Source organism: Coffea arabica, chromosome 1e (assembly GCF_036785885.1).
Source record: "Coffea arabica cultivar ET-39 chromosome 1e, Coffea Arabica ET-39 HiFi, whole genome shotgun sequence".
Classification (NCBI taxonomy): domain Eukaryota; kingdom Viridiplantae; phylum Streptophyta; class Magnoliopsida; order Gentianales; family Rubiaceae; genus Coffea; species Coffea arabica.
In genome coordinates, this window is record NC_092311.1 from 46,702,377 (window position 1) to 46,813,328 (window position 110,952).

At 37.9% G+C, this 110,952-nt stretch overlaps 10 protein-coding genes and 1 long non-coding RNA gene across 31 annotated transcripts; 8 read left to right on the forward strand and 3 right to left on the reverse strand.

Annotated features, from left to right (window-relative positions):
- Positions 1-3,434: 3,434 nt before the first annotated feature.
- Positions 3,435-9,489, forward strand: LOC113695402 (uncharacterized). Of its 2 annotated transcripts, none has more exons than XM_072058763.1 (4): positions 3,435-4,039; positions 4,538-5,697; positions 7,232-7,902; positions 8,147-9,489. In XM_072058763.1, the coding sequence occupies exons 1-4, from the start codon at positions 4,022-4,024 to the stop codon at positions 9,163-9,165; spliced, it is 2,868 nt and encodes a 955-aa protein (XP_071914864.1). In that variant the 5' UTR covers positions 3,435-4,021; the 3' UTR covers positions 9,166-9,489. The 2 variants fall into 2 exon arrangements, with proteins under 2 accessions (XP_071914864.1, XP_027070292.1); XM_027214491.2 differs by lacking the exon at positions 3,435-4,039 and adding an exon at positions 4,087-4,416.
- Positions 9,490-17,631: 8,142 nt separating this feature from the next.
- Positions 17,632-23,986, forward strand: LOC113707737 (uncharacterized). 4 transcript variants are annotated; one of them, XM_027230045.2, is made up of 16 exons: positions 17,632-17,843; positions 18,249-18,318; positions 18,886-19,013; positions 19,136-19,247; positions 19,325-19,426; positions 20,221-20,325; positions 21,071-21,154; positions 21,267-21,382; positions 21,511-21,612; positions 21,732-21,845; positions 21,959-22,015; positions 22,472-22,538; positions 22,687-22,740; positions 22,948-23,022; positions 23,305-23,340; positions 23,647-23,986. In XM_027230045.2, the coding sequence occupies exons 3-16, from the start codon at positions 18,994-18,996 to the stop codon at positions 23,743-23,745; spliced, it is 1,143 nt and encodes a 380-aa protein (XP_027085846.1). In that variant the 5' UTR covers positions 17,632-17,843; positions 18,249-18,318; positions 18,886-18,993; the 3' UTR covers positions 23,746-23,986. The 4 variants fall into 4 exon arrangements, with proteins under 4 accessions (XP_027085846.1, XP_027085863.1, XP_071914880.1 ...); XM_027230062.2 differs by having other exon boundaries at positions 23,284-23,340; positions 23,647-23,712; XM_072058779.1 differs by having other exon boundaries at positions 17,649-17,843; positions 18,845-19,013.
- A 1,809-nt stretch (positions 23,987-25,795) lies between these two features.
- Positions 25,796-28,871, forward strand: LOC113707758 (UDP-xylose transporter 1-like). 2 transcript variants are annotated; one of them, XM_027230072.2, is made up of 9 exons: positions 25,796-25,936; positions 26,037-26,077; positions 26,233-26,360; positions 26,677-26,861; positions 27,207-27,274; positions 27,429-27,561; positions 27,986-28,147; positions 28,253-28,525; positions 28,632-28,871. In XM_027230072.2, exons 3-9 carry the CDS (start codon positions 26,240-26,242, stop codon positions 28,713-28,715), a joined length of 1,026 nt encoding a protein of 341 aa, XP_027085873.1. In that variant the 5' UTR covers positions 25,796-25,936; positions 26,037-26,077; positions 26,233-26,239; the 3' UTR covers positions 28,716-28,871. The 2 variants fall into 2 exon arrangements, with proteins under 2 accessions (XP_027085873.1, XP_071914887.1); XM_072058786.1 differs by having other exon boundaries at positions 25,809-25,943.
- Positions 28,872-32,328: 3,457 nt separating this feature from the next.
- LOC113707766 (protein ENHANCED DISEASE RESISTANCE 2-like) lies at positions 32,329-39,731 on the forward strand. 3 transcript variants are annotated; one of them, XM_027230091.2, is made up of 21 exons: positions 32,329-32,693; positions 34,106-34,180; positions 34,298-34,351; positions 34,427-34,492; positions 34,570-34,625; positions 34,809-34,939; positions 35,017-35,063; positions 35,138-35,235; positions 35,613-35,708; positions 35,794-35,858; positions 35,934-36,005; positions 36,383-36,529; positions 36,715-37,028; positions 37,597-37,660; positions 37,769-37,944; positions 38,096-38,197; positions 38,310-38,360; positions 38,443-38,586; positions 38,792-38,887; positions 39,177-39,278; positions 39,408-39,731. In XM_027230091.2, the coding sequence occupies exons 1-21, from the start codon at positions 32,535-32,537 to the stop codon at positions 39,498-39,500; spliced, it is 2,208 nt and encodes a 735-aa protein (XP_027085892.1). In that variant the 5' UTR covers positions 32,329-32,534; the 3' UTR covers positions 39,501-39,731. The 3 variants fall into 3 exon arrangements, with proteins under 3 accessions (XP_027085892.1, XP_027085882.1, XP_071914901.1); XM_027230081.2 differs by having other exon boundaries at positions 32,402-32,693; positions 36,715-37,031; XM_072058800.1 differs by lacking the exon at positions 35,613-35,708 and having other exon boundaries at positions 32,402-32,693; positions 36,715-37,031.
- Positions 39,732-40,998: 1,267 nt separating this feature from the next.
- Positions 40,999-48,212, forward strand: LOC113707777 (protein-tyrosine sulfotransferase). Of its 2 annotated transcripts, none has more exons than XM_027230102.2 (13): positions 40,999-41,269; positions 41,641-41,722; positions 42,291-42,468; positions 42,583-42,654; positions 43,461-43,752; positions 44,309-44,449; positions 45,149-45,253; positions 45,367-45,514; positions 46,289-46,338; positions 46,472-46,540; positions 46,629-46,748; positions 47,477-47,611; positions 47,907-48,212. In XM_027230102.2, exons 2-13 carry the CDS (start codon positions 41,665-41,667, stop codon positions 48,048-48,050), a joined length of 1,512 nt encoding a protein of 503 aa, XP_027085903.1. In that variant the 5' UTR covers positions 40,999-41,269; positions 41,641-41,664; the 3' UTR covers positions 48,051-48,212. The 2 variants fall into 2 exon arrangements, with proteins under 2 accessions (XP_027085903.1, XP_027085910.1); XM_027230109.2 differs by lacking the exon at positions 40,999-41,269 and adding an exon at positions 41,366-41,479.
- Positions 48,213-52,477: 4,265 nt separating this feature from the next.
- On the forward strand, positions 52,478-58,320 carry LOC113707793 (GATA transcription factor 11-like). 2 transcript variants are annotated; one of them, XM_027230118.2, is made up of 3 exons: positions 52,478-52,845; positions 53,988-54,272; positions 57,214-58,320. In XM_027230118.2, the coding sequence occupies exons 2-3, from the start codon at positions 53,991-53,993 to the stop codon at positions 57,976-57,978; spliced, it is 1,047 nt and encodes a 348-aa protein (XP_027085919.1). In that variant the 5' UTR covers positions 52,478-52,845; positions 53,988-53,990; the 3' UTR covers positions 57,979-58,320. The 2 variants fall into 2 exon arrangements, with proteins under 2 accessions (XP_027085919.1, XP_027085926.1); XM_027230125.2 differs by lacking the exon at positions 52,478-52,845 and adding an exon at positions 53,355-53,723.
- Positions 58,321-66,700: 8,380 nt separating this feature from the next.
- LOC140021543 (uncharacterized) lies at positions 66,701-68,115 on the reverse strand. Its single transcript, XR_011825377.1, has 3 exons — positions 67,992-68,115; positions 67,803-67,881; positions 66,701-66,931 (listed from the first exon to the last, which is right to left on the reverse strand). It is a non-coding gene; the product is annotated as an uncharacterized lncRNA (long non-coding RNA).
- Positions 68,116-84,406: 16,291 nt separating this feature from the next.
- LOC113707810 (auxin response factor 18-like) lies at positions 84,407-89,336 on the forward strand. 10 transcript variants are annotated; one of them, XM_027230156.2, is made up of 6 exons: positions 84,407-84,513; positions 85,056-85,189; positions 85,366-86,617; positions 87,724-88,607; positions 88,737-88,799; positions 89,012-89,336. In XM_027230156.2, exons 3-6 carry the CDS (start codon positions 85,511-85,513, stop codon positions 89,091-89,093), a joined length of 2,136 nt encoding a protein of 711 aa, XP_027085957.1. In that variant the 5' UTR covers positions 84,407-84,513; positions 85,056-85,189; positions 85,366-85,510; the 3' UTR covers positions 89,094-89,336. The 10 variants fall into 10 exon arrangements, with proteins under 10 accessions (XP_027085957.1, XP_027085998.1, XP_027085948.1 ...); XM_027230197.2 differs by having other exon boundaries at positions 85,056-85,122; XM_027230147.2 differs by having other exon boundaries at positions 84,423-84,937.
- A 5,785-nt stretch (positions 89,337-95,121) lies between these two features.
- Positions 95,122-96,229, forward strand: LOC113707854 (probable carbohydrate esterase At4g34215). Its single transcript, XM_027230211.2, has one exon. It carries the CDS (start codon positions 95,258-95,260, stop codon positions 96,068-96,070), a length of 813 nt encoding a protein of 270 aa, XP_027086012.1. The 5' UTR covers positions 95,122-95,257; the 3' UTR covers positions 96,071-96,229.
- A 447-nt stretch (positions 96,230-96,676) lies between these two features.
- LOC113707859 (ubiquitin-like protein 5) lies at positions 96,677-98,775 on the reverse strand. The gene is made up of 2 exons (XM_027230224.2): positions 98,432-98,775; positions 96,677-96,893 (listed from the first exon to the last, which is right to left on the reverse strand). Exon 1 carries the CDS (start codon positions 98,685-98,687, stop codon positions 98,466-98,468), a length of 222 nt encoding a protein of 73 aa, XP_027086025.1. The 5' UTR covers positions 98,688-98,775; the 3' UTR covers positions 96,677-96,893; positions 98,432-98,465.
- A 1,440-nt stretch (positions 98,776-100,215) lies between these two features.
- On the reverse strand, positions 100,216-109,788 carry LOC113707867 (uncharacterized). Of its 3 annotated transcripts, none has more exons than XM_027230248.2 (19): positions 109,312-109,788; positions 108,183-108,286; positions 107,914-108,000; positions 107,687-107,762; positions 107,533-107,607; positions 107,371-107,424; positions 106,640-106,699; positions 106,409-106,525; positions 105,845-105,939; positions 105,562-105,767; positions 104,482-104,579; positions 104,111-104,214; positions 103,841-104,006; positions 103,555-103,677; positions 102,855-102,934; positions 102,051-102,192; positions 101,890-101,919; positions 101,613-101,683; positions 100,216-101,283 (listed from the first exon to the last, which is right to left on the reverse strand). In XM_027230248.2, the coding sequence occupies exons 1-19, from the start codon at positions 109,348-109,350 to the stop codon at positions 100,464-100,466; spliced, it is 2,547 nt and encodes an 848-aa protein (XP_027086049.1). In that variant the 5' UTR covers positions 109,351-109,788; the 3' UTR covers positions 100,216-100,463. The 3 variants fall into 3 exon arrangements, with proteins under 3 accessions (XP_027086049.1, XP_027086038.1, XP_071914981.1); XM_027230237.2 differs by having other exon boundaries at positions 102,855-102,937; XM_072058880.1 differs by lacking the exons at positions 108,183-108,286; positions 109,312-109,788 and having other exon boundaries at positions 102,855-102,937; positions 107,930-107,999.
- Between the last annotated feature and the right edge of the window lie 1,164 nt (positions 109,789-110,952).

A 110,952-nucleotide genomic window follows, 5' to 3' on the forward strand; every position in this document is an offset into this window, starting at 1 on the left:
TCTTTGAGAGCGGAAAATGAATGAAATCAAATCAAATTATGTTTCAAAAGTTATCAACCACTTCTCTTCCTACTCTCTAAATCTCGCCCTTTCTCTCTTGGAAATTTTTTTTTAAAAAAAAATTGATAAAAACGAACTTTAGAATTTTGATTGGACAGCGTTTGTTTGATATTTATTGAAACGATCCCAGGCCTCGTCTTAATTAACCATGTGAAAGGCCTCGACAAATTCTATTCAGATGTCATTCCACTCATATGCATGTCAAGTGTAGGACCATGAAAACCAGCTTCTGCACATTGACTTTTACAATTTGTTAAGATAACTGTATAGTTTGCACATGAAGACATTTAATTGTACACTGGTTTTTTTTTTTTTGAGAAACCATTTAATTGTAGACTCGGAAGCTGGATCTAAAAGTCGTCGCGCGTTTTACTATTTTACTATTAAACTCAGAGTCTCAGACTTTTAACCTATTAAACACAAAAAGCGCTGACTCAGACTTAACCTTTGTTTTGTTTCCGCGGTAGTCCGACTGATTTCGTAGTAGTTACCAACAGGTTTTGTGATTGATCTCCGTGTACTACCTTGTTATATATTCTTATGTCAAAACTTTACACAGTTTTAGAGAATTAGTTTGGCCAAAAGGTTTGAATACCCTTAAGTTAGGAAAAAAAGAAAAAAAAACTACCGGTTTTTGCTTATGTGGTTGCCACAGCGGCATGTACATCCGTATATAGGTGTTTAAATTAGTAATTAATTCCTTTTCGTCCAATTTGAGCTGCAATCTCAAAAAGTCTGTTTTTTTTTTTTCGGTCAAAAACTCAAAAAGTCGGTTTTTTTTGTCCATCGTCATTTTATCTATAGAATCCTACACTATTTTAATCTGAGGAGGAGATCCAATCGAATTTAAGGAGACCGATGAGAACTAAATCACTATCGAATCAGACGAATATACTATGCACCGGTTTGAATTTTTTAACACCCCACCGGCCTTTCTAAAAAAGTCGGTTGATCGGTGCAGTTTGTGGTCTTTGCTCGCTCTCTAGTGCGTTTGGTTCGAAGTTTGTCAGATGTACAGCTAAATGGGGAATCATGGTTTGACTTTTTCATGGTTCTCAGCTGGTTTTGACTCCGAGAAAAAGAGAATGTTTAGTTAATAGTAACCTTTTAATCTTCGATTTTAGGTTCTAATTAATCAAGAACCAATAATGACTCGCTGATGATGTTCGATGTATGGGAGTTGTGCACGTGAATGAGATCCCAATTAATTTGCATGTGAGTGCCCACACAGTCAAAAGTCTTTAACAAATGATTTGAGAAATGCCTTAGTTAATGAGAACTGATCCGCTTCTTGTCAGCAGGGAAAAAGTTCACAAAAATTGCGATGCACCGTTTTAAATACATCAACTGAAGAGTTATTAATTATTACCTTTGACACCTATCTATTGGGCTATAGTTTGCCTAAGCTAAGAGTTGATTCTATTGTAATCATCCGGGTGAAGAGCGGAGAAACACATTTACAAAGACGTGCAACCATGAGGTTTAATTAATTAAGTAATTAAAGACATAAGGGAGCATAGGAGGTCACCTTCGTTAAGATCTGGAAAAACAACTTTACAAATCAGGCATGTGGGAAAATATGTTTAACCGATCAATCGTTAAAATGAAGCATTAACAACGATCAAGATGTAAACGAATTTAATCAAGCCGAACATTCTAGTATTCTAATTAACTTGTTTAATTATTTTAATAAATATGTAATTTTGTTCAAATTTGACTTGTTTATTTGTCGAATCGAGTTTGAACGAATTTTTTTTTATTGAATTTAAAAATTAAACGCTGTTCAAGTCTGATTCGACTAGTTAACGAACCAATTAAGTTTAAACAAATTCTTATTAAGTCGAACTTGATTCGAATATCGGTTAGTTTGTTTCATCTTGCAACTCTAAAAAGACTTCATGACTTTCCAAACTTGATTTGTTCGAAAATATGTAAAATGAACCTTTTACAAAGACGGTCGATCTATCCAAGAGAAATGTTCTAACTATGCACATATTAACCACAGAGGTCGCCTCCAAGTGGATACTGCACAGAAATATCGGAAAAAGAAACATTATTATTTTAAATATTGATTGCCTATCCTTTCTTTATCATTTGAGTGCTCTTTACCTCTCATGCATAAGACAATGATGAGGTAAATACAGAATGCTTATGACCCAAAAAAAAAAATGAGAGGAAGAAATAGCAAAAAATGAGAAAAATACAAAGTAGAGGAGGTTAATGCATGGATGACAAGGCCTTCCACTCGTTAATTTAATCTTTCTTCTGAGACTATTAAGTCTGTGACAGCACGGAACGAAGGATATTGATGACCATTTAATTAGGCCTAAAGACTAAAGTGAAGTGCATTAAAAACAACGTAAAAGAGACTACAGCCAGATACTTTACTTATTATTAGGAATCAAAATTAATATATAGATAGTTCCAAGTTTGCTAATTGTAGGTTGGCCTCACAAAAAGTTTCTAGTAAATAAATAATTGTTCCTTTTTTTTTTTTGTAACATATTTGACTGTTTCACATACAAATTTTGGCATCATCTGTGATCCACATACGTTGACTCCCAACTACTCAAGCTATGCATGCTTTAATTTTTAATACCTAACTGAGAAAATTAAGATATACTTGAAAAGATTCCTTTTTTTTTTTCCATCTTTCCGTATTTCTTCTTAATCCAATAGATAATATAAGCTTAAAATTTTCATTAGTAAAAATGCCTATTGTTGTAATTCATTGTAATTTTTCAATGAATTTTTCATTGGTTTCCAGTTAAGATTAGCAGTCTTCATCTAAACCAAACATCATAATTTGGTTTTTCTTTTTAATCGAAGAGAAAAGAGAGGAAAAAAAAAAAAAAAAACCCCGAAACCTCATCGTACCCAATATATATAACAGTTACACTTTCTCAAAAGTAGCAGTTAGATACTTAGATTAACTTTCATGGAATAACAGCTAAATATGTATGTAATACATGCTTTGATCTGGCCAAAACAATGTTAATATTTTCGGTTGGGACAACTCACCTAATTTCTTGAGTTTTGGTGTGCAACTTCAAAGTGCCATCCCCCCAGAAAAAAGAACAATTTAGGCTTCCGAAGGAAAGAAGAAAATTAAAACTTGTAGCGTTTTCTGTTGAATATCTACAATAAAAGACTTTTAAGTTCTCGTTCATGCAAGCAAAATTCATAAAATTAAACACAGGGGGTTGCTTGATTTTGAACTTGCCAAAGTTTGGCAACGATGCATTAGCAGAGAGATTGCCGCCACGTCCATGTCCATCTCGATGTTTGTGGCATACATGTAATCTGTACATACGTAAAAAGTCAACCCATGCCAAACCTTATTTTCTTCATAAATCTCTTCATACTCAATGTTTCCTCACATTTTCATTCTCTTCAACTCGAAGCAGTGATTTGCTTTGAAGCTTGGCATCTATTTGTTATCCGAAGAAGAAAAGGCAGACAGTTTTAGCTCATTTTTTGTTCCTTGTCTCGTATGAAAATTATTGCTACTATTTTATCGGTTTTTGGGGTTCGGGTTTGAAAATCCAGCAAGATTAATTTCCGTGTAGGAACTTCTCAATTTCTTGAGATTCGAATTCTAGCTAGCTTTGAGTTTTCTGGAAGAGAATCATATGATCCTAGCTAGGGATTTCAAAAGATTCCGTGCCAAAAAAGCTCTTTGAGTAGATTTTCATCCTAAGATATCCAATTTGTCATCTCTCTCTCATCTGTTTTCTTGCCACTTCACCTTTTCTGTTCTTTTTTTTTTTTCAACTCTTTCCTGTTTTGGCTTTTCTTCTGTTGAAGGAGGTGGCTTTTGGCGAGAGAGAACCAGCTAAGCTTGAGTAAGGGGGGAAAATACAGAGAGAGCTACTGAAATAAGAAGTGCCGAAAACGCAAGGGTAGCCATTTTTTACGGCAACAAAAGCGGCTTTTAATCAATGTCCTAGGTGGGATTTGTATGGTTGATGCAGTGAAGGTAACGCTTTGCTAATAGCCTACTGTTTTTTTTTATAATTATGGGCGCTAATCCCATGTGACCTTTGCTGCATTTGTCATGGGTCCTTCCATGGCACTTTATTACTTTACCAGACACACATTTCCGTGTGTATATATTTCTCTTCAGCACACGATCCGTTCAAGAACTTCCAAACGCCTCTTCTTCCTCCATTACCCTCCCATCCCTCTCCAGATTGAGCTTGACCATCTTCTGTTTGTTCCACATTTACCCTCCATGTATCCAAACTAGTCAACTAGCTAGCTAGAACAATTGTTACTAATTGTTGCAGGCTACTAAGACAGAGAGGGTTTCTAGTATTTTTGCAGCCTTTTAAGCTAAAGGCACTTAATTGCTAGGTGAACTTCAATTCTAACTTATGTCGTGTTTTTGCAGATGTAAAGTTGATCCTTTTCTTTTAGCTCATATAGAATTTTTGGTAACTATATATATATTTTTTTCTTTTTGAAATTTATTCAGGTGGAGGATACATTTCCAGGTGGTGATTGCGAGATGGGCTTGGCTAGGAATCCCACAACGAGAAGTGGGGAATTTTTGGAAGGAATGTTGAATGATTATGTGGGGGGAAAGCAGCAGGCTAAATTGAGAGTACAAAAGAGTACTGCCTCAGCTAGGCTTGTAACTGTTCTCACTTGTTTACAATTTGCCTTTGCAGTTTACGCAACATTTCTTCTGTATTACATGAGTCCAACCATAGACTTAGGAGCACCAAAACCAGATTTTTCGTGGGCTACAAAAATAGCACATCAATGGAAACAGTACATAATTCAACCGCAACCACTTGTTGTTAGCCATTACCAGCAAGAAGCCAATTCCCTAATCAGAGCCGACTTACTCCCACCGGTTAGTCCAACCGAAGTTTGTGAGCACGAAAAAATCGATTTTGTACAGAAAAAATCTAATGATTCGATCATGATCAAGTTCAAAAGAGAACTTTATCAAGAAGTGTTAGATTTCCAGAGCAAATCGTTCGGCACCGAAACTCTCCCTCAGCTAATGAAAATGAAATCGAAGTGGGATTTGCGCGGTCCAAACAAGCCAAAAGTTACTGTGATATTAAACCATTTCAAGAGGAAAACTCTCTGCGCGCAGCTGGATTCTTTGCTTCAACAGACTCTTCCTTTCCATCATGTTTGGGTGCTTTCATTCGGGAGCCCGAATGAGCTCTCCCTGAGAAGGATTGTGGAGAGTTATAATAATTCCAGAATAAGCTTCATCAGCTCAAGCTATGATTTCAAGTATTATGGTAGATTCCAGATGGCCTTGCAAACTGAGGCCGATCTTGTATATATTCTTGATGATGATATGATTCCAGGCAGGAAAATGTTGCAAATTTTGTCACATGTGGCGGGGACTGAAAAGTACAAGAATTCGGTTTTGGGAAGCATCGGAAGGATTTTGCCTTTTAGGCAGAAGGATTTTTCTTTCCCTAGCTACAGAAAGTTTCGGTCCAAGGAGGCAGGGCTTTATTTGCCTGACCCTGCCTATGATATCACTGTTGACAAGATTGTTCAGGTTGATTTTCTTTCCAGTTCTTGGTTTCTATCTGCAGAACTTGTCAAAACGCTCTTCATTGAGACCCCCTTCACTTTCATGACTGGAGAAGATTTGCACTTGAGGTATGCTTCTCAAAAGTCTTCACTTTAATATTCCTAACGTCTAAACCAAAAAGGTTGCTTGCCTTTTCGCAATAGAATATAAGCTTCATTATTTGATTATTAGTTTTTTTTCTTAAAGGAGACAGTTTGATTTATTAGGCCTTTTTGAGTCAAAAAGTCATAAATATGATTAGGTTAGTACCAACTGAGATTAGAGCATCCGTGTTGACTGTGTCTCAAATTATACAATCTTAAGGGCATCAACCATCCCTTATTTTCATTTTTAAGAAGAAAAATTAAAAAGAACCAACCCTTATTTTCTATGTATGAAAATTATGGTCGGAATAAGTCGTATATATATGTTCATGGAATTATTATACCACATCAAAATAGAGGTGATGAACTATTAGAGGTCGTGCATACAATTGACCTGAACTAAGTACATTATTTTCGAAGTTGGTCATCTGCCAAGTAGTTTACTAATATCTTCCGAATAATTTACGTTTGCATGGATAATCAGATGTCTTAATTTATGCATGAGAACATACAATAGGGTTTATTGGAGAAACTACCGTTGCTTTTTTCTAACACGATGATAGAGAGGGTCGGGTATAAATGTGATTATCTTGTCACCATCGTCATCATCCTAGCTAGTTTGACTTACAAATCATCTATCGGAATCTAAGAATCACATATTTTCCTAAACCCTAATAACTCGAAAAGTCAATTTTCGACGTGGGTACTCCCGATGAATGCAGATCCAAGCAACGACCATGTTATGGTGATATAAAATTCCCTTAAACAAAATTGAACCTAGGAGCATTAAGCATTGTAGTTTGTAAGCCCATTACCCTCCCCACCCCCACCCCCCAAAAAAAATTCAAATAAAAAGAGAGGAAAATATACGTCATGATACTAAAGTCCTGCATTATTGTTATTTTTCTATTGCTTGTACCAGTCTTTATTATACAATAGAATCCTCTTCACCTAATCAGCTTTAGTTTGTTTTATGACCAATTCCCTTGTTCATTATCGTGCGTATATTAGATGGTGAATGAAGACACAGATTCTAATAATGTTTTCCATCTTAGCCAGAAATGCGTTAGGCCTCCTCCACTAACCATGGTTTCTTTACGTCGTTTAATTCATCTTCATGTCCTCAACTTCCGTACGCTGATGCACGTATACTAAACATCGTGGCGACAGGATTTTCGTCCAAGGTTATCTAAAAGTGTTTCCTGCTCTCAATAGAATTAGAACCTAGTACTTATTCTTTAGTTTTTTACGCACGCAATTTTATGGGGTACTTTTCCTACCATGGTACCATTCATGGAAGAATCCAAATGAAAATAATCACCCAAACATGGCATTACGTGGTAATGAAGTAATGCGCAATTGTTCGACTGACAGTAATTGAATGTCTTACAATCTTCTTCATGTATTTTGAAGTATATCTTAATGCCTACTAGTAATTTTCTCTGTTTAAGAATACGAATTACACCTTTTTGGTTGCTCGAGTGATAAAAAAATTTTCCGCTTTTTTTGTTTTTGGCAGTTATCAGCTTCAAAAGTACAGAAATGCGGGCTCATTTGTGCTGCCGGTTGATCCCAGGGATAAAGAAACATGGGGTGATAGTGAACACAGGCTTGCTTATGTCTCAGAAACCACTGTTATTTTCAAGGACATTGTTCGAGTGCGAGATGATCAATGGTGGAAAGCCCTTTCCACTGGCTACGTGACACAATGGGCCGCAATGTATCCTCAGAAAATAGATGCAATGTTCTATGCTCATTCAATTCAAGAAGTTAAAACACTTGCCCCTCTTCTTGAAAAGTTCAGGTCCACTTTTGGCAAAAAAGCCTATATTGCTGTTTCAGGAGGCAACTTCTGCCCTTGTGAAGATGCTGCTACCGCATTGGGCTGGCCTAAGGCTGTGTGTAAAGAGAGGAGATTCAAGATTTTTGACCTGGGAATTGGTTCTTTATCAGGGATATCTAATTCGGAGGTGCCAATTGTGCAAGCAGTTTATGCTAGCATGAAAGGATTGGTCAAAATTCATAACCCAAGTGTGGTGATTACAGTGGATGATGTTGATTCGAGTGTGAGGAAGGCTCTGAAAATGGCTGTTGAGACTAATCAAAATGGTTCCACATTGGTTCTTCTGCCCAAATCTTCTGTGCCTAAAGTTCTGTGGATGGCTGATCTTCGATCCACTGCACTACCAAGTAAGCATATTACTTTGCATTTTTATGAAGTTCGGTTTACAAGTAGGCCTATTAGACTTTAGAAGTTGGAATCCCAAATCTAACAATCTATCCAGAAGCCAAGGAAATTGAACCCCTCCACTTCATTTCACATTTTCTACTTTGGCAATGAACCTACTTCACATTTTGCTGCAACAATTGTTAGTTTCAATCTTTCAAGTTGTATATTTGCATCATCTAATTAAGCACGTAATCTCCCTTGCAGATTGGAACAAGATGAGGATCTCAGTGAACATAATTACCCAAAACCGAGCAAAATCACTGGCAAGACTTCTCAAATCTCTCAGCAACGCCTACTATCTAGGTGACGAAGTTCCCATCACCTTCAACATGGACAGCAAAGTAGACGAATCAACTCTAAAGCTAGTAAACTCTTTCAATTGGCCACACGGCCCCAAAATCTTTCGCAGAAGAATCATCCAAGGAGGCCTAATTCGCGCCGTCAGCGAAAGTTGGTATCCTGCCTCAGATGATGATTATGGCCTCCTACTGGAAGATGATATAGAAGTCTCCCCATACTACTTTCTCTGGATCAAATATGCTCTCTTGGCTTATCATTATGACCCTCAAATTTCCCTCCCTGAGCTCTCATCAATCTCTCTTTACACTCCAAGATTAGTGGAAGTCGTGAAAGAAAGGCCCAAATGGAATGCAAGTGAGTTCTTCAAGCACATTCATCCATACACGCCTTATCTTCATCAGTTGCCTTGCTCTTGGGGTGCCGTTTTCTTCCCCAAGCATTGGCGTGAATTTTATGTCTACATGAACATGAGATTCACTGGGGATGCTAAGCAAAACCCTGTTCAGATTCCCAAGTCTAGAACAAATGGTTGGCAAGCTTCTTGGAAGAAATTCTTGATTGACATGATGTATCTGCGGGGCTACGTGAGTCTTTATCCGAATTTTCCCAATCAGGCGAGCTTTTCGACGAATCATATGGAACCAGGGGCGCATATAAGTGCAAAAGATAACGTGGTTCGTCATGATAAAACTGATTTTGAGGTGCCATTGTTGAAGGAAGATTTCAGGAATTTTCTTCCTAATGGGAAATTGCCTCCAGCTTCAAAGTTGCCTTCCATTAATCTATTCAATCAGGCAGTTTCTCTCAAGGGTTTGAAGGCAGCAGGAGCTAAGCTGAGGCAAGATGTGCTTAGCTGCAATCCAACAGAAGTAGTAGCTGTCAACCATGAGACAGGGCTACCTTCACATTGTGCAAGATTCTAATAATCTTCATCATTAATATTCTTTTGTTTTCACAAATTTGTTCTGTAAAATTATTGAATCTTGATTCTCTTAGTCGTTCTATAACTTGGTCAGGAGGATGTTATCAGATTGTGTTTATGAGATTTTCAAGAGAGGTTGATTACAGGAAGCGGTAGTGGGAGAAAAAATTGAAAACCCCATATAATGAAGTAACGGGGAATATGTCACCGAACTCTTTGAATTTTAATCTTGCAGTGAAGCCAAAATTGGCATTGCATTGCATTTTCTCTGTTGTATTCTAGGAAAAAAAAATTACAAGTTAATGTCATTGCTATTCAGTTTTAATGTGGGCTCAAGTATGCCCTTTTACCTTCACAAATGATTGGACAAGTTAATGAAATTAAGGCCTTGTTTGGATTGCATTTTTTAGGATTTTTTGTAGAAAAATTACTGTAACGATTTGATTAGAGATGACAATGGAGCGGGGGTGGGACGGGAAAGTTGTCAAATAACTCTCCCCGTCCCCCATCCCCCGTCCCCCGGCCCATCCCCAGCCCCTTGCCCCCCACCCCCGCCCCGCCTCCACCCCGTTTCCCCCGCGGTCCCCCGCGAGAAAAGATGCAGCATATGCTAGGACTATGCTCGTGCAGAATATGCTAACTAGATTTAAAAAAAAAAAGTAAAAAAGAATAGAATTTGAACTAAAATCAAGACATCAGAAAGAGCAAATTAGTCAGGTATGAGGCGTATTTGAGGAGAACAAAGAAGATGTCAAAGGCATGCAAGTGAAGCTAACATTTTGAAGCTATGATGAACTGCCAAAACCCAGAAGACTGAAAGCTTGTGGATTGTTTCGAAAATCAAAATATCCCTTTTGCTTTTTCAAAATCAGAAAAAAGAGTTGTTAAGCTAGTAGCTTGAACTGCGGAAGTCCTGGAAAGGAATGGCTAAACATTATAGCATTCTCAAGACTCACATAAGGAAGTTACAATGACAGAAGAGGAACACTAAGTTCGACTCTGAAGAATCCCAAAAAGCCGCTGTCCACTAAATTTTCAGTGTGAAGAAGAACGCATTCAAGAAAGGACCAAACCAAAGTGTGAAGAAGAACGCAGAAAAAAGAGGGTGGATGGTCCAAATTCGGCAGACAGAGGTGAACGGCGATGAACGGTAGTGAAAGGCAGATGAACAAAGGTGCAGCAGATGACCAGCTTCGACTTTGCAAATTATAAGTGAAGGTGTAGCTTTAGGAAATTTAGGGTTGTTTTGTGTGTATATATATATATATATATATATATATATATATATTTATGCGGGGATGGGGCAGGTGTATTTTGACCCATCCCCCGCCCCGTTTTAAGGCGGGGGGAAATATTTTGCCCCCGCCCCATTTCTACTCCCGCGGAACGGGATACCCTAGATTTGATATATGTGAGAAAAAAAGGTAATAGGGAAATATAATCATGGAAAACGACACAATTTTTCAACAGAAAATAGTTGTCCAAACGGGGTCTAAAATAGCTCTAGTGCAAAAGTTATCCCGATTGGATGTGTAGTGGAAATCTCATGGATTACTATTTGAAAAATTCCTCACAAGAATTGGACAACGTTAGGTTACAATCTCATGTTAGGTCCTTCGAGACGTTAAATATTTCACTGCATATTATATGATATCAGCATTCAAAAAAATAGTGGAGATAGGCATTTTTTTACACGAGAATTTGCATCAAATTATGTTAGTTATATGAGTTAATCTTGCTTATACAAGTAGTTTATACACAATTATATGAGTTAATCTTATCTACACCGGTAATTTATTCACAATTATGATTGAATATATGATACAAAAATAAAATTAAATTCAAATAAATTGTCACGCAACACCATCAGTATATAGAAAACTAATTCTAATTGCATATGTGGAACACAAGTGTTTAATGTTTTTCAAACTTTACAAATTACACTCGCACAAAGTCGCGCGGGACAAGCTGCAAATTTGGTTCTGACAATTTTCAATCCAGGCGTCCAATTGAGCTTGGGCTTAAATTTTACAAATAAAAGATCTGTGATTGGGCCACTTAGCAAATGGTGTGGACAAGCTTTAATGGATTGAAATTTCTTAAATAAGCTCTCACATACCAACAGTCCTCTTAGTCATGGCCTCATGAGATACCGTGATTAAAAAAGTAAATTTTATATACACTAACAATATCTATACTATCATGATTAAATGTACAACATATTTACAAAATTTGAATTTTATATTCAAATTCGAATTATGTGTCATGCATTCAATGGTAAAAATATAGACACTGTTAGTATATAGAAGATTAATCTTTAAACTATTGTCCGTGTCAACTTTTGATCATTAAATAATTTTTCATCACAAATTAGTCACTAAACTAACTAATTAGCCCACTAGTGACTATTTCGTCGGTTATTGCTCTTAATCTACAAAATAATAAGAACATATATCGAGGGTATATTTGTCCATGGGTAATCAACTCTAGATCACATTTTAGGTTGCTCCTTGTTCTCTCATTGTACGATTGAAAAATGAAAACCGGGACCATTATCAATGACACTTTTGAAAACGATTAATGAAAACTACAATTTGGTCAACCTCCCCCTTTTTTTCATTAGATAGGAACGATTAATGCGCCCATAAATTATATAGTACTGTAGGTATGCATTAATGATGTACATCAAATTTCTAACCATTGAAATCATCCTGCACATTCTCTTAACCCTTCCCTTGACTGATTTTTTCGGATCTATCTTTAACTGAATTCATTAGGCCTTTCGGAATTCAAATCCCTTCGCCCTTTCTAGTGTGGTCGGATATGTCGGACAAAAGTCGCTGGCAACACAAGTACTAGGGAGCAATTAGCTATGTACAGATTTACGTATCAAGTGTAGGTGACAAACAAACCTATTTAACTAAATATATCCATACATGTCCATCAATATCTTAAGTTTTTTTATATGAATATAAATGGGTTATCTGGGTGGGTAAATAGATATTATTGGGTAATCCACAAAATCCAATTAATACATTTAAAATTATCTTCCTCCAAACCTCCTCTTTTTCCCCACTTATTTAGAAGAAATTTGAGGCCTATGTTTGATTATTGAACTCATTGTTGGAGACTTTCATGCGTTGATATTGCTGAAACCTTGTATATAGGGGAATATTTCATTTTTCAGGCTTAACAAACAATTGATGCATTTTTTGACACAGATAGATATCCTTCTTAATTTATTTTTTCAGATTCTTCATTTTGTCATTATTTTTTCATATTTTTTTAACTACTTTTGTTTTATTATTATTATTTGTTGGTTTTATCTTGTTATTTTATTTTCTTATAGTTTGTTAACTTGCTCATTTTTCAACATTACTAATTTATGACAAGTTTTAGCTCTTTTCCTACGTTTCTAAAATGAAATTATAAATTGAAACACGAAAAAAAATTAGGGATTCAAAGTTTTTGAATTAAGTTTTTATATTAACTTTCATAGTACTTAGTTTAAATTTTTATATTCTTATTGTTCAACTATTAAATAATACGTAACTTTGTGACATGGAACATGAATGGGAAAAAACTAGTAATTAAGGTTATTGAGTATTATAAGTAAATATTTAAAGCTAATGATGGGTGCAAAGGGTGGTATAAATTGATAACTTAGTTTGCAAAAATGAATTTAAATAAGTTTACAAAAGGTTAAAATAAATGGGTTATAGATGGGTAATTGGATTACCCAACTCATTTTTTGACTTACCCATATATATCCATATAATTAAATGGATATAAATGAATTGACTCACTTATACTCATTGCCCATTTCAACCCACCTAAACCCCACCCAGTTTGACACATCTACTCTCAGCTACAACAGCTAAGCTAATCACTTTGTCGTGCCTTTGTCCACCATCAAATCTAACAGTCTATAAGCTAGTCATAATTAGCTTGGACACCATTCCTTAATCCCCAGACAGAAAAGATGCCAAAAGCTAGATTATCATTTACTCTCAATCTTTTCCGTTGTCAATATCTGCATTTGACCATGATTACGATGGATTAAATATTTGATATCCTGTCAAATCTTGACATAAATTTACTACTAATAAGCTTCTTGATTCTTAAAAGTTCAAAGAAGATATGAGAATTAGGCAAATATTTCCATGGAGGAACCCTCTAGGCTCTAGCTAGCTCTTATTTCAGTTTTTGCCAAAATATTTTTTATTATTGCCTGCTGATGAAGTTTTCATCCTTTGGCAGTTAGACCAGAACCATCGCATACATTTCGTTCTTTTTCAGTTGCGCATGCGACTCCTCACCAAATACCAATTCTTCTCGTGTCTTCTAATCTTTTCCTTTTTTTCCCTTTGTGTCCCTTTTCCACTCCAGGGAAGAATTTTGATGCTACTACTAATTACTAATATTGCTGGAGGCTGAATAATGTATCAAGCATGAATCTCGCTTCAACATTGCATGCATAATGTGGATTGAAGAAAAAAAATAAAGGTAGAGAAGCCTTTGTATCCATTTCTGGATCATTTGCCAAATTTTGCATCCATTTGTAGCCTAATTAAATTAGAAATTCAATTCCTAAAAAAGCCCGTAAATTTGGAATTTGTTTGGATAGCTTTGTTATTTGCACAAATTTATTTGACTTCATTATAAACACATTTTTTAATTTTCTTTTTATCTGATATATGTCACATCAAAAAAGTGTTACAGTATTTTTGTTTCAAAAAATTATTCCAAATCATCTCACATACAACACATTAAAAAAGGGTGATTCGGTCAGCAGCTTTTGCAAATAAAACCTTTAAAATGACATATTCCCTTTAGTCCTTTGAAATTTAAACACTTGTTCGCTTTTCTCAGAAAATGAAACCAAGGAGATTAATACTTGTTTTGACAGGTGAAGTCTACAGATAGTCTACGGGTTCGTTTGGATTCTTGTTTTTGGGCTTGTTTTTGAAAAACTGTTTTTCACAATCCAAATGCTACAGTAAATGTGTATTTCAAAAACAACTCCAAAAACACCATATCCAAACAATATATCAAAAACAACTCCAAATACATATTTAATATGTTTATTTCAATTTATATATTTCAATTATGTATAGGATATCTATATATTATATTAATTTAAATATATTTATTTATACATATTATAAATATTTTATTTTATATAAAATATATTTTTATATATTTATATAAATATTATATATTATATAAATTATAAATGTGTTATTATACATTTATATAAATGTTATATATTATATATATTTAATATATACATAATATATATTATATATATTGAACATTTATAAAAATGTACATTTAAACATAATATATATATTTATGTATATTTATAATATACACTTATATTATGTATTATATATAATATAATACATTTATACATTTATATTAATATACATAATATTAATTATAAATTTATACATAATATTAATAAATTTATACATTTATATTTATTACATTAATACATTTATGCATAGTATTAATATATATTTATAATATATTAATTTATACATTTATATAATATTCATTTATAATTTATACACATTTATAATAATATACATTTATACATTTATAAATATATTTATATTATGTATTATATATAATATAATACACTTATAATACATTTATATATTTATTTATAAATATAATACATAATAAATAAATATAATACACTTATTTATTTATATATAATATATAAATTTATTTATAAATATAATACACTTATTTATTTATACATAATATATAAATATATTTATTTATAAATATTTATAATTGTATTATAAATGCATAAATGTATATAAATATAAAAACATAAAAATTATAAATTATAAATTATAATATACATTTATATAATATTCATTTATAATTTATACACATTTATAATAATATACATTTATAAATATATTTATGTTATGTATTATATATAATATAATACACTAATAATACATTTATATATTTATTTATAAATATAATATATAATAAATAAATAAATATAATACACTTATTTATTTATATATAATATATAAATTTATTTATATATATAATACACTTACTTATTTATAATAATATATAAATATATTTATTTATAAATATTTATAATTGTATTATAAATGCATAAACGTATATAAATATAAAAACATAAAAATTATAAATTATAAATTATAATTTACATTTATAATTTATATATTTATAGTAATATACATTTAAACATTTATATATAAATATATGAATATATTTATTCATAAAAGTATAAATATATTTATTTATAAATATTTATAAATGTATTATAAATGCATAAATGTATATAAATATAAAAATTATAAATTATAATTTATACATTTATATAATATTCATTTATAATTTATACATTTATAAATATATTTATATTATGTATATTTTTATATAAATATATTTATTTATAAATATTTATAAATGTATAATTGTATATTGTTATAAAAATTTAAAAATTATACATTATAAAAATACTCGAAAATATGTTTTAAAAATACATCTAAAAATAATCCATAAAACATCTACAGTAAAAGTTTTTTATATAATTTTTGAAAAACAACCCCAAAAACAACTAATCCAAACGGACTTGTATTTGAAAAACGAAATGCTACAGTGCTGTTTTTGAAAAACAACCCCAAAAACAGCTAATCCAAACGGACCCTACGTTTTCTCAGTTCCCCCAATTCTTAAAGCCGTCCACATCCCTCCAAAAAAGGGGAAAAAGAAGGCTTCCACAGAAATCAAACTCAGAATTTGCCTGGTCAAATATTAGCTCAGCTACAAAGTGACATTTTGACCCAAAAAAAAAAAAAAAAAAGTTGCTCAACTAGATAAGGAAATGCCTAATTTTTTTTTAATACTACATGCTAAATGGCCCCTTCCAAAATTCTGAAGATAATGTTGGTTTTTGGTTTTACTTGTGTAAACAATCTTAAAATACAGAAATGATCAACATGGAAGTCACAATTTTGGCATCTATAATGATCTGCATATCGTAAACATTGCCTACTTGATACTGGATAAGCAAGTCAAGGTACTTCAACTTCTTCTTCAATTGTTGTCATCGCCTACTTGATACTGGATGGCGATTGATTATCTTAAGCACTAATTCTACCTGTGATTCTGTTTGATCAAGGGACATGGCCAAAATAAGTGTAGTTGATTGGACTGTCACCTCACAGATGATTTTTCATGACTATATGTTCTACAAGAAATATAAAGACAGAGCATTAAATAAGTCTCTTGTAACTTGAAAACCAATTTGCAGCCAAATCATGATACCATCTACCTTTTACACACTATTTACTCAATCAAAAAAAGGATGATTTGTTGGATAGCCAAAGGATTAAAGCTTTCCAAACATTCCATTCAAAATATTTTTGCAGTATATTTTAAATCAGTTGTTTGGATAGTGAGTTATTTACACAATTTTACTCATTTATATCATCAATATATTTTTTAATCACCTTTTTTTTATATCACATATATTCATATCAAAAAAGTGTTACAGTATATATTTTTTAAAAAAAATTTATCCCAAATAATCATTAACCAGGCACACTGTTAAAATTGACAATACACATCAATTTTCATGAATCTTCTTCCACGTACAATCGTCTTACTTGCTTGCCATATGGTCAACTTGTAAATATGATTTATATCATATCATCTCTTTGATTTATGATAAGAACTAATTAAATACAGAACTGAATGCCAAATCAAAAACTTATCTCAAAGTAAACAGGTAATAATTGCCTAATCTTTTTGCTCTAGAAGAAATTGTATAGATGAGCGACACATGTCGCTCTCTTTCAGAGAAGAGATTCTCCTTTCACAACAACTATATGATGTGAAGCGAAGCATAATGAAAGTGACATTACAATTTTACAATCCACCAAGAATTTATGTCCTTCATTTTCAACAAGTTGGCACTGAACTTTTGGAAAATTATGAAAAGGAAAATAAATATTTTGTATCTCAAATCCAAACACACAACATATTATTCACTTTTTAATTTTCCATATATAAATATGAAAAACTTATGCAAGTTGCAATTAAGGTTTGGATTACTAAAAAATATAGAGTGTGTGTCGATACATTATTATTTGAGATATTACTTGAAATAATTATTGTAATATTTTTTGTAACGTGGTGTTTGTCAGATGAAAATTTAGTTGAAAAGATAAAAAATAGATTGAAAAATGCGTCAAAAATAGAATCAAAATTTTTTTTTACAAATAATTAAACATTTACATCAACAAATCCAAATACAAGACACCTAGCATTTATTCTTATTGAAATTACCTTCTTTTTTTTTTTGGTGTTTAAACGTGAAATGTGCGAAAAAAAACTCTTTACAGGGGTCTCAGCGTAAGAATTTTAGATCAAGTTCTCTACGAAGAAAAATAAATAGACGGTGTAATGGGAAGCTAAAAATAACATGAGGGCAAAGCTGTAATTGAAGATATAGCTTACCATGAAATTGAATTTTCTGGGCAATAACAATAATTATCCAAGCACCCACACACCGATCTCTTAGGAATACGATTCGTCCATCTTCTTCTCCAATCTCACAATCGTTATTCCTTTCTATATTTCGCTGTCTTTTTCCGCGTCTAGTTATCGGCGGAACTCGTAAGCCTCAAACCCTAGTTTCCATCGCTTATCAACTAATTTTCTCATGTATAAAACATTTTTTTGTCATTATTTCTATTTGATTACCATCCTTTTTTGCATTCTAAGCATCGATCTTCTAGAATCAAAATTTTTCAATCTGCATTTTTGGGTGTAATTTCGTCATTGCTTTAGGCTGTTCATTTGTTGCTAATCTCGAAAATTCCAGCTTTTAGTGATCGTATTGTTTTTAGCTTTTGTAATCTAAATTCCGGCTGTTAAATTCTGCAATTATTCATTTCTCTGTTTTTCTTTGTTTGATAGTTCCTTTTTTTCTTTCATTTGAACTGGTGAGTGCTTCTCTGTGGTTGTAATTCTGCCGATCATGATTTGAAGTTTAAGTATTTCTTTTCTCTTTATCCTCAGTGAATTTTGTAGAAGTCATAAGCTGAAGCTAAGGAAATCCTACTTAGAGTTGTAATTCTTTCATTTTCAGGTATTTTTCTTTACTGCCTAAGATGTTCTCTTTTGGTTTAAATGATATAATGTTGAGTTGAAAACTTGCACTTTACTTTATTAATTCCTCCCTGTTTTAAATAGTTTATGAAAGAAAGGCCAAATGGATATAGTGTACCCCAATGGCAAGATTTTTCCATATGGTACATGGATTTGTGCACACATTGGTACAAATGGCATGCCCATTGCGTCTGAAATTTTAAGAAAAAGATTAGTTCTTTTCTAAAAGAAATTCATGATGATTAGTTTTACATAGAGTTCACAATATGAATTTTGTAAATATAACTTTTGCTAAATGTGAAATTAATGTTACTGTGTTCATGATGGTGAAAATTCAAGGCCTTACAGGTAGGATTCAAAATTTTTGCAAAAAGATTAAAAAGTTAGGCACTACAGACCAACGGGTGCTCTTCTATTCTATGTAATAGATATTCTGTTGCTAAATAAAAATGTTTATAGTTTCTTTTGGAGTTCTGATAAGATGTTTTTCACTGATGCATGTAAAGCTGCAATTCTTTGTTTAACGGGATTTTCCTATGCTACATAGGAGGATTCATCTCTTGAAACGGGAGGACATTAAATATGTTTCAAGAGTTTCTCAAGCAATAGGTTTCTGCCCACTGCGTGACCTTTAAGTCAAGCAACTCTTGCCAAAATGGGAACCTCGCATCGCAGGTTTGTTGGGATTTGTGTATTATAGAAAAGTTTGAAAAAAATCAGTTGATTCGTGTGTGTCTCATGCTAAAATGAAGTTCTCATTTTTCAGCGTGTTTATTTGTCATTTTGTATTCATGCAGTGGGGCTTCCAAAAAATCAAGTGATGGTGCCAGGCTAGTTATCACAACCATCATGGGGATAGTTTTTGGATATTTTATTGGTGTATCATTTCCATTTGTTTCTCTAGCTAAGGTATGTTGAATAAGACACGTGACCTTTTTCCCCTTTCAGCTTTTGTCTTTTATTTAATAATTTTTTCTATTTTGCAGATTAATTTTTTTGAGGGAGCAATGAACAGAGATCATCATAGTTTAGACACTCGTAGTTTTCCAGAGACTGTTGGTTCGGGTAGTACTCCCTTAGCACCAAAGGTAGTTATGATGTTAATGTGGTCTTCTACGTTTGTATGGTGTTTTGCTGTTGTAAGTCTTATGTGCATGTCAAGAACCCAAATTTAGGATTTTCATATGTCAGATGACTTATGATGGCAATTCGGTGAGAAGTATGGAAACTTAATTCCTAATCTGCTTCTAGAACAAGGTTAATGTATTTGATCTTTGTTTGGAACATTGTAGTCCGCCAACTTGTCATCATGTTTCATTTGTAACATGTCATCCAATCAGATGGCCTTTCATTTTATTAACCCATGTATGTTTATGGATCTGTTTGGAAATGAATAATAGGTAGCTTCAATGCATTATCCAACCAAGAAAAGAATTGTTGTTTTCTTCTTCTGGTTCTTTTTGCTTTTATTCTACAATTGTTATAATAAATCCCCTCCTGAAGCTACTTCTCAAAGTAAACCTTTCCCAATACCATGACAAGTTTTCAATTGTCTGTCAGACTTTTTTCCTAGCATTATTTTTTATTTTATTTTCTTCTATCTTTTCTTTTCCAATTACCCGAAGAGTTGTCTATCCTGTCATTGCTTTCATTGACATTGTCTTACTCTGTCTGTCCTGCTAACTTTCCACTATGAAACATTACAGGCTGATATGACGTCACTTAAATTTTGTTCTTCATTTACTCTTTAATAAAAGCTTGACACAAGCTTGCTTCTGACATAATCTCCCCTTACTGCTGCAAGCTGCATTGTTAATTGTTTTATGTAAATTCTTTGATGATGTTTGACCAGTTAACATTCTAATTCTTTTTTTGTCTCCAGATATATGTTCCTACAAATCCTCGTGGTGCAGAGTCTTTGCCTCCTGGTATTGTGGTATCGGAGTCAGACTTTTATCTCCGGAGATTATGGGGTGAACCTAGTGAGGTATGTTAGTGAAATGGTTCAGCGATGTAAATGATATAGCTGTGCAGTATGTCATTGATATGCATGTTGAAGAGATCTATTTAACATAATTGCAGCAGCAAATGCAATTTATAGGGGATGGCATTAGATAAAAGCTTTGTATTTCATTTGTTAGCTATGCTGTTTGGCGATATACTTACGTGTTTTATTGGCCACACATTTCTATTGTTTTTTTGTTCTTTGCTATTGTCTTGTAATTATTTTATTCTTCATCATTATCAATTTTGTACATTTCATAATAAAGCACTTTGCATGTGGTAGACATGAATTTCTAGATATATCTATTTTTGAAGTTGAGGATCAGTGTATCCCATTGAAACAGTTTCTTTGCTTCTGGTGACCAGTGCAGCAAGGATGCACATAGCTTTTCTTAAACACCATGATGGCAGGTGTCTTGTTTCTCTTAGTTTGCTTATAAATTGCTGCTAGTAAAAGTGTTAGGTTGGTGTGTAACTGGGTGCTAGTAAGTGTTGCTGTGGTTTGTGCATGAAATTATTGGCAATTTTGCACGGTCACCCCTTCTTCCAATTCAACTTAAGTGCATTAGAGTTGCATACCATCAAAATAAGCACAAGTCCAACAGCCATAAGAAAGTTCCAGAGCGACTGCATTGCAGGAGTCTGTCCTAATATTATTGATTTGGAATGTGCACAAATAGCTGTCTGTATTTGTGAAACTGTTCCCTAACATGTTATGAAACTTCCAGGATTTGAAAAGGAAGCCAAAGTATTTAGTGACATTTACAGTTGGTTTGGATCAGAGAAACAATATCAATGCAGCAGTTAAAAAGGTGGGGATGATTTTGCATGACAATGATGATAATGATGACTTTTTTGTGTAATTTTTTGCTTGTACGTGCCAAGAGTTTTTGTTTCCTGAATTGCTTCCCTTCTTTCTTGCAGTTTTCTGAGGATTTCCAAATCATGCTTTTTCACTACGATGGTCGAACGAGTGAGTGGGATCAGTTTGAATGGTCAAAGCATGCAATTCATGTCAGTGTTAGGAGACAAACAAAATGGTGAGATTTAAAAACTCTCTGCATATTGTGCCTGGTGGTTTTTGGGGATATAATGACATAGTAGATTTAACATCAAATGAAATTTCACATTATTCCATAACCTTGTGCTATCTCTTCCCCACTGAAAGGTGGTATGCAAAGAGGTTCCTGCAGCCTGATGTGATTGCAGCTTATGATTACATTTTCATTTGGGATGAAGATCTTGGAGTCGAGCACTTCAATGCTGAAAAGTAAGATTTTTTTTCCAGAAAAAAAAAAAAAAGCGAAAGAAGAAAGAATTGTTGCATAATTCTCCTTTTTCTTTTTAAGCTTATTTGACTTTTTTTTTATCTCGTCTGTGACATTCCAGGTACATTCAACTAGTTAGGAAACATGGCCTGGAGATTTCTCAACCCGGTCTTGAACCCAATAATGGACTTACATGGCAAATGACTAAAAGGAGAGGTGACAGAGAGGTTCACAAGTGGGTTATTATTGTCTTATTCTTTCTAATAAAGAATGTATCTTTGTCTAGCATGCTTGTTTAAACAGCTACTTACTCTGATTTCCGTCTTAATCTGTGTAAATTGGTTTCAGGGTGACGGAGGAGAAACCTGGCTGGTGCAGTGATCCCCACTTGCCTCCTTGCGCTGCGTATGCTGTCTTAACTCTCTCTCTCCTGGACAACAATAGGCATTTGTTCACATTGCTATTTTTTTTTAATACCTGTGAACCTTAGAGTCACAGGAAACTTACTTTACCTGTGAAAACACAGCAACTAAATAGGAGTTTTTATGATACAAATTGGTGCTTGCACTTTTGCTCGCAAGTTATAGATAAAAAAATCTCTATATTGATGGTCATATTTCTTCATCTGGTTGACCATTGCCAAATAGAAGAGCTTAGCCACAAGACATATCATAGCAATAGCACGTCTTATTGTTGAAAATTTTGATTTTATGGTAGTGTTTGTAGGTTGAGTTATGACCCATGATTTATGCTCAGGCCCTTAAAATGGAGATATATAGTTAAGAAAAGTTTAAAAGATTGGGGTGGCTTCAACATTTACCTTCAACTAATTTTCCTTGTGTAATTCCTTTTTGAATTCAGCTTTGTGGAAATTATGGCTCCTGTTTTCTCGCGCGATGCTTGGCGATGTGTTTGGCATATGATTCAGGTTCCCTTCTTTAACTTTGTCATTTCTATACATCTGTTTTAAGCCTTGTTGTACCTCCAACTATTTTTGCTTTTAGCTGCTCTCATTAGCCTTGGTTCTTTCCAGCTTAGAGCTCACACTGATTTTTTACTTTCAATAACATTTCTAGAATGATTTGGTGCATGGTTGGGGATTGGATTTTGCACTAAGGAGATGTGTGGAGGTCAGTGGTTTTATTTGTTTCTTATCACAGAATTATTTGAAAGATTTAGAAAAGAAGGCTTCTCTACCTGCTTTTCATATTCCTGTTGGAAGGAGAGATCCGAGGGACAGTGGAATGTAAAACAGACAAAATTGGAAAACATGTATTCATTTCAAATGGATGGCTGCGTATTATCAGTTTCATTGTAAGTGTATTTTGCCTGTGCAGCCTGCACATGAGAAAATTGGTGTGGTTGACTCTCAGTGGATAGTTCATCAAGTTATTCCTTCTCTAGGAAGTCAGGTCAGTTAACCACTTAATTACAACCATTGGGACTTGCTTTTCCTTTTCCTAGAGGTGATTAAAGTAATGAAGTTTAGTTGTTTGCAAATGTTGTTCTGTTCAACTTTAATTTCCGTTTTTGAGCAAATGGTTCTTCATTTATAATATAAGCAATGTCAAATCTTCCTTATTCACATTTTTTCTTCCACTTCAATAATCCTACTTGCCCCCTGATCTGGTCTCCCCTCATTTAGATTTGTTTATTGATAATGATGCTAACAGCTTCAGCTTCGTTGATTCCAGGGTCAATCTGAAAATGGAAAAGCTCCTTGGCAAGGGGTATGTAAGCTGTTACATGTTCAGTTTCCATTTCAGCCTTTCTGTATATTTTTTTTATTGAGGCCTTTTCTTTGTCCTTCGTTTTTTTTGGCAAAAGTCAACTCTGAAAGCTTCTTCATCCAATTTTATGGTCATCTGAGTTATTGTATTTCACCTACATTCTAACATGTCATGTTTAAATAAGGATTCACAAGTCATATATCTGCACTTTGTTTGAATTGCATGATTTTGCATTGAACTGAATTTCATTACATTTGTCCAAACGTCAAGTAACTAGCTTGAATTCTTTTCTATCTAATTTGGTAGGTAAGAGAGAGGTGCAGAAGTGAGTGGGCGCAGTTTCAAGATCGCCTAGCCAATGCAGATAAGAAATATATTGAACAGCTTGGGAGGACTTTGAATTAGTTAATTTCTGGTTATTACCTGTAAATTTCTTCATTTTCTTTGGTCCTTTTTCCATCTTTGTATTCATTGTACGGAAGGGTGTTTTGGAGCCCAATTTTCTCACTCGATGTCTTCAATTTTTTTTTTTTTTTTTGCTCCTAGCGGGGCGGTAGCTGAACTTCCTGTAGTAGTGAAAACTAACAATCTGAAACTGGAAGAGAGTGATCCTTTTTTGTGTATAAATAGATTAGACTTTGCTTCATTTGACTCCCATGTTGCCAATTTTCATTTCCTTTTCTTTCTTTTTCCTTTTCCTTCTGTTTTTTCCCCTTTTTTCCCTTTTCTATTTTCTTGAGGCGGTGGGAGAGAAGGGGCATGCGAGTTTGTTGTATCCCATTTCATATCTTTGACTTGACCAATTTTTCAGATGATCGTATGGAAGTTGAATTTTGGGATGATAACAAAAACAAAAGATGGAATTAATTTTGGTCTCATGACGGAAAATGCAGTTCTGATTTTCTTTTTCTCATTTTAAATTTTTGCTCTATTCGGGTTATCGTGCAGAACCGCGAGACACCAACTTGTGACAATACTGCAGGGAAGATGGTACCCATACCTATTTTAAAGAATGCTTTAGAAATGCAGATTTTAACACGTTCAAACGCATTTGATAACAAAAAATAAAACGTATGAATTAATTAAGTGACATTAAATTTTTTAGATGAAACTTACTTCAAAAAATAAATGATAAACTGTGGTATTGGAGTGATAAAAGCAATGAGCAACAAAGACGAATGATGAGTTCCAAAAGAAATACTATGAACTAACCATGCAATGAAGAGAAAGAAAGTAAAAACAAGAAAATTCTTGCAATTAATCATCAGCAGATGTGAATCTCAGGTCTCGTATGTCTAATACCATTCAAGAAAACCAATATTGTTCACAAGGAGATTTAAACATTATAATCATCAACGAACAAGTTTTTTCAAGCCTTGAATTTGAGACGTTGAAGTTTACTCAAAAAAGTAAAAGTGTGTATAATCCATTCTGCTACCATTTGACAAAATCCAGAGTGTCCCTAATTGGACCCTAGTAGCATATTCTAATACCTACTATATCTATTTGTTCTTGGTGAAGGATGTGCTTTTTATGCAATGGAGGGCATCGGTTGGTGTGATATTCAAGGATATTGGAAAATGTATGGAGTGAGACCCAAGTCTGTGTTTAAGGTCACCAAACGGACAGTTTCGCAATGTGTTGGGTGCAAATATTTTGCTTACACTGGCAGATTCCTCGCTCACTGACATTGAGAAATGTTCATTCCACCTTCCATTCTTATGTACTAAGACTTGTTTAATAAACCAATAAAATCTGCCCTCCTCAAATCAAATCAGTCTTTGTACTGATTGAGAAGATGATAAGGACCCTTTGTCATGCCCAGAAAACCAAAAAAATAAACACATAAAGAAATAATGGAAATCTAGGTTGAGAATTTGATCAGTCGGTCGTATGCATAATGAATGAATAAACTCATTTTTTTTCAAAAAAAAAAAAAAAAAAACTCGTTAAAGAAACAAAGATGACTAAAAAAATCTAAAGCGTTTTCTCTTACAAAACAACCAAATATGTAGAAGCAGACTCATATTTCTCTTATAGCATGTTGTTCGCATTAAATCCTCTATAACGCATGCTTAAAATCAGAGCCAGATTTGGAAATACACAGATTTTTCTCACTTGTATAGAAAAAGGTTCAATTTTAATTTGTTAACTGCATTTCCGACTTAATCGTTCTAATGTTCATGGCAATAATTTGTTTTAAAACAAAATACCAGGTCAGTTCTCTTGCTTAAACTGGCAGTTAAGTCCTTCCTGGAAGTGATTAAACCGAGACAGAACCAACAAACAACTATAAAATTTTTTTTTAAAAAAAAAAAAAAAAAAAAAAACTGGAACTAACGACGTTAGCACCAACCACATTCGATCTTAGTCTTACAAAATAAAAGAGATCTTGTTTTTCATTCTCCTTCAAGCCACAAACCCCTGATATCTCCCTCTTTCTCTACGACTCTATCTCTCCCTCCACCTTCAGAGCTTCAAACAGACCAAATTCCCTCATTCAAGCCCGGCCGGACCCAAATATCCCGAGGACTACATTGCAATTGTCTCCTTAGGGTGCACTGGTCTTGTGGAGCCACTGAATCTTGATTTTCTTGTCAGCAGTATTTGCTTTCATCTTTGTCTGAGTATTGGAATTTGCTTAGCGTATCTATCATCAGAAGTAGGATCATCTGCTGACTGTTTTGTGAATTCAGGGCTCCCAAGACTACCAGCTCCAGTCGGCAGTAAATCGAAGGTATGTTCAATATATAACTCTGTATATCCAAGAAATGCTGAAGAGACTCTATCTTCTACCCAAACTTTTTACGTCTTCATAGGAAGCACTAATCAAAATTAAATTAATAATCATCCCTGAATCTTGTTAGGATTTTTCTTTTTTTTAATTTCTAGGTGAAAGATGGGAGAGATGACGAGCAACCAGTTGGGAGTTATCGGGGCATTGTTCCTATCTGTGGCTTCATCAGTGTCCATTGTCATCGTCAACAAAGCTTTGATGAGCAATCTTGGTTTTCCATTTGGTATAGACAATCTCCATCCGTATCTACATGCTTCTATCCCAAGCTACCACAACTCGTACCATTTTAACCTACAAAATGCTTTCTGTTAACGATGCAAATCTTCAATTCTGACAGTGTATATATACTGTCAGTATATATAACATTTACTCGTATAATTATCGATTGTTGCATTATATGTATATTTTTACACAAAAACCAAATATATATATAACTTTTTTTTTTTCTAATGTGGAAATCGAACCCTGAAATTTATCAGGTGGAATTAGTAGTCTTTCCAGGATGATTTGAATAAATGCTTTGAATTCAATTTTGCCAGCAACAACGTTGACCAGTTGGCACCTGATGGTAACGTACTGCACTCTACATGTGGCTCTGCGCATGAATTTCTTCGAGAACAAGCCAGTCGACATGAAGACGGTCATCCTCTTCGGCATTTTGAATGGAGTTTCGATAGGTTTCCTCAACTTAAGCTTGGGATTTAACTCCATTGGATTCTACCAGGTGCGGTAAATAAAATATATCTAGCAATTTTACAGTCTAAAAAGGCACAAAAAAAATTTGATTTACTACATTATTCATATTTATATACTCGAGCTTTTTATATGCATTTCATCTTCTAAATCAGCATTAACACATTGATTACACTACATAAGCACAAACTACAAAGTGCAGTAATTTCATTGAGCAGTACACTTTTTTTTTCAACAAGGAAGAGGTGGGACTTAATTAATTGGTGATTTATTTTATTATTTACGATCACCAGTCATTTATGCAAATTAACGTTTTTGGATTTTCTTTCCCCTAATGTTCTCCACTAATTTGCTTCTTGTGATTCATGCTTTACAGATGACCAAGCTTGCAATAATACCTTTCACGGTTCTATTAGAGACCATTTTCTTGAAAAAGCATTTCAGGTAATGCTCAGGCAGAAAAGCTAATAATTACAATCTGGAAGTATTATTAACTTTTCAACCAAGCCTATTATTATATGCAAGTTTTTTTTTTTTTTTTGAGCTTTACTTATGTAACCCAAATCCGCTGTTTCATGATGGTCCAAATTATATGCAGCCAGAAGATCAAGTTCTCTCTATTCGTCCTACTCATCGGTGTCGGCATTGCCTCCATAACCGACCTTCAGCTTAATTTTCTGGGAACAGTTCTCTCCCTTTTGGCCATCATTACAACTTGTGTTGGTCAAATTGTATCCTTTTCTTTTTCTTTTATTTAATTTCATTGGTTATCTTTGCTTTAAAAAAAAAAAAAAAAGGAAGATTATCATGCACTCCGTTGCCAATAGGCCAAATGACTTGATTACAGTAGTACAATGCCAGACTAATTAACTAGGATCAGCAAATTAACAGTCATAATCATCAAATGTGACAAAACATGTCACGAACAGCTATTAAAAGTGATTAATTAATGCAGGTTGATCCTTTGGACAAAGGAGAGAGACAAAGATGATCATCTTGCTACAAGAGGAAAAGGCACCACGGTTGATCATAGTTAGACTGCCATTTCCAGAGTATTATCGTACAAAAGTAAAAAGAAAGATAGAATGATGTTTGTAGGACGTCCTTGGGAGATATTCTTGTTGCTTGGTCCTTAACCAATCATTCTAATTTCAGCTCACAAACACAATTCAGAAGAGACTAAATGTCTCGTCTACTCAGTTGCTGTACCAATCAGCTCCATTTCAAGCGGCTGTTCTCTTCGTCTCAGGCCCTCTTGTTGATCAGTGCCTTACCAAACAAAATGTGTTTGCCCACAAATATTCCCCTATTGTATTGGTAAAGCTCTAACAACCCCTTTTTTGGGTTCATTGACTCTTTAATCCGCTTTCTCTAAAATCATTAAGTTTAGATCGAGTGATCCCTGATAAATAACTGTTGCAGGCATTCATATTACTTTCTTGCTTGATTGCCGTATCTGTTAACTTCAGTACATTTTTAGTGATTGGGAAGACGTCACCTGTTACATATCAAGTTTTAGGGCATCTTAAAACGTGCCTTGTTCTTGCGTTCGGCTATACACTCCTGCATGATCCTTTCACTTCAAGAAACATTGCTGGAATACTAATAGCCATTGTTGGAATGGGATTGTACTCGTACTTTTGCGCCCATGAGAACAAGAAGAAACAAGGGGGAGACTTCTCATCTATGTCTCAGGTAATGTGTACATTAAATTTTACTCTTTTTTGTTAATTATTAAGAAATTGCTTGATTTATTTTTTGACTGAAAATGGGATGGTATAATTGGACACTGTTGTTTCAGAATAAAGACAAAGATACCACACCACTTTTGGCTAACGGGAAGAAGATGGCCCATCAGGATGAGGAAAATCCGACTGAAAAATGATCTTTTAAGGCCTCCCAAGATTGAGGAGTAGGCTTTTAGGTGAAGTTCAATTGTAACTCCGCTTAAGACTTGAGCTATTCTTTTTAATTCAGACATTCCACGACAAGTGTGTAGACGATTTTGATATGTATAATAAATATGCTTTCAATTCACTAATTGCCCTTTGTTTGCTAAGTTTTGTGCTCCTTTTTTTTTCGTAATTTCAACTTTAGATCAATAATATACTAACAATAATTAAGAAAAGAATTGGATTACCCCTTTTTCTTTTAGAATTGGATTTCCTTATCTTTAGCTAAAGTGAAAAATTGACATCATCTTGGAACAATTGCATCTTAAAAAGAAAAATCTTATACTAAACGATATACGACTTAAGCGACAGAAACAAACTAGTGAATAACACGTCTTCTTGATTTTAGATATTCCAATATTTGTGTTTATTGTTTAGGAATATCATGATTTAAGGTCATTTTTTGCAAGTAAACTCTGAGTCAACTTGATAGCCTCTCCCTTTGTGCTCAACATGATATTTTATCGCTTAGAGCTCTTATGTCCGAGGTTCCAATTTTAAACAAGCACAGTTTGGACTGTTATCTTGACATCAGCTTTGCTCGAATCGAGCAATATTTACAAGGTTGGGCTAAATGCTCTACCCAATCCCATATAGCCCGTAGCTACAGAGTGATCTTCATGGACTAATGAATTATAGCTGCTGGGCTAAGTCCGTTGCCTTCCACTGTAACTTCTATCTTTTTTGTATTTTTTTTTAATCGAAACCATAATTCTATTATATTCCCACGCCTACCTTGCGCTAAAGCAAGGTATAGACCCAAAGTAGTCATGGAAAAATTCGGAAGAGGTTGACAAGCAACTAGTGAAATTTTAAGAAATTTTGGTTTTAAAATGCAAGTTGGGAGCTTTGAACCCTCGATTTACACCCAAAAAGTAATTTTAGTCTCTCCCTAATAGCCAACTCAGCTCGATTAGGTCCGTTTAAACTTTCGTTAGCCGTTAGAAAATGTGCCTGCAAACACGAATGAGATCCTTCCGTCCATGCTTCTTTGGTGCATCAAATTTTGAGCACTGATTTAATGGAATATGATGAGAGTTTAAGGGAAAAATAATAATAAGACCAAAACATTAGTTCATGTTGGAAAAAAAAATACAACCAAATTAGCTGACAATTTTCAAATAAGGGATGGTTACTTGGTTAGAAGCTACATTAATTCTTTTGGAAGAACTGCAAACCCAAAAAGGATGACAAAAAATGTGACAATATACTATTGGCAGGAGAGAGTATCCATCCTCTCATGTACAATATGCTTTTAAGATTTTTTTTTTCCCCAACTGCTTGAAGAAACATATTCACATTATTCTTTTTTAGCCAGAAAACGTTCTTCTTTTTTAGCCAGAACTGTTTGGATAGGTTATTATTTGGAATAATTACTGTAGCACTTTTTGTGATGTGATGTATGTGAGATAAAAATATGGGTTAAGAAATGTGTTTATGATGCAAGCAAAATATAATTTGGGATAATTTCACTATCCAAACAGGGATGGTGCCAAATCTAAAGAGTATATGACTGATATAAGCATGCATGTTTCCAGTATCTTTAATTTTGTGGGGTGGCTAAATTCACATGAAATAAAGTTGCCCCTCACAAAAAAATTTTGCCTCGTGTACCGTTCAATGAGATTTGTCAATTGTCATCATCCAGTTGAGCTGATGCACCAGAGAATTCCATTTGGGTAATTGTCACCCTCAACTTCTAGGGGAAAGGGGATGTTTTGGCAATGCTTATGTGAACCAATTTTGAAGTTAGCAAATGGAGGGTTGTTAACATAAGAAAATGATATGGTCTTTCTTCTGGTCCATCAATCCAAATTTGATGGGCATGTTCTTCTCGTCAAGAAAGAATATATGCACGCAACCGAAGTCAAATTTGGATATGAAATTTGTAAGGCCTTGCATATTTTGAAGTTTTCTTCAATATATGCCCATCAAAGCCAAATTTGGATACGAAATTTGTAATTGTAAAAGTTTCACGTAGTAATAAAGAAACCATGAAACAAATATCATCACACACTAATATTGCTTTAATTATTAGTAATTAGTAATTACTAAGGGGCATGGGAAAGAAACAGGAAGTGATTAGCTTTTTCCTTTCTTTCTGTTAATTCCACAGACAGTAGTATGAGCTCAAACTTTCTCTCACATCTTATAAACGATGTATATATTATATGTATACTTATTAGAGAAAACCTCGCACATTGCAATTTTTTTTTTCCGAATTTTGCTTAAAAGCCTACAAATTCAAATCACCACACGTGTCAATGTACATCAATATCTTCAGCTTAGTGTTTGGATTGAAGATTATTTCACTTTATTTACACCTTAACATTTTTCAATCACCTTTTTATCTTACATACATCATATCAAAAAAAGTGATACAACAAAAATATCTCAAATAATTTACAATCCTTAATTTTGGCTAAATCTAGCAAATCTACCACGATTTTTAAAAAAAAGAAGAAGATCCCAAATTCCTCGCAACAAAAAGGCAAAACTAATTATCAATAGTCTTTAGTGCACAAGAACCATTCCCAAATTCCTTGGAACCTTTCAAGGCTCAAAAGTAGTACTATAATCTACAACATTAATAATTGACAACATAGGGTTGCAAACGAATCGGTTCGAACTATTCGAATTAAAACTCGATCAATATCGAGTTTGAACTGGGCAAATTGAATTCGAATTCGAGTTAGTATTCAAAAATATTAAGCTCGTTAGCTTGCGAGTTCAAATATATATATAATTTTTTATTTTAATAATAAAATTACATATATATTCATAATATTTTATTTTTTATTAAAAAAACATTATTTTATTTATTTTTTTAAAAAATAAAATAATTTTTTTTTTTTATTTTTTTGAGTTCGAACTCGAATTCGAATTCGAATTTTAAATTGACAACTTATCGAACTTGAGATTAATAAAACTAAATCAAGACAGTCGATAGGATTAAATCTGGACTCGATTCAACTGTTTGCGCAGTCCTACGACGAATTGCATTAATTGCATACATTAGTACTAGTATTTTATTTATAATCGTGTCCATATGCAGGGGATTAGTCGGGCCGCCTTCGAGTCTTGACCCGGACACCCCTGTGTTGAAAAAAAAAAAAAAAAAAGTGTCCATATGCATTTGTCCATTAATAAATTCAGAAATTTGGACTGCAACTAGGAGGTAGCTGCTAACTTGCTAATTGCTAGTTGGCAGGTGCCAGAAATTTGAATCTGGTCGGCTTTAGGTAGCAGGCGGTTCAAACTTCCCAATCACGTCAAAACCGAACAAGGGCAAATCCGTCCTTTCACTTCCCTAATAATTTTAGCCTCTCAAACTTTTGTCTCGTGTACTCCTCCACGTCCCCCACCAAAGACCCCACTGGCCACTCCTACTGATTCTTGTTTTCTTCCTTTCTTTAACAGCCGGTGAAAACGAGACCCCGGACAGAGACCAAACAAGAAAAAATAAATAAATAATCGACAATAAACCGAGAAAGAAGTCTTCCCCTTTTCCTTTATCTCTGTCTTCAAGACTCCAGCGCAGCAATCCCGTATATGAACTGAGCATTTTCTTCTTCTTTGTGTAAAAGATTCTCTGACAAGCGACTATTATACAGTATATATGTAGGAAATACTCGGGGAAGTTGAAGTAAGTACGTTTACTGCTTGTTTAGTAAATATAAATTGTGGGTTGGATTTATTTTGTGGGATTTTTGGAGTTTGTAAGAGGGAATTTGGCAAAAAAAAGAAAAAGAATGGGTGGTGTTCCTGAGAATGATGAAAGCAGAATGGAAGGGTGGTTGTATTTGATAAGGTCTAATAGGTTTGGGCTGCAGTATTCAAGAAAAAGATACTTTGTTCTTCAAGATCACCTTCTTAAGAGCTTCAAATCAATCCCACCTGCCCATGACGAGGTCTGTTAATTTGTTTATTGGTTTTGTTTTAGTTAATTTTCGCCAGTAGACGAGTTTTGTTTATTTTTGTGTTTCTGCAGAGTTTTACTCCTAGTTGCTGTCATCAGCTCTTTTTTATCTATTGCAAAAATTAAAGTAAGAATTGGATTATATTTAGAATTTCATTTTATGGGTTTGATTTTTTGGGTTCCAATGTAGTTCATTATGTTATTGCCTGAGGTTGTGTGCTAGTGGTGTACTGGATTAGTGATCATTGATCACTTCTGATTATGTTTTCTTCTTACCATAATGCAATGAAAATGGACCATATTGGATATGAAGCGCGATCTTTTGTCTTGCCAACATCAGCAATTGATTATTATCTTATTTTTCATAGTTCGACAATGGCTTTCATCTGGCCTGTGATGGAATCCATGGTGCAGAATTTATTTAAACTTTGAATTTTGAGACTTTAACTGCAGGTTTTGTATTGCGAGTGTTAAGGAAGATGAGCTTTAAGCCAATTGATGATCTCATTAAGCTAGGTTAATTTCAGAACATTGAAAAGTATCCTCTTCTGCCAGTTACTTCTCTCTTCTGCCATAATGTCCTGTCAGTTTCTGTAGAGCATTATACTCATGAATAGTAGTTGTACAAGTAATTTGTGGGCCTTCGTTTCTTGTTATTTGGGTACATTGGTTAACTGGGTTCTGATGTTAAGTTAGTAGTAAGTTGGCAATGAGGAAAACCAGTAGATTGCAATCAGTGTCTAGAATCAATTGGAAGGCCTATACGATACTCAATTAGGCTTGCTCCTGTTGATGATGAAGTAAAAGATGCCACTCTAGCATGTTATGAGAATGATCATGGTTAGAGGGTCTCTTGATATCTAGCTGAACCTCTGACTCATTTTAGGGTTTAGTCGCTTAAATATTTACTACACCTGAAGTTTACATACATGTCCAAGTACTTTTCACGATTAATTTCTTCTGGTTGCAATATTGGAAGCATAAGTTTACCTCCAACTTGACAGCGCTTATTCACCCCACCCTGTGTATAGTTCAAGGGCTCTGCAACTAGTGACCTTAACTGCTGGTTTGGGCAGCATTTATCAACTAAGAATGTTTAAAGTGTTTATGCAGCTGTTTCAAAATCCCATGGCAACTAAATATATATCAACTAACCCCTTCTGAATTCTGAAAATGAGTATGAGTATGATAAATATCTTCTTTTGTTAAAAAGCTAACTGCTATTTCTTTTATGTTGGACAGCATCCTTCTTTTTTGCATTTGTTCTGACTTATTGGAACTTCCTCAATACAATGCATCAAATTCGTCCTTGGTGTTTCTGGTCTATCTTTGATTTTTTGGCTATTTAACTTTTTCAGTATCATCTTGTCTAAGCTTTAAATGACATAATCAGTATACTTTCAGGATCCTCTTAGAAGTGCAATTATAGATTCTTGCATCCGTGTGGCTGATAATGGGAGAGAGAGCATTCAAAGAAGAGTATGAACTTCTCTTCCACCTTATAAGCGTTTTTCCCCCACTTAATGCTCTAATGCAGTGGTTATTGCTGTATTTCTTCTAAGAGATTGTGAAGACGTGTAATTTTTCAATTTGCAGGTATTCTTCATTTTCACACTTTACAACACTTCCAATCACAGTGATCAACTGAAGGTGCGGAATTTTTTGTCCAAATTTTCAATTTGTTTAAAATAAGTCATGCATGGTTACTAAATCTGAAGTTCTTAGCTGGGAGCAAGTAGTCCTGAAGAAGCAGCAAGATGGATGCATTCGATTCAGGAAGCTGCTTTAAAGGTTCAAATGGCTGACTTTTGTTTAAATTAGCAATGGCATATATTTCTGGCAGCTGATGTTTGCTAAGACACTTGCAGGTGGACCAGAACCAAGTTGTTATTGATTCTTCCGAGCCTGATGCAAAGTCTTTGAGGTACATTAAAACCATACCTGGTTTTGTTTTCACTCCTGCTTTCAACAAGGAAATATCGCTTTCTGACTTTCATGCTGAATGACTGTCCTGTTCATATGTTTTATTTATTTGGTGAAAAATAAAAAGACAACTCTTGTCTGTAAGTTCATCTATGAATTTCAACCGGTTTCCTTTCATTTGCAGGTTGGACTGTTCCAGTAAAACTCATTACTCAAATTCTATTGATTGGACCCTACGTTCGTCTAGAGTTATAGATGCCATGACATCTGATGTTATTGCACCATCACCCTGGAAAATCTTTGGTTGCGAGAATGGTATGGTTTAAGTTTGTTTCACCGAAGTTTAAGATCCTTTACTGCTGAAATTGCATTTAATCATTAGTAGCATACAGGTCTCCGGCTATTTAAGGAAGCTAAAGATAGAGAATCTCATGCAAAGGTTGGTATATCTTGTATCTGGATCTGAGCTGTGTGATGTATCCATCCTTGTTGAGTCTTTTGTATATTTTGCAGTGGGATGACCATCCTGCTATAATGGCTGTTGGTGTCATTGATGGATCTTCTGAGGCTATTTTCCAAACATTAATGTCTCTTGGTCCTTCAAGATCTGAGTAAGTGGCCACTGTATCATAAGGTTCTAAAGTATTATCTCTCAAGCATTTAACATAAAGATCAATTGAATATAAGCCAAAAGTTTTGACATCTCTCATTCCAAATTCGGTTTCTTATTTTACTATTTCTTCCCTTCATGATAGTATTCACGTTCCTAGCAGGAATCTTGTAACCCAAAATTCAATTTCCTTTTCAACTTCAAGGCATATATTGGACTCTAGCTTCTTTCATTTGAATTAATTGCTAGGGTGGCTATTACATGTTCACAATTTTTTACCGAAATTACTTTATATATTCAACTCCTCCTTGGGATACCCAATCTTTACAACAGTGTGATTGAGCAATGGTTTGATGTTTTTGATGTCTTCATCCGCAGGTGGGATTTCTGTCTGTATAAGGGCAGTGTGATTGAACATCTTGATGGTCATACTGACATAGTTCATAAACTGTTATACCGAAATTGGCTACCTTGGTCAGATTCGGGACTTGAACCTCACAGACACATTATACCTTTTTTTAATTTTCAAGGAGACTGAATGCAATATATGTTGTTGCAGGGGTATGAAACCAAGGGATCTTCTTTTGCGGCGCTATTGGAGGAGGGAGGATGATGGGACATATGGTAATAAAGTTGCACTTGGAACCCTCACAGATGGATATGTATCTTTTGGTTTAACTCATCTTCATTCTATTGCAGTTATTCTGTACCATTCTGTGTTCCACCAGAGGTGTCCTCCTCAAGTGGGCTATGTCCGTGCCTGCCTTAAAAGTAATGTATGCTTAATACATTGAACAGATTCAAAAAGCGGTTTAAGCTATTCTGTTGTTGATATGTACTTGAACAAATATTACATTGAGCTGTTAGTTTATGCAACAGACATGGCTTGTTAGAAAATCCTTTTCTTTACTTCTAGATTTTGGTTAGTCGACTTTTCTTTATGTGCTGTGCACGCATCCATCAGTTCATACATTGACTATAGGTTAATATTGCAATGGTGCTACTTTTTTTAATTATTACTCTTGTCACCATAGGCGCCCCGTTATATGTAACTTTTTCAGATTTTGGATTCAAGGAGGGTTGTTTTGTATTTTACAACTTCATACTATTAATTGTGCTGTAGATAAGAGACTGTACTGTCCTTACAGGTGGAGGATTTGTAATTTCTCCTGTAAATCAAGGGAAGCAATCAGTAGTAAGACATATGCTTGCTATTGACTGGAAATTTTGGAAATCATATCTACAGACATCCTCTGCCCGATCCATAACAATCCGCATGCTAGGGAGACTGGCTGGTATACCACTATCTTGTTTAGAGCAAAACTATCTTGTTTATAAGTCTTGCAATCCATAACAATCCGCATGCTAGGGAGACTGGCTGGTATGCCACTATCTTGTTTAGAGCAAAGCTATCTTGTTTATAAGTCTTGCAATGTGCAACTATCTTGTTGCTGATTCAATCGTCTTTTGGTAATTGCAGCTCTGAGAGAGTTGTTTAGAGCAAAACTAGGGAATAATTCAGTGTCTGATTTCTCATCTGGTGAGCTGACAAAAGAGAGTAGATTACACCAGATTGGAGAAGGTTTGAGAATTGAAGTTCCAACCAGGCTGGAGACTAGGAAGAGCATCGATGACGTAGAGGGTGAAGAAGTGGTTAAAACGCCTTCAGAACACGCAAGCCTTTTGGGATTAAATGATGCGGCAGATGAATTTTTTGATGTTCCAGAACCTTTGGATTATGATCAATCAGAAAATGGCTGGTCTTCTGATTTTAGTTCAGAAACATATTCTCAGGTAGCAGTATACACTTTCTCTTTTGAATGAAGCACAATTTCCAAATGTAGGAAAGCAACTAATACTTTAACATTGGCTTATAGTTTGAGGCAATCTGAGAATTTATGAAGCTAGGGTTGTTAGAATACATTTTTTTGGACACCTGATCTAAATTTGAGCTCTTAGTTTGACTGGATAAAGAAATAAGATATTTGAATAGGTATAATGGGTGAAAGACAAAGTGGTGAACATGTTGGACTCTTACATTCGGTAACTGAAATTTAGAGGAGAGGGTGGGAGCATGTGGGGTCACTGCCCTTTTTGGTGTATAAACTACTTAGTAAGAAGTACTGTTCAACAGTTTAAGGTTCCATTTAGGGAAGTAAGCATGTTTTTGGACAGATCAAAAGGAAAGCAAGTCAACAGTTGCATGTTTTTGGAGCCTGACCATTAAATATGCATGTGCTTTGTTATGCAATTAAAGTTTTGTGAAGTAAAAGTTGAGGAGACTACTTTTCATGGAAGGAAAGAGACCTTGTTAATTTCTTCTAGAAATATTTTTTATTTATCTACTTCTTTGATGTTTCAGGATACACGTACACCCAAATTATCTACTGCTGCTGTTTTTGTTAAAAAGTTACATGATCTTGCAGGTGAGTAGATGAAGCTGCTAACCGAAATTTAAAAAAAAAAAAAGAACGATTCAGCTCTAAATTAAGGGCATTCTTTATTTTACGATAACTAGATAATTTTGACTGCAGTTCAGAAGAGGGGCTATGTGGACTTACAAGAGATGGCAAGGGAAGACAGTATGTCGTGCAACTATGGGTTCACTTTACCAAAGGATCAAACTTGTAATCTGCTTTCAAGTTGGACAGAAACAGATCCCTCTACATTTCTGATTCGTGGAAAAACTTATTTGGATGACCATAAAAAGGTGTTCTTTCACATTAAGTTTTATCTGTAATTTAATTTAATATTGGTCTCTCTCTCTCTCTCTCTCTCTCTCTGTTTTGACAAGTCTAAATTAATAGCCTGTTAGTAACCTATAGTTTTTTGGTTGCATCTTGTGGTGCTCTTATCTCCAGATCAAAGCAAATGGCACATTAATGCAAATGGTTGCCGCGGATTGGTTGAGATCTGACAAGCGAGAAGATGATCTTGCTGGCCGCCCTGGGAGCATTGTTCAGGTTTTTAATTCTTTCATGGGAAAAATGTTGTGTCACAAATTTCTTGCTACAGTTGACCATTTCACCATGTGATCATGAGGCTTCCAACAAGTTGTTTGTATTTTCTCTGCAGAAATATGCTGCAAAAGGAGGTCCAGAGTTCTTTTTCATAGTCAACATACAGGTTTATTGAGTCCTTTCATTTTATTCACTTCTTCCTCTTTGACTCTTTTATCTAGTTACTTACCCTAAATCAATCACAAAAGGTGCCAGGTTCGACAACTTATAATCTGGCCCTATACTACATGATGAGTAGTTCACTGGAAGATGCACCATTGCTGGAGAGATTTGTTAAAGGGGATGATGCATACAGAAATTCAAGGTTCAAGCTCATTCCATACATATCTAAGGTCAGTTAAGTTGGTAATGCAGAAATTAATATTATCTTGTGAGGTCTTGAATCTCTGTTTTTTTTTGCTGAGGCTTTTGATGTTGAGACATCCACGGTTTCAGTGGCACATCTATTTCCAATAGCAATTTTGCCTTTCCAAATTTCAGAATTCTGGGGCATTATATGAGCTTACATGTTCAAATCATATATGATTTGTTTTTCAGGGATCATGGATAGTCAAGCAGAGTGTTGGGAAGAAAGCATGCTTAATTGGTCAAGCACTGGAAATTAATTATTTCCATGGGAAGAACTACATAGAGGTAAAATTTTGAAAGCAGATGGATTCCATACGGCATTCATGTTATGAGCATGTTAGCTAGTACATGAGAGTGAAACATTACATTTATCTCCTTGCGCACCTGTCTTCATGCGATGAAGCAAGAGAGGCAGGGCCCCTACTTGGACCTGCGATGAAGCAAAGGAGTCGCGTCAAGTCTACGAGGGAGAGTATTACCACTTGACTAACATAACCTCGTACCAGAAAATGTTACAGCATGAAAAATGGTCTCTTTGTATTTTGATAATTATGAAGGTTCTCTTGTATTTCAGCTTGGAGTTGATATCGGTTCATCTACTGTTGCGAGGGGTGTGGTCAGTCTTGTTCTTGGTTACCTTAACAATCTTGTCATAGAAATGGCATTTCTGGTACAGGTATAAACTCAGCATCTTGCAACATTGTGATTCTGTTCTTCTCTAAACATGGATGGAGAGCGAACACTGGGGAACCTTCATCCCCTTTTATGATATCGCTGTTTGTCATAATAGATTCATTTCCTGCAGGCAAACACCACGGATGAGCTTCCAGAGTTCCTACTGGGGACTTGTCGTCTTAACCATCTGGATGCCTCTAAAGCTATCCCAGTTAAGCACTAAACCAGATGTTAACCAGGACCCGCGTGATGATGAATTGTGCTGAAGTGGGATTAAAGTCTATAGAATTGACCGTAGTATTCTTCCAATGTACCTGCCGGTATCAATTCTTTTATACAAGGAAAAAATCAATTGGCTGGTGTATATTACATTGGAACTGGGATAATGTCAATTTGTCAGAATAGATTGAAATCAAAATGAAGAGAAAAAGGACCCGAGGTGATAGAGCTGTAATATTCATAGTTGAAGTTCTTTACCTTTGTGGTTTTTTTTTTCTCCTCCTGCCAAGAGTTGATTCTTCATGATGCTCTTCAGAGAGAAGGAATGAGGAATAAATAGTTTAATATACATTACAGTGTAGGATAAGATTAATCATATAAATTTAAAATCTTCATCAACTCAAAATGAAAATGTTGCAGTTTGTTTGGGAACTTGGATTTGATGAGAAAAGAAAAGAAAATAGAGTGGGAGAAATGGAAAATGTATCAACATGATTGGGATTATCTATCATGTGGTATATCATATTTGTAGGGTAATATTTTTGCTTTTTTTTTTTTCCGGATACGATAAATCTATTCTTACTTTATACTAGAGGAAGTGAAATGATCGAACAGGGTCAAGAGGAAATTCGAAGGGATTGAATTACTACTGGTTTAGATGGATCCTACGCACTCACTAACAAAACATTAATATTCGAGAAAATCTTGAACTTTTAAATTGCAAGTCAAGAGATCGAGTCTACATTTAATTTAAAACTCTCTTCACAGTCAACTACTCTAAGAGTAGAGTAGTTGGTTCGACAACACGAGTTATCACAATGTGGTATGCCACAACATTATAGGATTTCCCTTCAATTTCTTTCCTAAACTCCCAAACTACAATATTAAAATATCTTTCCCTTCGTTTCTCATCGTCTCTCTGTTTTTCCTCTCTCAAGTAACTTGCAGACCGTTGTCTTCCATTAAGTTGCCGGCTGGGACACTGCCTCTTAGTCCCGACCAATTTGCGTGGGCTTCCATTCTATTCTTTAATGGTTTTTTGACTCCCAAGGCAACTCCCTACTCAAGGATCCAATCCAACCTCTAACCTCTTAAGAAGAAAACGTTTATCTTCTTTTGCACATTTTCCTCCCGAACTGGATTCCTCCTCCGAAAGCCTCATCCCAGGGGCAAAACCGGACATTTGGACTCTCTCATCTACCCTTTCGTACGAGTCAAATTGGGACTGGGAGCTGTTGCCCACCTTCCACATCCATTGACCCACAACTCGTCGGCGCACGCTAGCAAACAGAGTAGTGCCTTTAGATAACTGTTATTACCATTTTGCCCCAACCAATAGATTTTTTCTGAGTATTTGACCAATGTTTACTTCTCCTATTAATCATATATTATTAAATCTTCTTTCCGCCATTGGATAGTGAGTCAACTCTGAAGGAAAGAAGACTCTCTGAGCCTGAAGTAGGAGGAGCCCCAACCCCACCCCAGAAAAATAAAAATAAAAATGGAGAAATTAGGGTTCAGGGTTTAGGAGAGATTAGAGTAGTTGGGGTTTGAACGTACTTATTTGGGAAAAAAAAATTGAGCCATAAAAAAGAAGAAGAAGAATAAATGGGTGCTAAAATAAGATTAAAGGAATAGAAGGTGGTGGGTGGGAAATATTGGAGCTTGTTCGATCGGAGCTGGGGTGAAGCTTTTGAGGTGGACCCCACTCTGGTTGTGAGGCGACACGCTTTCTGTCATTTTGGGGAGCACGAGATCTCGGAGCTCCACAAGGTTGGTTTACCATTCTAACAAAACTCCCCACTTTCATTAGTGTATATATTAAAGCAGTACTATTTGTGGATAGTGATTCAATTTAATATACTAATACAATAAATTCTTTTACATATATATATGATATTTACTTGCATGTGTGTATAAATGTGGTTGCTCAACTTATGTTAATTGACTTGGGTTGGAATCGAGAATTTACTCTCATATCTGGTAACATTTTACATAACTGTGGAAAAAGGATAGTAAAGTTTTATTTTTTTAAAATTTCTACTGAATATGCTGAATCAGATGATTTTGATTCTAACAAGCTTAAGTTTTTTTATATCCTTTTTTTTTTGTGGCCTAATCTGTTATCTTTTTTGGCTGTACAGTGGGTTCCTCCTGAGCAGGGGACGATGAGGTGGATAAATTATGATTCGAAGTTGGCCCTTCTCCTGGTCCTGCTCTTATCTGGTGAATATATATTTCTTTTTTGAATTTTTTGAAGCTTGCTGTGTTTTTTCTTTTCCGGGCTTTTCTGGAGGAGCTATATGCAATGTATTTAGCAAATTAAATTTGTGCATCGTTTTTTAAGTCAAGTTGAAGCTGCGATCTAGCTTAGAAATTGGCTCTGCTTTTTGTTCTTTTCTTATTCGCTGATTATTTCTTTTCTTTGTGGAAGCAATGGATTAGGCGAGGTCCATTTACTTCTATGTTGGGTTGCATAGTAAGCTTAAAAATTGGTTATGGTAAACTGGATTTCTGATTGCAAAATCCAGTCTAATCATTGGATAAAAAGGGACAAGATAAAAATGAAGAAGAAAAAAGGGAGTTGCAAGTTGGTATCCTAGATATGCTTTTTCTTTCTTTTAGTGGTAGTGAGAAAGTTCTGGATTCTTACATACTAGTAGCTTTTTTAGGGGACTGCTGTTTCTCTTAAAATGGGGTAAGAATCTTTTGTGACTTGGAATGTAATGTATTCATGCACAAGACAAGCCTTATATGTTATTAAGTTTGTTTAGTTCATATCTTACAATTACAGTTTCAACCAGAATAAAGGCATCCTCTGAAGACGGTGAATTTAATCAGTGTGAACATATCGTCAAGAAGTGGGCATCTTCTTCCCTTGACTCAGAAATTAACAAAGATAAACACATATTGCGGGACTTGCTGTATTTCCTTCATGTCCCAAGAACTGGAGGGAGGACATATTATTATTGGTAAAGTAGTTGCTTCTTTTCAGTACTTTCAGGCAAACTGCATTTCCCTTTTCTGTTCATTGTAGGGTTTTCGGGTTGAAAATTGCCACTCATGGATGTAATTTTCACATGCAGCTTTCTGAAAAGGTTATATGCAAACTCTTCAGAGTGCCCACGCTCTTATGATAGGCTGAGGCTCGATCCCAGGTAACACTGTTCTTCATCTATGAATTACTTTTACCATTGAATGCAATTGGTGGTACATTGATTGTAGTAGCTCAATGGCTGCTACAAACTTGCGCCTTCCTTTAGGGCTGAAAACAACCCATCTTTGCCTTGAGCTTGTTGAGAAACCTGGAAAACTTGGCTGGGCTTGTAATCATATACAATATCTGACATTACTTGAAAGTACATGATGTTTGATTCTTCTTCTACATCAAGACACAAATTCTTGAAGCTACTGATATAATATTTTTTTTATTGATAAAGTGAATCCCAAAACAACATGGTAAAGCTTTCTTTAAATATTCCCAGTTAGTTGTTGAGTAGGTAGAGTTTAGTAACTCTGAAAAGCTACAGGGAGAGTCTGGGCATACATTTAGGTGGAAACTAGTTTAACAGTAAACTAGGGATTGAATATACTTCTTCACCATAATGGTTTTTGAAGATGTTTGGGGTTAGTGTAAAACCCAGGATTAAGATAGCTAGAATGATTGCTATTTAATGTTCATAGTCAAAATTTCATTTTTACTGTGTGGTTGTATGCATCAAGGTTTAAAAACAATGGATGACAACATCTTTTCTTGGTAAGACTCACAAGAGCATGTTTTTAATATGCTTTCCTTTGAATTGACTTTCAAAAATTTGTCAATTGTGATGCTCAGAAAGCAAATCTGTAACTGTATGGCAGCAGCATTCAATAGCTCTTTGTTGTCCATCTGATGCAAAAGCTATTCTCAAAGTACAAGAGCTTAACAGATTGCTTCAATCCATATGATATTCATTCACTGCAGGAAACCAGATTGCCGGTTATTGGTTACTCATGATGACTATAGTGTCATGTCCAAACTTCCAAAGGAGAAAACTTCAGTGGTGACCATACTAAGGGACCCTATTGATCGTGTCTTTAGCACTTACGAATTTTCGGTAGAGGTTGCTGCTCGTTTTCTGGTGCACCCTAATCTAACATCAGCCTTAAGAATGACTGGACGTTTGAGGGCAAAGACAAGGGGTGGAGTAAGCACATTGGACATCTGGCCATGGAAGTATTTGGTCCCTTGGATGAGAGAAGATTTGTTTTCTCGGGTATGTCTACCTAGCATTATGATCTAATGCTGTTTGAATTCATATATGCATAGCAATTAGCTCTTCTGCAGTCTGCACATAGATGATGACCTGGACCTGTAGAAAACCAATTTGTGACTTATGTAACTTTCAATTCAAACAGTTCATATTTCCAATTTTGACAATTCAATACTATTTAAGTATAAAGGAAGATTGACTGGAGATTCTCTGGGGTGTGGCAGAATGTAGAGAATAATATTCTAATCAAACATAAAAAGAGGGGAAAAAATGAAAAACTGTAATGTTTCTTGACCCAGATCTTCGATTCTTTTTTTTTGGCTTTATTTTTTGTTTTTTTTTGGGGGGGGGGGGGGGAGAGGTGAAGAGGGGAAGCGGGGGAGGGGAGGGGTGTAGCACAAAAAGGTCATTTAACGAAAAGTAGTCAGATTCTTACCTTGTTTTTCTATTTTACCTATATTAGTAATAATATAAGGATCTAAAAAATGCCTCACTTTATGCTTCAGTCATAGATCTGCTGCATATTCAAGATGATGATTTTGTTGTGCACTGATTGCAGAGAGAAGCCAGAAGACGCAAAGGTTGGCCTTCCATTTATAGTGACGATCCCTATGATATGGAGGATGTTGTAATGCCATTGCACAAGTATATTAATGATCCTATAGCTCAGGAAATAATTCATAATGGAGCTACATACCAGGTTTTAACCTGAACTCTTTATCTTCTTCTGTAGATAACTGAGATTGCTTTACACGTAGATTGGTTAATAAGTAGCATAAATGGACCATGAAACTTACAAGTAAGAGTTCTTAGTTATATTTCTTGAGCTTGCGTCTAGATTAGGTTTATGTGTCGAGGGTAAAGGAAGATTTGAAGTTTTACTACTTATGAATCTTTTTGTTGTTTGAGCTGCCTGGACAAGCAATTCATGACATTTTCTTCTAAATCTTATCTATATGAACTTCTACGGTGGAGTTTTGAATTTCGAGTTGGTGAGAGTGCATAACTAATATAAAAAGGGTGGTTTGATTTCACAGTTGACTTTGGCGATTAGATCTATTAATTGAATCCATCTGTGCTACCACGTGGAAATATGTAATTATCACAAGGTTGTATAATACTCATGAATCAGGAAAGAACTATAATAAATGTATACCATATACATGCGTTAGAACCTTCTTATTTGTGATGTGTGGGAATTATTCTTTAGGAACTAATATCCAGGCTTATGCCAAAAGAGGAAATTAGCCATTGTCAATCCTAGATGTTAGTTCTTGTAAGTGTTGCATTCTGAATAGTTGGTGAAGCAAAAAGACAGTTAGTGAGTTTTGCATTTGATTTTCATGCTTGACACATAGTCTTTAATGTTCATATTTTCCTGCTTGTTTCTGATAAACAGATTGCAGGACTTACAAACAACTCTTATCTGGCAGAATCACATGAAGTGCGCCATTGCATACAGAAATATCAGCCTCTTGGTGAATATGTGCTAGACGTTGCAAAGGTACCGATCGAAGGTTCACTACTTATTGCTTGACATCATTTTGAAATCTTCTCTTGCCTATTATACTTTTGCTTTATGGTTATAACCATGGTAGATCTCTGTAAATCTTGCAGAAGCGGTTGGATAATATGTTGTATGTTGGACTCACTGAGAACCATAGAGAATCTGCAACAATGTTTGCAAATGTGGTTGGTGCTCAGGCGATTTCTAAGTTTGCAGGATCAAACTCTAGAAAGGGTCTTGTGGCTAATAGCATTCCAGGTCAGTGTCAGAAACAATTTGCTTCAGCTGTATTTTGTTTTCCATTCTTTTAGGTGTTTGTGATTTTCTCTAGATTTTGGACATTATGGGGCTCATAATTCCATACAACCAGCAGTAGCTATTGTCGTTCTGTTTACAGTTCTCTGAGCATAAGGAAAAAGTGTTCAAGCTGAATTATTGATTATGAGAAACCATGAACATCCTCTGCTTTCTATACAGTGCTCATCTTGATGAGTATCTTAGATATGCCAGTAGTCGTTTTGGCATCCTCCTGACTTTTTATTTAATGGTATGTCATGAACATTTTGGTGCTATTTAGGTGGAGTTATAGTTTGAAAGTTCCCTCTGCTCGGACGTAAACAGCCTAGTGTAAAGGATATTAAGACAGAGGAGGAAAATATATAGTCTAATGCATATCTAGAAACAAGTGTGCTCACTATACTAGGTAAAGGAGAAAATTCGTGACAGATAAGTATTTCCTCGACAGTTACAATCCATTCTCCTGCAACAAGTAAAACTAAGGCTAATATGAGAAGGGTTTAAGAGAAAGTTACATTAACTCCTGTTTTGTTTCAAAAAAGCTTGAAAAAACAAGAGATTATATGGTTCCTTGTACACGATCTGTCTGCTTGGCTAATTTCCAAATTAAGAATCACTAGTGTTTCAAGCATATGAAGCTATTGGAGTTTATCCCTTTCTTTAGTTTTTTAAGGTTATCTAAGTAGTAAAATTGTAGTTTTTCCCCAGTAACATCATCCTTTGCTGGTTCTGCAGGGCAGAGCTCTTTGATACCTGATATTGACCCTGATAGTAATTACCATTTGGTAATGTCTGACCGTCTCTTTTACTATGCTTTTCTTTTTTTTTATTGGAGATTGTAAGCGGTCTTTTAGTTTTTAATGATGTTGAATACTGATTCAAATTGTGATGTTGATTCCTCTGTTGCCCTGTTTTTAGAGCAATAGCACATATCCAAAGCCTGGAAAGTTTTCATCAACGGACACAGTTGAAGCAACAAATGAAGATGTAAGCCTGTTTTTATTTCTAGCTTTGTGCTTGCTCAAAGTTATTACTATGTCAGGAAAAGAGAACGACGACTTTATTACTATGTCAGATGACGACGAGAAAACTAATGGAAGGATATGAGACCTGTATTTCAAGCTTACGAAGCACACAGTCACAACGACGCGCAAATTCTTTAAAAAATATACGGCCAGCAAACTTTACTAAGGAGGTAAAAAATTAGTCAAAATTCTTATTTAATCTGTTGACTTTTTCCACCCTCTTGCCTTTTGCGTGTAACTGTGGAAATTACTACTCTCAACTCCTGGTTGGAAATTGTTACATCTCTCAATCATGACGGGTTGTCATGCTATGATTTGAAGCTTTTGTTTTCAAGTAAAGGATCATCCTTTAGGTGATGCAAAAATCAGTACAAAAGTAAATAGTCTTCTCTTTGGATCTTGAAGAGCTTAGAGCACCCCTAGGGTTCTTTAAATAAATGAAGATCTTTGAGGGGTCAACTCCTTTTCACTGAAACTGTGGTTAATTCAGTTTGATAGTATCAATGTAACAAATCCTAAATTAGTACAGCCCTCAGTTTCTGGGACAATCTAGATGTAGCAGCTGTAGCAACTTTGGAATGTGATTCACATATGTCTCTCTGTGTGTGTTGCCTGTTGAAATCTATCTACAAATTCTCACTTTGTCCTATTGTTACCAGATTGAGAAGGTTAACCGTCTGTATTTTCATCGATGTAGTGTACTCCGGAAATTCCCTTTCTATAGCTCAAGAGTGTACTGCACAATAAGCTCAATCTTATACTGCAGTAGAGTTGAGATGGATTTGGAATGTTTAGATGAAATTAGACTCAGACTGCAAATTTTGATTCTGAGACGGCTTTCTGTCAATTTTGTTGTCCTGGTACTTGCCATTTACTTATTAACTCTATCTCGTTGCAGGCTCGTCGTCGGATTTCTAAAGTTCTTCTTCAGGAAATTACATCACTAAATTACCTGGATGTGGAATTGTACAAGTACGCTCAAGGCATCTTTGCAAATCAACAACAGTATGCGATGCCAACAAAAGTTGGTGAAGTAAGTATCCAGTGTTTGAGGACTTAATATCTTTGCGACTTACAACTAAAGATTGGTTCATGATAACTAATTATATGGTACTTGCCCTTGGAAACACTTACTTTTTGGAAAGTTAAAAAAGAATCCATTGGTCTTTTCTTCAATTGGACAATCAGAACATTTAGTGTAGAAGGAAGGCAAAAGAAAATTAGTTGTGTATTATGGAATTTGCCTACCGTGGTCCGTTACTGTTATAACTTGAAATGAGGAGTATGATTGTTTTTAACTTGAGTTTTTCATATCTCATAAACTGCAGGAGAATCTGGTGAACATGTTCAAAAAGCCATATGGTGCCCCTTCTTGGAGTGTTCTTTCCATCTCCTTATCCATTTTTTTATTTCTTTTGTTCATTATTCTCTATTTAAATGCAAGGAGAAGAATATCAAAAATAAAGCTATGAAATGATTGAAATGCATGCATTTACTGTATCATGTATACAAGTTTAGAGGACAGAGAGAGAGAGAGAAACAGACGAAGTTCACTACTTATAGCTAGGATATGCACAAAGCTTTGTAACTAAAGCAATGGTAATTTTGGGGAGTTGCAGAGCTTTTAGATGAAACTACGTTCTTTTCCTAAGGTTGGAGGGATTGGTTGGGTGATATCGGAGCAGCCAATAGAAGTGAGAGGTCCGGATTCGAGACCTTTTACTTGCACGCACGAGCAAAAAAAAAAAAAAAAATCACTACGTTCTTCCTAAGCCAAATAACCTTTTTCTGTGTGTTAACGGGCGCAACCCCAACTCCCAACTCTCCGAGGTAAATTAAGTTACAGGTAATGACTCATCCTTGTACTAATGACTTTGACGGAAGATGACAAGGAGTCGTCAGTGGTAGACTGGAATGATCTGCCGGAGGACCCTCGGTGTGGTTTTTGGGGGAAGTTAATTCATCTTGCTGATTACTTCCGCGATTTGGTGCTGTTAGCAAGTCCTGGCTTTCCGCAACACTTCGAAGGGAATTCCAGACAGCTGCGAATTGCAAGATAGGTGCCGCCATTATTCTCTTAATCACCACCCCGGATGAGGCCTTCCGTCTTATATTCGATTATTACGGTGTACATATACAGTCGGCCAAGCATAACCAAATTATGCTACAGCATCTCCTAATCCGAGGATACAATTCACGAATTTCAACTTCCTCACTTTGTTCGACTCGTAAGCTCCTCCTCCTCCTCCTCCGGTTGGTTGGCCATTAAGCACCCTCCTGACCATCTACAACGCCTCTTAATCCACTCACCCGAAAGACCATAATTCTGCAGGCAATGCACGTTGCAGATGTTGGCAAAATAATAATCTTATCTGGTGATACTCCATTCAACCCACGCTTCCGGATCATGATCTCTCGGTTGCTGCAATTTATATTAGTTCAAAAAAACAAAAATGGTGGATGCAATTGATTGTGTGGAAGAAAGGGTGGCCTTCAAGAATGGTTTATTACAAGTCGATGGACAAGATATAAAATTTGCCAAACAAGGAGGAGGAGCTAGATTGGATGGAAATTCATAATATTTGTGAAAACAATACTGACTCGATATTTGTGGGAGAGAATAATCAGCAAGCTTTCTTGATACTAATTACTCTCCTAATTCCGTATATTTCCATCACAAATTTGGAGATCGCTGCTCCGGAGTTTGAACAACTGTCTTTATACTGGTAGTTATATCATCGTGGTAAAGTCTAACTGCGATGCTCTTGCAGTATTTCACTTGGGATGGGAGCAATGTAAGGAGACTCCGCAATCTCGACCCATCTGGATATGGGAGAGTATACATTACCTGTAACTTGGATATATCCCACATTGCAAGCAGTGAACTTGTGATCCATGTCGTCTATCTTTAGTTGTCTTCTACACATCTCTTGCAAATACCACTATTGATCCTTGTCTCTCTGGATCACCTCTCATCCAAAAGCATGTAGAAGGAGTTGAGAAATAAAATGCACTTTATAAATCCATTTTTTATCTGTTCACATGATTTCGTGATTTAATAGGTTTAGGTTTGTTATAGGAGAATATCTTGCTTTACATCTATCTCCCGTAGTAAGCATGTATGTGTTGTAGCTTGATTGGAACTCAGTTTTATGATGAAATGGTTGAAATTTATCTTTTGCTTGTCGAGAAATTACTTCTTTTTTGGTTGACACAGGGCATTTTGGCTTATGCCAGACTAATCCCTTGCGATCGTGCAGAACCTGCCCAAGATGTCCAGCATATTACCAAAGGGTCGATTTGATGACCTTGAGTAACTACCCGAATGTGATTACTGTACGAGCTGGCGGCTGGAGGCCAAGAATTTACTCCAAGTTGCTAGTATTTTGAATCCATTGTACACTGGTAGCAACATGCATAATTACAAGACTTAAGTTGCATAATTACAAGAAAAAAGATAGACAAACCAAAAAATGTACAAGGGCTAGGCGATAAAGACTCGAGAATGGTACTCTTTCGATTAAGTTGATATATCATGGTTGCTGCTGTTAATTATGCGAGATTAAAGCCATAGGAGTAATTTATTATCGTCCCAAAAACAGGAAAAAGAAACAAAAGAAATTGCTTATTGATAATATACGAATTTATTTTTCACTTAGGCCAATCATGGCGTTTTGCTTTGACGCGCAGCACCATGACTGGATAGCGGCCCAAAGAAACCAAGACAAGCCCACAATTAGTGTAACCAGATTTGCTTGATCTTTTGGTCAGCATCAAAAGTAATTTTAATTGCTAACGTATCTCTATTAAAAGCTATTTTAAATCGAGATCTGATTTAACGAATCACAGGTCAAAATCCAACGAATTAGATTATTTAAGATTTTTGAAATAGCCTTGGTATTGTCTGATTTACTCTTGGTTAAGTTTAGTGCGTAGACAAATATGTTAGACGAGCATAGTATGTGTTGAGAATATTCAGTGAACTAATAAGAAACTAATCAAATAACTTATAAATTAGGGCGTTATGCAAACAAAGTTCTTGATTATATGCAGCGGAAGAGGGAGGTTTCTTCTTCTTTTACGTGCACCATTTTTAATGTTCTTACCATTTTAAGTAATGCAAATTCAAGCGTTTTGTCATAAAAAAAAAAAAAAACTAAAAGTTATGTAACGATTTATTGGATCATAAGTCATCCTCAAGGTCACTATTCATGAAGTTTGACTTTGATTGAACTTTAAGAATCAAATATCGTGCTTCACTTTTTGTGCCCAATATTTACCAAGTTGGATTGGATTTAATGTAAGCGAGGGGTTTCGAATTCGATCTCTCACTTATACTAAAATGATTTTTTTTTTAAAAAGTTCAATTGGATCTATGTATGTATAATCATTGAACTAGAGTAAAATCGATTTGACCGGTTATATATCGATATGATGACTTCACCGATTCAATTAACAGTCTAAGTTTTAAAACATTGGGACAAACCACTACCACTATGACTCAGGGGGAGGGGGGTGGAGAAAAAAGGAAAAAGAAAAATGCTGCAGTCCCACATGTTGTCTAAGACAAGGGGAGCTAAAGAGTAGTGCTCTTAATCGAGCCGAGTCAAGTCGAGTATTTGATTGTCGAGCTCGAACTTGCTCGATTAGACGGACGAGTTTTGAAATGTGTTCGAACTCAGCTCGTCGAATGGGACATGTAACTTGAGCTCGACTCGTTTATCACAAACGAGCCGAGCTTGCACGAGTTTGAGCTTTCGAACTCGTGCAAATTGACCATAATAAAAATCTATAATTTTTAATTTTTAATTTTTATACTTTTGAATTTTGAAATGACATATATACCCTTCCTTATCGAGGCTAATCGAGCTACTCGGATAACAAACGAGTCGAGTTTACTCGGCCTGTTAATTAAACGAGCATATCTCGAGTTTGAGCTCGACTCGTTTACCACAATTAACGAGTCGAGCTCAATCGAGCTTTCGAACTGCTCGTTTCATTTAACAGCTCTAATCAAAAGTTAGTCTAAATTTAATAAACCAATAGCACCTACTAGTTTTCATTTTGTCTCTTTTTAATATACAGGCTAGTAGTTCGATTGGATCAGAGGATACCAAACAGATCTAGATTTGGTTCGTTAAATTAATAGCATAACACTATGACCTCTCTCTCTCTCTCTTGGAGTTAAAAAAATTTTGATTAGCCCTAAAGCATTGGTTATTTGCACTTCCATTGCTATGGTATTGACGAGGAGTACGGGGAAGAGGAACGCGGGGGTACATGCTCTGAAAAATGGCATTGACGACTGTGAAAGTCAAGCATACGGCCTCGGAAAGAGGTGAAAAACAAATTCTCCTGTCAAGTTTAGCAATGTTGCAATTCACCTTTTAAAGCAAAAAAAAAAAGAAAAGAAAAGATTAATGATAAACATGTAAAAAAGCGACTATGACTATAAGCATCATCAATCAACAAGAAAGTTGAAAAATCTACACATTTAAGAGAAAAAGAAAGAAAAGACCATCAATGATTGAAATCTAAAAGTCATACCTTTCTCCTACCCACTTTTTTCCCATTCCCTCCAAAAACCCTTCAATTTTCCCACTACAAAATCCATTTATTCTTTTAAATTTAAGTTCAAAATCTTGAATTTCAATGCCTCAAATAATACCATATAATAATTAGAGACAGCCAAAAACCTTGAGGGGCCAAAAGAGAAAAAATATATTGCCATTGCCTTTGTCTTTGATCACAAGTCACAAGGACCATCACTCCCTTGGACCCCAACCCAGCTCATCAATCATCAGAAGATAACAATTATCACACCTCCCTTGTGGTCTCCACCCCACTACTTCCTCATCACTCTCCTCAGTCTTCAGTCCTCAGGTCCTTTTTTTTTTTTTTTTTGTATTTCTACAACACAAAAATGAAAAAACCACATACTCTCCATTCCACCTCAGCTCCCATGCACCCTCTTCCCTTAGCCTATAAATGCAAACCCCCAAATTTTGTTGCCCCTTTTTGGCTCCCAAAAACCTTATGACCGTTTCAACCCATTTTTCAAGCTACAAAAACTTAAAAACAAAAAGGTCCCCCCACTCCTCCTCTCTGACTACCTTCTCTTCTTACCCTATCCTTTTGTTTTTTTTTTTTTTTTTTGCAGCTGCCCACTTTTTTCATCCCTTCCCATTTCTCTCTATCTCACTCAAAAATCTCAGCACAAAGGTTCTGCAAACAATGGCTTAAAGGGGTTTTAGTGTTCTTGTCACGGTAAGTATAACCTTCCATTTCCATGCATGCATGACCTTTTGTCTGTCCCCATTTTAGATTCTTTTTCGCTCCAAATTTATGCACTGTTTTCCTGGGTTTTCTTGTGCTCTGGCCTTACCCCCGCGTTTGGCTGCTGTGGAAATGGGGGAAAATTATGGGTTTGAAAGTTAACATTTTTCAGCATTTCTCTTGATGGGTTTTCACTAAAATGACTTTCTACCTGTTGGGTATTTGAGAATGTTGAAAGATTAGAGGATTTTTTTTTTCCCTTTTTCCCCCCTTTCAATTTTCTTGGCGGCCTCAAAGAGTAGTCGGTGGGCTTGTGTTGTTTGCGGTTGTTCACTAGGGCAACGTCTTGATTTGAGTGAATAATTCTGTGGGTGTGAGTCACTAAACGGCGTCGCTTTCTGGGCAAAAAGGTTAGCCCACTAATAAACACGTGGTTCTTTTATAAGTACCAGCATTAGTTTTTTTTTTCTTCTTCTTCTTCTTTTTAATTTCCTCAATTAGTCCGCGTTATTACTATTTCTAACAAGATTTGATGAGTTGGAAATGTTGGAATTGAATCCGTGGAAATAGCGACCCTTTAAATTCCACGCCCTAAATATTTTCTCCAAAATTCTGTTTGCCTTAATTAAGAAAAAATCATAACTGCTCAAATTAGGAATTCATTAATCATCGGATATATAGGAAGATACTTTTGGATTCCTCGTAGACTCCTATGTTTGGTAAAAGTTTTAGCATGCATTAAGATTTTTTATAAAAGGGTAACTTCTTCTTTTTTTTTTTGTATTTTTTTTCAGCCTTATTAGCATAAAAAGTGTGACGCCGAACCTGCACAATACCACCTAGGCATTTCCGAGAAAGACAATGTTTGAGTACGTAATAAACGTTCATAGTAGATGACAATTACCATTTTGGGTTCCCAAATCTTTTCCCTTAATTTCTAAGAATTACTAAAATCAATAAAAGTTATTATTCGCAATTGGTGTATATATATCGAGAATATTACACGTAGAGAATCTTCCTTCTGCCGTCTTTGTCATTGTTATTGTCATCGCCCATAATAACCCTTTTCTTTGAAATTGGGATTTGGTTTTTCTTCTTTTGGTTGTTTAGTGGGATTTTTTTTTGTATTTCAGAATATGAGTATGGTTGAGCCTGGTTACTGGGATGGGTTTGTCAAGGGCGTTCCTGGTGGAGAAGATGACTTTGCAAATTTACTCGGGATTTTGGATTTCCCCATGGAAAGTTTGGAAGGAGATGATGAGCTTGCTGGAGATTGGGATGCTAGCAAGTCACAATCTCTCGGTCCAATTCCTTCGGAGGCTTTCATGGGTTTGCCACCTGTTCCTCAAGGCAATGCTGGCAATAGAAGTTTAGAGAATCCGCCGAAACCAAATGCCGTGCCGAAATTGAATGCCTCTGTGAGTTTTCAATTCTCTGGCCCTCTGTTTTTGGTTAATTGTTATTATAAAAGTTTGTATTGACTGTAATTTATGTGAGTGAAGATGTTACCATTAGCTGACTTCTAAAACTGCTTGTTTATGTTTCTGATTATTTCAATTGATATACAGTAATTTTTTATGCATGTATCTGTTTTTGATGAGAAATAAAAATTTTCACTTAGAGACAGATAAAATATGAAATATCAAAGCATTGAAAGGGAGTGGTGTGACCAGTCTTCCCACTGAAAACTTGCGAAACCAGAATAGGCAGTGTATGCAATCTTGGCAGACCTAGTGGTGTTTCAGAACACAAAAGGTTTGCCTGTTGCTGATAGGTTTATGATGCTTTTCTTCTTTATCTTTCATGTGTTGTATGATTCAATGAAAATTTTTTTGGCAAATTGTACCGTAAGCCTCTGAATGGGTCTGTTTTGAAATCAAGTATTTGATTAATTCTTGGGCACACCTTATGTTGATTTGGACTTAAAAGGGGTGCAACTTGCTAAGGTGTCTGTTGTGTTTGTCTTTTAGGTTTTCCATGTATACTTCATAGTTGCTAGACTTTCAACGGCAAATACAGGGTAGGCATCTGAATGGTTCCTTGTGAAAGCAAGAAATCAACGAAATCTTGTCCGCTGTTGTCTGATGTGACAATCGTTGAATACTTTTTAGCAGCCAAAAAATGGCAAAGGAAAATCCAATGGAAGTGGATCCTTGTCATGTAGATTCAATTTTTCCTATTTCAAGAGTTGGGGCTTTAAGCTCTTTGGAAGATGCGTGCAAGGCAGCTTATGTACAGTTTGGGATCCGAGCCCCAATTGAGTGCTCATAAAGGTTTCCATTTGTCAATTCCAGCAAGTGCTTAATACAGGAAAATTGTCTAGAATATCTACTTGTCTGTTTTGAGGCTGCACGTTTTAATCAAAAAATAAGCTTGCTGATTTACATTAGCTTCTTGGAATTTGCCTTTTTTGCCTAGGAAGCGAGAATAATCTTAGATGTCCATGTTAGACATGTATTGACTCTCAATTGCAGCATACTTTAAGGTTGTTTGTTCTTAAGACATGAAAGCCCAAATTTTGAAAATATATAATACACTTGTAGAACATAAATAATCCAATTGGTGCTACTTATACTGGATATTCAAGTTTGATAATTGTGAAATTATCTCAAAATTCTAGGGACAACTGCTTTTGCTTCCCTTAAGGAAAGGATTACTAAGGGCTTGTGAAGTAAAATTATTCATTTTCCTAGGCAGAACACTCTCAAAAGCAACAGTCCGTCTACATTTTCAATTTCTTCTGCAGCAGTGACTACTCTGTTTCCATTTTGGTGGATTTGGTGATGCTGTTAGAGCACTAGAATTAGCAAAATGTGACGGATATCTCTCGAGTGTGAGTTAGAGAATCTTTTATTATTTTCTTTTTGGGTTCTTTTAAGATGTCATTATTCTTTCCGTGTCTTTGGTGAGGTTTCTGCAGTCATTGCGATTTTGTCTCGAGTATTTGAACATCACAATCTCTCAAGTACCTTGTTTGTGCTTGACATTACCCAGGTAGTCAGCCCTTATGTAGTGTATTGATGCAATTCTTTAAAGGAGAACCGGGGAAAAAACTATGGAGAAGAACAATTACTTGAATAAGAATATAAAAAAGAGCATTTATGAAAAGCAAATTGGAAAATTGTGCAGGTATGGGGTTAGACCATGATAAAATTGTCTAGAAGAATTCCAGGAAGTCATGTCTCTGAATAAATTCTTGCACCTTAACCATTTGCTAGATTCTTTTTGAAGCAAATTATTGACTTTACATTCTTATACGTGCTGATAAGTTATTAATCAAATCATGAGAATCTATAGTAGCAAATCCTATGTAGAAATGCCAACATCTTGATATAAATAGAATATAGTGTATCTTGTGAAGCTTCCAATTTTGCATTAAAACTTTAATGTTCTCAAGTTTCGCATTCCTGCCAAGTGTATACTTCACTGTCAGGATCTGTCTTTGGAAGCCAAGTCTAAACAATTATATCACGCTATACTTATCCTGCCTGGGTTTTCTTAATATACGTTTTTTCCTTTTCTTTTCCTTGTTACGGAAGTTACTGGGGATATTAGACCTTGTTGAATGAATTTTATTTGGTAGGTCAAATTTTATTAGACCTTGTCAGGATCTGCCTCGAGCATGGTAAAAAAAGGTCATCTTGCTTAATCAGAAGAGTATTCTGGTTTTTTTTTTTCTTTCCTTTTCCTGCTTCCTCCTTAAACTTGGATCACATTCAGAATTCTGACTCTGTGCATACTGCAGATGTAATCTGCATGCTTCCCTAATTTCTTTAGTTTTACATGAATGAAATATTAGCTTACTAAATATGTATAGTGGAGAGATGTGAAGCACAAAGTTTGGTGGCATTTGGGGCTGCAACTATTGCTTTGCAGCTGCCATTAGACGGGATAGGTTTAGCTATGTTCTTTAGTTGTGTGGATTATTTTCTATATCTAATGACATCATCTTGGAATTAAAGATTTTTCATTTTGAGTGTTTTTTGGTTGAATGTGCTTATTTATTATCAAATTTGAAAATGGTCGTGGAATTAGCTGGTATGAACTGTCAAGTTTTTGGTCATAATATTCCGACAGCTCCCATAATTCTTGTCACTTGTTGTATCCCTTGCTTCCTCTTCCTAACCCCCACAAAGAAAAGGAAAACAAACACAGAAGGCATCTTAGAAGCAGTTCTTAGTGGTTATTAATCAAATCTGCATTGTGCATATCTGTATGAATTCTTGATTCTGAATGATGAATATTCTGTTTATGTGGAGTGTTGGTTGGTCCCTTCATCTTTCTTGTTTTCCCCTCTTTGGGTATTAGTAGTTCTCTGATATATATATATTTTTAATGCTTGTCTTGGCCAAACTTAAGGGTGGTCAAACTGCCAACCAAAAGCAAATCCCAGACTATGTTAAAGAATCTTCCAGCACTAATACTTCCCGTCAGATTACATCTTCCGAGGGCCAGGAGTCTGGTTCATTCCAGACACACAGCCCTGTTTCTGTGCTTGAGAGCGGAGGCTCTTGTTCAGGTGGGAAAAGTTTACCCATCAAGTCCGACATCGTTATCCCAGTACGAACCCGATCCAAGCGGGCTAGACCATCTGCTATTAATCCATGGTTTGTGATGGCTCCTATATCTTGTGCTGCTTCAGCATCTAAGAGGACTTCAAGCCACAGGAAAAACAAAGAGAAGAAGAAGAAACTTTCGCAGCTGTCACTTGCCTCGAACGAAGCAGACGACTCCTTTCAACAGGCAAAGGAAGAATCATTTCATCTGTCATCGGACGTTAGCGAGAAAAATGAAACTTCCTTGCAGCGCTCTGTTGCAGCTAAAAAATGCACCCACTGCGAAGTTACAAAGACGCCACAATGGAGGGAGGGACCAATGGGTCCTAAGACATTATGCAACGCATGCGGGGTTCGTTACAGATCTGGACGTCTATTTCCGGAGTATCGTCCAGCAGCAAGTCCTACTTTCATGCCAACTTTACATTCCAATTCTCACAGGAAAGTCGTAGAGATGAGAAAGAAAGCTATGCAGGAAACAGCTATGAGCAGCCATGATGATGCTCCCATGTCACCTGCCCCAGAATTTGTCCCCATGAGTAGCTATCTGTTCGATTTTATTTATTGAAGAGGTGGCAATACTTGTTAAAGAGGGTTAGGAGTTGCTAAATCGTTTGTCTGCCGTGGTGTCTTTTATTTAAATTTATTTTTATTTCATTTTTGCCTTCTCTTTCAGGGGATGTGTTCTGCCTGGTGGAGCATGGTTAAAAGATTCGCATGTACAAAAAGTGAGTGTAGAACTCTAGGTTAGCATTATGGTTGGGGAAACTGAAAGGGGCGCAGAGTATAATCAGAGAGTTATTAGGGTAGGAGTAGCTGGAATGCAGAGTAGTAGGAGGGGTTTCAGTTTGTGTAATATTCAACTTCAGATATATTTAGATCCTCTAGGTATTGAATTTTGTTATTTTCATTCTCTGTTGTCTCTCCCCATGGAGGATCTGTTTCCTCTTGTCCATCCATCCCTCCCACCCCACCCCAACAAAAGATTAAAAAAAAAAAAAAAGGTCTAGGTGAATGCTGGACATTGCCAATAACAGCAGCTAGGAGGACTCTGCTAAAATTCGATTCTCAATTATTCAACATTGAGCATGTAGCAGGGTTAGGATAAAAATGACTTGCTCGATTTTGTCATTATTTCTATTGTAACATGTTGCTTATTTATTCCCGTTAAAATTAATAATTATCGCTAATCAGACAAAAGGATATTCATCTTTCAATTAAAGACAATAATATTATATAAGACTTATTAGTCCTCGTACAAATATACATACACCTTTGTCTTTGTGGTGGGTTATCTACTGACCTTGACGCCCCTACCATATTCCTGGCTCAATTAGAATTAAATAACGTGCTCCACAAAAAATTTTTTTAAAAAAAAACACACACACACACAGTAGAGGATTCTCCTCTACAAATAAGTTGCGAGTACTAGGAGTCCAGGACACCGATTCTCATCTTGTAGTTGCAGGCTTGGGGCTCTCAAGCTCAAGAATAACGCTTTGGACCCTCCCTAATCTGCCGCCCTCGAACTTCTCCGCGGCCCTGTTTCGGTGGACCGAAACCAGTCTAAATACAGAATACTACTACTACTTTTGGTTATGAATGTAGAATACACTATAAGGGGCATTTTGATTTGATGGTTAAAGTCGATATCCAAAACTTAAAAAGGTCGTGGACTGAAATCCCAATTCTCCCTCCTTGTTTCTTGACTTGCATGTTCGATGCGGACAATATAGTGCTAAGGATGACCTATTCACTTTCAAATCCCACTACCGATGATGATGTGAGAGTTGTGTTGGATAATTCAATTCAGGGGCAAGTCTTGATCCACAGTCGTAATCAAACTCAAATTCACTTAAACTTTTTTTTATCCAAAAAAAAAAAAGCACACTTGTTCTTTTACATTATTACATCTTCTCAATTACCTCTACATCTGTCTATTCAATGACACTAAAAATTATTATCTTTTTAAAAAAAGAAGATAATATTTACCCATAAAAATTAAACATTCATGTGACAAGTTCAATAGGAAATGCAACTAAAGTACAAGTGGTTAACATACCTATGTTAACGTCAAATTTAGTTTCATGGTTAGCAAACGCAAGCTGGAGGATCCCCACCCAAAAAAGCAAATAAATAAATCACATGGGATCCGAGACACCACGAACGCAGACTTGCGTAGTTGACTCAGCTGGAACAACAACATGCCCCAACAATTGCACAAAGCAGATGAAGCATATGGTAATGCTTTGCTACTACTAGTAAGTAAATGGCAAAAGCAAGAAAAGGAGAGCGGCCACTTGGGCTCCCCAACTTGGATCGGAACCAAAGCAATAGCAGTTGCAGCCGCCGCCTCCGTCGCTGTGTCCACCGCACGAAACAAGCACGCACACACCCACGTTTATATCATTGAATGCCAATAATGTTGTTTGGTCCCGGCCGGGGTCCTTATTTTGCTTGCTTGTTTGTTTCTTTGTTCATGTGATCTTTTATTAGCGTACTTTGTGAACCCTCATTTCACTATTCTTGAGGTTCACCGACTTCTTTGTGTTTTTTTCTTCTTAGAAAAGTCATTGAACAATAATATTCTTCAATTAGAAAATTTTGGGTGAAATGCAGTCCACTTTCTCTAGTGTGTGTGTGTGTGTGTGTGTTTTTTTTTTTTAAACTACAAATTTAGGTTGTATTTCGGTTAAAAATACCAAGTTTAGAGCATTTATGTCCATTGAGACAGATATGTCCGTATTCTTAATGAAAATTGTAAACTTGCTGGAAGCTATACTAAGAGAAAGATTACATATATCTATTACTACGACATGATAATTGGCAAACTTTTTGAGTGCTTAGTTAGTAGAAAACTACTACGTTAACATTAAGTTTGTTCCTAAAGCCAACAACCTCGTGTTGAATTAAACAAGAAACCAAAACTTTTGTACTCCATCTCACTTGACTTGGAAACTTAATGTTGGTTTGGTCTAATCTCCCTCTTTTGGTTCATTGTATTTAATTAATATATAATCACGTCACTAGGATGTAATTTAGCAAGTGTTGTCTACGAAGATGCCTATAATTTCTTCTGCGGGTATTGCATGTCTTAGTCACTATTTAGGTAGGAATTATTTGGCTGCACAATTGCATCCTTTTTCTACTATAATCCTGCGTTTTATTGATAATCAGTACACGTTTCCACATCTTTATGCATCAAGCTACTTCATGCGCGGGTGGTTATTGAAAACTTTCAACCATACCTTTTGGCATGTACAAGTGGAAACCCGAGCTCGAGTTGAGTTCTTTAGTTATGAGTCTCTATATTTTTCTATCCCACAAAAAAAAAAGAAAAATAATAAGAAAAGGCTATACATTTAACCACTATTGGGGTTGGTTTAGTAATTAGGAGAGGGTTTTTAAAATTCTTTCTACTATCAAGTTCGGGATTCGAATCCCGTGCCTGACAGTTTAGGTCGAAGGGACGAGGCCTGTCAATGACTTGGGTATGACGCGGAATTGAACATTTTGAACCCAATCTAGTATACATGTTTTGGATTCGACCCATATACTTGACGGGTCTTACATTTGATCTTTCGGATCCGAACCCAACGAATCCCAAGTACGAGTTGGGTCAAATACATGTTGCATTTTATAATATATATTAATTATTAATTTATTGTATAATAAGTATTATTGTATTGTTGTATAATAATAAGTAGATATTATTATTATATTAAGTATTATTGTATTAATAATTATTTATATTTTATAATTATTAATTTATTTAAACGGGTCCGAGTTCGGGTTAGGTAAATGAAATTGTATTCGTACCTATACTTAGAAAAAAATTAGTGAATCAGAATTGAATTTAGACCCGGACCATTGACAGGCCTGGAAGGAAGGGAAATGAGGAGGGATTGGAGGACATAAAAACGGCTATACACTTTTCTCCCTCTGCATAAGTTTTCGTTTAATTTCACTTTATATGCGAATTATCAAGCTTTCCCTTAAGCCTACAAATTCCATTACCACTACTGCGTTATATATAGTAGTGTTTACATTAATTGATCCATGTTATCTCATCAGTTATTTGTAATCATGGGGAGGCCTGCTTGGTTATAAAAATAAAAAAAAAAACCAAAATATTTATTGGCAAACAGATATTCACCGGACATTCATAAAAGTTTCGCAAGAGCTTCCCAATGTAATACTACTAATATTCAAGGATAGGCGTGGAGCACATTAAAGAAGATTGTCGCGTATCTAGAAATAGAGTGGCCAACAAGATGCCACACCACGCTAGGTGTTTTCTCCATTGGGTGGTCATGTACTGACTGATTAATCTAAATGGTTGTGTTCTCCAAATTGGAAGTCGCTGTCTAATTAATCCATGTCTTTGAAGCATTTGTAACTTCTCGTTACATGTCAACAAAAGACTTCGAACGAAATGCTTAATTATAGCACATGATCGAGCTGTCAACGTATCATAGACCACAAGGAGTTATGCTTTCATGATTTCAGGGATTACATCTTTCCAGTTCACATTTCAAGCTTAAAAGCTAACCTTCTTTGGCCAAAAAAGAAATACACACACACACTGAAAATTTGTACCATGAATATGCCTTGTATGTTTTCGTTTCTGCACATAAAATAAATTTAAAATTTAGCAAGCAATATTCATCAATGTCGGCACCTAAAATTCTTTAATACATCCGAGCCTTGTATGCCTTCTTTTCCAAATTGGTAAGGGCAAACAAAAAAGAAAAGAAAAGAAAAAGAATGCACCCTGTCACGTATTAAGTGTATGAGAATTTAAACTGATGTTATTTTAGGAGAAGGGTGGAGTTGGGAGTTAAAGAGAAAGAAATTGTGAGTGAGAGGTCTTGGTTTCAAAATCTCCTACTTATAAAAAAAAAATTTGACATTGTTTTGAAATGATATACGAAGTCATAAAACTATTTCATTATCTCATGAAGTTCAATAAGTTTATTATACTGTACTATCTTTTCTCTTTTTTTCGTTTTATCATCAACAAAGAATACAAAAGTCAAAGTAGAACTTACGAGTTGGATGATGAGAATCAAACTAAAATCTAGTAACATAATTAAATGGATAAAGGTGCTAATGACCGTTTGGATCATAGTTATAAAACTAAGCCCGAACCTTGATCTGAAAACATGATCGATTCAACGGATTACCGATTCAGCCGCGAGTTAGCCAGTTCAACGAGCAATTTTTTTCTATTTTGAACTGTTGAACTGCTGTATTATCAACTGATCAACACATTTATTACTTATCTAATCAAAATAAAAAATTAGCTTGACTAAATAATTGATTCACCGGTTTGAACGGTTGGACCACCAAATCGGGTTGAATTTTACACTATGGTTTAGTTGCCAACTACTCCTAGATATGACGGGGAAGGGGAAACAAAAAAAAAAAAAGAAAAAGGAAATCAAGAAATGAAAGTACAAGTACAGCTAGAATGTAGTGAGAATTCATGCAAAAGAGAAAAAAAATTCACTAAAAAGGAAAAAAAAAAAGGAGGGATGATTAAAATGCAAAGACGGGAAATGTATCCCCTAATCAAATGAAAACGGTTAAAGTGGTCTGGGGTCTTAAAAGAACGTTGGGTGTCGCATGAGTGTCGGATGGGCTGCCCCAATTTGCATGTCAGATTGAATTGATTGTCAGTGTCCTCGTTTGTGGTCCATCAATGATCAACTGAAAGAAGAGAAGCCCCTTCCTTCCTTATCAGACTTCGTCGTAGTGTCATCGGTCAAATCTCAAAAAATTACCCACCCCCAGTTACCCCAGTTCTGTTAATTGAATCGGCCGTATCAGACTCGCTGCATCATATTCCTGTGCCTGCCTAGTTTGGGTAAATGGTCTGAGCCAGTTTCTTTTCCTCTGACTCAAGTTTACTTTTCTTAACATACACAGTGTCGTGTTACATTACACCAGCTCTACTCGGTAAAAAAATTTGCAGGCAGGATTTGTACTAGTTTGTTTTCTCAACTCGAGTTCCTTTTTTTTTTTATCTTTATGCATCTGAGTTGGTGTTTGGATTATAGTTTTCTAGCAAAAAGAATTTTACGTTTTTCACGAGCATAAATCTCAATTATTTTTTAACTTATATATATATATATCAAAATATTACAGTATATATTATTTTTTTTATAAAAACTCCAAAGAATAATGATACATTCTTTATGCATATAGGCAAGTTTTTGGATATAAGTTGAAAAGTATTCAATTATTATAGCATATTTTATGATATGATATAATTGATATATGTTAGATAAAAAAAATGACCAAATAACGTGATAACGTGTACAGCTATAATAAAAAAATAGGTAAACCGTTCTCTATCCAGACAGGCCTAATATATTAACTCTTTATTTTTTTACAATGAGAATTTGACGATGCATCGCTCCTTGCTTATTAACCAATTTTTGGTTTTCCCAACCAACATTTAATATAAGAGGTTTTAGCTAGTATCATTTTACTTATATTTGTAATTTAGAATGTATAAATTCTACCTTAAAAACACACAATAAAGAGAAATATGGCTTTGTTTGGATAGACAGTATTATTTGAAATAATTACTGTAACATTTTATGTGATTTGATGTATGTGAGATAAAAATATAGTTGGGAATATAAAAAAGTGAATCGAAAAATGTGTTTACGATGCAAGCGAAAAATTATTTTGAAAAAATTTGCTATCCAAAAAATATATATATAATATGCTATCCAAAAAATATATATAACTTTCCATGAATTTCTTAAGGTTCCATAGAACAAAACAAAACGTATACTAGCAAAACTCTCCGAGAATTTGGTAGTTGCTTCACGTATTCGTATTCTGGTGCAAGTTTTACACTACTAAAATAGAGAGTCAAAAGCAAGTATGAGATGAGTTGTCTTGAAGAATTAAATGTATGCCTTTGGCTCAGATACGTGGAAAAACCAAATGCTTTAGAGGATCCCGAGTCGACTCAGACGAGTGAATGACGCAAGGATGCCCAGTACAACACTCAATTAGAAGGGAAGAAGGAAGGAAGGAAGGAAGGAAGGACGGACGGACAAGACGACAGAGATTTTCAGAAGACCAGACCATTAAAGGGGACCAAATGGTCTCAGCGTGAAGTCTTTATCATCAGCATCACCAACAGTGCTCCTATCAGCGACCTTGCCCAATCATCCTACGACGCGTGTAACCTAAACTGTTGTCCCATCCCTCTATGAAAAAGTCGTGGTCGGAGTTGAACGCGCTTTCTCCTTGTCCTTAGCTGTCCCAACTCCGAACACCAGAGGGCTGGTTAAAATAAGAGCAAGGAATGGGCCGTGATTGGCTTGGCTTGGCTAATGGATGGTGGCGAGTGACCGTGATGAATAATGGACCTCCGAAATAGACAATTTCCTTTTGGCTGTGGTGAAAAGGGTGCAGAAGTAGTTGGAGTCGGTTTTTGCTGTCGCTTTACTCTGCAGGCTTTTTGAGTTGCAGAAAGAAGAAGATGAAGAAGAAGAAAAAGATGGCTCTTGGCTTTGGTCCGATTAATTATCCACGTACCCACATAAGTTGGCGCCTTTGATTTTTTTTTTTTGCCTCTTTGAAAATAATTACAGATAAGAATTTTGAGTTTCAAATAAAATAATAATTATCTCAATAGTAAATAAAAAATATAAGATTCTGTTTGGATCTTGAGATTTTGGGAAAGAAATCTCAAAATATCCCTTCGATACATTTTTTATTAATCATATTTCTATCTTACATACATTATAAGTACCTTTTTTAGTTTATATATATATATATATATCACATCGCTATAATATATTTCTAATAGTTACAATTCTAAACGCAAATAAGTGGGTTGCAAATAGGATTGGCAACCATCAAATGAGCCAACAACTATTTAGTCTCTTGATCATCGCCAAGACTATAAGTTTTGGTTATGGTTGAGAGGTCGAGAGTTCAAACCTTATCTTCCATCGAATAGAGTAAGTTATACAAATATTTTTTTTGCTGAAAAAAAAACCTACCGTCAAATGAAAAGAACTATTCTGGAGTTGTTATGGCTTCAAATGTTCAACCAAATTAATCTACCAAAAAAGTGATTCTTATTTCTTCTCAAAAGTATCTTGAAATTAGAGGGGTCATGATTTTTTTTTAGGGTATCATGATGATTGTTTACACAAGCTTAAACCAAAAAAGATACAAAAGTCAATATACTCTAATTAATCCGTCTATTGCTATGTAGATCTATGTCTATATATATATACACACACATAGATATATATATATATGTGTGTGTGTGTGTGTGATAATTAAGGAGTGATTCAAATGTTTTAACGAGAGCCTATTAGGTATTATTGAAAAAATTATATCTACAACCACATCTCACTCGAAATTTAAATCTTTCTAACTAACAACTCAGATATTACACAGCATATATTGAGTCCAAATATCAAAAGATACTAATAACTGTGAGACACAGACATGAAATGTTTAGTCCATCAGCCCTAGATTTTTTACTTTTAGCTATCCAAAAGAAAAACATTCTCTGGTAATACTCAAAAAACAAAATTCTAGTGGTCAATAGACTTCTATGGACATACTAATGTGACTGCGGTCGTGATACTCGTGAAAGAAACATATTATTATTGTCATGCAAAAAAAAAAAAAACTAAAAAAAAAGACCAGTCACGTCGTCTATATATGGTGAGAAAACATACCAGTTCATTGAAAAATCTTCTAAATAATCTGTCGGGATGCAACCGTGTAAACCAATTTTCCTTGCCATTTTCATTGTAACTGTAAAAACTGTTCTTAACCCACTATTGATCACCAAAGTCTTCATAACTGAAACTCTTTTTATTACCCAATTCTACACTTTTCCTATAAATTAAAGTTTCTATATTTGGTCCAAACATCACTTCTTTAAGCTGAAAATTTGACATGAAAGGGGCCGGCCGATAACCAACCATTAGGTATGATTATGTCCAACCATATTGATTCTAGTAGAGATAAAAAAAAGAACCAAAAACTATTTCGGCAATATAATTTAGAAAATTATTATTTGCACTTCATTTTTTTTTATTATTTACATTATCACCATACTGTTTAATAAACGAAGACTATATAATTAGAATGAAAACTATATAATCAAAATGGCACTAGTAAAAACGTGATTAACAAAAATGAAAGTGCAAATAACATTTCTATCTATTGAGATTCCATACAAATTGGGCCAGCTAATTGTCATTGAACGGCCAGTATGGGGATGTACAGTGGCGTAGAACTAGTACAATAGTTAAATACCCAAAATTAGCTAGCTAGCTAGCTAGCCCTCCTTCACCTAAAGGCAAGTTCCACTCCACCAGTACTAAGCACTAGATGGTGCTGTAGGGATTTACATTTATTGTTTTTTAAGGATCAACTGTCTTTGTAGTAGTTGGCTTGAGATGTGGGGATGTCTGTATGTGATCAAAGTGATCTCCCTTTCACCAACAACTTGCAGTTTCTGAGCCCTGCATTAATGTGGCATAAAAATGGAGGGTTCAGAGCTTCTTTCCCTTTGCACCCTTCTCATATGGTAATTCTCCACGGCCGTCTAATAAAGATTTCTCATTCTGGATTTGATGCTTTTAGGAACTACGTACTGATCTAGTATGAGTTAATGGCAGTTGCCTGTCTTGACAAGTACTCCAAAGGGTACCTCAAAACACGAGTAACATTAAAATATTCTAATTATCACGTACGGCACTTGATTAAAGATTAGGTAACATTCTCTTTAATTAGCTTTGTGTATAGCATTAGTTTAGTCAAATGATTAGCATGTATAGTCGGCAGAAGTATACAGTAATGGCTTTCAAGAAACTAGAAAGAATGCGTAGATATCATCTTTCTAAACCAGTTTATTAGGTGTAACTCATTTATTTTTTTTCCCCAATTGCTAACACCAATATTAGACGGCCTATATATAAACCTTTTGACTGAAAGGCTGCTGCTATAATTTCCCAAATATCTTTAGTTTGTTCTGTGTAGCAACGTGCTTTTAAGGCGCATATATATGTATGTGTGTGTGTGAATGAACACGTAAAACTATTGTTAATTTTTATATTTAAATTATTGGTATTTGTATAAATTCACAATAAATTTTGAAAAAAAAAAAGACCTTGCTAAGGCACGAGCAAAATTCTAATTCATTAGAAAAATACTAATCACGTTAAGAACCACCGTTATCTAAGTTAATTCACATTAATTATCAGCATTGCTGTCGAAGCATATGGTCACAGTCTAATTTATTACCCTTTGAACAAGATCATCTAGCTACATTTTGTCAATTCTTCTTCCTTTCCCGCGATAGTAATGATAATTTTCTCATAGGAAATTAAGTACCGTGGTTGGAGAAACATGAATTCGGGAGTCTTTTTATGCCCTTTCTTCTTCTCCTGCTTCTCCTCGTCCGATCCTCTTACTGAAAGAAACAAGAAAAAAATCAATCTTAACTAGCTACACACCACAATCACAAAACCTGTAAATGGAGTTCGTATAAATATATTTCCAACACCATAACAAGATCAATACATAATCTCAGCCTTCATGAGGAGGAGGAGTGCCCCATTCGGCCATCCCATATTTGCAGCCTAATAACAACAATCTCTACCAAATAGTGTATGTCATATGCCTTCAATTTTAGAAGCAGCCACTCACTCAAGGACTCTAGATGCGTCAAATTGTAACTAGACAAAAGACGTGACTTTCAACATGAATTTAAACGTTGAAAGCGATCGAAACCAGGTTGAGCCTTGAAAGTGAAAGGGAATTGTAGAAGAGAAAACAACACAGCCATCCTAATTAACATCGTGGAAATTAAAATATACAACTAAGCAAACAAAAAAAAATTTTAATTACGATGTTCATTTAAAAAAAAAAAAAAAAATTTTATAGCCCGCAACGCACATTCCTTGTTGCTATATAGTAGGAGTGGTATATTCCTACATAGCTAGGCCATAAACAAATTGAAGCATGCAAATTAAACAATACACTTATTCCTAGTCTAGGACAAAGGGTTGTCTCTCGAAGCACTGCCAGCAGCATGCATGTTCCAAGGCTGTAGAAGTTGCTTTCAACCTCTTCAGGGATACAAATCATATAATTCCTTCATAAACTTGTATTCCACGAACCAACATTTGGAGGGATTCAAGTGGAAGTGACAGAAAAGATGAATGCATCATGCAATACAAATAGATGCAGCCTCAGTTTGAAATGTCTGATGCAGACTTAGTTCATGATGCTCATGCAAATACCAATACCATACTACTATCTTACACATATATATATATTTTTTTAAAAACTTCCTGCATTCTAGAATTCCAAAGGAAGCTGTGCCTGTGCATCGTCGTCGCTTTCGTGCTTTACAAATATCTCGTTTTCCTGGGCTGTTACTTTCGATCGAACAAAGGAATGCAGGAAGAAAATGACGGACTCCATGCAATGCTCAAAGGGCAAGTTGGTTAGCAGATGCCTACTACTTACTAATTACTATTATAGTATTTTGCGGATTTTTAACACAACGGATCTTCTGTCCCACACTTTGTGTCATTCTCTGTCCTACTTTTTATTATATTGCTATTTTTTCTTTATAAACATCATGTTTTAGTTCTTTTTTGTTTCCTTATGATTTAATAACTATTAATTTAGTAAAAAAATAAATACAACAACTTCAAAAAAATAATATATAATAGAAAATTAAAAAATACAGCAGAAAATGCATAAAATATCTCATTTTTTATGCATTTTGATTTTTTGAGTTTGTTAAATTTTGTGTATTTGTGTATTACTGAATTAATAGTTATTGGATCTTAAGGAAACAAAAAAGAACTAAAATATGATATTTATGAAGGAGAAATAGTAATATAATAAAAAGTGGGACAGAAGATCCGTTGCGGATTCCTAATCCGCACGTTGCTGTAAATTTTTACGTGGTATATCTCTAATAATGCTGCTGTTACGTGATGTCCGGTAAAAGGGCATTTTTGGTTTGCATCTTTTGTTGGACCAAGTAGCCCTTGTACTTAGGGGTGTGCATCGAATTCAAAATCAGTAATTCGGAAGTTTGAATTCGAAATTTTTCGAAATTTTGGTATCTGATAATTCGATCGAATTCGATTTCGAATTCACCAATTCCGAATTCGAATTCGTACCGAATTCAATTCGGAATTCGGTAAATTTCGATTTCACCGAATTCGGAAAAATTTATATATTATTATATAATATAAAATGTATTATATAATATAAATTTTATAATATAATATAAATTTTATAATATTATATTATATTATATAAATTTTATAAATTTTATATTACATGTATAAAATATATATTTATATATTAAAAACGAATTTGAAATCGATATCGGAATTTGAATTCCGATTTGAAAAACTCCATTACCGAATTCGAACCAAATTCGACATATATGAATTCGGAAAACCCGAAATCGATTCCGATTTCCGATTTATCGATTTATCGATTTCGAAAATTCCGAATTCAATTCGAATTCGGTCGATAAATCGAAATTTTTCGATTTTGCACACCCCCTACTTGTACTTGCCGATGTGAGGAGAATTACCCAAATTTTGATCACAAGTCTTTTTTTTTTGTCCTTGAAAAAAGAAAAAACTTCATTCAACAACAATGCAAGCTTATTGAACTCGCACTCCTTTTGTAGATCTTATCATGATTTTGAAAATTTCTCTGTAAAAAAATAGTTAATTCGCTTTCAGTAGTATATTTAATACGAAAAGACATTAGTAAGTACACGGATAAAGAGGGCAAAGCATTCAAAAGTAGCAAGTTTTCATGAACTGGAGAAAACATTGATTAGTATGATGCAAAAAATGGAACCAATCCTTTATTCTTCATTTACTCCGACCTTGTCAGTTAACTATGCTAAAGAAGCGATTACTGTGACGCGACAAATGCAGGGTAACAAGGGAAGAGGGAAACGAGAAAAGAAGCCGAAAATGGAGCCTGCTAATAATGGACAGACTGATCCTAAATACAGCAACCAGAAAATGTCACCACTAAGTACGGCACACGTAACCCCCGTCGAACCAAAAAATCGCCAGGACCACCTCATCGCCGTACCCAGCCGCACCTCTCAAGCGCGTTAACCTACTTCCACTTTCAACCCACTCGAGCTCCACTAAGCTTCACTCTTAACTAAAATGTTTGGATACTCATTTTTTAAAAATTTATTTATTATGACACTGTAATATCTTTTGTGATATGATGATTGCGAAATTAAAAAATAAAGTTGAAAACATAAAAATATAATTAAAAAATATATTTAGAATATAAGTAATATAATTTTTTTCAAATAATGAGATGTCCAAACACCCTCAATTTGTTTTATAGTAAAAAAAAATGAAGTCATATTATAAACACAAGGGCAAAGATGAAAAATAGATTGAACATGCGGTTTATATAAGTTGCTAGTTTTTATCAAATAAGGAGTTTTTCTCTTTTGTAAGTCATAAAAGCACTCCAAAATTAATAAAAGAATAGGTTTGTAAACTAAAGTATAATGATATTTAGTAAAAATAATTAAGATGACAAATTTGGTGTCATTCTTTTTACTAAATATGATAATAATGATATTTTTACTAAATCGGTTGGAATGGTTTGTAAAACTTTTGGATATCTCATGTTTAATGTTGAAATTTTATACTCCTATCACATCTTATACTACTTATAAAGCATGAGCACCAATTTGGTGTTAAAAAATGTCATTCTTTGTTTACAAAAACATTCTTTTTTCATGAACCACAAGTTTTGAATTTTAAGGATAAAATAGGCATTGATCATGTTAGTTAGTGCGAAGGCCCCATCCTGGACCTGTACACGTGGCAGCTCAGGGCGATCTGAGTTGGGCTTGGACTCCGGGCCCATGGGGAACCAGCCCAGGTCGCACGACGACTAGGGCTCCGTGGGGCTCCAGAGAACTATCCTGCAGAGGGCGGGGAGGAACCCCTCCGCGCGGGATTGGGAGCTATCCAGGGCAAGTCCCAAAACGTACGGAGGTCGGACTCCTCAGCAGGTATAAACAGTAACACACAACGACTGCGGACGGTAGGCTCACTAATCTCTGGGCAACCACTCTCGACTGTTTGCTTCCCGTGAACCTTACTCACCGGAAAACTAACTTGGCCGTCGGAGTGCCCTCGGGGACAACCTCGGGGCCCCTGTCAGTTCACCTTCTTGTCTTTCTTTCAGGCTTAGGACGCGCTCTTTCCGCCATCAAGCCGAGCTCATCAGGTCAGCTCGGTTCGGGGAAGTTCCGTGCTTCTTCAGTTGGCGCTGTCTGTGGGAACGAGGTACGAGTATTTGTGTTGATGGCGAGAACGCGTTCCAAGCGAACCGTGAATAACACTGATCCCGGAGCCGGTGAGGGGTCCCGGCGATTGGAGGCCGAGGCGGCCAGAGGCGCCGGGGGCTCGACCCTTTCAGGGGAACGGAGACAGCAGATCTACCAGTTTGTAACCGAGAATCTCCCCATGCTGGAAGACATAATCCGGCAGGCGAAGGCGGGGGGCGAAGCCAGTGGTGCAAAAACCTCCAAGGCAAAGGGGAAGGAGAAAGAACTACTCCCCGACCCCTCGGAGGATGAGTCACGCGATCAGCCCCCCAGAAGGAAACGGCCACGGACTCCCCCTCGCCCCCGAGCCTCGGTGGTCGGGGACAGCGAGTGGTACTCCCGCGGCCGAACCGCGGGGAGCCGTCCAAGAGACCCTTCCCCACGGAAACCTACGCGGAATGGGCTCGAGTGCTCCCCCGCCCGATCTGTCAAGAGCCGCCCGCGGGACCCACCCCAATGGCAGCCCGTCCGGGACGAGCTCGAGCAGATCCTGCGTCCGCAACTGTACGAGAACAACTACGCAGTCTCGCTCTTCACCCGAGATATAGAGGACTACCCGTTACCTCGGAGGTTTAAAATCCCGAGCATCGATCTGTACGATGGTTCGACTGACCCGGAAGACCACCTCTCGGTCTTCCTGACGCATATGCGTCTACAAACCGCCGCGGATGCACTCCGTTGCAAGACCTTCCCCACGATCCTGAAGGGTAAGGCCCGGCTCTGGTTCCAGGGCCTCGCACCGGGGTCTATCCGGAGTTTCACCTAGCCGGCCAGACAGTTCGCTGTCCAGTTCGTCTCCTCGAAGACTTACTCGAAAAACGCGGCTCACCTGATGGCCATCAAGCAGAGGCCGGACGAGTCCCTGAAGAATTTCATGACTCGCTTCAACACAGAGAGTCTGCAGATCAGCGACAAGGATGAAAAGGTGGTCATGGCTGCCTTCATGAATGGGATAAGAGTAGAGGAGCTTTACTACAAGCTTGTCAAACAGCCCCCCAAGAATCTGGGAGAGCTCTTGACCCGGGCTCACGCCGCCGCTAACGCAGAGGAGGCCGGCCGCCTGAAACCAGAGTCAGATCGGGAACTCGGGGACCGGAGAGGATGGGGAAACCCCCCTGAAACCAAGGACGATCAAGCCCGGAAGAACGTTTTCGATCGCCTCTCTAAGGATAAAACCCCCGCTCAACCGCCGCTCCTGGAAAAAGTGTATACCCCCCTGACTCGGCTAAGGGCACAGATCCTGGCTGTGATGGAGGCGGAGGGTCTCGGAGGACGGCCGCCCAAGATGGGGGCGCCCCGGAATAAAAGGAACCAGGACCGGTACTGTGCCTTCCACCGTGATGTAGGGCATGATACGGAGGGATGCTGGACCCTGCAGAAGGAGATCGAAGACCTGATCCAGCGCGGTTTCTTGGGGCGGTTTGCGCAATCAGGACGGCCGGGCCAGGAGACCGGACGTACCTACCGTGGAGAGAGGGGTGGAGAAGGCTACCGCCGCGACCGACCTGAGAAGCGTTACGCGGCTCAAGACGACTCCCCCGACCAGGGCGCCCAGAACCTGGCAGGGGTTATAAACACTATAGCCGGGGGTCCCACGGGAGGAGACAGCCATACAGCACGGAAGAACAGGCGACCCCCCCAGACGGAGATGACTCGCTGAAGCGTCTGCGCATGGACGAGGAGATCACCTTCGGACCGAGGGACGCGGTTCCCCTGGCAGCCGGGAATCATGAGGCTATCGTAATAGACGTCGTCACCAATAATTACCGGGTGAAAAAAGTGTACGTCGATCAGGGAAGTGCAGTGGACATCCCGTTCTACAGGGTGTTCAAGGAGCTCGGCCTGGAGGACGGGCAGCTAACCCCTGTTCGGACACCTCTGGTCGGCTTTACGGGATCGCCCATCAATCCGGAGGGAAGGATTACCCTGATGGTCACGGTAGGCCAGACACCCAGATGCCGGACCATCCCTGTCAACTTCGTGGTGGTCAAACAGCCATCCCCTTACAACATATTCCTAGGTCGGCCCGCTTTGAATGCCCTCCGGGCGATTCCCCTCAACGCTCCACCTCAGCATCAAATTCCCCATCTCGGAGGGAGTGGCCGAGGTACATGGAGATCCGGAGGTGGCCCGAGCTTGTTACCTCGCCATGCTCCGGGGACATGAGAAGGTGGTCGCTCAGGCGACCAGCTTGGAACCGTACATCCCAGGGGAGGAGGATCGACAGCTGGGCACTCAAGACGAGATCGAGGAGTTCCCATTGAGGGAGGACAGGCCTGACCGGATAATCCGCATCGGTGCGTCGCTACCGCCCAGAGAGAAGGATGACTTGAAGGCCCTCCTAAAGGAGTACGCCCAAGTTTTCGCTTGGACAGTAGAGGACATGCCCGGGATTTCAACTGACCTGGCCGTCCGCCACCTCAACATAGACCCCCGCTTTATGCCGGTGAAGCAGAATAAGAGAAACTTCGCCCCAGAGAGAAATGAGGTGATCAGGAATGAGGTCGGTAAGTTGCTGGAGTCCAAAATCATCATGGAAGTCTACTACCCGACCTGGCTAGCCAACCCTGTCCTGGTAAAGAAGGAGGACCAGTCCTGGAGGATGTGCGTGGACTTTACAGATCTCAATAAAACCTGCCCGAAGGACTGCTTCCCCCTACCAACGATCGACAGGTTAGTAGATGCTACTGTTGGTTTTGACGTTTTGTGTTTCCTGGATGCTTTCAAGGGATACCACCAGATAGAGATGGCTGAGGAGGATCGGGAGAAAACCTCGTTCATCACCGAGGAAGGGACCTACTGCTACCGGACGATGCCGTTCGGGCTGAAGAACGCTGGATCTACTTACCAGCGTTTGGTCAATAAATTGTTCCAGAACCAGATTGGCAGGAACATGGAGGTTTACGTGGACGACATGATCGTCAAGAGCCGAGCAGGACCCCAACTCGTCCCCGACCAGAGGGAGATCTTGAACATCCTCTGGGAAAGCCGGATGCGGTTGAACCCGAAGAAGTGCACCTTCGGAGTTAGGTCGGGCCGGTTCCTCGGTTTCATGGACTCCCGAGAAGGTATCCGGGCCAACCCCGAAAAACTCCAGGCCATCATGAACATGGCTCCTCCACGGAATGTGAGGGAGGTCCAGCGACTCACGGGAAGGATGGCCGCCCTGAATAAGTTCCTCTCACGGTCCGCGGTGAGGGGGCTTCCCTTCTTCCGAGTCCTGAAGGCGCCTAAGGATTTCCAGTGGATCGAGGAATGCGAGAAGGCCTTTACTGACCTAAAGGCGTATTTGGTCGAGCTACCCACCCTGACCGCCCCGCAACAGGGAGAAACCTTGTTCCTGTACTTGTCCGTCTGCAATGAGGCCGTTAGCGCGGTTTTTGTGCGGGAAGACAGGGGGGCTCAGAGGCCAATATATTACGTTAGCCGCGCTTTGCAAGGTCCGGAAACGCGGTACACGCCGGCCGAGAAACTGGTCCTCGTCCTGGTGCATGCTGCCAGAAAACTCTGACCTTAGTTCCAGGCCCACAGTATCGTCGTCATGACCGGCCAGCCCCTGCGGCAGATACTCACAAAGCCCGAAGTCTCGGGCAGGATGACCAAGTGGGCCGTCGAGCTGGCCGAGCATGACATTGGCTACCAGCCTCGAACAGCTATCAAGGCTCAGGCCCTGGCGGACTTCCTCGCTGAAGGAGCCAGCCTGTCCACAACTGAGCCTAACTCCCTGCCCGAGGAGGCCGAGCCAGAAGAGTCTTGGGTACTATTCGTGGACGAGGCTTCGAGCAAGGAGGGAAGCGGGGCAGGTCTGCTGCTCATCTCGCCAACTGGGGAAGAGCTGACTTATGCCCTCCGGTTTGACTTCCGCGCGTCTAACAATGAGGCTGAGTATGATGCCCTTTTGACAGGGTTGCGGATAGCCCACCAGATGGGTATTACCGCGATCAAAGTCCGGAGCGACTCTCAGCTCGTTGTCCTCCAAGTTCGCGGGGAATACGAGGCCAAGGAGGAGGTCATGAAGAAGTATCTGGCCAAGGTGCAGGAGGCGACAGCTCTGTTTGATACATTTGAAATCGAGCGGGTGCCGAGATCGCAAAACAAGCGTGCAGACGCCCTGTCAAAGCTGGCATCCTCCTCGTTTGCGCACCTGAACAAGGAAGTTCTGGTGGAGGTTGTAAAGCAGAAAAGTATAGACCAGGTCCAGGTCATGGCTATAGACAACTCGGCCATCTGGATGACCCCTCTCGTAAACTTCCTCCGCTCGGGTGCCCTCCCCGAGGACAAAATCGAGGCCCGCCGGATCCGACTCAGAGCTACCAAGTACGCCTACGCCGGGGGAACCCTCTACAGGAGATCATACCTATCCCCCTGGCTAAAGTGCGTGACTCCCGAGGAGGGTGACTACGTCCTTCGCGAAATCCACGAAGGGATATGTGCGGCACATGTGGGGTCCCGGGTATTGGCCAAAAAGTGCCTTCTCTTGGGCTACTATTGGCCCTCCGTCTTTCGAGATGCCGCAGAACTGGTTCAGAAGTGCCGAGCTTGCCAGGTGCACGCCCCGCTGCGCCACCAGCCCACCCGGGAAATGGTCCCTATCCACAGTCCTTGGTCTTTCGCCCAGTGGGGGATAGACCTCCTGGGTCCCTTCCCCCGAGCTCCGGGCAGGTACGAATACCTCGTGGTAGCCATCGACTACTTCACGAAATGGATGGAGGCTGAACCCCTGGCCACTATCTCCGGGAAAGCAATACAGAAGTTCTTCTGGAAAAACATAGTCTGCCGCTTTGGAATCCCGCATGTCCTGATATCCGATAACGGGCGACAGTTTGCTGAAAATCCCTTCAAAAGCTGGTGCACCGAGATAGGAATTAACCAGCATTTCACCTCGGTTGGACACCCCCAGGCCAACGGTCAGGTGAAAAATGTTAACCGAACCATCCTGCAGGGGGTAAAGACTAGACTGGAGCTAGCCCAGTCTAACTGGTTGGATGAACTTCCTAGTGTCCTCTGGGCTTACAGCACTACGCCCAGGACGGCAACCCACGAAACCCCGTTCTCTCTGACTTACGGAGTAGAGGCGGTGGTACCCGCGGAGATTGGTTTTCTCTCGCCCCGGACACAGAATTTCGTTGTGACAACCAACGAGGAAGAGCTGAGGTACAACTTGGACACGCTGGAGGCTAAGCGTGAAGAAGCGGCGGTACGAATGGCTAAGTACAAAAGTCAGCTCGCCCGCTATCATAACGCCAAAGTGAGGACCATACAGTACCAGCCAGGGGACCTTGTCCTAAGGAAGAACTCGGTCAGTCGGGCACATGGCTCCAACAAGCTTGATCCAAATTGGGAAGGGCCGTACAAGGTTTTAGAGGCAAGCCGAACTGGGTACTGCAAACTCGCCAAAATGGATGGATCAGAGGCACCCCGCACTTGGCACTTCTCCAATCTGCGACTGTTTGTAGCATAGGTTAGACCAGGATTTTCGGTTGTCTGATTCTTTGGAATTCGAATTTCAGTTTCATCATTCAATAAAGGCTTGACTTTCAAGTTTCCATTTCATTTGTACTTGTTTGTCTTTGGAGTTTTAATCTTACACTAGCACACTTAGCGTTCCCTCACTAAATGTCCTAGTGGGGGGCTAGGGGTTAGTAATGGATTCGGGAGTGTTCGACCCCAGGAGGTCGGCACGACTGAAAAGCTTTGAAGGATTCTGAAAATTCAACGCTCGACCCTAGGAGGTCGGTGGGCGCCATTGCCATTGCGAGGTGAGATGCTCGACCCCGAGAGGTCGGCACTGATTAAGGCTTCCAGGTGGACGCTCGACCCCAAGAGGTCGACAAGGGTTAAAGTTGGGGAGTCTGAGAGCACGACGCTCGGCCACGAGAGATCGGCATGGAGCGGACTATTTTTGGTCTGATGGGATTCAAGATTCGACGCTCGACCCAGGAGGTCGGCACGAACACCAGGAGGCTTGACGCTCGACCCAGGAGGTCGGCAGAAAAAACTCTTAAGGATTTGGTGCTCAGCCCCGAGAGGCTGGCACGTTGCCCTGGTAGGACGGCGTGGTGCTCGACCCGGGAGGTCGGCACAGGGTTTTGACAACCTGGTTCCCTCTAATGATTTAGTTGTTAGATTAACGGGGATATGCGTTGGGTGCTCGACCCAAGAGGTCGGCACCCGGCTTTGGCTGTTGCAGGGGGGTGCAGGAAGAAATTGCAAGGAAATCTCCTTCGAATTTCGTATATGCATTCAAAGCCTATCTATTACAAAACTTCCAGCCTATCTATTACAAAACCTACCGAGCTACACAAGGAAAGGGTGACCTAGCTACGCCTTCGTCTTGCTGGCGACCTGCTTGGAGGTGGGAGTTGAAGGTACACTTTAAGCATGTAGAGAGGTAGGGTGGAGAAGGCTGTCAGAAAGGATCTGGGGGGGCCTTTCCGTTTCAGATGGACCATCAAGAGCATTTTCAACTGGAGCGTAGTCACATCCTTATAAGGAAGATGGACCTTCAAGAGCATTTTCAACTGGAGCATGGTCACGTCCTTATAAGGGGACGGAAAGGGTTTCTGGAGTGGCCGCTACCTTAGGCCACAGGCTCCTTCCCGGAAGCCCGGCCAGGAGTCTCCTCCTCCTCCAGGGGGAGCTCCGCCAGCTCGGCCCCCACATCGCTCCTTCCCACCAGATCCTTCAGGGATTGTCCCTTGCGGTACCCATCGAAGAGCCAGTCCAGCTTCTCCTCGACCGCAGGATTGTAATCCTTGAAATCCGCCAAATTGAAATCGGGTGGGTCGAGGCCCTTCACCTTGTCTAGGGTCCGCGTGGCGCCGATCTGGAAGATGGGCTGGTTGAGGCAGGCCACGTCCTCGGCGAACTGATCGGAGGAGATGAAGTCCCGGACAGCCTTCTTGCGCTCCCGGCTGAAGGTGCCGGAGAGCTCAATGGCGTGCTCCTCCTTCAGTTTCGCCACGCCCTTCTTCTCTTGGTCCAGCTCGGACCGGGTGGAGGCGAGCTGGACCTGGGAGTCCTCCAGCCCCTTTTCAGCCTGGCCCAGCTTGGCCTTAAGGGAGTCTACCTCCTTAAGGGCCTGGGCCAGCTTCTGCTCTGCCTCCCGATTCTTCTTTTTCATCTTCTCCAGGTCGGGAGACAGCTCGGAGAAGCGGGTCACCAGGGCAGCACCGGCGGCGTTGGCCTGAAGAAATGAAAGTAAGAGTTAGCACACTACCAACCCCATTCAGAGAAAAAGCAGGGGCCCAAGGGACCTAAGGCGGGAGGCTTACTTGGGTCTGGGCGGTGTAGTACATGTCCTGGAGCTCGGACGGGCTGGCCAGCTCCATCCACTTCTTCTCGCGTGGAAGGACTGAGCCCGTGACCAGCTCGCGAGCCACCTCGGGGAACTGAACTCGGTCATTAACGGAGAGCTCCCAGGACGGGCAGAAACGCCGAGGATCGTGCATTGTGGGGGCCTGCCCCGGCTTCGTGGGGGCCACGTGGCAGAAGTGCCACAAGCTCAGGGGGCGCTCTCCTGGGCGTGCTCCTCCGCGGAGCCGACCCCCAGGTGAACAGGGCCCCCAGACGTCAGCTGGAGAGGGCGCTGTGCTGGGCCCTGCGTAGGTTTCTTCCCAGGCTGGGAAGGCTCGTCATCTCTCCCCCTCTTCTGCCCCGTGGCCTTCTTTTTGCTGGGGGCCTGCTTGGAGGGGGACTGAGCTTGAGAGGCCTCCTTCTGGGGGGCCGAGCTGCCCCCAGGAGTCGCAGAGGCCTCAGGGGCCTTCTTCGCCGCCTCCGGCTGTGTGGTGGAGGCGACCTCCTCGGTTGGCGCGCCCAACAGCCTGGAGAGCCTCTTCTCTGCAGAGAACACCGCCGGATTAGTGCTACAAGTCAGAGAAATACGGGGGAAAAGGCAACAGATAACAAGGGAACAGGAGCAGTATTACAGGTATCTCGGTCGGCGGGGGGGAACTCCACCCCTCCGGGAAACCCGGACAGCCTCCCCAACAGCCCGGCTGCGGAAATCTGCTCAGTGGAGAACTTGGCTGCGTACAGCTTCGTCGCAGAGCCCAGCAGCTGGCCGAAGGTCTCTGGGTCCAGGTCCTCTGGATAGGGGTCATCCCCGACCCCCCAACCTTCCACGCGTTGGGGGGAAAGTGGGTGTTTCTAAAGAAAAAGAAGTCCCCATTCCAATTATTCACGGAAGAGGGGACCCCGTAGAGGAGATCCTGGGCACCCTTCCCGCCGCGGTTGTTGGCGGAGCGGCGGCAGATATAGTACCACCCAGGAAGAGAAGCTTTGAGGGCGAAGGTAGCACGGAAGAGAGAGAGAGAATAGGGGATGGAACAGATCTGTCAGTAGATCAAGAATCCGAAGATGACCCTGATCGAGTTAGGGTGGACCTGGGTGATCCTGAGCCCCCAGTAGCTCAGGATCTCGGCCAGGGCTGGAGGAATGGGGAGTCGGAGCCCCTCGACCAGTTGCTCTTTGTAGACGGCTACAAAGCCTGGGGGAGGAAGGCAAGCCCGGTCGGTGGGCCCGGCAGCTCGCGGCTCGAAGGCCGGAGGAATAGAGAATTACGCGGCCAGCTCGGCCACTGCCCCGGGCGAGATGGTGGTCTCCTCCCGGTCGGGGTGACCGTAGTTGAACTCAGGATCATCACCCTGCTCGGCAGCAGGAGTCCCCTCGGAGGAGTCCCTGTCCTCCCCCTCTCCCTCCTGGGCTCCGCCAGGGGAGTTATGTGGGGACTTGGGGGAGGGGACAGAAGTGGCTTGGTGCTCGATGAAGGCATCGAGCTCGACTGCCTCCTCCAGGAGTCGGGCAGAAGGAGGATGGGCAGACGGAGAGCTCATGACGTCAATGGGCTCAAGCAAGTCAGAAATGGAAAAATTGGGATTGGAAGCAGAATATGAAGAAGGAGAAGGAGATGGTGAAGAGGAAGATGAAGGTGAAGACGAGGACGAAGAGGAAATGAAGATTCTGGTGGCTATACGATGGACCGGAGTTTGGGATGCGGTGGAAGTGACGTCGGAGTGAACCGACATAAAATGCAGGGGGTGGCAAAAGGAGGAAAGGGAATGCGAAAGAAGAGGGGAAAGGACTTACTGGTGATCGGAGTGAAGAAAGGGATGGAGAAGTCGCCGGAACCTGGGCGCTGGAAGCCGGAAGCCGGAAGTCTTGTTGCCGGAAATTGAAAAGTGCACGAAGGAAGCAAAAAATGGCAAATAGAGTTAGAGAAAGTCTGGGAATGCCTATTTATAGGGTGCCAAATGGGGGGGAAACGGTTGCTTGAATTTGAACCGTCCCATGTGAACACATCTAATAGCGGTACGGAGACCGAGGGGACGCGACAACCGAAAGGACGCGGACGCCACTTCCCAATGTCAGCACTGCACCGGAGGTGACCGCGGCAGAGCAGTGCGATGATGGGCTCCCACGTGGCAAGGGAGTAGATCAGGTCTGCCTGGGAGCCTGACCTAATCTAGGGGGCTAGTGCGGAGGCCCCATCCTGGGCCTGTACACGTGGCAGCCCAGGGCGATCTGAGTTGGGCTTGGACTCCGGGCCCATGGGGAACCAGCCCAGGTCGCACGACGGCTAGGGCTCCGTGGGGCTCCAGAGAACTATCCCGCAGAGGGCAGGGAGGATCCCCCTCCGCGCGGGATTGGGAGCTATCCAGGGCAAGTCCCGAAACGTACGGAGGTCGGACTCCTCAGCAGGTATAAACAGTAACACACAACGACTGCGGACGGTAGGCTCACTAATCTCTGGGCAACCACTCTCGACTGTTTGCTTCCCGTGAACCTTATTCACCGGAAAACTAATTTGGCCGTCGGAGTGCCCTCGGGGACAACCTCGGGGCCCCTGTCAGTTCACCTTCTTGTCTTTCTTTCAGGCTTAGGACGCGCTCTTTCCGCCATCAAGCCGAGCTAATCAGGTCAGCTCGGTTCGGGGAAGTTCCGTGCTTCTTCAGTTAGCTATGATCAATTTTAGATAAAGCTATATCATATCATCTTATAATTCACTTTTTTTTTTGTACACTAGATTTTAATTTGTAAAAATTAATCTTTATGATTTACACATGCATGTTGTGGATACCTTAGCCACCTCGGCTATTTGACCATCTCAGTTAACCTGATCCAAAGAATACCTCGGCCAATTTGTCCTTCATCAATAATTCATCTCGGAATGACTCATTTATTCGAGGTATCAAAAGTTTCGGTTGATCATTCCAAAAATTCATCTTAGAATGACTCATTTATTCGAGGTATTAAAAGCCTCGATTGATCAGTACACATGTATTTTTTTTACACATGTATATTACACAGTAAGGCTATTGTAGAATATGAGTTCATGATCGCCAGTCATCGCCCGTACACATGTATTTGTGTACGCTAATAGATAGCTTCTAAGTTTTTCGAAAGCTTGCAATACTATTACATATTTGTTGTGTAATATAAATAATTTATTTATTCATTCTATAAATTCTAGACTTACAAAAATGCATAAAACTATTCGAGAAGACAACAATTGACAGCAAATTCAACGAGCGTGGTGTAACTTAAAGAAAGGCCAACTATGTGTTTCATATTGCAATTCTATACAAGTTCGAACATCAGTTCATGAAAGTAGCTTGTGCATATTTTTATTGCTCATTTTTGTAAACAGTGTTACAGTAATTATTTCAAATAATTTTTTATTCAAATATATGTCGCTCGGTAGGAGTAAGAAATTAAGAAACAAAATATAAAAAAAATTACTGCAGTAATAACTCACTACTACTAGAAGGATCAAGGAGTTTAAGTGTGCATTTGATAAAAACTGAAATATGAAAATTGAATCAATTAAGTTGTTGATTTGTTAAGTATTAAATTTAATACACTATCACTTATTTTTTAGAATAAATTTTATTTTAAAAATTTAGTGTTATTTAATTAATTTAAATTTTTAATTTTTAATTATCAAAGGTATCTGAATATGTTAAAATCTGAATAAGTTAAGTTTAAGTGGTGAAACGGGCACAACAATGAGCTGAGGGGAAGTAAAAAATGCGAGCAGCTTAGGCTTGGGGTAGGGAGCTGGTAAAAAACAGACTCAGAACTCAAAAGGACCACTGCTTTTAACCTTTTGAACAAGTACTGTCAAGAAATCCTGTTCTGCCGGCCCAACTCGAATTTCAAGGATGCAACCCTCTCAAACGTTTTAACCCACAGTTTCAACTGACAAAAGCAACGCTACTCCATACTACTGCTGCTGTGCTGTACCAGTGCTACTCCTACTCCCAACTCCTCCAACAACAAAAATCAACTCCAAAAAAGGCTTATCCAAAATCCCACCGCCCCTAGTTAAATGCAAAGGTAATTCTGTCAAGTCAAATTACTGCACCCTCAGATTTCACCAGTTTTTTTCCACTGTACAACAATGAGCAAACAGAACCAAGCCCGTCTTACAACAAAAGATATACACTACTGTGTAGAGTGGATTGCCACGCGACGCGCGCTCTTATCCTCCTACGCCTACAGTAAAAAAAAAAAAAAAAACAAAAAGACTGTGAGAGTGAGTTAACCCATAAATCTCGCGATACGAGAGCTTACTCCTTCCTTTTACTAACAATTTTTAGCAGTAGTAACTTCTAGTAATCCTCTCGACCACGAAGACATCGCGATACGCCCCCACCCCTCCCCTCGCGAGATTTTCTCAACTAACTCATTTTACCTTTCTCCCTTCTAGTAGTACTTTAGGGGGAAAAAAAAAAAAGAAAATCCCTTTTTCGTTCAGACAGAAAATTCTCTCCACCAATATTAAATTTAAAAAAAAGCCCTGTTTGGCTGACCCAGCAATTAATAATTTAACCTGATTAATCAATTAATAAGGCTTATAGTCTGTCATTTAGCAAGAAGGTTGGAGGAAAGAGACAGAAAGCGTATGTGTATGTGTATGTATATATATATATATATGTGTGTGTGTGTATATATTAGTACAAAACAGTACCAAATTATGGAAAGAAACAGACAAACAACAAATCAGCCGAGTAATAACAAACAACACAGAATTAGTTGGTTTGGTCATTTGTTTTGTAGCGTTTGACTGCTGGCGGGGGAAAATGCGGGTAACGTCGTCGTTTAGGAGTACGTTTGGCTGTATAAATAAATAATAAATAAAAGAGAGAAAGAAAATTTTTTTTTAAAAAAACGCAAAGAGTGGGATTCGGCCGTGAAATTCTCGGAGGGAATCACATTTTTACTCCCTCGCCCTTCCGTAGTACTAGCAGCAGGATAGGATTAAAATCTCTCCCTTTCGCTTTTGTCTATTTCTCTGCGTGTGTCTGCTGTGTGCGTTGCTTGAGTGCGTGAGTGTGTGAGAGAGAAAGAGAAGGCTAGCAGTAGTATGTGTGAGTCCTATTAGCAATTTAACATTAGTGTGTGTGTGCGTGTCTCTGGTGTGCTCTTTTTTTTTTTTGGGTGGGGAGTGGGGGCCCGGAGGGTGAATCGAGAGACTTATTTTATATTTTATTAATTAATAAAAAAACAGACAGAGAGTAGGCTATATATATATATACATACATACATACGTACATATATATACAGGTACATATATATATATATATAGAAGGCGCAGAGAGAGAGAGAGTGAGAGCAGTGTAAAAGCGAGAGGATATCTGTGAGGAGGTGGTGGTGGTAGTGGGTGTTGTCTTCTCTATTTCCCTCTAGGTTCAATCGTCGTCTTCTTCTTCTTCTTCATCACTTGCTTCTTTCTCTTCTCTACCACCGGTATATATATATATATATATATAGATGTATATGCACACATATATCTATAGGCGTACTGCTACAAATAGTACCAAGTAGAGAATAAGAATTGCTGCCGGTTTCACCGCCATTTTCCCCATTTCTTCTTCTGTACGAAGGCCTCCTGCCTTTCTTCCTGTTTTCTCCATATCGAGTATTACTTTTACTTATTGTTGTGATTTTATACAAACAAAAGATTCGTCCGAAGTGTTAATAACGCTCATTCTACGTATTAAGTTGTTGGTATAACACTGAAATTGAAATTGACGGGGCTTGAAAGATATTTTAGGTGGTTTTGTTTTTGAGAATTTTTTTTTTGGGGTTATAGCGTTTGATTGAGAAGAGGGTGAGGATTTTAAGGAAACTTGTGGAATTGTTTTCTTCTTCTTCTTCTCTTTAAAGATGTTTCTCATTTTACTGTGGTTCGTGCCTTTTTTTTAAAATTATTTTCTTTGGTTGGTTAGGTTGTCCTTATGATGAAGAAGACATGCTACTGGAACTGCCATTTCTCTGCCCTGATCTCTGTTCTAGGTAGACCGGTTGAATTCCCATAGATCTCTGTTTCTTCTTTTCCTTTTAAGGCCCTCTTTTGCCGTTGGTAAGAGTTTCTTTATATGTTGTTCTTGTCTCTTTGTGCGTGTGTTTGTGTTAGCTTTTTCTTTGTGGGTATTCTTATGTGTGGCTGTATTTTTTTTTTTTTCATTAATCATTGGTTTTGATTTTGTAATTTGGACTACCGACTTTTAATGCGTGTTGATGGGAATTTTGTTACAGCATTTACTGAGAACAAAGAGAAATAGGAGCAGCCTTTTTTATGAAGGAGTAGTATAGTAGTAGCGTTTTCCGTGGTTGTTTAGTCGGGTGCATTCAACTCCAAAGAGCTTTTTCCTGAAAAGGATTGCAGTTTGGGGTAATTAATATGAAGGAGATGGTGGAGAAAAGCTTGGATTCTCAGTTATGGCATGCCTGTGCTGGAGGGATGGTCCAAATGCCTGTGGTTAACTCCAGAGTGTATTATTTTCCACAAGGCCATGCTGAGCATACCCTCGCTAATGTTGATTTTGCAGGCATGCCGAGAGTCCAACCTTTGATTCTCTGCAGGGTTGCTGCTGTCAAGTTCTTGGCTGACCCTGAGACCGATGAGGTTTATGCGAGAGTTAGGTTGGTTCCGATTGGGAACAACGAGGGTTGTTATGAGTTTGATGATGATGGTGGTGGTGTTTTGGGGGGTAATGGGCCCGATTCGTCAGCTGATAAGCCTGCTTCTTTTGCGAAAACATTGACCCAATCTGATGCCAATAACGGTGGGGGTTTCTCAGTCCCGAGGTATTGTGCTGAAACGATTTTCCCGCGGTTGGATTACACGGCTGATCCGCCCGTTCAGACTGTTGTGGCCAAGGATGTTCACGGGGAGACTTGGAAGTTTAGGCATATCTACCGAGGGACGCCGAGGAGGCACTTGTTGACTACGGGATGGAGCACTTTTGTGAACCAGAAGAAGTTAATTGCTGGTGATTCCATTGTGTTTCTGAGGGCTGAAAGCGGTGATCTATGTGTGGGGATTCGGAGAGCTAAGAGGGGTGGTATTGGTGGCCCCGAGTCCCCATCTGGGTGGAATTCTGCAGCTGGAAATTACGGAGGATTTTCTATGTTTCTCAGAGAAGATGAAAATAAGCTGATGAGAACTGGCAGCGCCGGAAATCTGAATTCACCTGGCAATGGTGGTGGGGCTTTGAAGGGACGGGGAAGAGTGAGGGCTGAATCGGTGATTGAAGCTGCTTCGTTTGCTGTGAAAGGGCAGCCTTTTGACGTTGTGTATTACCCGCGTGCTAGTACTCCGGAGTTTTTTGTCAAGGCTTCATCTGTGAGTTCCGCAATGCGGGTCCAGTGGTGTGCTGGGATGAGGTTCAAGATGCCATTTGAAACTGAGGATTCTTCGCGAATTAGCTGGTTTATGGGAACGATTGCTGCTGTTCAGTTTGCTGATCCGATTCGCTGGCCTAATTCTCCATGGAGACTTCTCCAGGTAAGACTTTCTGCATTTATAGCCTTACTATTTGCATACATACGATTAGCTTATTAGCCATTATTTGTTACACTTCTTTTCTTTTATTATCACCTTTAATACTGGTTCAAAGTGAGCTGCATACCATGCAAGTGTCAACTTTGTGTCCTTTTGAGTAGCGCAAGAGGAAGGTTATATATCTGTTCAGTTAACCCTGGAAAAAAAAACTCAAAACTGATAATTTGCCAGTGCATTAATTCCTTGAGGGTTACTATCAGAATTATAGCATTTAAGTTTGGTTGCACAGATATGCTTTACAGCTATCTTTGGAATTCTTTTTGCCATTGTGCAAGTTTGATAGCATTGCATGGCATAACATGCCTGTTGACAACAGTTCAACGGAAAAAAAACAAAAAGCCAACTCAGGTTCTCTGTTTTAATGAGCCAAATTATGACACCATCAGAATTCACATGCTTCAAAACATATCGAGTGTGAATAGCTCAATGATTGGATTTGTAGCAACTGTAAGATCTTGTATAGAAGCCACATGGTGTCTGATAGATATTATTCAAAGTGTGCACCTGACTGACAGGGAAGACATGCTGTACATATTTAGTAGTCTTCTTGTTCACAATTTTCTCCCCAGTTTTGTGGGTAAGAACTTTTTCCAGTGATTTATTCCTTTCATGTGTCTATACCGTGTCCCTGTGACTATGAGTTCACTACGCTGAAGCTGGATGGTGTGTTTAAAATGATTTAGCATCTGGTCCTACCATATTTGAGGAAATATGGTTTTGTTTGATGTTCTAAAGTATGATCAAATGCTTGGCATGTATGAAATATTGATTCCTCAACTGCATGGTGGTTATGCAGTACGATAGTCATTTATGGTGAATAACTTTACTTCAAAGAAAATGGGAATTTTCTGATAGTGCATTGGAATTTTTTTTCCCCATTGGAAATTTTTGTCCTCTCTCTCCATTGAACTCCCCATTGGAAATTTAACTTTCTGAGTTGCTAAATCCAAGTTTTGCTTATATGAAGGACAAACTTGATTACATATGCAAGTCTCTTTTTTTTCCCCCAATTAGTTTTACGCCTTTCCCTGTTGGAAACTATCTATCAGGTGACATGGGATGAGCCAGATTTGCTGCAAAATGTCAAGCGCGTCAGCCCATGGCTGGTTGAATTGGTCTCTAATATGCCCGTTATTCATCTATCTCCATTCTCACCAGCAAGGAAGAAGTTGCGATTATTGCAGCACTCGGACTTTTCTCTTGACGGCCAATTTCCAATGCCGTCATTTTCAGGCAACCCTCTTGGGCCAAGCAGTCCTTTATGTTGTCTATCTGATAACATTCCTGCAGGCATACAGGGAGCCAGGCATGCTCAACTTGGAGTACAATTAGCGGATCTCCACCTTAGCAACAAAATGCATTTGGGACTGATATCCCCCAGTTTCCAGCAGCTGGATCCGCTTGCTAAAAGCTCTGATGGCATCATAAGAGGCCACTTAGATAGCAGTGATGATATATCCTGCTTGTTAACCATGGGAAATTCTAGTCAGAAGCTGGAAAAGACCACCAGTGTGAGGACACCTAGATTCTTACTCTTTGGTCAGCCAATACTCACTGAGCAGCAGATGTCACATGGCTACAATAGTGATGCAGTTTCTCAAGTAGGGAAAAGTTCAGCATGTGGGATATCATTGAAGGCAGAAGATGTTTCACTTGATCAAAAAGTTCACATGGATAGCCTGCCCAATACTGGATTGTTTTGGAATCAAGGATGTCATGCAGCTGAACTTGGCCTTGATACTGGTCACTGCAAAGTGTTCTTGGAATCGGAAGATGTTGGCAGGACTCTTGATCTCTCCGTTCTTGGTTCATATGAAGAGCTATACAAAAAGCTGACAAGCATGTTTATGATAGAGAGATCAGAGTTGGAGGGCCATGTATTCTACCGTGATGCAACAGGTGCCCTTAAACAGACTGGAGATGAATCTTTCAGGTAAATGATTCCGTCGTTTTACTTTTTATATTTTGTTTTGATGGCAAAGCATTGAAAATTAAGAGGTTGTGTAGATATTTGAATATATTGATGTGATTTTTATGATTTATCGCCTCCATTTGTACACAGTGAGTTTGTGAGGACTGCAAAAAGATTGACAATCTTTAAGAATCCAGGCAATAGTGTTGGCAGGTACTCATTGGTTTCTTGAGTTAATTTCTTGCATATGCTTTATTCTGGTGGAATTTTAATATTGTGACACGTATTTTCTTGCGTTAGAAGATTCATTTCTTATAAATCTGTTAAATCGTCAAATGCCCTCTTGACAAGTCCATTTCCATTATGCTATGCTTCTCTTCTGGCACCGATTCCTTTTAAGGAATAAGGATCCTGTGTTGTTTCAGGAAATGGCTTACTGGTTTACCGACTGCTGAACGCGGACTAGATTCTTCAAACCAGGCAGGACCGCTGAGCATATTTGCATAGTGCAGTTCGGCTTGGAGAGTTGATGTAGTAAAAGTTGACAGTTGTTCAAGATACTTGTCGTTGTTGACTTTTTATGTAATTAGGAACTTCTTTAAATGAAGTTCTAGTACTCTTGTTTGACTAAGGAGCAGCTACTCTTTGTGTAGCTTGGAAAAACCTCTCATTTGGAGGAAATTTACTTGTAGTACTTGTGTGTATTGCTAAGCTACTATTACAGTTCAATGAATGTGGAGTCTTGGTATATGGCTAGGTTCATAAAATGCCTATTATGACTGACTGACGTGAATTTGTGTTCTCTGTGGCGGACTTGAACATGAATCTGTCGGTCCTCTATGAGCAATATTTGTTTTTAACATCTGATGGGTAAGTAAATAACAAGTGTGGCATGAAAAGGGCTCATGCATGGTCTTGGAAGAAGAATATGTGCCTGATGAGACAGAGAGGAGAGCAGAAAGCCAGCGAGGAAACGAGTTAAAGAGAAGATCCTTAAGAAGCTCTACCGACGAACTTTGGAAAGAAACATCCACTGCCGGCGTCTGAATTGGTGCGAAGAAGTTGGCTCCCAATTTGCCTAAAGGATACCTAAAAGGAAATAAAATCAACAATAAAACAGTACTAGTAGTGTGCTAGTAACGTATTGATGCGTAACTTGTGGCATGGGGCAAATAGATACAGGTCATCATCTCCAAAAAAACATATTAGCAACTGGCGTGGTCTAAAACCCAACTTGAAAACATGTTGACAATCTCCACAAACCTAAAAGTGACAAAACCTCATTGATTAGCCGTTCCAAAAGTCTAACACCAACTAAGCAAGAAAAAGAAGAACAGCAATAACCCCCACACACGTGAGGTGTGGGACACTATTGCCCAAAATTGACCACAAATGACAAAGCCAACCATGGTGAGGTGTTGGTTTCAACTTTCTTGAATGATTTGATCAAATTTGATGTCATCTCCTGTTAAAGTTCACGTGCGGTTCCCACTCGTGTCGCCGCCTTGATGCCCGAGTCTATTCACTCCCCCTGCTCCTTTGCACCCCACGCCTTCACCTTCATCCTCCGATATTAATAACCTGTTTGACTAAAACTCCATTAACCTGTAACACCTCCCAATTGACGCAAGAGGAGGCCTATCTATCCACTCAATTATGGTGCTGAATTTAAGGATCCAAGCCCCGAGAGAGAGAGAGAGAGAGAGAGTAAAGGAACAGTCTAGAGGTCCGATCATGTTTTTGTCTGATTTCTTTGGAGCTCGATGGAGGCCCTGTGGGCTAATGGGAACAATTAAACGTTTTCTTTAATCTCATCTCTTACTGCATGTCCGTCGATTGACATGATCACGATTCCAATTAATCTCATCTCTGATTACGTGTGTCCGTCTATAGATATGATTACAATTTCAATTCAAATTTGAATTGTGATCGTCATCTTCAATCTCATCTCTTATTACGTGTGTCCATAAATAGACATGATCACGCTTTCAATTCAAACCTGATCTGTGATCAATTATAGAATTAGTACTTGATGACGAAACACATTCAAAGGAACAAAACTTTCCTACTTCGTTTTCAGTTCCAAAACCCGAGTATCATGGACTTGTGCTCCATCCACACCCGGATGAATGAATTTGTTGCGTATTTTATGTTTGCTTCCACCTTTTTTTTCCATCTGAACAGGTTGTTGCTCAGTCATGTTCATAATTTCATTTCAATTTTCATACGGCAATAGAGTATGAGTTGAAAATTCTCAAGTACTTTATTCCCAAGTAACGAATCTTAGCCATTATGTCTGGACAGGAGATTTTTTAAAATATCATCTGAAATAATTACTGTAATATATGATGTATGTGAAATAAAATAATTAATTAAAAAAGATTTTATAATAAAGTTATAATTATGTGTTTGGATTGTGATTTTTTGTCAAAAAAAATTTGCTTGCATCGTAAACACGTTTTTCAATATACCTCTTTTTAATGTTTTTAATTACCATTTTATATCACATACATCACATTATAAAAAAAAATGCTGCACTAATTTTTTTTTTTCAAGAATCATTGAGAGTTCCTTTTCTTTCCATTATCATTTCATGATTGGATTTTGGTGGAAGTACCTTCTCATTTTTATAATTTTCTGTCATGGACATGACATGCAGATTTTGGAATTCTAACATTCCAACCACAGCGCTTGCCCTATGTTATTGTAAATTTATTTGGTGAGTTAATAATGCAAACAAAAACAGAAACTTCTGTTAAGGGTTGAGAGTTCATAACTTTAATGCGACTGATATCCCTTAGACTTTCATTTTCTATTTCAACATCAAATCCTTTTTTTTTTTTTTTTTTTTTGTTTACCCACCAGTTATCGTGATCACCAGATCATCAAATCAGAAACACAAGTCCAGAGACAAATAAATGGAATTGAATACTCACTCACTCTCTTTAAAAAGCCTTTCCTTTCAATTTAGGTTGGGGATGCACTAGGTAGGATTTTAAATTATGGGGGTGTTGCAATTAAATTCCGTTTGTGAAAATTCACCAAGAACACATAGTAAACTAGGCAAAAGAGCATGATGAATGAATGGCTGGATAGGGCGTACTATACATGGGCTAAAATTGATGAAATAAAAGTTCTAGCTCTACTACTTGTCTTCCCTAATTAAAACCCACATTAACATTACTAATTATACTTGATCCTATAAATGCCGTCCTAATCCTCCTAAAAAAGAAAAATGCCGTCCTCTAGCCTGTGTTCAACCATTGCCTCATTAGTCATTAAACCCTAGGAACAGAGTTAAACATTGCCCAACCAACTAATACTACTGATACTTAGTAGAAACTATTTCGGCTGCACGAAAGTCAGTAGATAATAATAGCATTGAATTCAAGGAACAACTAGTATTGAATATGCTACTAGTAGCACTTTCGTGTGGTTTTGGAATTCACGTTAATTTATGTACTTCACACAAGATCCAAGAATTGTGTAGACTTAAAAACTAGTACGAATTCACATTCAAATTTTGATAAGGAATCCCAAAACCAGGCTTGGGGATAGCTGCATCATGTTCTTCTTCTCTGTCTTTCGCTATCTTTTTTTTTTTTTTTTTTTCCATCAAAATCCGAAGTCCCAAAAGAATTTTTTTACCTTGGAAATTAAGAATTCTTACAAATACACGTTGTTGTTCTTTTCTAGGTAGTTATCACTACTGTGATTTTTTTTTTTTTTTGGCGTTTCGATTGAAAATTTTTTCCTGAGATGGACTTTTTGAAATGTTTTAAAATGGTTGAGGCACTAAATCCTATTTGTGAGCTCATTGCTTAATAGGTGTATCTAAAATGAAGGAAAAAAAAGTGTCTTTAGTGACGAAAAGAGAGAGTAGAGACATTCTAGATATGATTTCTGATTTTCCATAACGATCATTGACTTTGATGCAACAGATAAAAAAGATAAGTCAATAGTCTTTGATTAATATAAGGTAGCCGCACATTTATCTTCTGATTGTAAATTCTAGAATTTAAAAGTGTTTTTTGTCCAATTGGAACAAATCCATTCAAAATGTGGTTATAATTTGCAGAGATGCATCTCTACTGTTTTTCTTTTTTCTTTTTTTTTTTTGGGCCAAGCACTTTTTTTAATTACTTTCACGTTTCTACATGCTCCTATGACAGATTGTATCCATCACAGAAGAAGACTATTCAAGACATTCACCAAATTCAAGTACTCCTAAACACCAACTGCTTTTTAATAAGCCATTCTAGTGTCAAACCATTTTTATAGCTGAGTGATTGATGTATGAAGAAACAAACCCAAAAATCAAACCAATTCTTATATACCTATCCCGTTCGAATTGTTAGTTTCTGGAGTTTTTATAGAAAAATGTACTGTAACAATTTGACGTACGTGCGATAAAAAGATAAGTAAAAAACATGTTCACAGAAAACGTAGGGTCCGTTTGAATTCCTTGTTTTTGCCTCTTTTTTTTTAAAACTGTTTTTCACATTCCAAATGCTACAGTAAATGTGTATTTTCAAAACAACTCCAAAATTATAAAAATAATAATAATAATAATAATTTTCACGCATCGCACACCAAACACCATAATACTCTCAGTAGTTGGCTAGTAAATTTTGATTCTTTAACTTCCACTCCTCGTACCATTTAGTAATAGTATTAACAAGTCTATCTTCAAAATAGACATATTTTGCTAAAAAAAAGGTGGCTAAACAACTTTCTCCTGACTATAAGAAAGCTCCGTACCAGGCAAATGATTTATTACCAGTCCAATCAGCATGCTTGATGGCTTGGTGAGGTTTAATTGTTTCTTCCTCTTCTTCTTTTTTTTCTTTCCTCCTCCTTTTACAGAAGCAAAAATCTTATACCCGTGTTATCTATCAAAAGTTTAAAAAGATGGTGGTGATACAATAATACAATTGATAAAATTTGTTTGATTGTGGTTCAACCGACTAATAATGAAAAGTCAATACCCTTCCAGGGAAAGGACATAGATTTGAAGATGACATGGCAAATGGGTAAGGTGGACCCCGCTCAACTTTATCTTTCGTCGCTGTCGAGTTCGAATTAAACCGACGAGGAGTTGCACCCATTGTTCGTTGACGTGCAGGACCAATTGATCTCAGAGGTCATTTTTATCATACGTGTACGGTCAAGATTTAGTTGTCAGCTTGGAGAACGACTGCGATTTTTACGAGTGCAGAAAGGTCTGATTGTTTTTTAGCGGCTAAAGTTATCTGCTACAGTATCTAGGACATGTTTGGGTAAAAGAGGCAACGGCAGGGCCATACGAACTAGCCCGTGTTCAATCCACTGTGCTGGCCCAATTCTTTATAGAGCAGTTCAGCCCATCAGAATTGGCCTACTTAACCACTTTTTTTTTTTTTTTTTTTTTTGTTGCATGCAATAGATTCTATACTACGCCTACTCTTACTCTATACTAAGGGGAGGGAGGACACAAGGGATAAGGGGTAACACTGAGCATACTTTGGCTGACTGGGGTAACGAGTCCTATTTACCTGTTTATTTTTACTGCTAGTTTTAATGTAGCAGCCCTCCATGGTGGGCTACTTTTGATCCATCTGATACTTCATTGTCCTCTAGAACTTTTTTTTTTTTTGGTCGACACAGGGGTGTCTGGGTCAATCTTTACGGGGCCTGACTAATCCCCTGCGGCCCGGGAGAGGAGGCCCCACTCCACACCGAACACGTTAACAGCGAGACTCGAACCCTGGACAAGTCAGGAAGGTCGCCATACCTTAAGGAGGGGGAGCGGACCGCTCGAGCTACCCCGCGGGAACAAAGACCAGTCACGTAGAGTGACAAGTTGTGGGAGGTAAGGGTTGAATCCCTAACCTCCAGCATCCCCAAAGAAGGGGATGACCACCGGACCAAATGGCTAGTGGCTCCTCTCGAACTTACCTTCCCTTACATTTCACTGGATGCACGTTTATTTCATTATGTTTCTAAAATTTTGTCATCTGATAAGAGTTAGCAATTGGGTAAAGTTAAAAAAATATGTAAAGACAAAGGACACTTGTCTTGGAAATAGAAGTAGAACTAGCCCAAGAATATCCGTGTTTTTTGGATTGTTTTTCAAAAACTTTATTACAGTTGTGTATGTGAAAAATTTTCTATACATAAATCGCCTGGATTCCGTGTTCTTAAGGGTATACTAAAGAGTCGATAAACTCTATCCCGTGGCAAAGTGACTTAGAAGCTCTATCGACTATCAAGAGCAAGAGTTAGATCCAAATAAGCCATTATTCATTAATAAAACCGCGTTTCACTCGTCCTTGTGATGACTGATGTACCTCAAATAATTAGAAGCTTTTGTCGGCTGATGGACCTAGCTGGAGAATCTGCAATTTGCAAACCACCAATCTCTAATCTCTTCCAGGATGTTCCACATATTGACATCACGATATCACGAGGTTTGTCTCGTTGCATACAAAACAATCCTACCAAAGTTTGTATTAAATTTTAAATAAATCCACCGTAAGAAAGAGTGGGTGACATCTTTAGGTTTTTCCATAATATGCCTAGAGGCCTAGTATCTAGAAAGTGGACAGCTAGGTCGAGCCTCTTTTGGTCAAAATCCCCTCAGGGCAAATAAGAGGTCTCTTTGATTCCTTGCTGCACCCCTCTGTGAAGAGATGTTTGCATTTGTTTGGTTGATGGTTTTGGCATATGCCCAGCTGGTGGGCACTGAAAACCTAAACACCACTGGCTATCCTTCACGAGTTCGCAGCATCTTCTTATTGGCCGGACAAAGCAACATGTCCGGCAGAGGCGGCGTAATGAACGGCACCTGGGACGGCGTCGTGCCTCTTGAGTGCCAACCCAAACCGTCCAAGATTCTCAGGCTTAGTGCTGGACTAAGCTGGATGGAGGCTCAGGAGCCCCTGCACAGGGACATAGATGTGAATGCAACATGTGGGATTGGACCAGGAATGGTGTTCGCCAATTCGTTGCTGAATCTGAATCCCAGAATTGGGGTGATTGGTTTGGTCCCTTGCGCCGTCGGAAGTAGGATGGGTACCAAGATTAGCGAGTGGGGCCGTGGCACCTACCTCTACAACCAGCTACTGAGGAGGGCCGCAGCCGCAGCCGCCCTGCAAGCTGGTGGTAGATTTAGAATCCGAGCACTTCTGTGGTATCAAGGTGAAAGTGATACTAACAATCCACAGGATGCATCATTGTACAAGATGAGATTGGAAAGATTTTTCACAAATCTGCGTGCTGATCTCAAATTACCAGAACTCCCGATCATTCAGGTCGCACTGGCATCAGGACAAGGGCCTTACATTGATGCAGTAAGACAAGCTCAGTTTGGAGTTCACCTTCGAAATGTGAAAATTATTGATGCCAAAGGGTTGCCAATGGAGCCGGATAACTTGCACCTTAGTAGTCCGGCGCAGGTCCAGCTTGGTGACATATTCGCCCATGCTTTTGCTGCTACTGGATGAATCAAATATGTTAATTTTAGCTCGAAAACGAGGAGGTGCCAGGCATCGTCTATCATGCTTTAGTCAGCTTTATAAAACTGAGAATGTTATCCACATCCTTTTTCCTTTTGTTGCATTAAAGATGTGCTTGGAATTTTACTCCCGATTTTCATTCGAGCATACCAGTTGAGTCCGCTAAGTGTTACTCTTCTCTTTTCTTTTTCGAGTTTGTTCTTAAGTTTGCATGAATCTAGCAGAACAGAGTCAAAACTCTAATAGTTGGATACAGAAGATACAACTCTGCAATTCAACCATCCCTCATGCAATGTGTGCATTTAAACTGAGCGAGAAAGCACGAAGCAGATGTTGTGGGTTTATATTTGCCATATGGGTTTATATTTGTCCTGGAACACCGAAACACGAACCGACGAAGTGAAAGAAAATCTATATAGCATTATTCTCCATTCCATTTTTCTCCTTTTCCCTTTCTTGTTTATCAATCTGTGACCGGAATTCTTTTGTTCTTTTTTCCTTTTTTTCGCTATGAGGGGAGTGATAGGGGTGGGGTTGGGGAACCCAAGCCTGTTGTTACCTTCAACATAACAGCTCAATAATCACAACAAAGCATCGACAAAAATAAGTATATGAAAAACACTGAACGAGCACAATGCAGTATTAGACAAGTTATTAGTCACACAATTCACGCAGCGGCCAGAGTTTTCATATGTTCTTTAGCATATGACGAGTTGACGACCCACACAAGCTACTAACATCAATATCTTTTTCTCGAGGAGAATGCTTTGCATAAGATCCATTCCATGTTTCTGATTGCAGTAGAATACACCTGCAGGCCATAAAAGACAATACTTAAAATACCAAAGCATTTAATGGGATACAAACGTCATGGAGTACCATGGTCAGTTTACATAAAGCTTTAATGTTAACTTGGCAAAAACACAAGCGTATGCATCTCATCAAACAGATCCTGAAGCTTTTATCAAAAAAACAGATGTAACAGAGCAAGAAACACTTTTCAGGTCACATCTACATTTCATTCGAACCCTACTTCCAAACAACTATTCTTCAGATTATGAGAAGCATCTAAGACAATAAATACTACTGTTATCTGGTTTTCACACTTAGAACCCAAGTACGCTAGGCATATCTAGCATAAACAAGAATTGAAAAGTTAAAATGGTAGCACAAAATACACAAAGTGACAAGAGCACCTCAGCGGTAGTTAAAGAATAGGAACAACTTCACATAGACAAAGATAAAAGTGAAGACGTGTAGTCATCGAAGTATGTAATTTGGACCAAGTTATTAACTTCAATTACACCCAAAACCCCCGTCTCACCAAAAATCACCTCCATGAAATGCCAAGAACACCATCTTCTCAAAATCCTTTAGCTTTTAAGAGTTTAAAAGCAAAATTAGAAGCCAAAAAATTTATACATAGCACAGAAACAAAATTCAAAGACACACAGAGAGAAATCTACACCCATGCAACCCGCATATTGGGCTCTGCCTTTGTTCAGAACCTCTACAACGATATCCCTCTAAGGGAACGGACACAGAAAAAGGGGGAAAAACTTAATGATGCTCATAAAGCAAAGCTACAAGTACTAGACCACTTTGGACAAGTGAATGCATGCTTAATTTCTAAAATAACAGCACGAGAGCCAGGTGTTGATGCAACATTCCACCTCAAGGCAACTAGCTATGACCTTCATTAACCATGACCCTCGATAACCGTTAGAAAGACCTTTATCAGATATACAGATTGCGAGTATGTTTCGATGGTTTGACTTCTTTCCTCATGTTAAACGAGAATATTCACATGAAAAATATCATCCCCCAACCCCAACTGATCTTCTTGGCCTGTTCAATCATTGCAATGATGTTGCACAGCCTAATAGAAACGCAAGCCCAAGCACAATACGGACAATATCCACAAATAACGCTAACGACTGGTAATAGCCTGACAACAATTAAACATAACTGCAAGTTCCATACTACCCATTGATTACAGAATACATCAATTAAAACACATGGGCAAGCTACCCAAATACAGCTCATGTATAACCCAAGATAATCATGATTGACACTCCAACTCACGCCAGACCTAAATTTCGCAAAACAAATCATGCCAATTCTAAAAAATTGCCAAAGCTCATTTAACTTAAAGCTTCAAGAACAGCGCAAAAGCTAATTATCTAATAAAAAAAATCCAATAATTCGAAGAAAAAAGTACAAATACGCAATTTTACTAAGAGAATATCATCTTAGAAACATCCACCGTTGAAACGTAGCATTAAAATTTCAGACAAAATCAGAACCGAGAAGACGATCCATCAATAGCGAATTCGAACTAGAACTTACAAGTAAAGTACAATGACATAGGGATAAGGATGATCTAATTGTAGTAGAGCTCGAGGCCCATGCCGTCATGGATTTCATAATCCTTGAGGGTAATATGGTCCTTGTAGGTGGTGTACCACTTCTGGATACGGATTTTATCGGCTCGAGTTCCAGTCTGAGCTGCCACCAGCTTCTTCAGGTCGCCGATCGTGTCATCCTCGTTGCACTTCACTCGGACCTTCTTCCCCAGCCGATCGTTCAGCACCACCTCGATCATCTTCTTTTTTTGTCAGCGGTTCCCTGCAAACCCTAACCCTAAAGCTATCTTCTGCTCAGGATGATCGCAATTCTGAATCCTGCTGGTCAAGTCACCCTTTTATATAGAGAGATGGAATTGAAATTTCGGGAATAATAATAATATTCTAGGAAGTACCATGGGCAGTTTTGTACTTTCAATAAGCGAAGTTTGGCAGTTGATTTTAAAAAATTTTGTTCGTGGATATTGGTTTATTAGCTAAGCCTATACGGCAAAGAATAACTACAGCAAGCTTCTCTAACTTTTGGTGTTACTTTCACATTCTTCCCTAATGTTCTTTTTTTTTTTTTTTAATTGTACTGTCCTCATCTATTAAGTCATATCAATTTGTACTCTTTAAAAATGTCTAAAGCTTCACTTTTACCCTAACTTCATTTTGCTTGATTCTTCTTTCACTTTCGAAGTTTCTCATAACGCATTTTTTGTGATGCAATGTTTCTTTTGAAGAAATAAAAATGTTCCCAAAAAAAAATTCTACTTCTACAAATTTGAAACTTCACTACTATTGAATATATTCTTCCTCAAATTATAAACATCAATAACAATACGTAAGATGCAAATGTGGTGAAATATGGCTCATATGCATCTCGCATACATTTGAAATTTTTGATAATAATTTTTTTGTTGCTAAAATTACTTGGCATTCTTTTTTGGTAATTATTTTATAAATTCTTTTATTAGATGAAATAATTTTATTTTAAAATTTATCGTAAAATCCATGGACATATGATTTTTTCAGGTGGTTGAATCCCAAATTTAAAGACATTATCCTGAAACTATATATATATACACACACACATATATTTATATATATATATATATTCTTTTCAAATAGGTGCTTCTGGTAATTATTTCTTTGAAGTCATTAATATATCTTACCTAGACTGTTTGTGTTGACCATCAATGAAGGAAAAAAGTATAACAAAAATAAAAACCCGTGAAATCATAGAAGATTGAGATACAACCACGTCTTACAAAATATGTTGATATAATAAATATACCGTCCAATCACATATTATTTTTTACAGAGCTAGAATTTGTTCTTTAATCCGTTTCTATGTCCCAATGAAGATCAAGGGGTGTATGAGGACCGCAATTGATCCTTTGGACAAAAAGAAAAAAAAAAAGAAAAAAGAATCAAGTACAAGAATCCTATCACTGAAATAGTAAAATCCCATGCATCTCTCTTTTCATATATTATGGTTGCAGCGGTTTGATTTTAGTGGCATCACAATTATTTCTTCTTAATATACCATTCTACAGCTCTGAAAAGAGACGCCTATCAAAATTTAGCACAAGTTTCAAGACCTTTGCGAGACCCATGATCTTCTGAGATGCCAATCCAATTGTACACGTACATGTAAAAGAAATCCTGACAGGAAAATAGGGGGCAGGATGCAAAGAGCAGGTCGACAAATAAAATTCCACGTCCATATTACACGGCGGCTGATTGGCAAATGACTGGACGCTTAGCTGCCGCCAGAGTAAATTCCGCAAAATTATGATGAGAATAAAACTCAGAAATATTCAACCGAAATTGAAATAGACAAGAAATATAACAATAAATAATCACTAATAACTATGTAGCCTAGCGTCATAATTCTCAGTTGAAACAAAAATATACTGTACATCATATCCCGCAGCATAAGAAACCAACCCCAATCTAGGTATGGGATCCCCAACCCCAACCATCAGCTCTCAGATTCAAACTTTCCACACAAAGAGATCACGCCAGAGTTACTCCAACACTGCAACCTCTTGATCAACTCTCCAGTAGTTTGCATCGTTATATTCCTTTACACCAACTCCATCATCATCTGGATTCTCCTTTTCTGGCACTTTGGGAGCTATGGTCCTCTTCAATGGACCTGCTCCCCCAACAATCCCCTCCTTGAGAGCCTGCTCCATTGCCTTCTCTGTCCCTTCTAACTCTACACCTACAAATTCAACATCCTCTTCAAACAAAGAGGGTACTGACACGGCCTTTTGACTTGAATCAGATCCAGATGAACTGCCGCTAGAATCTGCAGAAGGGGAGGTAGTACCGTTGGATACACAGTCTCCACTTGAAGATGAACTAACGGGGGTCACCACTGGCTCCACTGTTTTAGGGACAATGTCAGAGTTGCTCTGATCATCAAAAGGGTTTACACTTGATCCACTAACTTGGAAATCTGATGCCTCACCCCATGCCACCCAGTCAGGTATTGGCCTGTCACCAAAGAGATCGTCATTGTCTGGTGACTCAAATCGGAAGAAACCCATGTCACCAGAAGCACCTGTCTTCTCCTTCTCATCCCCCTCATTTACCGAATTTTCTCCACTAAACCCATTGAGGATACCATTACTAGAACTGGATGTACCACTTGCAGAATTTTTACCATCAGCCAATTCATCGTCCTCTCCAACCACCACTTCATCATCACTACTGCTGTTACCACAATTGGATGTTCCATTCAAGTTAATCTCATCCATCATCTCAGTTGCTGAGGTGCTCATAGGTGCATCACCAGCTCTATCATCTTGGAAAGCAAACCAGTTGGAATTTGTGAACAGACTGCAGCAAGAAAACATAGAATGTCTACATTAGACGCTAATAGATAAAAACTGACAGCCTCGACTGGAGAGCCAACAACACAACATTAGCCATTCTTAAAAGCATTGAAGATTAAATATCACATAAGCTGCCTTCATTGACAGCAGCTGGGGAGTACATTTCCTCCAACACATTTCTCATTACTAGGTCACAGTGGAAAAGCTAACTGGTTGGAGAAGATAAAATAAACAGGATGCAAATAAGTTGACATTGATGATGTCTACATTGTATGTTACAAGACTCGCTTGAACAAGCACCTTAATTACCAAAAGAACAGCAAGCAAACTAACCTTCCCTGGTCATCGCCCAGTCTCAGGGACGATATCACAACTTCAGCAGATTCATCATCAAAGTAGACATCCTGCAATAGGATCAATATTGTACCAGATCTCAAACAGCAAAGTCAGGACTATAAAAAGAATTCCTGAAAGTATTTTAGGCATTGACCCTATATATGAGATGTTCCTGTAAGTATCTCAGGCATCATCGAGATACAAGACATCAACTTGAATTTTCAAAAATAATTCCTGACTCATCCAATCAGAGAAGATAGACTGTACATGTTACCTCGTCATCTCGATCAAGAGCTCCATGGCCCTGCACCAAGCAATAAATTCTTTAGGTAATTCAAACAAAAGTTTGTGTTTTCCAGTGGCAACAAAAAATCATTTGTTTCAGTATATTTACATATCCTTAAAAAGTAACTATATATCCTTAAAAGTAACTACCTCTTCAGCATCATCATTATCATATATGGTATATCTGAATGCTTGGCTGAGATTATTTGCTAATGCTGCAACATCATAATCCCTGCCATGAACATCTTCCTCATCACTATCCCTTGTCCTGTCTTGCAATGCAGTCGGCCGGCTGCACTTGTTAAAATGTAGCGTGAACATATAAATATATCAGTAATCTTTCACATTTTGGAAAGAGAGAGGTTATTTAGAAACCAGGCTTTTTTGCAGTTTCTTCTTCAGGTCAATTCAGAAGGGGGGACTAGAATTACACACACACACACACATGTATGTATGTATGTATGTATTAGGCATCTGAAGAAGATACCTAAGTCGAGAAGAAAATATGAAGACAGTAAATTCAAAAAAGAGATAGAAAATTACACATTAAGCATCCTTAAATTGTAATTCCTCTTACTTCGTACCAGAACTAGTTCCCCTATCACTCTTTTATCTTCTTAAAATTTCTTGTTCTCCGCCCAAGTTGTTGTCAAGACCTATTTTGTAATGTTGACAATCCTTATTGCTGCCGTTAAATCTCCCTTATCTAATTAGGCCCCAACTGTAGATTAATAAATTTCAATTTGTTGAAACACCAAAGGTATGCATGTCACAATCTTCATCGAAATCTTGCAGACCAGAAAGGGCCATCAGGATGAACAGTTGTTCTTTATTCACTCCAATAACGAGGAACTTTTCTTAACATAAGCAACAATTCCATATTTCACATAACAAACCCTCTGAACTGGCATGCATGGAACCGTGGAAAGCAAAGTGGTCAAGGAAGAGGCATACCCGCAAGCCCATCGGTACACATTTTCAACTATGTTGCGCTCCTGCAAGACTGAAGACTGCCACTCATTCCACTCGTTATTCTCCTAACGCAAACAAATTAGAATTATGTTAGTTGAAGCAATAGTAAATTAGGAAAATAAAACTAAGATGGAATTAAGCCATCCAGTAAACACACAAATCAACATTTTCATAGATCAACAGTAACATCAGACACTCAATATCCAAGCTACAAGTATCCAGCAAAAGAAGTCAATGATAGAAGCAGTTACTCAAGAGTTATGAGATCCAGATTTATGTCAGTTGATATTGTGACATACAGAAATAAAGGGGGCATTAAGGAATTCATTGCATGCCACCGGATCCCAACCAAAGGCAAAGTAAACTTGAACTCAGGAACCACAAAACAAGATAAGAGATGGCAATTCAATACTTCAGCACAATAAACAGAAAAAGATAACCAGAAGTCCTTGCTACCCACCATGACTCCTTGATTTCCGGATGGAAATTGCTTTAAACTCTAAAGAAAGATGGTTTTTAACTTAAAAACCTCAATACTTCATAGAATAACCACATCCATAAAAGAATTCTACAACAACTGGAACAACATACAGTACACAATACTATATGATAGTCAAGTAAGATATATATAGTAATTCATATACAGAGAACATATTAACAACAAATCTCTATTTTCTGACACCTGAAGATGTGTTCCAATGGATGACTCGTTGCTTCCCAATTGTACAATTTTATTAGATATGCGTGTTATGTGTCCAATAAATCCTGCCCGAGGAGCCTGTCTTCCACCAGCAGGTACACTAGGCTGCAGGAAGAGATGCATAATTAGATATGAACTTGAAGAATTCCTAGTTAAAAACAACAGCAAGAAAGATTATTTAAGAAGCAAAACCAACACAAATGCCCAATGATTTCAAATGGTTACGAGTACTTCACTAGACAATTACTTGATACATGTTACAACTTACCAGACTAAGATCACCAGTGACAGTAGGAAACTTATCCGCTTGAAGAAATCTTCCAATCAAATTACATTCTTGGAAAAGATGGTCAATTATTGCATTGCTTTTGCTATCCAGACATGAATAAATTATACTCTCTGCATGATGATGCAATGCATTGTTGAAGGGATACCTGAAATAGTTTTTTCAAATGAAAAAGATCAAAGCATTTACCACAGATCATTTGATAATACGTTACTAAAGCACAAAATGCACAATATTTTTGGGGGGACTTACTCAAAAAAGAGGTCAAGGATTCTTTTAATAGTCCCAGAGCTCACCAATTCCTTCTCTGCAACTTCATTTCCAGTTTTCAGTAACACAGCAATGAATTCTACAATCTACAATTTGCATAACAATACAAATTTAGAGTGGAACTGCAAACAGACAACTTAACAAAAATCAATTGTTGACACATTATGCAACATGTTCACAATTGACTCATTTCTCAAACAATGCCTTCAGAAATCAATTTTCTTCTCTTCCAGGGACATGGAATGGGAGGAACTAGCGGATTTTAGAGAGAGAGAGAGAGAGACTTTCTTTTTTACTCAACACCAAAAGTATAAAATCTGGTATCACTTTATCGCACAATTGAAGAGACAAACCTTTAAGCGATGTTTCCCAAGAGGTGGTCTTAATTCACCATATGTTGTGGGTAAGATCTTCTCATCAGACGACACATTTAACAACATCAGCAGGTCCACTGCACCACAAGACAAATTAAAACAACAAAATATTACTAAAAGAAGATGAAGTTTGTTTTATTTTGACCACAGCCCTGACCCCTCCACCTGCACTCTTGCACTAATAAGCACATGTACAATTAATCATTTACTCCCAAATTGGCACTTTCCAGATCCCAAAATGGATAAGTAACTAAAATCAGCATAATGTTTAGCTTCAATTACAAGGCATTATAAGACAAAGAATCTTCAAACAACAGAATCCCCCTCTACCTCTCACAAACAGTAGTTCAGACTTGAGTTCTATCATGTATCTACCACATAAGAATGCATATGCACAGAACTAATTTTCAATAAAACATTAAGATACTTTCAGTAGTCATAGGGTAAATTTAAGTTTCAGGGAAAATAAAAATTTAGAATTTGGATTTCAAAAAAGGTGTAAATTCAGATATCAAAATTTCATTTGCTTTCACAGGAAATCGAGGCTGTTAAGATGATTTCCAGTCAATGCAATATCAGCAACACTTACCCCTCCTAACTTTCGTAAGAACCTACATAATATCTACAAACATAAACTGACAATTTGCCACAGTTTCCACTCGGTGGCATTCATCATCCCATTATATGTCTCTGAAATGCTACTACCTAAATCAGAGACAAGACTCGTTAGATCACAAGGTCCCTTCACAAGCCAAGAATAGAATAATGTTCAATAAATCTATCGTGACAAAGGGACAAAAAAGGTATGCTTGGCAAACAACGGTTCAATCATTGACACATAAAGATCTGCCAAAACAACAGAACTACTAATTTGTCCATAAGATCGTTGCTAATCAGAACATTAAGCATGTAATAATTAATCACCAATGAGCTTGACATTTCTACAAGGTCACCTAAACCTTTCTAAATTCCCTCGTGAGATAGAGAACCTTATACTACAGATCATAGATTTCAATGGCACTAGTTACAAAAATTATGGATAAACACTGACAGACTTACCAAGTTTTGGCAGCATAGCTCCAACTGTATCAGGATTTATGTGTATAGGTGACTCGAATACATGCTGACTTCGAATTAAGTACGTCAAAGGAGACGGAATTGATCTTTTTGGGTCCAGTAAAGATATACAGACGGACAGTGAGTGAACAAGAGCTGATTTTGAATGCGAGTCTTCAAGTGCATGACTAAAAATCCTTGCAACATAACTGCATGACAAGATAAGTACAATATTCATATTCACAAAGATAGAAGAAATGTTGAATCAGCTCATATTTTCACAAACCTTGGGCTACATAATTTTGTGGCCAAAGGTGACGGTGCATTTCTGGTTATAGCACAAAGGGTTTCAGCTGCATTTGCGTGTACCTCAGGAGGACTCTGGACAGAATCAAGAACACACCAGATAAATTTCTATGTGCTACTATAGCAACATAGAATACTCGACTATATAAACTCAAAAACCTGATGAAATGTACACATGAAAGACAATCAAGTATCCATCATGACAATAATGGGACCTAACCATGGGATAGTTTCTAAGAAAAGCTAATTCCAACACTTAAATGGAGCCAAAATGTATTAATTGACCAATACAAGGTGAAAAGAACTTTTTAACTTCAACATTTTTAGGTTTGCTTTCTGCTATAAGAGAAATTTCCTGCTCATGGGAAATCCGCATGATGCATATTGCAACATGATCAACTATAGATGCAGGAAAACATCCTTGAAAAATTATTAAAACAAAGTGATACATGCCTCATTGTATCACTGGATGCTCAAAGTGTCATGCATCATGCATCCACTCCGAAAGCAAGTTAACATAAGACTAAAAGTTCTCTTAGCTTACAGAGGGACTCAATTTATCGACAATCATTTCCAATAAATTGCTGTCTGCCAGCCATTGCATCACATCCATGGAGTTAGGGTAGATGTGATCATCAGCGCCAACAAGTCGTACCAAAACCTGTATGCAAAGCTGATCAGTAAAAGGGTTGTGATAAAAGAACCTTAAATTAAGCTTACAAACTATATGGAAGGTCATGTAACAGGATGTAACACTTCGAATGATGCAACTAACCTCCATTATGGATGTTATGCCAATCAAATCAACCAGCTGGCGGAAGACATCCTGATGAGCCTGCCAAAAAGGGGCATTCAAACAACAGACGAGATATATCACAAAGATATAAGATAAACTCAGTTTCAACTTTCATCAGTAAAGCATATTGCAATTCCTGTATCTATTTTGACAAACTATTTGCTTCTCACCAAATTGGCCAATCCCATTAATCTTGAATAGAATATGCACAAAGCCCAGACACAATGACAAAATAACATGAATTTTAAGTCATTTAGATTCTTAACAGGAAAATCAATGCAAGATTTTTCTTAATGAAAAGAAAGCTGAGCATAAATACTATTATTAGTCTGTAATCAGCATAAACCAAGCTAACTACCTTCTTCTGGGCAACAGAACTAGAGTGTTCAGTTTTGCAACTGCAGTTATGCACTTCAATCTTAAAATGCTAATGTATGAAAATGCTGATTAACTCCCCTGCATAGCCTTTGTGTGTAGTGAGAACTCATATTCTCAAATTAAATTCATTATTGAAGAAAACACAAAATAAGTCCTATGTAAAGCAACATAATACAAACCCCACTCATTGACATAGGATGCCTATCTAAAGCAGCCTTAAATATTTAGTTCAAGGAAATTTCCATTAAAAAGCGATAACATATCCAACTTAAGCAATTAAAGCCAAACAACAACTATCAACCCAAAAATAGAAGATGTTACTTTTCAATCACCTGAACATAATTCATAAGTGGTACAGTCTTGCGCAACATGAGGCAAATTACAACCTGCAATACAGCAAAAGCTACATGAAACAGTTTACTTTAGCTGAAACACCAGTAAACAAAAACACAATGAACATCACATACACAGCTCCTTGTACAAGAACAAAATACCTTGCTAAAATACCCAGCAAGCAAAGCACTATGAGGACGATTTGGTTCCAGGAACGAGAAGAGCAAATCCATCAACTGTATCAAACAACCCAAATGGAAACATCAGGCCTCTCAATTGTTCATAGTGTGTGCCTATAAGTAACAACAACCATACCTCTTCTTCCTCCACCAGAGTCTTTAAAATAACGTCAATTTCGCATGTAAAAATCTCACAAGCAATGAATGGGAACCTAAATTAACATAACCAAGATGTGTTATTAAAAGTAAAAGTTGTGATTTCTTTGGGAAAAAAAAATTCAAGCGCGACATTTTCGCATAACTATAATAGTGATACTTAAAATGCTTATCCATTTTTCCCCCAACTGAATCACAATGACCTACTTGAATGTTCGCTTACTGTCAGCATCTTCCGGAGGCTCTTCAATAACATACCGCAGCAACTGCTCAACCTGGGCTCTATCTCTCAAACTGTAAACAGAAGTGATTTACAATTACCTTTAATATATTAAAGGTGCTACAAACATTTTATAGATGCTGAATCTACTTGTTTCCACTTTGTTTTTTCTCCCATTCTTCTGTGGATTTTTATTCTTTTTTTTTTTTCCTTTCTTTTGGAAGGGGAGTAGAGCTTAAGAAAGATTGTCTATTACAAATTTATAAGCCGACTGTTTAGCGCTTTGCATTCTTGGATTATCTCTTCTTCGTCCAAAAGCTCTTCCAACGTGAAGTTTTCCTTGTCTAACACTGATTCAACCTAGAAACATATAAAAAAAATACAAAGAAAATCATAACACATTAGAATGTTACTCTAAACAAACAAAAACTGAATTCATAAGCAGTAAACCTGGCTCAGAGAATCATACATGTGACCCCTACACAGTCCATGGCAAATCAGAACTAATTAGTATCACTGGCTAATCACCAGCATTCAAAATCCTTAAGGAACAACAAAAAAGAAAGACTTGTGAGGAAATGACAGATACAGAGTCCAACAGACAAGATTTATAATATGGTAAAGCTTTGGTCAGCAACACTTTCCATAAGTTCAAAGTGTACAATTCATCAAGCTGTTACTTGTACCGGATCACCCCCTAACTAAGTACATCTCAGAAAAGCACATTACTTCAATAATCAAAAGTTCATTCCATGAAGCGAGAGCAACAAGGGCAGCAATAAGCTATATATACTTATTTTAAGGAGACAAGTAAAGCTTGTAGTCAGCTAAACCTCTCTATGGGGACAAAAGTAGCATTCGTAGATCATCCAGCAAAGGAAAAACACCATATCTTAAGACTTATGAGAGGCACCACATGCAGAGGAAATGTGGCGCTAGTAGTGATACTACTCGAGATTTCACATCAAGGAAAGCAACCCCAGTGACATTTCACTAAGTAAATACTCCGCCTAATTTATTAAAGAGAAATTAAATTCAGGTGCTTAAATAAACTAAAACAAACATTTCATTCATGAAATTGCAAGAATGTGCTAATCCAGAACCTGCTGAATTAAACATTTCATATAAAAGCAACATATCAAATTGTGTATAGACTGACAAAGCTCAATATTTCCAATGCTTCATCTGAAACAGCAATAATTAGCGAAAATGCACTTGTGCAGCAAAAATTAGTTACAAACAGCTAGCAAATTTTCAATATACAGCTGCAACGTGCATGAATTTTCAACTCAACGAATTAAATTCGCAGAGCCTACTTACCAAAGTCTAAAATTAAATTAAGAAAATGAATAAAAGCGCAAATAAATGGATCGAGTTGAACTCACAGGAGAAGAAGCAGAAAGAGCCGTAAGCTTCCAAAACATATTCAAATCCGTGGGCGCCGGTGGCGTACAGAACAAGTAGGTGTAAATATACTTGTATTTGTCTGTATAGGTAGAGGGAGAAAGAGAAATATACAGATGGATGTAGAAGAAGCTCTGAGCTAAAAAGGAAGAGCTGAAGAACGAATACTAGATCTGTAAAAACCCTAGACAGAGAGACAGGAGAGAAGCAGAGCTCAAGATTCGAGATAAAAAGAAAGGGCGGTAATTATAAAACCCTAATTTGTAGTAAAGAATAAAAATTTTGAAGACGGATCAAAAATGGAAAGCGCAGCCGTAAAGATCCAAGGAGGAGAGAGAAGGAGATAGAAAAGGCGGAGGCAGGGGACGATTTTTTGGTACAAAAGTCGGAGAGTAGAAACGATGTGAAGGCTATGATAGGCTGGACCGCTCGGTGGTGTTTTTTGCGGGGCGTTGTTTGCAGATGGCACCCCAAAAAAAATGAAAAATAAAAATAATTTAAATAAAAAGGCGGAAAAGTACAACATCAGGCGCGGAATTTACAAGCCAATCCCCAAGAACTAAGAAGAAACCCTTTAAATGAGTTTTTTTGATCTATCACCTGATAATCGCATCTGCTTATTTGCTTCTATTTGGGTGGTCAAGAGTTTTTTTCAGAATTATATTTTAAAATAATTGTTACATCATAAACACATTTTTAATAAATTTTTAATTTTTTACCTCTCTTCTAATTTTATGCAATCACACAGTACATCAAATTACAAAAAATGCTGCAGTATTGCCTTAAAAATTTTTTCAATAGTCTTCTATCAAAATGCACTCTAATAGTAATTTTTTTTCCTACAAAATGTTCGTATGAAATTAAAAAGAAAAGGTAGACAGAGGACTTGTTAAAAATTATTTTTTGAAAATTTCACCAACCAAATTTAATGATAAACATCAATCAATATTGTCTGCACCTTAAATCTTGAACATTTATCGTGGGGGTGCTCATGAGACCTTAAATTAGTATTACTATTCCATATAGCATTTCATTATGTTGTACCCTTAAAGCCGGCACTCGAGAGAGAGCCCAAAAAAAAAAAAAGGATGGGGTTAGTGGCCTGTAAATGAGTCAGGAACGTATGAGGGGGTGCATGGAGAATGATACCGTATGACGATCAAGAGAAGAGACCATGAAAGGAGGACGTGACTGGGGTGGGGGGGGGGGGTTGATGGTGATGAGATGTGGCAGTCGTAAAGATTGCTTTTCCAATTTTTTTGGCGGGTGGTGGAGGGGTATGGCATTTTTACTTTTTAGTTGAACTTTGAAATGCGAATTTGTCATCTAAATTTGGCATTTCCTTTTCTTTTCTTTTCTTTTTTTTAAGCATTTGCTTATTGGCACGTAAATATGCATCTCTCTCGGACTTAGTCGCTAAATTTTGGCCATTAGTTACATGTCGGATTTAGGACATTCATTTTACCAAACAACTAGTGTCTAGATCTTGTGTTTGGATTGACATGATTTGAAATAAAATAATTTGCTTCACAAATTTCAATCACCTTTTTATTTTACATGTATCATATCATAAAAAGTATTACAGTAATTATCTCAAATAAATCATCCAAATAATCTTATAT

What these genes read in the sequence shown, in the direction of transcription:
- LOC113695402 (XM_072058763.1), top strand. An exon ending in GGAGAAGATTTGCACTTGAG is followed by an intron (nt 5,698 to 7,231) that starts GTATGCTTCTCA and finishes TGTTTTTGGCAG; the next exon opens with TTATCAGCTTCAAAAGTACA. An exon ending in TCGATCCACTGCACTACCAA is followed by an intron (nt 7,903 to 8,146) that starts GTAAGCATATTA and finishes TCTCCCTTGCAG; the next exon opens with ATTGGAACAAGATGAGGATC.
- LOC113707737 (XM_027230045.2), top strand. Translation starts at nt 18,994, where the DNA reads ATGGGAACCTCGCATCGCAG. An exon ending in ATGGGAACCTCGCATCGCAG is followed by an intron (nt 19,014 to 19,135) that starts GTTTGTTGGGAT and finishes GTATTCATGCAG; the next exon opens with TGGGGCTTCCAAAAAATCAA. An exon ending in GGTGACAGAGAGGTTCACAA is followed by an intron (nt 21,846 to 21,958) that starts GTGGGTTATTAT and finishes AATTGGTTTCAG; the next exon opens with GGTGACGGAGGAGAAACCTG.
- LOC113707758 (XM_027230072.2), top strand. Translation starts at nt 26,240, where the DNA reads ATGGGAGAGATGACGAGCAACCAGTTGGGAGTTATCGGGGCATTGTTC. An exon ending in CAATCTTGGTTTTCCATTTG is followed by an intron (nt 26,361 to 26,676) that starts GTATAGACAATC and finishes CAATTTTGCCAG; the next exon opens with CAACAACGTTGACCAGTTGG. An exon ending in ACTCCATTGGATTCTACCAG is followed by an intron (nt 26,862 to 27,206) that starts GTGCGGTAAATA and finishes CATGCTTTACAG; the next exon opens with ATGACCAAGCTTGCAATAAT.
- LOC113707766 (XM_027230081.2), top strand. Translation starts at nt 32,535, where the DNA reads ATGGGTGGTGTTCCTGAGAATGATGAAAGCAGAATGGAAGGGTGGTTG. An exon ending in ATAGAGAATCTCATGCAAAG is followed by an intron (nt 35,064 to 35,137) that starts GTTGGTATATCT and finishes TATATTTTGCAG; the next exon opens with TGGGATGACCATCCTGCTAT. An exon ending in ATTTGGATGACCATAAAAAG is followed by an intron (nt 37,945 to 38,095) that starts GTGTTCTTTCAC and finishes TCTTATCTCCAG; the next exon opens with ATCAAAGCAAATGGCACATT.
- LOC113707777 (XM_027230102.2), top strand. Translation starts at nt 41,665, where the DNA reads ATGAGGTGGATAAATTATGATTCGAAGTTGGCCCTTCTCCTGGTCCTG. An exon ending in CCTGGTCCTGCTCTTATCTG is followed by an intron (nt 41,723 to 42,290) that starts GTGAATATATAT and finishes TTACAATTACAG; the next exon opens with TTTCAACCAGAATAAAGGCA. An exon ending in ATGTGCTAGACGTTGCAAAG is followed by an intron (nt 45,254 to 45,366) that starts GTACCGATCGAA and finishes TAAATCTTGCAG; the next exon opens with AAGCGGTTGGATAATATGTT.
- LOC113707793 (XM_027230118.2), top strand. Translation starts at nt 53,991, where the DNA reads ATGAGTATGGTTGAGCCTGGTTACTGGGATGGGTTTGTCAAGGGCGTT. An exon ending in TGCCGAAATTGAATGCCTCT is followed by an intron (nt 54,273 to 57,213) that starts GTGAGTTTTCAA and finishes GCCAAACTTAAG; the next exon opens with GGTGGTCAAACTGCCAACCA.
- LOC113707810 (XM_027230156.2), top strand. Translation starts at nt 85,511, where the DNA reads ATGAAGGAGATGGTGGAGAAAAGCTTGGATTCTCAGTTATGGCATGCC. An exon ending in CTCCATGGAGACTTCTCCAG is followed by an intron (nt 86,618 to 87,723) that starts GTAAGACTTTCT and finishes ACTATCTATCAG; the next exon opens with GTGACATGGGATGAGCCAGA. An exon ending in CCAGGCAATAGTGTTGGCAG is followed by an intron (nt 88,800 to 89,011) that starts GTACTCATTGGT and finishes GTGTTGTTTCAG; the next exon opens with GAAATGGCTTACTGGTTTAC.
- LOC113707854 (XM_027230211.2), top strand. Translation starts at nt 95,258, where the DNA reads ATGTTTGCATTTGTTTGGTTGATGGTTTTGGCATATGCCCAGCTGGTG.
- LOC113707859 (XM_027230224.2), bottom strand. Translation starts at nt 98,687, where the DNA reads ATGATCGAGGTGGTGCTGAACGATCGGCTGGGGAAGAAGGTCCGAGTG.
- LOC113707867 (XM_027230237.2), bottom strand. Translation starts at nt 109,350, where the DNA reads ATGTTTTGGAAGCTTACGGCTCTTTCTGCTTCTTCTCCT. An exon ending in GCATAACATCCATAATGGAG is followed by an intron (nt 106,526 to 106,639) that starts GTTAGTTGCATC and finishes CTTTGCATACAG; the next exon opens with GTTTTGGTACGACTTGTTGG. An exon ending in ATCCTTGACCTCTTTTTTGA is followed by an intron (nt 104,007 to 104,110) that starts GTAAGTCCCCCC and finishes AAACTATTTCAG; the next exon opens with GTATCCCTTCAACAATGCAT.